Source organism: Enhydra lutris, unplaced genomic scaffold, assembly GCF_002288905.1.
Source record: "Enhydra lutris kenyoni isolate GAN:26980312 unplaced genomic scaffold, ASM228890v2 scaffoldscaffold40, whole genome shotgun sequence".
Lineage (NCBI taxonomy): Eukaryota > Metazoa > Chordata > Mammalia > Carnivora > Mustelidae > Enhydra > Enhydra lutris.
The window spans coordinates 15840563-15968854 of record NW_019154124.1 but is presented as its reverse complement, the minus strand read 5'-3'; the positions used below and the strand labels follow the sequence as shown (position 1 = coordinate 15968854).

The window sequence follows — 128292 nt, the reverse complement described above, 5'->3', positions numbered from 1 at the left end:
GGGATCGAGCCCCATGTAGGGCTCTCTGCTCAGCAGGGAGCCTGCTTCCTCTTCTCTCTCTGCCTGCCTCTTTGGCTACTTTTGATCTCTGTCAAATAAATAAATAAATAATCTTAAAAAAAAAAACTTAGATTTAAAAAGAGCTCCTCTAATTAGTCTCAGAGTTTATTAGCATTTTAGATCTGGCCGGGTAGAATACAACTTTTCCATTTACAGATAAGGAACTGGTGCTCAGGTTGACTTTCCAAAACTGACCAGACTAAATTCCCAATGAGTAAGCTGGATCTTTCACAACACCTGCCTGGTTGCACAGCACGTGTAGAAATCACATACTTGGATTCAAAGAAATTTGTCAGCAAGACCGCAGAGCTTATCTCCTCTTGTAGGCCTGTGCGGAATATGTACACTCTGTTGCAATGCCTAAATTCATTATATTTGTGAATCAATCTTCCTATCACATGACTGTTCAAACTATGTGCACCTGTAAAGGCCCCCAGCAATTCCTGCCATCTGACCCCGGGTTGTTAGAAGACACGTATTCTCTTACTCTTGCTTCTGGTTGCTTTTCGTTGGTACCACAGCATTTCTGCCAACTGACTTCTTTCTTCCCACTTCCTTTTCTTCTTGTGTCCATGGAGTGAGGCTGTAAGGGAGGCACTCAGGGCAGAATTCTGAAGATGTGTGCTTCTCCTCACCCCTATGATTTAAGAGACCTGTTCCAATTAGAGGTGTCTGGGTGGCCCAGTTGGTTAAGCATCTGGCTCTTGATTTCAGCTCAGGTCATGGTCTTGGGGTTGTGGGATTGAGCTCCGAGGCAGGCTCCAGGCTCCACACTCAGAACAGAGCCTGCTTGTCTCTCTCCCTCTGTTTCTCCCCTGCCTGTGCTCTCTTTCTCTTGTGTCTCTCAAATAAATAAATAAATAAATAAATAAATAAATAAATAAATAAAATCTTTTAAAAAGAGACATCCCAGTTCAGTAAGACTCAGGTACAATAAGCCTGGCGTGCACACCTCATTTTTGAGCTCTGGGATCAACGAGAGGCACACCTCTTCAAAATTCTGCTCTGTGATCCAACACAAGTGAAGTTATTAATATTATTCTATTCCCCAGGAAAGGTTGAATGTGTTTAACTGCTTTATTCCCTTTGCAAGCCACCTCACTGAACAGGTGTTGGAAAACGAATTTTCCTTCAAGTCTGTTCTTATCTTTGGACTGTGAGCGCTGCTTCTCTCCTCACCCTCTCCTGACCTCTAGTTTTGGTTTCTGAAAACTGTTGCCCTACGCTGTTGAAAGATCATGTGATGTCAGTGAACATATACAAAGAGGAAAAAAAAAGAAAGGAAAACAATACAGAACACAAATGCATTATTGCCAGTTTCTCCATCTTCTGGCAAAGGCATAGAGCTGAAAAACCATCGCAGAAAAGAGAGAAAGTTTTAAAAATAACAATTCTGCTTTTATATTTTTCTTTTTAAAACATTTTATTCATTTTTTTAAGTAATCTCTATCCCTAACGTGAGGCTTGAACTAAAGACCCTGAGATCAAGAGTTATGTGCTCCATTGACAGAGCCAGCCAGATTTTCATTATTTTTCATGTTTTTCCATTTTTCATGTTTCCTCCCAGTCTTGGTTCACATGTGTAGATATGTTAAACAAATATACAATACAGATTCTACTTTATATTTAATTTTTTCCCTTTAACATTAAATCGTGTGCATTTTTAAAATTTTGCTATAGTCTTCATTATGTTTATTTTAGTAGATGCATCATATGCATAATTTACAGAGTGTTGCCTATGTGTCCAGTGTTTAAAATATGTTATTTCATTCCCACAAAACCCTATAGGACAAGTATTGTTTTGCTCATTCCATCTTATTTACAAAAGTAAAAACTGAAACTCAGAAGGCTTCAGTAACTTTCTGAAATTCATGCACCTAGTGAGGGGGTAAGTTGGGATTCAAATCAGGGTGTGTGGACTTCCTAGGGTCTAGCCTTGCCAGATACTAGGGTGAGGCTACCCAGTGGACCTCCCGATCCAGTTACCTAGCCTGATGCTTTGCCCTTAAACCTGTGGTTCTCTGGCAGTCCAGCAGAACATATCTGGGGAGCTTCTAGAACTATTGCTACCTCATCTTAGAGATCTGGATGTAACTGGCCTGGGGTGTGGGCCCAGGCATCAGGAAACTCCAAAACTCCAAGTGTTTTAATTCTAGCTACTGCTCTGACAACTTCACTGTAGAGACAACGGAAGAGGAGAAACACAAATGATAAGTGAAATAAATGAGTTATTTAACTTCAAAAATGCTTCGTAAGTTAGATGTCTCCTGCCACATTGCGGTAGTGTATCCGTCTAAGTTAGAAGTGAAGCTGTGGGGACGCCTGGGTGGCTCAGTTGGTTGGACGACTGCCTTCGGCTCAGGTCATGATCCTGGAGTCCCGGGATCGAGTCCCGCATCGGGGTCCCAGTTCCACGGGGAGTCTGCTTCTCTCTCTGACCTTCTCCTAGCTCATGATCTCTCTCTCACTGTCTCTTTCTCAAATAAATAAATAAAATCTTAAAAAAAAAAAAAAAAGAAGTGAAGCTGTGGTTGTAGGTGAGCTGGCTCTTGCAACAGGGACAGAGAAAAAGGATAAGAACAGAGCCCTGGGGCGGGGGGGAACATTTAAGAGCTGTGTAGAGGAATAGCCAAAGCGCTATCATACGGTCTACTTCGAGGATTTTTAAATGCTGAGTGCTGCCAAGTGGCCATGTAGGGGAAGGCCTTGAAAAACCCGCAGAATCAGCTCCAAGTCCTCAAGGGAGCCAGGTGGGTAAGGCAGATTCCAGAGAATGAGGCAAATGTTGGAGGTAAGGAAGTGGATACAATCTATATGGGCACTTCTACTCAAATCTTGGCTTTAAAAATGTAACAGTGTGTTTTCCGCTGTAAGCATGGGATTACCCAAATAAAAGTGACTAAGGCAATAGAGGCCGTCCTGTTCCAAACACACACACACACACACACACACACACACCAGGAAGCCGGGGGGAGGGTGGTTCACAGATTCTAGTTGGCTTCTCTGGGATAATCTTGGCCCCCCTTTGTGGTCATGAGGTGGTAGAAGCATCTTCAAATATGACGTCCTCACATGACAACATCTAAGGGATAGGTCTCCTCTTCTGCCTCTCCTTTTATTAAGTAGGAAACATTCCTGAAAGCCCCCAGCTGACTTGCTCTAGTGACTCATTACCCTTAACGCTCATATACCCCTCCCCTAGCTACAAGGGATTGTCAGCAAGTGAACATCCAGCGTTTTTGTCCTTTACATTGGAAGGTAGTCTCTGCTTTCAAAGAAGAAGGCGGGGCAGAGGAGGGGGGAGCTAGAGAAAGATGGCTCTATAGGTGACCCCAAGAGTTGTATATAGATTATGAAGTGAGCATGGTAGCCAGAGGTAGACATGGCCTAATGCAAGTTCTCTGATTGTTTTTTTCAACATGGTTGAAGCTGGGTGTGCTTAAATGCTTTTTGTAGAAGAAACATAATCATAATAGTGAGACCCCATGATGGTGAGATGCATGGGAAGTAGAACACAAGAGATGGACGGGGTCTCTTTCATTCTAATTGGAGGGAAAGAGAAATGAAGAGGGTGGATACAGTACATGTCTTGGTTTCCTGGGAAATGGAGGGGATCTCCAGCGATGGCTTTGGGATCTTCCTTGCGAAGTGGGTGGCTGAGTTATCTGCCAATGGTAAGGGGACACAAGACACAGAGAGGGTTGCCTAGGAGTTCCAGGTGGTTTTAAGGGTGCAGTTGAGGTTGGCTGCCCTGAATTTAAAATTATTTTAATTAGGGACATTCATGATTTTTTTTTTTTTTTTTGGCTCCAGCTGCACTAGACACCTGGCCATGGGTGTTGAGATGGCAGAATGATGACTATCTCAGGGGATTTCTGCACAGGTGTGATAAAATAAACGGAATAAGGGAACTGAAGCTATTGTCAAAAGAGCAATTTTACTGATAGCACACACAATCTGAATGGGAAGGATGTGAATAGACCCAATGGGAGAAATTCAAGAGACCAAAGGATCAGAGACACTGAAGTGGTCGAGGGACTGATGTAGAATGAATAAATTGGCAGCACTGGAGGATAAGCCTTAGTAAATGGGCTGGCTTCTTTCAAACATGCATGTTGATGACATCCAGAATGTTGTATTACAATGAGTGGCTTAAGTACAATGAAGATGAAGAAATGAAAAGCTATGATATTGGAAGTGTCATGTAATGGCCTGAGGAACAACTTATAAAAATGGAAGTGGAAGGGACGCCTGGGTGGCTCAGTTGGTTAAGCGGCTGCCTTCGGCTCAGGTCATGGTCCCAGCGTCCTGGGATTGAGTCCCACATCGGGCTCCTTGCTTGGCGGGGAGCCTGCTTCTCCCTCTGCCTCTGCCTGCCACTCTGCCTGTGCTCATGCTCTCTCTCTCTCTCTCTCTCTCTCTAACAAATAAATAAATAAAATCTTTAAAAAAAAATGGAAGTGGAATAAAGAAGTACTTTTCAAAGTGCATATAAATCCCCTGGGGATCTTATTAAAATGAAGATTATGATTCAGTAACTCTGGGATGAGGATTGAAGCCCTGCGGCTACAATGAGTTACCAGGTGATGACAATTTCTTGGTCCGGGAACCACGCTTTGAGTGGCAAGACACTAGATAACCCCGTCACTGTCTTCTACACATACTCTCCTCTTTATTTAAGTAACCCTCTACCCTGCTCTGCGGAAGGGGGTGGACCTTAGAAGATACCCCTTGTCCCTGGTCCTACCTGTTGGCTGGTTGGGGGTGGAGGACCTGAGGCAACTGGAAACCACCCATAATCTGAACTCAGCTGACTGAAATTTCTCATGAGATTCTGAACTAACAAAATAGAGACTAAGCTGTAAACCAGTGGTGGGCAGCGGCTCTATGGGTCTATTTTCCCCAAGTTTAGCAGCAAAACAAACTTAGGCCTTATGTCACTGGAAATTTTGGGGAGTAGTAAAGATGAGAAAGCTGGCTCTTAGGAAAACGAAGCAGAGCAGAGGCATAGAAAATTAGTGAGACAAAAGAACAAGAAGCTCTAGAGTAAAGGGGTCATTGTCTCCAACTCAACCTTCCTCCTCAAACGCACCCTACGGGAATATCTGGCCTCTCTGGCCTGCCTTCGTGACTTTTCACCTCACATTGGGTAAATTATACTCCTCTTCGGGTCTTGATTTAGAAGACTCCTTGAGGAAGCTTTCCCTGTCAGGTGAAGCCAGTGGATGTCCTCCTGTGTATCCGTATAGCACCCCCTGGGAGTCCTGATCATAGCATTCATCACCATTATGACAATCACCATTTGGATATTTATTTGCCCGATGTCTTGTATATTCTCTACTAAATTTTTTAAAAAGATTTTATTTATTTGACAACAAGAGCAGGAACACAAGAAGGGGGAGCGGGAGAGGGAGAAGCAGGCTTCCCGCCAAGCAAGGAGCCCGATGTGGGGCTCAATCCTAGGACCCAGGGATTGTGACCTGAGCCAAAGGCAGACGCTTAATGACTGAGCCACCCAGGTGCCCCTAAATTTTTTTTTATTTATAAAAACTCATTGAGGGAAGATATGATCTACTTGTGTTCTCAGCCAATGTATCTTGCCTGTCTCTTTCTCGATCCCCAAATTACCCTATCTGGTGGTTGGCAGGTACAGAGCAGGCTCTCAGAGGTATTTGTTTAATAAATGTGGCTGAATGTGAGTGCCTGAGGTTATTTGATAAGCGTATAGACCTTCTATCGGAACTGGGTGCAGGATTGTCTAGCATTCTTGTTAAAACAAAAACATCCTGCACAAAAAGATCATTTATTAAATATACAACTAGTAGATCAGATATGCAACACACCGCACTCTACTCAGTGTTGCAAATTTCAGATGGATGGATTTGTGGTTCTTAGTCCATCTCCTGTTCTAATCCCTTAATCTAAACCGCTGAAAGACCACCTGGAATCTTTGCTTGGACTCTAAATGTTACAGGGCCACAGCGTTCCAACGCGCTTTCTCCCGGCATACAAGCATTGTCAGAGCGGTCGTGAATCTCGGAGCTGCACTGTCCAGCAAACCTAGCGTGGTTCCGTTTGTTCCTTAATACTTATGACTCCAAATGCGGTGACACTATGTTGCCTGTAAGGCCTGTCCACCTCCAGTTCGCTATGCTCTGTCACCCGGAAAAGAGGTTGACACACGAAGCGTTCTCTGGCTGCAAACATGCTTACTCGGCGCAATCCCTAACAGCACGAGTGTGCAAGTCAAAGAAGTACCTTGCCAGTGTCACGTGCCCACTGTTTCTTTAAACGCCGCAGGATATCCATCCCAGAACAAAACAAGACAAACATACAAACCACCCTAAACCAAATTTCTCAAAGACCCGCGTTGCGTCCTAGTCGCGCAAAAACTGGTGTGGTTAGAACAGGCTGGTTGTTTTAAAGATGTTTTCAGCCAAATGCAAAGCTATCTTCAGAGAGGTTCTGTACCCACGTGGCTCGCGCAGACGCTAATTACTAAGAGGCTGAGAAACAAGCAGCCAGGGAGATTGGCCGCCCCAGCGGGAATAAACAGGCACCTCCAGAAATAAAGCTCCGCAGCCAATGCGGCGCCTCGGCCCGCGGGATTGGCTGTCCCCGAAGTGACGTCGCCTGGGCGGGCCAAGTCGGTTTGCGACAGAGGCCGCGGGTCCCGGCCGGGGGAGCAGAGGAGAGGGGTTCCGCAGCCCCGCGCTCGGCACTCGAGCCCGCTCTCCGCCAGCCCGGAAGGTTTCTTTCTTCTCCGCACGTCTCGCCCGCGTCCCAGAGTCTTTGGCACCGAAATTCGGCGGGTGTGTGAGCCCGGGAGCCGCGGACCCCCGCGCCGCCAGGACTCCCCAGCGCGAGGGCGGCAGGGGACGCCGAGGTTTGGCCTGCGGGCACGGGGCGGGCGCGGGGCGGTTCCCGGGAGGGTGGCCAATCTGTGCGCGCCCGAGGCGGGATTTTCTCTTCGACTCGCTCCGTCCGGGCGGGTGCTCCAGCTGGGGCTCCCGCAGGAGAGAGCCGAGGAGAGCTGCGGAAAGCGCGGCGGTGCGCGGGGAGTTGCGGCAAATGGAAGGGGATCCGAGGTGCCTGGCGCTGCCACGGCTGCGACGTGCAGCTGCAGCGCTGGGGGAGAGGCCCGCAGAGCGCTCGGCTGGGGCAACTTCACTTTTCCCGCCGCTCGAGAATTGGAGGGGAGGGGAGGTGCCGAGGGCTTGGAGAGGGGCTTGTAATGAAGTCTTCACTGGAACCCCCCTCCTTCTCGAGCGTGGAGGTATTGGTGCCCAAGAGAATACTGAGAAGGCTTGAGAAACAATCGTGTAAAGGAATGCGGTGGTGAGGGGTGGGGAATCGCGGGTCCCCCCGGGAGCGCGCGGTCGCGGATTTGCTTGCGGTGAGAGCTGCGGCGCCCGGCGGACCTGGCACCGAGCCCGGCCCGGCTGAGTGCTGAGATTTGGGGAAGTGGGAGCCGCGCGGGCGGGGCGTCCCGGAGAGAGTCCGCCACGCGGTGTCTCTTTCCTTTCACTTCCTGCAGCAGCTGTTCGCGATGAGGAGGGCAGCGGTCCTCGGGCAGAGCGGCCAGGTTCCCCCGGCTTGAGCGCCCACCCGCCGCCGACGCCGCGGGGACGTCCCAGACCACCTGCGCTTCCAGCCATGAGCTCTCGGTGAGCACGCGGCGTGGGCAGTCGTGGACCTGACCCTTCGGGAGGTAATGCCGGCTCAGCTTTGAGTGGCCTGGGAGAGCGAAGAAACCCTAAAATGGAGGACTTTTCTACCAGGACCTATGGCACCAGCGGCCTGGACAACAGACCTCTGTTCGGAGAGACGTCGGCCAAGGTGAGTGCGGCCCTGGAGACCGAGTTGGGGATGTGTGTGTTTCTGTGTGTATCTGATCTCCCGCGGAGTCCTGGCTGCGGCCCCTGAAGGTACTTGTAGGAAGAGAGAGCTGGTTCTTCAATCCTACTTCCCTCTTAAGATGTTTGTCCTGCCACTCGGCTCGCTCCAGACAGGTTTGGCCCCGCAGCCCCGAAGGCGGGGGTGGAGAAAAGTTGAGAAAGTTCCGGGCTGTTGGGGATCCTTCAAGGGAGTACGGAAGCCCCTCTCCAGCCCCTCTCGGAAGGGGAGGTGGCGCTGGAGTGCTAACCTTCAGGAGGCTTCAGGTGTGCAACTAAAGCTTCCGCAAGAAAACCCCGGAGAGGTGCTTCTGACGAGTATTTACATGGAACCATTAAGAGTTTACTGCTGAGGCAGCCAAGGAAAGAGGCGCCATAGGAGGGTTTCTTTGATGGCGCTCCATTCCGGGAAGAGATCAGAGGGTTTCTGGACCTAAACAAGCTGTAGGACCTTATTTTTTAATACAAAAAGTATAATGCCTTCTTAGAGGCTTCATTTTAGGATGTTCTGGGCCAGTAATCGAGGAGAGCTCTTTTTCTCTCTTCTGCTTTAACTCAGTCATTTTGGCAAAACGAGCCTGTGGTCGTTCCCCCCCCCCCCGCCCCCCTTGAGGATGGTATTGGTGACCTTTGCCGCCAATGACAAAGTCTTTTTTTTTTTTTTTTTTTAAGATTTATTTATTTATTTTTAGAGATGGTGCAGGAGTGCAAAAGCAGGAGGGGGAGAGAGGTGACAAAGTCCTTTCAAGCCTCTCAAAAAGTAGGGCACATGTGGAGTCCAGAACTTCTTGGGTTTTTCAGCTTTGGGGGGACCTCTGACAGAAAGGATAGGAAACTTGTACACCTGGCGGGGTGGGGGTGTAACTCTGAATTTGGAAGCTGCAGGCCTTCTGCAAGACTACTCCATGATTTCTTTAAACTCTGTGTGGGGGTATTCTTTTGTAGAGTTGCTTAACAAGAAAATGTTTTAAGCTTGATCTCTAGGAAGATGCACCTTGTCTATTGTGTGGCTCTGCATAATCCCGGCTCAGTGCACAAGGTTTGAGAAGCGTGGTTCTAGTTGGTTAGACGTTACTATTTCTACTGCAATTATTAAGTATTACGTGAGAGGGTCCTCATGGTCCAAGGAACACAGTTTGGTGGGTGAAATAGACAAATGTGATGCATTGGATCTGTGTTATGACGGGACATGGAGGGGGTGTGCTGGAGAAACTGGTCACTTTTGTTGGGGAAGATCTTGGTTTCTGACAGCCTTGGGCTTGCACGTATGAATGCCCCTAAATTGGGGTTTAACAAGAGGATTTGGGGCCTGGAGAGTGGAGGCAGTTTCCTGCGTGAAGGTCTTGGACCTGGGGCACCTGACTGTCCAGTTGTGCCAAGAGCTAAGAGGTTCAGGGTCTCCCTCACATGCCTTGGTGCACAGATTGGGGTTCTGGGTGATGTAGACTTGTGACCTCCTTTAATCCCCACAGCGCCTTAACACTGAGGTAGATGACTTGATAATGGGCTTGGTTTACAGAGACATTGAGAAATACTGAGGTTTTCTGACTTGCTTGGGCCTAAACGGTCACTGACTGTAAGTTTCCTATAGTCTGTGATCAGTTTGAAACCTATCCAAGAACTTGACTATTCGAAATGTTTCTCTTTTTGGCCTGCTTATTTTGTCCAAGAGCAGATAGGCCTAGCATTACTTAGGCAACTTTGGGCCTTATAACAGTAGGTTCAGGTACTCAGAGACTTAGAATGAGGTACAATTCCACATATCAAAATTTAGTTCCTTCTGCGAGGCTGGCAGAATGACTAGACATAGAGAAATTATCCAGAACTGAGAAGAAAGAGACCATTGGTCTGAGAAAGGGAGAAAACATCCTGCATCTTGCAAGTTGAGATGTCCGGTCTGAAGGAGAGACCTAGGTCTTTAATGACGGCAGGTGGCTTTATTGGAGGATGTACAGAAGACCAGGCCCGGGAACTGGGCTGGGCAAGTTGCAGGGGAGCCATTCCTGTGGAGAGCAGTCACTGCCGGAGCAGGCCGGATCCCTGGTGACCCGGAGAAACCCTTCACTGGTCCCTCTGGCAGGTATTCCCCAGCCTGCTCTCTTTTCAGATACCAGGAAACTGGACCCAAAAGCCACGTCACCGTGAAACTTAGTATTAACGAGCTACCATTTCTGAGGAGAAAACCCAGCAAGGAGAAAGCCCACTTCCTGTCCTACTCCGTTAGATGATCTGAACTTTCAGTAATCTTGTTTGCCGTACAACAACTGACCATATGTAGCCTCTCAATTTTACTTTCATCTCTATTTTTTTTTTTTTTAGTCTCCCAATTTTAAATCTAGAGCTTTAGGTCCAGTGTCTACCTCTAAGGCAAAGATGACTGAAAGCCCCCAGAGCAGAGAAGAGTGTCTATGGAAGCTGCTTTTCCTCAGTGCCAGGCAGCATGCTAGGCATTCAGCCTTTCACCTGTTGGGTCATCCAGTTTCTTTGTAAGGTGTGCGTTGTGACTGCTGCTGTGTAACTGAGGAAGCTAATCCCCACAGCAGGCTGCTTGTTCAGTCACACCACTAGCTCTTCCCTGGTAATGTTTGAACACCTCCCTTTCAGGAGTTGCCACTGAGAGTAGATAGTGAGTGATGCAGTCTGTGTGCATACTTTGGAAAGCACTGTAGACATTCACATTCCAGTTACCCAGTCCCAGGAAGCGGGTTCATCCAAAGTCAGGGTGTGAGTGAAAGATTCCAGAATCTACTGTAGGACAGAAGATACATAACCCAATGGGCCTTGAGCATCTTCCTTGTGGGCAAGTCTCTGAAGTCTCTTTTATGTTCACCTGTATGGGATGCACATGTTTTTCATTTACCAAACATGATCAAACATAGTCAGACTTCAGCATGATACTTAGGAATATTTTTCAGAGCCATGGAGGGAGGGGCAAAGTGAAACCGTTCTGTCCTTACATAAATCTCTCGGATGATGGACAAAAGAGGAGACCTGTTTGTTGTTCCTTTAGAATTACGTATTGCTGGGTGGGCTAGCTTATGCATCCTGGTCTGAATGTTGTTTTCAGCTGTTTTTATCCATTCCCAAAGTCTGGGATGTACTTATGTACATTGTTCAAAGGGAAAACATAAATATGGCACAGTTGCCAAGATGGACATATCTGGGGTTGCCAAGCCTGTGCTCTAGCTTAGCATTTTCTAAAGACGCACGGTCCAGTAGAAATACAATCTGAGCCATATATGTGAGTTTAAATGTCCTAGTAACCATACTAAAGTATAAACAGGTAAAATTAATTTTAATACATTTAAATTTTCTACCAAAAATAAATTTGAGGGGCACCTTGGGTGGCTCAGTTGGTTAAGCGTCTGTCTTCGGCGCAGGTCATGATTCCAGGGTCCTGGGATCGAGCCGCGCATTGGGCTCCCTGCTCAGTGGGGAGCCTGCTTCTCCCTCTCCCTCTGTTGTTCTGCCTGCTTGTGCTCTCTCAGTCTCTCTGTCAAATAAAAAAATAGTAAATTTGAATGTTTAATCCATACAAAAGCAGATCTACTTAGACATTTCTGGACCAAGCCTCGGACATCCGGCATGTATTTTTCCCTTGGAGCCTGTGTCAGTTTAGACTAGCACATTCCAGGTGCTCAGTAACCACAAACAGCTGCAGGTGCCTTACTGGACAGCACAATTCTGAAGCAGCTTAGTTCTTAGTTACGCTGTTTCCACAGTCATTCTCAGAAGAAAGTTTCCTTCTCTGGGGGACTTGCTAGAACCTTTAACAAGCAGATGTTCACCAGGACTCTGGTTGGAGAGGGTGGGTAAGTAGTACTTGTGGACTGTTGATAAGGTAGCCTTTTAGGGACATGATGAGTTATGGACGTCCTCCCTCCCCCATGGGAGCGTTCATGAGCCCAATTTCCACAGAACACTTACTTGGCAATGTTCCTGTAGGAAGCCTCTTCCTTTGCTCCTCCCTTCCCTACCCTAGTGTGAACTAAAACTGGAGAATTTCCTCCTCTCTTGTCTGTGGCTGCCTTTAAAAATTTGCCTTAGCACCACACATAGTTGGGGCCATCTTTCTAAGTAATGGGGGGACCCTAATTTAACCTCAGGGCTTGTGAGTCCATCTTCTTTTGGTTTGCTGGCTGCCTGCCCAGTCATCTGAAGTCAGTGCCCTCCAGTCTGGAGGATGAATCTAAGATGGGAGGGAGAGATGGTTCTCTCCCGGGAGAAGGCAAACCAGCACCCCACAGCTAGCACCACTGGGAAAGCAGGAACGCTACCCCTGGTGGAAGGTCATGTAAACTGCTTTCTGGACCAGCCTGCTGTGTTGTTTTGTCACTGGTTCCAAAAAAGAGTGATCTTTTAATGGTGACTGTGGATGGTGACTGTGGTTGCCCCTCCATTCATACCTGGATGTGATGGAAGAAGGTGAGTGACTTCGGTGAAGGTACATCACTGAACTCAGCTAACAGGAGTGGGGTGTGGGGTCTGTGTAGGGATACGTTCCTGGGTCCTGAGGCTCAGATCTTTGTTTCCAAAGGCAAAAGGTCCATGGACAAAAGTACTTTTTCTTCTTCCTATAAACAAAACAGACAAACAGATTGGGAAAAGAAGGTCTTTTTATGGCCTGTACTCCAATGAAAGCAATTCCAACTTGGGGCCTTTAGCTTCTGCAGATTATAGCAGAAAATGAGAGAGTTAATTTGAGAGAGAGTTATTTTGTGCTTTTTGTGGGAGGAGGTTTAAGGGTTGCCGCTTAATTAATAACAAAGCTGTGATTAAGATTACTGTGTCTGCCTGCCGCCCCTCCCCCTGCCTAGAAAGCTGAAGTCTTTACTCTGAGGGGTGCAGGCTTCTAGCTTTCCTCTTGATACAGCTTCTGGATGATCCTCTGATCACAACTCTTGTCTCCCTCAGAGGGGATCTGGTAGCCCGAGGTACCAGATCAGCTGGCCCCTTGCCTCTCTTCCACTGACCAGCCACATTGAGTTGGGATTTCTTGTGCTGGACGTAGTTGAGCATGACCCATGCCATGCCTTTTTCCTTTCTTACTCTAGTAAGTTTGCTCTCTCCCACCCACAGACCAGAGGCCTGGGGATCTCTGCCGGTTGGGCTCAGGCATTTGTAATTTTAGAAAGCCCCTCAGAGGTTGCTGGAGCGTGGAGAGAGGGCTGATTCCCGTGGTCTAACCCATGCTGTGTGGAAGCCCAGAACAGGCTGGAATCTCTCCGTGGACCTGTTTCCTTTAGCTGCTGCCCTTTCTTGGCAAATTCTGTTTACCTTTCTGTAGTGTTCTTGCTGAACCCTGAAACCAGACTCGTGATGTGTAGTAGGCCAGTCTCTGTGTCCCTGAGTTTGAAGCAGAGAAAGATGGATTATTAGAAGGGCAGCCCCACAAGAAAGCAAGGGAGAGCATACCCTATCCATGGAACCGAGGAACGGCTGATCTGTGGTTAGCAAAGTAAGTGGCAGTTAGAGTAGGACCCGGGTGGACCTTGAAAGTTCTCAAGGTTATGATGTGCTATCCTCCCCACCTGGTGCCAGCCAGGGGGTCCTGGTTCATGACGTGTTAGCCGGTTGTATAAGACATATCAACTGGCATCCCATCCCTGCTCTCTAACTAACTTCAGGAAAAAGAATAAAAGGACAGGGTTGATGATTTTTTGCAGGGTGGTGAAGGAATGTGTCTGTCTGCAGCCCCTGAAGTTATTATGGAGGGAGAGCCTCGTAAAGGTTTAAGTGAACTGGATCCAGTGCCCTCCTTTCTCCAAATGTCTAAATTCTCTTCAGTCTAAATCCCCACTTGAGAACATTCCTTAAAACCCCGCCTGCATCCATGCTGCCCTCCAATGAGCCCAGCCCTCAGAGGTTCCCCCTGGCGCTTACTCCTTGTGTTGTGAGGGATTTGTCTAGATCTTGCCTTCCTGACCCCGAGTGTCAGCATCTTGAGGGTAGGAACCATTTGCTTCATTTCTCCAACCTTTCCAGCCCTGGGCACAATGTCCATTCTTGATGTTAAGTATATTAACATCATGTTAATATGTGAGAAGTGAGCATCACCAGAAGGGTAACTACATTCTTGGGCCATGTTGGGTGACCGTAGAAGAGGGGGCTGGTGTTGAGAATCCTGGAACACTGGGAACCAAAACAGGAAAGGGGTTTCAGGCCCTCTGGCAGCTAACCAGCTGACGGCCTCCCGTGATCATCTCCTTGCTGTGCGTCAGCCAAGGGACAGGTAGGAAACCCAATACTGTATTGTACTGGAAGCTTCACCTGAGGTTGGCCTCTCAGAAGCTCTCTGGCCTGCTGAGTGGCCAGTACTCCTCCACAGATGGACTTTTGCAGGTCTCGGGTGGTAGGCTAGGTCGGCTGAAATGAGTCCTTTCTTTCCTGAGGGTCAGGCTTTGGGCCACGTGTATGTATAGTCATATTTTTGGAGCTGTTTTAGGATCCAGTGGGTTGACAGACTTGAATGTCCCTGTGGGAATGATGAAATGCATTTGAAGTTGGGGCTGACTTAGAAATTGGGGCCAGGCTATGAGCCCTCTGTACTCCCACTCATCTCTGAGGACCCAGCCCTCTCGTAGGTAAGATGCCCCATTAGATGTAAAAATACTACTCTGACCACATCAGCAGCCACTTAGCGACTTTTTGGGAATTGTCACTGTTCTAGGGGCTTTACCAGGATACTACCTCCAGATCCTTTCAGCAGCCCCACACGTTCGACCATTGTATGAAAATGGCAATTTAGGCTTCAAAGTTGAATGATTCCTCTAAGGCCGCAGGCCGGCTTTTGGTGGGAGAATAAATCTGTCCGTCAGGTTCCTAACCTCGTAATCTTGTACTGTGCCTCTTGTGCTAGAGGTCACGGCCCCTTCCTGTGGGATTCTAGGGGTTATTTTGCCCCTTAAACTCATGGAGTAAGTTTGTTTTCTGTTTTCACTGTGATCTGATTTGCATAAGTGGTGCTTTAATAAAATCCACCTATTTTAAGTTCATGTGTCTATGACAAAGAGAATCAGGTAGGATGGAGGTACAAAAATACTGACAAATGAAAGCTGCTTCAAGATGTGGGTATGTGAAATAAGGGAAACCTTTGAAAATGTCTGTGCATGTACTTTGTCCAGATCGAGAGGAGGTGGGGGTGGGGGTTGGTGTTCAGATGGAACATGCGGCCACGGTGGTCGTGGCGCATTTGACAGGGAGTTGAGGGTGAGGGTCGTAAAGTGTGGGTGTGCCTACACCCTGGTGGCCACCTTCTCATGCTGCTTCTGCTCTTGGCGCCGTTCCAAGTTTGGTGTTTCTTTGGGTTGTCTTAGAAGAGCAGCACCTAGGATCAAGTTCACAATTGGCCACATTTTGCCAGTGAGATAAGCTTTCGCCTGGCTTTCTACCGTGTGCAGGTTGTCCCTGGGTTGGCCCCGGACGACAGCGTGAGGGGAAGCTCCTGCTTAGAGTTGTGTAGCTCTGGGGGAACCACATTAACCCACTGACAAGGCGTGAGATTTCCCTCTTTAGCTGGGCCCCAGCCTCTCACATTTTACATCCTCTCAGTAGGTTTATACCTATAGGGCTGCCTCTTGAGGCATCTGATTGTGCCATTTCCAGCACTTTCCTGGCAAGAAGTTTCCCCCCGAGATTTGGAAGAAATAAAAGGAAAATCATTTCTGAGAATGGCCATTTATTTATAGTATTGGTTTAGTTTGAGAAATGCAAAAACTTTGGCACCAAGTTGGAGGATGTGGCTCAAGGGTCTGACTCAGTCAGTCGGGTTAACAATGGTAGGAAGTGGTGCCCTTTGGACATTTCCTGCGTGCTGAATAGGACTGTCTTCCCTTGGCCTCACCAGAGAAGATCATCTTCAGTGGCCTGAAGCTCTTGTGGGTTATGGAGGATAAGTTCTGGATTTAAAATGGGATCGAGGTCTTTAATGAAAGGATGAGCAAAGTTCTGGGAGCCTGAAGAAAGAGAAAATTCTACTCAGGACACCAGATCAGAGGGCTTTTGAGTCTTAGACCTTGAAGTAGGATTAGGATTTTTGATAGGAGAAGGTGACAGGGAATCCCAAGCAGGAGGTCCCACTTGTGTGAAAGGGGTGGGGAGCAGGAGAGTACAGGAATGGTGAAGGAACTCCAGGTACCTCTGACTGGACTCGAGAGCTTGCTGGGAATGGCTGGGTGGGAACCTTGAATGCTGTGATAGTGAGTATGATTTCCCTCTGGAGGCCATAGGTTGTTGAGTGTGCATACGTTTATTCTTGTATTCACTTACTAACCACACTATCTCCAAGGAGGTGTGCCATGTGCTGGGACGTGTATCTTTTTTCATGGAGCATGTGTGCACTACAGGGAAGTTAGAAGGGCATTAAACAATCCTTTTTCTTCCCTCTTTCTTCCTTATTGAGCTTCAGCCATCCTGGCCATTTATTTATTTATTTGTTTGTTTGTTTATCTATTGTTAGAGACCCAAACAGAGGGAGTGGGAGGCAGAGGGAGAAGCAGGCTCCCCGCTGAGTAGGGAGCTTGATGCCAGGCTCAATCCCCGGGCCTTGGGATCATGATCTGAGCCGAAGGCAGATGCTTCACCAACTGAGCCACCCGGGCATTCCCCCACCCCCTTTTTTATTTCCTTAATCCATTTCCCAGGCTTACTCCTGCTTCATGGCCTTGGCACTTGCTGTAGTGGCTTGTTGGCAGTACCCTTCGCCCAGATCCTTGCGTGTCTCATTCCTTTTCCACTCCTTAGGTCACATCCTCATAAAGGATTCCTTGACCTCTTTTTATAAATAGCCCTCCCCGCCACCCGTCCCGGTCCCCATCACTCTTCATTTACCGGGTTTTATTTTCTTCCTAACTTCCTAACACTTGGCATGTGAGATGAGTGGAGAATGAATGCCTAACATCAGAGTGGGAGGTAGTATGGATGGAAAGTTCTTCTGATGCTGGAGGGAATTGAGCTTTGTGGGCTAGAGATGGACTCCATGACAGAGAGCTTCAACGTACATATGAGGATGGAGATAACCGAGCCAGGGAGTGGGTGCAGGATTGGCAGAGAAGCAGGTCACCTTCTGGTCCCCTTCACGCTGGAAAGAATGGAAATAGGAGGAGGAGGAGGAGTTTTCCTCTTTTCCTTGGCATCTTTTTTTAAAGGATGTCTGCTGATACACAGGCTGCAAGAGTGGGATCAGGAAGCTGAGATGAGGTGGACCTGCAAACCAGTTTCTGGAGAGATGCAGGGACCGTCATCTTGGCATGAGAGGCCATGGGAATGCAGTGAAGGCTCAGCTGACAACAGGAATTTGCAGTCAACTCTGTATTTGAGTGAATATTTGGGTATCTGATGCCGGGCACTGTGGTCAACATGATTCATGCTACCCGCCGATTCGGTGGCACCATTGTACAAACCAGAGAAGGTTTTCTCCTCTGGGCACTGGTAGCTTCCTCAGCCACATGGCTTGGCTTTGTCCGAATTAGAGAAAGGTGCTCCTGCCGTGGGGTGCTGCGGGCTGGTGCCAGGGTGCTCAGCGGGGAGGACAAAGCATGGGGCTGGACTGCAGCCACGCAGCCTCGTGTAGTGAGTGGCCTGCAGTCTGACAGCGGACAAGGAAGACGTGGCCCTCAGGCTCCCAGACCTTACAAGGGAGAGGGGGGAGACAGAGGTGTAACCTGGCAGGTGGGGTTAGGACAGTGGGAAGGCTTCACAGCGAGGCTCAGCGCTGGAGCACAGAAGTCGTTGCAGGTTTGCAGGGGGACTCAGGACTGGGTTTTCAAAGCATCAAGAGCAGATGTTGAACAGATCCACTGGGGAGTCTTCATGCACAGCTGAAACCGCTGACTCCATGGCCTGAGATCAGGAGGAAGGCCCTCGAGTTAGAGCTTCGGTGGAACAGCAGGGGAATGATCTAGTCTGTGGATGCAGGTTAAGACAAGATTGAGGGGCAGCAGAGCAGAACATTGGAGGGATACAGATTTGGCCAAAGCAGGTGCAGAAATGGTCGAGGAACTGAGAAGAGGAGGGGGAAGAAGTTGACTGGACATAGGTCTTCAAGAGGATGCTTTAGTCCGTTTGGCCTGCTACAGCAACATAGCACAGACCAAGGACCAGGTGATTTTATAAACAACAGACATTGCTTTCTCTCCATTCTGGAGGCTGTAAGTCCGAAGTCAGGATGCCTGCACGGTTGGATGCAGGTTCTCTGCCAGGCTGTAGCTTGTGTTTGTGCCCTCATGTGTCAGAAGGGCACCAGCCCATTCCTGGGAGTTCTCGCCTTGTGGCCGAATTATGTCCCAAAGACCCCACCTCTTGATAGTGTCAAGTGGGCGGTAGGATGTGAACCTGAGAAATTAGGGGGCACAAACACGTGGACCATAGCAGAGGATGTTACTGCAGCTGCTAACTCCATTTGGCCCAGGGAGGGAGTAGGCAATGCCCTGTACCCCATTCCTCAGCCGTGAACCTGGCATGAGTACATGGTGACATGGCTCTCTTGGGAACAACGTTCAGAGACAGGCAGCAAGGGAAATGCAGCGTGTTGGAGAACTCTGCAGCCCACGAAGCCATTGGCTGACATGAGTGGGTTTCAGAGGGTGAGACGGCTCACAGGACTTGGTGAGTGCGGGTGCGAGGACAGACCTGTGGAACGTTCAGCGGGCAGGTGTAGGTCTGCCGGGCTACCCACGATAGTATTGGAGGTGAAGGATTTTATGGAGTCACAAAATTAGAGGCAACACCAAAAATGGAATTCTCAATCTTACCCCAAGACTTGCACTCTCTGTCTCTCTCCAGAGGGTAGAAGAGACCCTTTCTGTGACTTTGCGCATCCAGGGATTTTCTCTCCTGCAGAGCTTTCTGTTTTCCTTTGCTTCTCCCTGGGAGTATTGAGCAGCATCGCCAGAGGATGGACTCCTTGGCAGGAGTTGCTGTCAAGCCTCTGAAACGAGTGTGTGGTCCTCCTCTAGCCCGAAGTCAGTAACTGGGCTTGTCCTCAGGTAGGGAAAGCTGAACCATGGTATATTATGTATTTCCATGGAATTAATGGAACCTAGCCTGGAGGCACCTGGGAAGGTGTCGGGCCTTCGTGGCTGGCAGGAATGGACCTCTGAGGGTGCAGGAGCAGGCCATAGCTTCTGCTGGGCTGTGGCATGTCCGTCCCAGAACTGTGAGGCCACGTGCTGCTCTGCCCGGGAGTGGAGATTTCGAGGAGCCGGACCCCACATGAATAATAAGAGGAGCCTCTGTTGGAGAGAGGCCTCGGAGAGAGGTACTGTTTGGCCACTTCTGTTGACAATTCTGAGTCAACTGTGTGCCCGGCCGCAGGGAAGGAAGACAAGGAGGCCACCTGCCTGGCCTGAAACTGACTGCCAGCCCTAGTGGAGGAGACTGGCAATAAGTGGCAAGTCCAGGTGGTATGATCTTGGGAGTCTGGAGACAAGAGTATCTCATCCTGAGGGGAAGGTGCCTAGAAAGGATTTATGGTGCACTTGATATTCAAGTTGAGCTCTGAAGGGTGAGCATTCAAATTGGGAGGGTGGCATGTTCGCCACCCCACCTCCTGCTCCACAGCTCACTCTCGTGAGAACATTAGGCCTTCTCTTTTTCTTAGGGGTCAGTATGAGACGATTATGTGTGAGGTGGTTGTTTTTTGTGTCCCTGTATTTGCAAAGACCCATGCAACCAAAGTTTGCCTCTTCCAATGATACATTGTGCTTAATCAGCAAGTGGTTATAAACCCTACTGCACTTCCCACTTCCCCAGCAGTCTAGTACTAACATCTGAGCTTATTAAATCAGATGAGTTTTCTTTAGTCCAGTTTTTGTGCCTGCCCTCTCACTCCACTCCCTAAACCCCTTTGGAAATTTTGCCTTGGTCTTTTTGTTGTTGCTTGAATGCGTTGGGGTTTTACTGTAGTAGCACAAGCCCTTAAATCCATTTTGGAAGAAGGCAAAAAATAAATTGCTCTGGAAATGGAATACTTGTTAGCATTCCGAACAGTCTAGAACCAGGGTATTTCCAGGTTGCTGGGGGCAAATGCCAGTTTTTGTTTATTTGGGATGTTACTGTCCGTTTCCTCCCAGGGCCATTATGAAACCTGAGCATTTGACATGTGTTTGGGGTTCTCTTGTCTTGTATCGAGCTGGCTAATTACTAACAAGGACAGATTGGGGGCTTCTCTGCTGTTTGATTGCTGGGGAGTAGGCCTTCTACTCTGGCCCAAGTGCAGTTTGAAGCTGACAATCTGGAACCATGAATCGTTAAAGCAGGAAGGGTCCAGATACCATGTAGCCCAGTCCTCTGGTATAATAGATCCAGATGGTGTAAGGGATCTTTTTAAAGTCACATGGTTAGCCAGTGGCAGGCAGGAGATAAGCAGCTTGGTCTCTTAACTCAAATTTCTGGATCCATACATATTATTTGTCTAAAGATTCTTAGACCTTTGGTTTGGATTTTGCAAAGAGCATTGGATAGACTTGGCTGTTACCTGGTTGTATGACCTTGGCAGATCAGTCTTACTGAACTTACCCTTTGGTAAATGGAGATTGTGTTTTCTTACTTGATTCACAGGGTTACCTTCTATCAAGCCACTAGCATGTAGGTCCATCACTTTCTTCTTCCTCATTTCCAAGGAAGATGAAGAGCTAACTGCTTTGGGCTGATGCCAGCCCTTTTGCTCAGGTCTAATGAAGTTGGCTTAGCTATGGGCTATTTCCATTTGCCATACTTTTGTTCTCTTTGGGGTCTTTTTGTTCATCTGCTAGTCCTCTTTCAGGTTTGACTTTGTCTTATATTCTCTATCCGATGAAGGTACCTCACTTCCTTTCTCCTTAGTGCCCTCCTGAGCTCTGGAAAGTGTCAACTTCTGGAGGGTAGAGACCGTTTTATTCATTGTTGTATTTGCATCTGGAATATAATTTTCTTCATTTTATTGAGATATAATGGAGATGTTCAAGTGATTAAATGACTCACAAAGTAATATATGTAGAATTCCTCTGAGAACTACGCATTTCCTGTGTTCGTGTGCTAGGATGTCCTAATTCCCAATCCTGTCTTCTCTGCAGTTAAGGGTCAAGGATGATTTTGATCCTATCAAGCTATTTTGGGGAGTGAAAATAAAGCACAGTAGAAGGTCTAAAGTCTGGAAGGGGAGCAGTTTTGGTAGGCAGAGATAAGAATAAAACTGGGAGGAGACTGTTTCTGTGAGAACTTAATATTCTTATCTTTATGTATTTTATAATTATTTGGTACATATTTGAAAACTGCCCTTTGAAGTGCTATTATTTGCTTTTATTGCTCTATCTTTGGAGACTGGGAGCTGGGAGAGATCGTAAAGCCCGCAAAGTGATCTCTGGGCCCAGGGAAGGGTCTCTTCTCTATCGAACTTCTGCATTTTTCATAGGCTCTCACGTGAGGCGAATGCTGCTAGGCTGCAGACCACACTTTCCATAGCCAGCTTTTAGAAGGGCCTGAAAGTGTGAGGTCTTATTAAGTCAACTCTGGTGTTTCTTTGGCCTGGTTCATGGTTACTTGGATAGCAAAAGGCCTGAAGCCAAGTCCTTGGCTTGGAGAAGGAAAACCCGGTGAGAAACACTAAATGGTTCATCCCATCTTGGGAGTCCCAGAGGGGCTGCATTATGATAGAATGACTGACACTCATGAAGATGACTTGGGATTCTCCTCAGTGAACTGTCTAGAAGGCAAGCAAGGAGTCTTCCTTAAAGTTTAGGTATCTTATCATTAAAGATTAAAACCAGTTAGGCTTATATAAGTTTAACAACATGAAAAAGTCATTGGAGGATCTCTACATTCCTCAAAGATACTCCACTGTAGTTCTTTGCTAATGGGCTTTTTGAGGGGCCACCTGCTAGTTGATGTCTTTGCTAAGACCAGAAGTAGCGTTCTAAGTTGCTCTTCCATTGAGAAGCATAAATGGGATTTGCTCTTTTGGCACCGAATCCCATCTCCATCTCTTACCTCTATCTCTTACCCATAGTGAGACCTTGGGCAAATTCTGTTTCCCAGAGCATGTTTTTGCCACCTGTAAAATAGTCCCGATACCATTCCATCCTGGGATTTTTTTTTTTAGAAGATATGTAAAAGCTCTTGACTTAATTACTATCCCTTCACTATGATTACTTTTCCTCCTGCTCTGATCCTAGTTGGCATCTTGCTGTGCTGTTTGGAGATAAGGGATTCTTCTTGGCTACCTCACCTGAACCTCTTCACTGTCTTCTTCCTACGGGTAAGAGAGCTGTTGTGAAGTATTCAGACCTTTGTAAACTTTTCAAGTCCCTGGAACTCCTAAAGAGATGAGAGCAGATATTCTCCCAACAGACCAGAGTTCAGTTAAACCTTTTTCACGAGGTAAAAACAGTGGGGCTCCCAAGCATAGACTGTACAACTTAGGTTGAGACACACAGTTGTCTTAAGTGTGGACACTAGTGACTAGTGATTAAGTGAATTTGCCCCTGGGTCTCTTTTGTCACAAACAGCTGTAATTTCAGACTCTCGGTATGGCTGGGCAGGCTTCTCTAGCTGAGGTGGTGAAAAGGTGAAAAGATTGGTTTGGAGTCCTTCTAGGTTAGGAAGGGTGTGGCTTGAGTTGTTACCTTTGTCCCAGTAACATGTGAATTGCAGTGGTCTTTGTCTAGACAGAGTGGTTTGTCTTTGGTTAGATCAGGCACAGGATACTTGGCTTTCCTTCACTCTTCCTCTCAGCTTTGCTTGCCTCTTAGCTTTGGATTCTTAGCTTAAATGTAGACAGCTCAGAAATGGTGTTAAGTTGCTGCTCCGTTCTTGTTCCTTCCTGTGCCCTTCCTGTCTGTGAGCTTTTGTTTATTGACTACTCATGGTCAATATTCTGCTGTTTCTTGCTCAGATGTTACCAAAACAATCTTTAAGACTACTGATTTATTTGTTTTGACTTCTCAGAAATAAGACTACTTGGTCTTCTCAGTGGCCTTTAAAATAGTGTTTCTTAATCATGACCTTATTCTGTAAGCTCAACCAAATCTATATATTACACATGTATTACATATTACTAATATTATATTAGTTTTATATATACAGCTGAGGCTTTATCTAGCCAGTGACCTTGATTTGGGAATCCTGTTACAGAGTTGACTCTCACTTGCTGTGGGGCTTTAGGCAAATAATTTTAATCATACTCACTGGAACTAATTTATCTTAATCTATAAAATAAAGATTGAGTTAGATGAGAAGTTTTCCAGACCTTTCTGTGGAATTGGTTGGAATGGGGATGGGAATGACAAGACTCAGTGGGTAACCCCAGGCTCTGCATTCAGTCAAACGGTTATTTTGTTATAGGCTTTTGTTATTAAGTTGGAAAAGCACTGGCCTAGATGGTCTGAGATGGCCTCCAGCCCCGGCATTGTATGATCCCTTCCAGCAGTAGCATCTACTTTTAAATCACATTAGACAAGGACACCTGAGCTATCATATAAGTAGGCCCAAACTTATGGCCCTCAACATCATCTGTAGTCTGGTTCCTGACTGGCTGGCCATCCCAGTGCACTTTTCCTTTTGCCTCTGTTCAGACTGTTCCCAGCAGCACACGGAATAGTCCTAAGCATCCTTTCCCCAGTCAGTCCTTCCCCAGTCTTCAAAAGACTGTAGTGTAAAAGCATCCTGTCTGTTCAGAAACCTTTTCTAATTAGTTGTCTGTGTCTTCCCAAGGTACCTTCTCCACTCTGATGGCACGGTACACTTTGCCTTTCTGGCATTTCTGTGTATGTGTAATGCTCAGAGAGGGGCAGGACCTCAGTTTCTTAATTCTAAATCCCCCCAGTGGCTAGAACTGTACTTTTCTGGCAGTGCCGTGGGCTCATGATAGAGCTCAAAAATGCTTTTCTCTTTCAGGATCGAATCATCAATTTAGTTGTTGGCAGCTTAACATCCTTGTTGATCCTAGTAAGTATGTTTATTTTGTGTCTCATCCAGGCTTTTCACTAAAGTTTTTTGAAAGCTTCAGGACTGTGGTTCAGTTTAACACTCGGAAAAAAGACTGATAAGAGGCCAGTATGTGAACCTGTGGGGTATTCTAGTCATCGTCTAGTATTGTTTTATTACTGCTTAAACAAAACTGCAGTTGGCAATGGGAATACTTAGATTTCTACTCTCACCCCCCCAGCTGAAATAGCACACATGAAGGAATCTTTCTGAGTTTGCAGTGTATGTTTAGTAAATTTGTAACTTCTCAGTGGCACCTGCAGTTCCCCTCTGTGTATCACCCACAACTCCCCATTTCTGCTAATCCCTCAAGTTTATTTTGTCCCTAAAAGCACACTCATTATCCTTTATCCCACGTAATATAGTTTGGTGCTACTGCTGTAAAGCTATAGCTCTCAGAATCTGAAAACGGCATTTTTGTAGCACATTTTCATTAAATCGAAGAGAATTTTAGTGAAGTTTCAATGACTTCTTAAGAAAAAGAATGAGTATAATGCTTTATCTGTAGTAGAAACAGAACTCCAGTATATTAGAAACCTATCTCCGTATTTTCCAAAATGTTCAAAAACCTTTTTGGTTTTAATTGTTGCTGGCGTATTCAAAATAACCTAATAAAGGTTAGAACTTTTCCCGGTGTAATCCTTAATCCTGGGAATGAGGTTTAAATGCTTTGTAATCTTTTTGTAAAAAGGTTATTTTGAGCTTAGCTAGTTTTATGAGCTATGATGTTTTGTCTCCTTTCATAGTAGAGGAAAAGTATAGAAAAGTACTAAAAAGAGGTTTACATATTGGAACAGATTTACAAATACTTTACTAAATATTAACATTCCAGAAGGCAAACCTGGTGGTAGATACTATTTTACAATGTTAAGTGTTTTATAATAGTACATAGCTTAAACTCCAGTCTAACCAAGGCCTGACACAATTTCTTTTCATACAGGTCACGCTGATCAGTGCTTTTGTTTTCCCTCAACTACCTCCAAAACCGTTGAATATATTTTTTGCAGTCTGCATCTCTTTGAGTAGTATTACTGCCTGCATACTTGTGAGTACTATTTAGAATTTAAATTGAGTATCCTTGAGGGCTGAAGGTTGCAATGTATACCTAGGATTGATTCCCAGCTTTGGGTCTGTAAGAAAGGGTGTATCTAGTTACCTGTCCCCACCTTGATGCAAAGGATGTCAGAAGTCTCAGTATTAACTGACAGATTTCTTAGTTTCTAGAATCAGGAGTCATTAATTCTAAAGGGACACTGTTCCTTTGAAAGCCTGTGGGGGGCGGGGAGAGTTAAGACTTCGGTGGCCAAAGCTTTGGTTTAATTGACCTAATTCATCTTCCTTCAAGGACTGCATACAGGCCCAGCAGGATCTGGCAAATGCCATTACTGCTCTAAAGGGAAGAGATACAACATTCCCGATTTAATTCTAATTACAGAATTAGTCTATTTTAATCTCTGTGCTTATCTCCCCAAATGAAAGTAATTAACACCAAGACTCTCCTGGGAAATCTTAAGCTATAGCTTTGTCCTTGTCCCAAGAATGTACAATTTTACCATAAAGATGCATTTCCTCTACATAAAGAAAACAAAGATGGTGATAGATCCTCACTTAGATATTTGCCAGTTGTTTAGTCATTCATTAGTTGGCTATTTTTTATTTCCCTTTAAAAGCAAGTTTTGACTCACAACTCACAAAGGGCTTAAATCACCACTGTTATGTGCTTATCTAATGCATTTCTTCTGCTCTACTCCTTTGCTCTAAGGAAGAGTTGGCCCATGCACTTCTGGAGCTTTTGAAACAAAGTTACCAGAGATGGCTCTTCTTACTCCCAGCCTAAAGCCAGGAGTGACTAACATGATCTAGTTTTGTATAAAAACTTAGTGTATTGGCAACCTGACTCTGTAATCAGTAAGAATGTAAATGTTGCCATCCCTTCCAGTATGTGAGAGAGCTCTACCGTTTACTCAAATCCATTTAAAACAGACATACGAGGTAGATATTCTTGGATGGCTTGTTAGTGATTGGATGACTACTGGTTTGAACAGAACAGGAGTAGCTGAGAAAGCAGGAATTGGTATGATCCTGGATGTGGAAACTTGGTACTACTAGAATTATAAAGAGAAAAACTGCATTCTGGCCACGTTAGTTTCAGAAATACAGACTAATGTAAAGATGGTCTCGCTTGGGCAGGGGAGGTATATATGGATGGAATTGGTCATAGTTGAAAAGAATTAGCTGTATTTAAAAATTTTCATGCCAGGCCCAGTGGCTGTTACTTAAACTGTTACTTATTTTTTCTTCTTTTAGATCTACTGGTATCGACAAGGAGACTTAGAACCAAAATTTAGAAATTTAATTTACTATATCTTATTTTCTATCATCATGTTATGTATATGTGCGAACCTGTACTTCCATGACGTGGGGAGGTGAGGCTGCCAAGGAGAAGTACTGACCAGGTCTCTTCAAAGCTATACGTGAGGACTATGAGTCAGAGCTGGGTAAGCTGTGCTGAAGAATCTCCTGCACAAGTCTGATACATGATTTTCATGTTAACTCTAAATCTTAAATTCCCTCTTGCAGGGGACACATATCCTAGATTGCTTTGCTTTTTCTTTAAGGAGGTGGTGTTGCACTAAAACATTCCAACCCTTAAAGCTCAAATGGCACAAGCAATTTTCACTTTTGAAATTGAACATTTTTATAATGTAAGTGCATGGCGAAAAGCTATGTAACAATCTTGCATTTTAAGACAAATATTCTTTTATTTCTGTTAAACTGAATATACAATTATTGTTCCCTAGGCAACCAACTTTTCCTTATAACTACAATTTCACATTAACAAAACACAGACGGTGAAAAGACAACTTTGATTGTGAAGATCTAATTACAATAATAAATAAAATAATTTATACAAGTTTTTTTTTTTTTTTTCTTTTTTTTTGGGGGGTTACTTTTCTATAGGGGTCATGTTCATTAAAACCCTAGAGGCTAATTTTGGCTTTACCTTCTCTAATACAGGAATGACTCTTGATTTCTTTCCTTTTATAACCGAAGCAAATTTTGTGTGTTTTTTTTTTTAAATTGCCTGAGAGGGAGAAGTTATGTCGCACCCCACCAGCTAATGCACTAAAGTGAAGGGTAGACTCTGATACCTTCCTCAACTGTTTCCTGGGTAATTTGTATAGCAAAACATCTAAGAGTCATAGTATAGGGTAGGCAACCTTCCTGTCCCATTTAGTTTAATTTTACTTCAAAGTGCTAACTTTGTAAACTGACAACAGCGGGTTCTGAAGGGGTGAAAACTCTACTTATCTTCTGGTGAACTGTGTTGCTATTCTCTTCCATATGCCCTAAGTCATAAAAACCTGTAGTGAATGTTCTTAAATCTTGTAATGCTTCTTTGTGTACCGAGCCTGAATCAGCTCCCACTGCCAGCAATGGGTAAACCAACAGTAACGGCTACACAGTCCCCACCTAGGTCTCTGTATGGGATGCTGGTCACCTTTCAAACTAAGGATACTTAACAGTTCGAGTGTCACTGGTAAGCTCTATGCCATGTTGATGGGACGTTTCTGAAATATGAACAGGCCTACTTGAGACTGCATAGAGCCATGTCCGGTGTTTAGAGATGAATATGACTGCTTTTAAAACAGAGTAGATAAGCTTTGGTGACTGTAAACTTTTCTCAGGAGCTGAAGTGAATGAAATTCCCTGCTGACAGTTAACATGAATCACAGGGATGTATGTAGTTAAGACTTCCATACTCAGTTCATCTACACACTGTCCTAAGACTAGACCTCAGATGGTATAGTTTAAGGAGGTAAAAGTCATAGCAGCAACATGTATGTGGCTTTAAGCACTGTAGCTATTTAAAAGCCAAAGGAATGGTGAATTAAGCCTCTTGGGAGTTGCTCCTATTTCTTTGGAGATGTTGTAATTAACAGTGTGGCTTCTCTGTCTGAGCTACCTGTCTCTGAAGAATTACCTAATGACAGTTGACCAAATCCTCAACATCCTTTGAGTCTTCTGAAACAGGACTGCCCAAAGATGATTCAATGATATTTGATTCTTCTCGATGATGTTGGAGTATGGGATCTGTAATGAGTTAAGTGTTCAGTAAGTTTACATGTACTCTCTAATGCATGTCAAGAAGATATAGTAAGTACCCTATCGAAGTACAAAAATCTAACAAGATGACCAATTATTGTTGGATCAAGTAGCCTGATGTTCCCCTTAAGATTTATCAGGCACATGATGGAGTTCTATTATAGTACCTGTTAGTGTTGTCAAAGGCAAGACAGATTCAGTATCTATAACATCAGATGCCTGGATGAAGCCATGTGGTGAAGGAACAATAAGGATGGTTTCATCATCGATGGTGGTTTGATCAACTTGTTCTTCTATGGTAGGAGACTCTAGACCCTAAACAGTGGCAATAAAAAAAAAAAAAGACATTCTGACTCCTATTTCTTAGTTTTCTTTAAAGATTCTAAACACATTTAGCTTTAAAAGGACTTAATATTCAAACATTATCCCATTTAATAAAGAAAAGAAAATTAAAGCTGAAAAATGCACAAAACAGAACTTAATAGAAGCCTGAATGTAGAAGAAACAATGCTGTTATGCTGGAAGGTTATTAAGGAAGGTTACTAACCTGTACCACAAAGACCTACTACGAACCACTCTCCTGAAAATGGTTCCATAGGTCCCAACAAACAATTCTCAATCTTTTGGAAGGGTATGGGGGTAAAGTTTTGGTGCTAAGGCTGTGCAACACAGCTGTCTCATACTTGTGAGGTCACAGGTGGAGTCTGCATTGATTTTGTGTCCAGAGGAAAAAGGAAGTTAATGGAGACCCCCCTCCCCCCACCCCATAAATTATTGCTAGGTTTTTTCCAAACTGAAGGTTTAAGGCTCAAGCAAGAAGGCTGTTCCCTTAATTGCAACTTACCTCAGTAACATAAGCACGGGCTAATGGAGAAGACGACTCCTCTTGTTTCAGGTCGGTGTCAGAGATTTCTTCTGTTCTGACCATAACACTATTCATCAGTTCTGTGCTATTTTGGTCATTGAATTTGGATACATGAGCATCATTAAATGATGGCTCTACAGTTATCTTAGGCTGATGAATTTCATCTGGGAAAGTGTCTGCTTCTAGGGCATCTGGAGGCTCAGGAAAATCAGATGAGTGAATATCACTATCTACTGTCAGTTCTGCTTGGGATATGGAAGAAGTGATGTCCTCTGTGGCAACAGTCTGAATGATGACTCGTGGTGTGTGACATTGCACTGTGACATTGTCACTTGTGTTCAACAAATGTTCTGGCTATAAAATGTCAAAGAAAACGATCAGTGGCAAAATGAGAAAATCCCTACCAGACTTCAGTTATAAGCGACAACTATCATTTATAATTTATAGGTGGTACCCTCCTGTCCCCTCCCCTGTTCTCTTACCTCTGGAACTGCAGTGTTCTTACCACTGTTTTTCTAGGACCCCTCATCCCCATCATTCCATCTCATGGAAGGAGACACATGGGATTAAGGGTTATGCCTCAGTGAAGGCAGAATGATGGTGTAAAACTATGTTCCTGAGACAACAGCAGTAGGAGAAATTGTTTAAATACATGGACTACATTAGTTCTGGCTCTTAAATTCTGTTATCAATTAATCCTGGTCCCTAACATGTAGGTAAACACTTAAACAGAGAACATAATCATTTTCCCCCTAGACCTATTATTATTGAAGGCATCTGGGTTCTCTCATGGTATTAAAAACAAAAAGCTTCTGTGACATCACAGTCTTCTCTACAGAAACTAGAAAAATTAAGGAATTGACGTAACATACGGATAAAGCGTGAACAATGATCTGTTCAGGAGAAGCAGGAGCAGCAGCTGTCAGGGTTACTGTGGGACTAGCCGTCAGAGTGAGGGGAAGGCCTTGGCTTGAGCTTGTCTGAAGTAGGTAGGTACCTGGAGTGCCAGTGGGCTGTAAATGGAAAGACTAAAGGAAAAAAAAAATTAAGAATGACACAGGTGCAACAGACTAAGTAAATAAGCTTATTTATTAAGTCTAGGTTTATATCCAAAATGGGGTCTTTACTATACTCGGCACAAATGTACTTCCCAATCCTGAAGCTGCCCTCAAGTAATAAAATGAAGGGTATAATATTGACTTGTCCTACGTCCTTATACTTGTCTTAGAGGTTTAACAGAGAGGCAAGGCCAGACCTTGATCCTGCCCTTCACTCCCATGTATTTCTGTGGTGCTGTCTTAGCCATTTATTTCAAGGCACCAAGACATGGTAGCATAAGCCACTGTGTCCAGTGCAGTTAACTCACACACAGTCTTCCTTCATGTCTATCTAGAACATAAGGAACTGCCACTCTCCATTTTTGAAAAGGCACTACTATAGCAGCGCTGAAAAGATTTTTTTCATAGTAAAATTTTACGAAATACTTTTTATACTAAGGAGAAATGTACAGAGATAGTAGTGTTGTGAATGACAAAAAGTATTTGATGGACAATACGTTTATCTTCTATGTTTCACAGAACTGTAACAGAACTATTCAATGCCAATAAGCCCTTCACAGCCATAAGCTTCTACATTTGATAATTTGAGTTCAGTTTATCTTACTATCCCAAAGGGAAAGTATTTGCACTTAGAGGGTGATGTTGAAATCCTAGAGCCTGTGGTCCTGTGTACTGATGTTACAACAGCTCTCCTGGGACCAGCTCAATGAACCTTATTGCTAAAGCAGGCATAAATATCTCAGGGAAGGGGTTGTGGGCATTACAAATTATTAGTAAATGGTGCCTGGCACACAATAAGATTCAATTTCTTTCCTCCCTCTCCATAAAAGTAAAAGCTGATCATTTACAACACAACCTTCAGTCAATTAGATGTGGCCAGACAGTAAATACTTTATATATATGCATCTTAATTTACTTAAGTTCCTCTAATGTTCATGATTTTTTTTTTGAAGCTGAGGCACTATCATCCTTTATTAATAAATTAGGATGGAAATCTTTAAATATTTGTGACCCAAGTAAGTAAAAACCTGAACACATACTCTAAATATATGTATTATATTATTTGGCCAGGGGGAGGAGGGGAGGTGGCAAAATCAAGTTATCAACCTGTGACAAAGGCTATTACACATCCCCAATGTGAAGACTACAGGATTAGGAAGCGGAAGCTTTGGTTAAGTAAACTGCTAGCAGAAATTCCAAAGTTGTTCTAAAAGAGAAACTTCAGCCACATTGGCTATCCTCATGAGATGTAACTTGTGCAGAGGATAAACTTTTGCACTAACAGCCCCCTGTTTTTCACAGCAAATAAACCTTGACATGATTTAAATAAAACCTACTTTTTATTTTTTTCCTGAAAAATAAGCTAATTCTGGGTATTACCATTTTAGAAAACAGGACAAGAATGAGGACTTAAAAAGTTATTCTATGAGAAACCCCCTTTCTTCAAATTAGCAATCTTGGCCTTTGCTCCCCCAAACCTCTTAGCATAGGCAACCATTCCTCTTTTTGTCTCTGGATTTGTCTATTTTAGACACTTCAAAAATGGGAATCAAACACTATGTGGTATTTTGTAGCTAGTTTCACTTAGCATAACATTTTCAAGGTTTACCCTTGGAGCATGTATTAGTACTTTCTTTTTTACTGCTGACTAATTGTATGGTGACAGCACATTTTATATACCCATTTGTCAGTGGATGGCCATTTGGGTTTCCACTTTTTGATTATTAGGAAGAGGAACATTCATGTACACGTTTACACGGACATGTTTTCATTTCTCTTACGTAAACCTTGGATTAGAATTGGTAGCACAGATGTTAACTATACTTTTTTTACCTTTCTAGGAACTTCAAGATTCTTTTGTAAAGTAGCTACACCATTTAGGACTGGGACTTTTAAATTCTGTATCCCCAAGGGCCAGTACAATAAACTTTTTGGTTATATACAGTATTTGTTTATCAATACAAAGTCATACATGCACCCTCCTCATTAAGCCCTGTCACTTTTCCTATGTAAAAAGAGCACATTATTGGTTTAAACCTCTACAGAGGAAGAAAAAAGGGGAAGTCTTGACGGATGTCCTCATTTAATCGTCTGGCCTCAGAAACACGGGCATAGTTGCACTGAATGTCAATCATGTTTTTAGTTCATTTGTTCATATGATAACAGTGCTAAAACCAGTGATTTTTCTTATGCATAAAATGACCGCTTTCTCTTTTGTGAAGTATTACTCACTGGAAGAATCTCAAATGCCTGTAGTGTTCCACTGTTTAGTGTTATTGTTTCCGAGTCAACAGTAGCAGCAGGGGACTCTGTTGAAGCTGTGGTAGGAACAAAGACAACAGTAAATAAAACACGTAATAATTTGCCTAGAAACCTGAAGTCATTTAAATTTCTTATGAGAAGCAATCCTATCTGGGATGGCACCCATTAGGGGCTGGCTCAAAGCCAAATCCAGCCCACTACCAGTTTTTGTGAAAAGTATTACAGGAACTCGGCCATACCTGTTTATTTTCCACAGCTGCTTTTGCACTGTAAAGGCAGAATTGACTAGCTGTTACAGAGACAGTACCTGCTAACCCCTGACAGAGATCACAAAATATTTCTAGTATTAGAAGGGAGAGGAATACACTAAGGCTAACTCACAAGTCAACAGGAACTTGGTAAAAAATAAATTCTCCTGGACATTCTGATAAGCAGTATAGGTTCCTGGAACGGGAGTCCCCAAACACCAGGCTTCAGTTTAGCAGCATTACTCTCGGGCCATGTAAACCTGAGCCAACGGCTTGCCTTGAACCTACTAGTGTTAGTGTTCAGAGACTATCTGTCCTGCCTACCTCATGTAGTCCTTAGAAGGAACCACAAACATGAAATATAAATATTTCCAGGGCACCTGGGTGTCTCAGTTGGTTAAGTGTCTGCTCAGCAGGGAGTCTGCCCTTTGCAATCCACCCCCTCCCACCCCTGGTTTGTGCGCGCTTGCTCTCTCAAATAAAATCTTAAAAACAAAAAAGAAAAAACAAAAAAACCCAAAAAACAAAGGTAGTGCTATTTCAGAAGAACACGTTTGGAAGACTGAGCAGCACTTAGAGATCACACAGTATATTATCTCTTTATGGGTGTGTCAGTTGAGGGTTCAGACTTGAGCAGTGTTGGTTACACCCGATCAAGGTTATAAGGAATTAAGAGTAACTGGATGAAATGTGATCTCAACTGCACCTGTAGATAAATCCATGTGAAAAATGATTTGGAATCATCTTGCAATGTGTAGCGTTTATTCCTAAAATACTTCTCAGTGGGAAAGGATATGAGACACCTTTCAAAAAAATGCACTTGATTCATGTTACTATTTCTCTAGTTGATGGAATCTTAAGATCAAACCTAGAATAATTTAAAGGGATTCCAGATAAATAACCTTCGTCATGGGTAAGCAAACTGGGCAGGGACAAACTGTGGCCAAAGACTAAGAATGGTTTTTACATTTTTAATTATTTTGGTTTTTACATTTTTTAAGGATTGTTTAAAAACCAGAAAATCCCACAAAGACCTATGTGGGCTGCAAAGTTTAACACGTTTATATTTACTATTCTGGCTCTGAAGTTTGCGAGTCCCTGACTCCTAACATAAAGGAAGAAACAATCATATGAGATTTTAGCCTGAATGCAAAGAATAACTGATATGGTATAAACTCTTACTTTCTTGCTGGAAGAAATAAAATTATTCTACATATTTTAAAAAAGCCATCCTGTGAATATTAAGGTACCAGTGTCTGCATTCCCAGTAAGTACAGTCACCCCAACAGCCAAGGGAAGTTCTAACAATCTCTGTGCACAATCTATAAACAACAGTAGCTCGCATATTTATGGCGGACCAGTTTTTGCAATTCTTCAGGTTATAAAGTTAAATAAGCAGAGGGCTAAAAAATTTCTTCATGCTTTATTATACTGGTAGAACGCTAAAGCAAATAACCAAACTTAAATTAGAATTTTAAGACAGGCATGATCATTTTAAAGGTCTCCAAGGTAACCTTGATAGTCACTGGATATATGGGTATATGTAGTGTCACCATGACCAATAGGCAGCCCAGTGATTCTCAAAATGGTGTCACAGGGTACATTTGAAAATCCTTAGGGTGCTTTTATTTGCCATAATGATTAGAAGTACTACTGGCATTTTGTGAGTCAAGGGACACTGAGAATCCTGCAGTGTGAAGGACAGCCCTGCCAACAATCAGTTATCTCACTCAAAATGCTAATAATCCCCTGACTGAGAATAACATACAGCAGTTGGCATACTTTTGGCAATGACCTTTCCATAGGCATAGCATTTAGGTAGACAAAAGAAACGAGAAAAAGTGAAGAATCATCTGGTTCTGAGGATTTTATTTGCAATTCTTTTCTGTTACTCTGTCACGGAAAAAAAGGTAGAACTATCAAATCCTCTCCCTGTAACAACTGTTCGGTTCTCATAATCTCATTAAACTGAAAAAATATCAGAGGCTTAAAAAAAAAAAAAAGGATAAAATAGTTCCCAAAGGAAAACTGGCCCTTCTTGAAGAAAATCTCAATCTCCTCAAACCCATTTCTTCTACACATGACTTCAAATCCACCCCTAATCTGTGTGTCTCTGGTTAATTATTACAAATGATGTGCCACCTTAAGAACTTTATTTCCTTGTCCAACTGATTTTAGGTAGTAGTCTATTAATCATTAATTCTTTACAACCTCTAAAAGTAAGATGATTTAAAATGGTTTATTATGACTGGGAAGTTCTGTCACACACTCATCTTTTGTGCAAATATTAATTAAGCTAATGAACATAAAATGCCTTAGACTGCCTCTGTCAACTTACATAAATTTCGGTCAACATTCTGGAAGAATGAAAGGTATTAGAGCCATTAACAAATCATAGAGGTCCAAGAGCAAGGAGTCTCCAATAGACACTTACAGACATGAGTGATTTGGACTGGAATCTGCAAGGCTGTCATGGGGCTTGGAGAGATGGCTGTATTGTCTTCCAAGCGGGCGACTCTGATCTGAACATGCTGTACACTGGAATTGGAATTACTGTTTGGAACTCCAGATCCTGATTTATTCTCCAAAAGCGTTGGGTTGTTTTTTTGATTCTCATGTAACTGTTTAAGACCTTTTATTAAGACTGAAGGGAGATGGGTAGACAAAAAGAACATTGATTCTCCGACAGACCACCATCTAAGCAGCAGGGGAGGTGGGGGTAAGGAGGGAAAGTATTTGGAATAAATAACTGCATACTGCATGTGGGATCTCAGCAAAATAACAATAAAAGTATTTTAAAGCTACAACCTGTCTGAAATTTCTGGAAACATTATCCATCACAAGAAATTTAAAAAATTCCTAACACAATGTTATTCTTGCCACCTAAGATACATTAAAAAAAAAAAAAGCCATTGTGAGGAACATGAAAATAAGACCTTTGTTATGTCCTAGGGCTTCAGGATAAAATTCTTATTATTTGGGGAGAATACTGTTAATGCAAAGTAGCTTACTTCCTTAGTCAGCTGGCTGTGAGTCGAACTCACAACTCGAGAGAAGCAGCTTATCTTTTCCAAACAGTAATACGCAACCACCTTGAATTCTTGTGCAGGAAAGTCAAATCTAGACTTGCCCCCCTCCTATCAGTCCTCTCAGGTGGTAACTGCAATATGGGTGGGTTTATGTCACATTAGTATTCATTCACTTTTCTGGTTTTAATATTAGATTTATAAATTTATAACTATGGACTTAATTTTTTAAAAATCTTATTTTCATCGAGCCACAGTTCTTCAGTATTGTATTTTCCTTTGGAGAAATGGAAGTTGGAGCACTGTATCAAGGGGCATGAATTTGACTGCCTTAATTAAATGGACTGTACATCTTAGTTTCATACCTGAGTGCAAAGCAGGCAATGAAGGGACAAACATGCTTGTGCCTCACTTTTAAGCAAACCCAACTTAGGATGTCTAGATTTACATCATTAATGAATTATGAATTTATAGTCTTTATACTATAAAACCACCAAAGAAAATCTCTAAATGACAAACCCAGTTATGTGAAGTTATTCAACACTTAAAAGTTGATTTAAACCTAAGTTTTCAGAAATACATTTTTGTACACAATATGTAAAATCATTTTTTGCACAGTTGTATGAGAACAAGAATGTATGTAAATGTATTTATTTTCATCTTAGGTGCTTTGAGAATTACACATCACATCAACTCTTCTCAAGGGAAGGAAAGACAGTTAGCCAAAGAAATAGAGCTATTTCAGTGAAGATCTACTAAGATTCGTATCTCTTTAGCTGAGGCAAAGAACGTCTGACCTCTTAAGTCCTGAGGAGTAAATATGGTAAGACAAGGGAAGGACTTAAGAAGCAAAAAACTACATTACCAGGGAACGAAACATCCTTATGATTTGCAATCTGCCTTTTGATGGTCCACCATTTACTTCGAAGCCATTGTGGTGAACGGACACTGCTCCATCCCTCTGCTAACAGATCCCAGTTGATGTCATTTTCATCAGCTACATCAAGCTCTGCTATCCTACAGGTTACAAAACAAACATCTGTTAGATTTTAACTTATTTCTCTGGAAGAACCCTCCCCTGACTACACATGATGGCACTGGCAATAAAGGGGACAGCAGCTTATGTCATGGAGACGCTACTGTTAATTGCATGGGAAAGGACTAAAAGGGTGCAGAACTGCCCCCACAGCTAGGAGCTATGACCTAGCACTATCAAGAGGCTTTTGTTAATGGTACAAGGAATGGGCCAGAATGTAAATGGTCAGAAGCCAATGAAACACTGTAAAGGCAAGGGAGTAGCTAAAGGTTAGAATAGGGTAAGAGCAGTGTTAGTGGAAAAGTGTTTTGTAATGTGTTATAGTGTGCCATAGCAAGTTATTTCCTAGATCTGACCTTTTCCATATCTGTAACAAATAAAAACGTTTAAAAATGAGCTATTTGCAGATGACTAGTTGAAACAGGTTTATTAAAAACAAAACCCAAAATAAAATAATAAAAACAAAAACAATACTCCAGCAGCAACCAAAACAAAAACCACTAATATAATAGTTCCACTAGATTTGGGGTATGAGTGATCGATATTTGTTCTTCAGCTTCAACTGTCATGATGATGTCGATTTTCAAGAGGGAGGAGCTTTTATTACTTTGATGTCTCAAACATGTCCTTGCTGGTATTTCTGCCTCGAGTCACTGAGTCTTAATGGTTGTACCAACTAACTTAAAAAAAAAAAAAAAAGCTCAGGATTATTACCTTAAAGCTATTTTTGGATACATATGACATGGAAGTGCCTGACTGGGTCTGGCGTGAAGGTGTGAAGTAACTGTAGCCTGGGCCCCCTGCTTGGCAATCTTAGCAGTCACCCAAGATTGAAGGGCATGGAGACTGAACTGCCCTCTTCCCCTGCACACGGTGCCCCTCTGCTAGCACTGAGGCACACTGGTGGACAGTGGCAGGCTGCAATGCCACTGTCTGTGCCATACCTGTTCTGTGGGGAGAGAGAGGACTTCAGTCTCCACGCCTTCAATCTGGTACTTTGCATGAGCACTAAATCCACTAAAAAGGAACAAACACAAAACAAAAGAGCTCAATATGAAATGCACAGGGTCTGAAGGATCCTCCGTGGACCCATTCTCTATGGAAAGGATGCTTTTCAGACATTAGGCATCTCAGGAAACCAAAAGAGGAAACATCAATCAAGCCACCTACTGCTATTGTCTTTAAAGGACTTAGGACACAAACCTGAGGATGAGATTGATTTCATCTTCCTTGGTCCATTCAGTTCCTCCACTCTGTTTCCAGTTCAGGTAGTTGAGCCATTTAGAACGACACTGCTTTTCTGAGCGGGTACCCACTCGCTCTGCCACAGCTGCCCATGACACGCCCTGTGTCACTATGTCACCTGGCTCAGTGCTTGTCAATTCATGAACCACCTCTGCAAGTCTCTTTTCCTCTTCTTCTGTCCACTTCCCTGAAAGAAGGAAATCATCAGACTATTACTGCTACCTTCCTTTTTGCAAATCAGCTGCAGCCCTGATGGGAAGTACGCAGTAGCGCCAGTAAGTTATTTCTGAATGACTCTGGGGAAGGACACTGCATGTATCTACTAAGACGACTGCATTTGACTAGGCCAGGAAGGTTCTTGATACAAAAGAAAATACAGAATCCTGATGGAAAACACTGACTGACTCCTTAAGGAAAGAAAAACTACCCAGTACATACCTAGAAAGAATTATACACTGCCAGCCGCACTAAACCTAAGTGGGAAGAGCTTTGTGGTGGCAAGTTGGACACAAAACCTCACAAAATTTTTCCTTAGTCTCGTCTAGAATTCCCTGCTCTGCAGAAGTGGTGTGGCTAACAGAGATCCCTCACCAGAGGAATGAATGATGAGACAAGTGGAGTAACTCCTATGGGCTCCTACCCACTTTAGTAAAATGGAAACTAGGTTTATACCATCTCCTTTCCCCACCAGCCCAACTCTAAGAAACTGTGACAGAACAGAAGTCTGAGACTGGTATTCACACATGATTTTACTCCAGGTTTTCCCAAAGCCATAAACCAGTAATGACACCAAATGATCCGCTTGGTCTTTTCTTAAGGAACTTGAGCATAAAAACAGTTTTTTTTTTTTTTTTTTTTTTTTTTTAAACTCCTTCCACTTCTGTTTCCATTTTGTTACTAGTAGCTAAAACGCCTAGACAATTTCAAAAGAGCTGTGTGCTTGCATCAGGGATTCATTCATTCAACAAATACTTATTGGACTTCTATTATGCGCTAAGCACCGTTCTGGATACCATGTATTCAAGACAAAGTCCTGCTTCTACTTTAGCATGGCAGCAAAACGGTACTCACAGTGCCTTACATAAAACTCTGGGCCAAATTCTAAATCTAGAGCTCCTATTCCTGCTTCATTCATTAAGCTGTCATTAACCACAGAATGACAGAGTTGGAGGGATTTATGTTCTCTATGTCTTGTGGGTCACAGGGCTGGTGGAGTCAATGGTTAAGCAGGAGATATTCCCCGATTCCACTTTGGCAGGGTACGGAGGTGAAAACGGAAAACATACAACTAGGAAGGTTAGGCTTAACTTGAGAACCACTTTTCTTACTGAAAGACGAGCACAGATTGTGGCTCCTTCAGAAAATTTTAGGGCTAAAATGGAACTATCTTACTTTCCTTCTCATATATGAGAACTACAGATCACCTATTCTAACCTCTTCATTTTCGAGGAAATTCAGGCTCAGAAAGTTATGTGAGAGCTGGTGCCAGAGCCTCAATACTGTTATTGGTCACAGAGGTTAGGTTTAACAGTATCATCAGTGCATTTGTATACACTAAGAGTTAAATAGGCATTTGTGGTCTGTACCAGAGACTGAAACACTAATGACAAGTTTTTTTCTATAGAAAAATATACTTACTTGCTTGAAATAAGCAAAACAGAGCCATAGCACTGAAGGTAACTTGAGCTGGGAACTGCACGAACTGAAGTTTTTTTTTATAACATGAAGTTGATAAGGTGTTGTTTACAGAAGCTCAACAGTTAGATGAGTTTAAATTAAAACTACTTCCTGTTATGTAAGCCTTAATAATAAAAACTTTCCCAACTGGAGCAGTTTTGCATTGCTACAAAATGGAAACATGCTACACCTAAAACCTCTGAAAAGGAGGCAATGTGTCCCTGTGAACAATGTCACCTCACACAAAGGCAGAAAAATGAAGGCTTACTCGGGCCTACAAAGCACAAAGAAAAAGGAAGACTAGAAAATACAATGTGAACTCAAGCGAATGACAAATTTCTTTCTGGAAGAGAAGAGAAAGCAGTATGAGAAGGGGCGGGAAGCTCTGATGGAGACAAGAGCGGCCCCACGGCAGGGCTCACAATACCTGTGTTGCAAGTATCCTTCATCAGTCGGCACCGATCTTTGACGGAAGACGCGCTTCTTCCTAGCGCCGCCCCTATTGTTGCCCAGTCATTGCCATGCTTTATCCGGAGCCTAAAACAAGAGTCTGCCAATCAGCATTGGGTTCAACTGTTTTCTCCCTTTTAATTTCATCATTTATTCTTCATTCTTCTTCTTCCCATTTGACTGGTTTGGAAGTTGTGGGCAGCAATACTTTGAGAGCCAAAGTTTGAAAGTGTGGCCTTTTTTTGGGGTCCACAGTTGTCTGTGGGTGAAAAAAAAAACAGGCAGCAATTGCCTTTTTCCTGGGTCAGAGAAGAAATAAGTAACTTGGATATGTGTTCAAAAAAGACCAAATTTCCCCTCAGGTTACTGACACAATCTCCCAGGCAATCCCCAGATTGTTCCCTTTGAGCACACCTAACAAGCTCTTCTCAGACATCTGAAAAAGTTTCCTAAGCTGCTATCACCATAAAGAGGATCAACCGTCAATTTTTTCCATGGTCCATACAATCCATCAACCCATACTTTAGGGCCCTACTCAACATAGCAAAATTATTTTTCCTGCTAAATAGCCTTCATAAAGTAGAGTCCGCCCAGACATTAAGTGCAACATTTGCTAAGTCACCATTCTAAACTAAGCATGTAGCACAACCCCGGTTTTGATCCTGGTTTCTAAGCCTGGTATTCAGTCTTCAGGCCACCAAGAATGGCCATCTAATCTCTTCTGTAACCCTTATTAGTGGTCTGAGGACACATTTAATTCAGCAACTCACTAAGGAGAAGATGAAATTTATGGGCATGGCTACTCTGTGCACGTATGGACCTGAAAAGTTCTTTTTATGGTCAATCATGCTTAATAGCACGATTAAATTATACCAGTCTACTAAAAATCTCTTGACAATTTCAAAGTAAAAGTTTAGAAAAAACAAAGGTATTAAAAAAGTTAAAACCCAACTATCAGAATTCAGGAAAAGAAAAAAAAATTTTTAACTTACTCCTTAAGCTTTTCAATTTCTTCAGGTGTATATCTAGAAATTTAAAGAAATTTTTAAAAAGATTGATTAAAACAAAGAATGTTAAAAAAAAAAACAACTTAATGAAAACCAGAATTTTACTTAGGGACCCAAATGTTAAGTCACTTAGCACATTGATAATATTTTAAAAGTAACCAACTTCAAAGTAAATTACTAAAAATTGAAACTGATGCTTCTATCTTCTTTTTTATAAAAAAATACTTTTAGCTATAATAAAAGTGAGCAATGTACATCTTTCTCTAGGAAAATTCAACACTTAAAACATATTTGCACCTATTCCACTTTAAGTCTTCCTTTATTTGAAAACTGGTTTCAGGCCCTCTAATATCGTAGTTATTCTGAAAGACTTATGTATGACACTGTAAACCAGAGCCAAAATGCAAATCTATGGTAAACTGTTACAAGGCACCAAAAAATTTAAAAAACTTCTCTTTATTTCCCCTACCCATGCATGGACATCTTCCAGACTCTTGCTCCAATGTAAAGGCTCTTTTTCTTTAGAGGGTAAGTACTCAATACAGCCAATGCAATGTTCTTTTAAAAAGCAGTACCTAATAAGCCATATTATGACTACCTAAAATTCCCAAAGGGAAATTTAAAAAGTCAGTAATACCAAAGACTCATTGCATTGAAAAAAAAAATGATGCCTTCCCATAAATGTTACCTATAACAGAAATCCAGGCATTGTATTTAGAAATTTATTTATTTTCCATTCTGGTTTTATTTAAAAAGATAAAAAAAAGGGTCACTAACCTAAGAAATGCTATACTATAAAAAAATAGGAATGATGTTACCAATGAATTTAGAGGGTTTTTCCCCCACACCTCCTAAATCTTTACCCACTATAATATTTTTTATTATGTTACTTTATTATATAGCAGACTTTGATGAAGATAGCGAAGTCTAAAATCTGACATATAAGGTGATTGAGATTCTAAGTTCTAAGAGGCCTTATTATAATGAGATTTCCATAGTTACAACATGGACCTGGAGAAAAAAAATATTAACACAGCAAACAGTAATTCATAGCTGTTTCCAATTAAAATTCTGCTCATATTTTAAAAAAAAGATAGCTCTTTAAATATTTCCCCTAATTACATGAAAACATGCAGCATTACAAGTTTTCATACTTTCCCACATGGTTTCTGTCATCATACATGCGAAGCACTCTTCTATAAACTGCAAACAAAGGCCGGTTCAGACCCCATGCTATAGTCCTGTAGAAATCTTTTCTTTCGTCTTTTGACATCTCAAAGATGATTTCTGTAGCATCTTTTATTCCGCGTGCCTAAATGGGTTACATTTCTTTGATTTAGGCATTTCTGATAAAATGCATATGGATATACTATGCTTTTTAAAAGTTGTTTTTTTATTTTCAAGATCATCAATGGCATTTAGAAAAATAATGTATTGCTAATTCGTTAATAAGTCAAATATAAACTTTAAAATGTTTCAAGAGATAATAAAGTGATACTTAAATGCTCCAAAAATAAACTATTAAATTCATAAAGTCATGTTGTGTCAACACCTTTTAAAATTATAAAAAAATTAATATCTAAAGAAAGTAGAAGAAAATCACAAGAATAAAATTAACAGAATTAGGAATCAAATAAATAACAGAAACTATAAGCAATGCTAAAAAAATGGTACTTTGAAAAGACTCATCAAGACTAATAAAATATGAAAAGATAAACTATGGCAAAACTAAAAGACAAAACACTGGAAATGAAAAAATGGGGCCTAAGTAGAGATGCTACAGAGATTAGACAGTTGAACATTATGAAAATTCTATGGCCATAAATTTGAAAACTTACATAAAATGAATAAACTCCTAGAAAAAGTCAACTTACCAAAACAGACTCAGGAAGAGATAGAAAATCTAATAAGCACAGACCACCAAGAAAATTTAATAGTTATTAATAATTTTTCACAATGGGAATACCAGGCCCACATGACTTCATAGATAAATCCTACCAAACAATCAAGAGAAACATCATTCTGATTTTAAACTATTCTAGGGTATAAAAAAACAGGGGGAACACTTCCTCATTCATTTTATTAGGCTACTATAACCTCAACAGCAAAACCAGACAAGGACAGTTTCAGAAAAGAATTTTCAGGTAAGTTCATTTTCTAACACAGATCCCCAGTCCCTAAAATATTGAGCACCAGCAATGTGTAAGAACGTCAGTAATCAATACAGATGGATACAGATGGTAAACTTATTCCAGGAATTTTGTGTTAATTAAAAAAATTATTATAGCATTAATTATTAAATTTATGGAAAAAGTGTAAATAGCTATAGATGTGGAAAGAACATTTATAACATAGAACATTCATAATTACACTCCTAGTGAATTTGGATTTGCTGATAACCTAATAAAAGAAAATATATAAAAAGCATAGGTTGAAAAAGAAAAATCATTTACAGGTGTTATATATGTAGAAACTTAAATGAGTAGCAAATTCTCATTACAAAATCAATATACAAAGTTATTTGCATTTCTATACAAAGATCAAAAAAAGTTTAAAAGTTCTCATTTACAGTATCACCAAAATTAAAAGCAACAGGACTAAATCTTAGGCAAGTTATACAAGTCCTTTATGGAGGAAAACAAAGTACCAAAAGGCATTAAACAGGAAGCCACTACAACAGACGGTATACAGTGTTCTCTATAGGAAAATGGAATACTGTAAAGATGTTAATTACCCTCAAATTGATGCACAGATTCAGTGCAGTCCAATAAAAATTCCAACAGTTTTCCATTCTCTGCAACTCGATTCTAAGCAAAGGGTCAAAAAGGGGCAAGACATTCATAAAGAGACTTGCCCCATTAGGTGCTATGATTTCTCTAGGTAGTGTCATCTATACTAGTGGCCAAGTATCAACAAACAGAACCTGGGAACAAATTAGAAACCTACAAACAGATTTGTGGAAGCTTGATTTGGAACAAAATGGACACTGTAGACTGGGAGAAGGCGGACATTCCATAGCGATGCTGGGACAACTGCCTTCCATGTAAAACAAACAAACAAACAAAAAATCAAAACAAACCAACAGAAAAACCCCAACAGTGAAACCCTATCTCAGAGCTATAGGAAAAAAAAAAAAATCAACATGAAAGACAGAACTATAGAACTTTTATGTGACAATATATAGGGCAATATCCTTATGCCCTTGAAGCAGAGAAGGATTTCCAAATAACCATGCAAAATATAAAAGTAAAAAATGATTTTGATATTGAAATTAAGATTTTCATCAAATGACCCCTGCAGAAAAGGAAAAGATAGGCTACTGAATTGAGACAAGATATCTGTCAGACAAATAAACAAAGAGCCAGCATACATTAAGAATGTCTAGAGAATGAAAAAGGTAACCCTGCAAAAAACTGATCAAAAAACAAAAAGGAATTTCAAAGGGGAAACCTAGAAAGTGGCCAGTAAGCATATAAAAGTATGTTATCAGAGGAATAAAGATTAAAATCCAAAATAGAGTAGCATTCACACCCATCAAATTTGTTTAAATTAATAGCAAAAAACCTAAAAAGACCCCAAATGACCGTTAACTGCACATGGTAACTTACAGTATCTATACTGGCATTATAAAATACAGCTAAAAAAAAAAAAAAATCAACAGGGTATGGATCACAAAATCACAATAAACAACAGAAGCCAATTACAGAACACCCAGAAAATGAAACTATTTACATAAATTTCAAAAAGGTAAAATTACACTGATGTGCATTTTATACATTCCTTGGAATGTATAGAACTTCACAGGAAAAAGTTTCTACATTTTATTTTTCTATTAATCTTTTTTTTTTTTAAGATTTTTATTTATTTATTTTGACAGAGCGAAAGAGATCACAAGTAGGCAGAGAGGCAGGCAGAGAGAGAGGAGGAAGCAGGCTCCCCGCAGAGCAGAGAGCCCGATGCAGGGCTCGATCCCAGGACACTGGGATCATTACCTGAGCTGAAGGCAGAGGCTTTAACCCACTGAGCCACCCAGGCGCCCCCTATTAGTCAGCTCTACACCCAACGTGGGGTTTAAACTCATGACCGCAAGATCAAGAGTCACACTCTACTGAATGAGCCAGCTAGATGACCCAAGTTTCTAAATTTTAGAATTTAAAATCCTCTTATTCCAGTTCTGCAAATAATAAATCTAACATTTACAATCTGAATATATGAAAGGCACTGTGTTGCAGGATGACCATATACTGAGATGAAGATGCTTCTGCTCTTTTTTCCACTTGTATCATACTTTCATTTATCTGTTGTCTAATTAATTCGTTTAAAAATGGCTTCACATGGGGCACCTGGGTGGCTCAGTTGTTAGGCAGCTGCCTTCAGCTCAGGTCATGATCCCAGGGTCCTGGGATAGAGCCCCACATCGGGCTCACTGCTCCATGGGAAGCCTGCTTCTCTCTCTCCCACTCCCCCTGCTTGTGTTCCCTCTCTCGCTGTGTCTCTTTGAAAAAAAAAAAAAAAAAATCTTAAAAAAAAAAAAAAAAAAAAAAAGGCTCCACAGTGTTCTTAAACAGCAGCACATAATAAAAACCATGATCAACTATCAAACCAGGTATCTTTTCCCAAGATCAGTATGCCCTTTTGGACGTTTCCTATCTCTGCCAATCCATTCATCCTTCTCCCAGGCATCCAAAATAAAACACCCTGAAGTTATTCCAAATCCTCCTTTTCCCTCTTCTCTGACATCCAGTCACCAGGTGTCCTTACCAACCATCTGCTTATCTGCCAATTCTTCCACCACTCTAGTTTATAAAGTCCTTAATTATCTCATCCAGTCAAGCGATCTCAAATCAGTCTAAAAGATTTAGATCTCAAAGATCTCGCATCAGTCACATTCCTGCCCTTTAGTCAGAATTGAAGGGGTCCTTGAAAACCATCAACTCCAATCCCCTAGACAAGAAATAAGCTTAATTCCCAAAGTTCAGGGTTCTTATCATTTGTTACTGCCTTATATAAACCTGCAGCATTTTTCAAGTTTTAACTAAAGTTTATGTGACCGGTGGACATATACTTTCAGCGGTCACTGCATCTGTGTTTCTCTTAAAAATATTAGTTTGGTGGGAAGGATCTTTATTCATTAACAAAGAACTGAAGTTTTTTTATTTACTCCTCAGAGTTTACAGAGCTTAGCTTGGGAACAGTGCAGATTAAAATCAGGTTTAGGGGGCACCTGGGTGGCTCAGTGGGTTAAACCTCTGCCTTCAGCTCAGGTCATGATCTCAGGGTCCTGGGATCGAGCCCCACATCAGGCTCTCTGCTCAGTGGGGAGCCTGTTTCCCCCCACCCCCCGCCTGCCTCTCTGTCTACTTGTGACCTCTCTGTCTCTCTCTGTTAAATAAATCAATAAAATATTAAAAAAAAATAAATAAAATAGGTTTAGGAATATGGACAGTCTAGGCACCAATATATTTATAGTAGTGAAAAATTTTATCAACCACCCGAGTATCAAACAATAGGAGAATGATTAAATAAATGCTGTACACGTCCCTTTCCCAAACAATGCTGATGGTCTGTATTTCAAACATGCACTAACTCCAATAAGGGAACGGTCAGCAAATTACTAGAAAAATTCCCTTGAAAAGAGCACAGACCTACTCCACCAATCCCTCACTCAACTAAGTTACTAGCTTTTCTCATTTCCTATAAGACAGTTCTATTTCTTTGGACTGGACTTCAAAGCCAAGTTTCCAGATAATTACTCGGTTCAAGTTAAAGGGGCTAATTTAATGTGCTCTGAGTTTCATTTGACTCCTTGGTGCTCAGCATTTGCTCATGCTCCCTCCAGCCCCATTCTAGCCCAAGTTCTCTTCCTTTAAGACTCCACTCAAAAAAATAAAATAAAATAAAATAAAATAAAAAAATAAATAAAAATAGGGGTGCCTGGGTGGCTCAGCGGGTTAAAGCCTTTGCCTTCGGCTCAGGTTGTGGTCTTGGGGTCCTGGGATTGGGCCCCCCATTGGGCTCTCTGCTCAGCGCCTGCTTCCCACCCCCACCCCCCAGCCAGCCTCTCTGCCTACTTGAGATTTCTGTCAAAATAAATAAATAAAATCTTAAAAAAAAAAAGACTCCACTTAAATCCTTGCTCTTCCAAATATTTCCCATAACTGTCCTAACCCTAAGAATATACTCTTCCTTCTCCAATCTCATGCAGAATTCACAACATGTATCACTCACATGGTACAAAGCCTTACTCTTCACCTGCTTTTAACACTCCCAAATGAACTGCTGGCTTTTAAAAAGCCAACACTGTGTATTATAGCAATTCATATCTCCAGTACCTCAAAAATGCTATGTTCAAGAGACATTTAATGAAAAGGATGACTTAGCTAACCACATATAAGCCTCAACAGAATAATGAACTAAATTATTCATTTTTTTAAAAGATTTTATTTATTTATTTGTCAGACAGAGATCACAAGTAGGCAGAGGCAGGCAGAGAGAGGAGGAAGCAGGCTCCCTGCTGAGCAGAGAGCCCGATGCAGGGCTCGATCCCAGGACCGTGGGATCATGACCTGAGCAGAAGGCAGAGGCTTTAACCCACTGAGCCACCCAGGCACCCCTAAATTATTCATTTTTTTTTAAAAAGGGGAAGACTCATGTTGTAAATACACTCAAAGATGACATGAACCTTAGGCTTTAGACAATACAAGCATAAACTAATTTACAGGCTGCTTGAAAAGACAGGGCTTTAAGATTCTGAGAAGCTATTAGGATTTTGCCTAAATTTCAGGTGTTGACTAACACAGTAAAGTTATGTTAAACTAAAAATTTGAAATTTGTTCAAAAATATGCTATAATTATACACGTTAAAATTATGAAGCTATGACATATTAACCAATCATCCATTAGAAAAACTACTGGAAAGCTCCTTATAAAGTACATACAATGATGCTTTGATGATTTTTGCAATTGGCAATGAAAGAATTTGTGAAACAAACAAACAAAAAAATGCCATAAAATACCTTTAGATAGCGTTCAATATTGTTCATCAAAATATCAATTTCTTCCTTAGACCACATCCCCTGTTTCCATTTATGTCCTTTAAGGGAAAAGAAATAATGTTATAGAAAATGTTATCCCTCAAGAGGAATAAAATACTGCAAATTTGCTTTGTGATTAAATAAATTATTTATGGGAACAAAATATAGCTACTTTTTTATTCATCTGAAATCTGAAAGATCCCCAAATAGTTGCTTTTGTAATCTCTTTTGAGTAGACTCCAAGCCCAATGCGGGGTTTGAACTCCTGACCCTGAGATCAAGGGTCACATGCTCTACTAACTGAGCCAGCTATGCGCCCCATAATCTCTGGTTTGTAAGAAAGAATACATTCGCTCCTAGGGCACCTGGGTGGCTCAGGCAGTTAAGTTGTCCAACTCTTGTTTTTGGCTCAGATCATAATCTCAAGGTTGTGATATGGAGCCCTGCATCAGGGTCTGCGCTCAGTGTGGAGTCTGCTTGAGATTCTGAGATTCAGTCTCCCTCTCCCTCTGCGCCCCCCCTCTACACTCTCCTTCTCTCTCTCTAAAATAAATAAATAAATCTCAAAAAAACAAAAACCCAAAAAACAAAAATCCAACATTTGATTCTACTACATAAAAACAATAATAAGTAAAAGAGTAAGAATTTATTACTTCCTCTCAGTTATATGTCTTATTCTTGGAGCAATACAGGCATGCTAAAAAGACAAAATTATAAAAGCCAAATCATGCTCAAAACTGTCTGAAAAATTCACCAATGAAAAAAATAAATTTTATGGGCAAAAGAGCATGCACAAATGATTCTAGGACAAGGTAAACATACTATGTTGGATACGAAGCGAATAATATATTTATAATGAGTATTTACTATTCAGTGGATGAATGCAATTCCTTTCCTTAACTTCAGAGTGGTGTAAGCATAATCCCCACTTCCTTGTAGCAGCTCCCCACCAATCCTCATGAACTCCGGAGCACTATAAACACTTACTTTAAACTTCTAAGCCGATTATCAGACCAAGAGTTTTGAAAAGACTTGACTTCCCACTCCCATGTGAAGTAACTACTTTCTTTTAAATGCCAACCCTGTGCATCTGTTTATGATTTACTGCATCTCAGAGAAATTATGATCACTGAAAAACAAATGTTGGTTTCATGGTCTCATTCAGAGCCAAAGTTAGTCAATCACAAAAACTCAATTACTGTAACTACTCAATCACAATTACGAAGTCCTCAAAATCCTGATGACTACAAGTTCTTCTTACCTCCTCTTTTTTTTCCAATGGACACTGAAATTCACATTACTTCTTACCTTTGTTAGTAAGAGAATCCTTATCTTCTTTAGTTGTAAACCATGCTTGGCTAACTGCTGAAACTTCCTCATTACCCAAGGGAGATATATCATCTAGTTGTTCATTCTGTAGAATCTTGAAGCCGTAAAGGGGGAAAAAAAAGTATAGCTTTATTTAATACAACTTGACTCATCTTTATCTGCAATACTAAACATTATAAAAACTCTAATCTATGGAAAAACAATTTTTTTTTGTTTTTATTATGACAGTATGGAAACAAACCTGCCAGCATTAACAAAATATGACCTTCATTTAAGTAAGTTAACTCCGTACTAGTGGCATGAATTTTATAGAATAGTAGCTAGGGTTCCAGTAAGTACTTAAAGAAATACAGGATATCTAAAGCCATCTCTTTATTTATATATGTAAAATAAGCTCATACATATAATAAAATAGAAAGGTTTCATTTGACTGTCATGATTGTTCAGGTCCCTTAGGTAGTTTGCTGCCAGAATATAGTCATCTGTAATGTTAATCTCTTGCTAAATTTAAAGGATTAATAGGCCAAATCAGAAGACAGAGCAAAATCACAGTCTCTTTATTGACAAGTTTGTTTTAGCCAGCCTCTAGAACTGATTCCTAACCTCATCAATGTACCTCCTTCTCAAAGAACTGTATGTTATCACTTCTTCTTCTTATTGCAGCTAAAGCAGTCTTTACTGAGAAATGTGTAGTTAAAAACTAATAGCTTTATTGAGATAATAATTCACACACCATAAAGTTCACCCTTTAAAGTATACAATTCAGTGGCTTTTAATATATTTATGCAATTATCACACCAGGTACATTTTCAATTACAGACATACGTGATCTAGCAAATTCTGCAGGAACAAAACCGCTTAAGAGAGCTGGCTTTGGGCTAAAGACAGCTATCGTATGAGTAAGGAAGATGTGGCAACAGGGCTACCATTCGACGGACAAGCCCACCTATCATATGCAGGCCAGGAGGACAGTCACATGCCCAGTGACCACTCAACTCAGTTCAGTCTCCAGAGTGGGTCAACTAAGCTATGTCACTGACTGGAGGTAAGTCCTAACAGACATTGGACTACTTCTTGAGGAGGCAGAAACTAAATTTCTAATTTCAAAAGGCACTGAAATCATCCTGCTTGGGAAGACGGTAGCTGTCAGTGAACAGCCAAAGCACAACAAGGAGGAAAGACACATCTCTACCGTTATCTCTGTTGTTTTTTTAATCTGGAAATAATGAATGTGTTGTATTTAAAAAAGCACTGTTCTTTAATCTATGGACAAAAAGCTAGAGTCACTGGAGTAGGTATGAAAAGTTTTGTCACCCTATGTTTATGTGTCATACATTTTAGATTTTTTTTGTTTTAAAGATCAAGAGGCTACCTTTATAAAGGTGAGAATGGAGACAGACTAGACAGGTAATGTCTAAGGTCTCTTGTATTCTGAACATCCCAACTGTCTAAGATTTGACACAGAGGTTATTCATCAAGGGTGACAGATTGCTGACAATACCCACCATTAGGAAATGTAATGTAGAAAATACTCTCTTGAGATGATCTTCTCTTATATATTAATCAGCTGGTTAAAAGAATAAAATCACCATTTCCCAAAGTGAGTCTAAATATACAGCCCACTCTTTGAACCTAAGAATATCCCTGTCATGCTGATCAACTGCTCTCTTTGGGCAAAACCTAATGCTTTTTGTCTCAAATTACCCTGATGAAGAAATACGATTACTATTTACAAAGACTAAACACGTAAATAGTAAACATGTAAACAGCCATCAAATGAAGCCAATAATTATTAAATTTTAGCAGTAAAACTTAACACCATCCGATAGCAAGTTAATGGAGTATTGTAGACAACTTAGGTTCCTCAAAGAATGTCTAACTATATTTAGTATACACATATTATTAAGTTTTACAGTATTTTACCCCCATTTTTCACTACTTTATATACTCATTTTTTAAAAATTACTCAGATATGTTTAGTATGCTGCATTTTTGACATGCAGCCTTTCTGAGTTGGTGTAGTTGTAGGGTTTTATGTCTGTAACATACACAGACTTGGAAATCTAAATAAGTCCCCCACGAAATACCTCTTGTAGCCACAAAGCACTGTAAATATTGGGAAATTTTTGAGTTTCTAATTATCTTTCCTGCTAGCTCCAACGCTGAAATGGACAGTACATTAACTACAGCAGTATGTGAAACAGTTACACCTGCTTTGGCATAGAACACCGCAAAAGTAGGCTCGTTCTGAACTCTGAACTATGCTTTCACTCACAACCTAATGGTATTTTTATGAAACAAGTATTAGAAATTATTAAATGTTTTTCATACACTAAAATGGTAATAACAAACCAAGAGGCTAATATCAAATTATAGCTCATTAACTTTTAAGAAATAACCCAAACAAAACAACCCTATAATTTGTCTAACTCACACTGCCATTGCCCAATCTTTTAACAAGCAGGTTGTAAACCAAATCACACATGTATATATACACAGCTATTTTTACTGTGCTGAAAATGAAACAAAGTGAGACTATACAGTCTTTGAATTGGAAATGAATTTGACAAGCCCAGTTTTGAAGAACGTGCTCTATAGCTTCAGAGGACTTAGAAAAAATTCTTGTCCAAATCACCCACTCAAATCCAAGAGCAGATTATGAGGATCTCTAGGCAGGCTCAAAACTGTTTGATATACATGAAAGACTCACTCCTCTAGAAATCTTGTCATTCTAGACCCACTGTGAAGCTCCCTGTGAAGAAGGTTCACAGTGCACCCACTGGAGATTTCCTCACTCCTTGATGTTATGTATCAACTTGTAACTCTTACACTTAACTAAAGGGTCACTGGAAAAATAATGACCTAATGTCTCTATTATCTACTTCAAAAATATGTTATTAAATAAAGAAATGAAGCAAAAGGACAAGATACTAAAAAGAAAGGCACAATCAGCCAGACATTAACTTTAAAGTAAAACAGATTTAAGCTCCAGGCTATCTAAGAGAGCAAAGAATTCTGATTACACTTCCCAGAAATAAGTCATATACAAGATACAAAGAAGTTCACATGAAAGGAAAGCAGTAGGCCCTGCTTGTAATCCAACCACTTAACTCAGGGTAAAATGTATCTTAGTCCTAGAAGGATGAAAAGGGACTACAACTGTTAAAATTAAAATCCATGTGAAATGAATAGCTTCCATTCATACAAGAACGCAACACATATGTAGCCCTTCTAAATCAGTCACCAGAGATACTGCTGGGTAACACTTAAAAAGCTTTACACCAGTATCTTATATAACTGGTAAGATAAGACATAAGGTTATTTAATAGCTCAAGTGAGATCATTCTATGTAGCTAAAGAATACACGTGCACCATCTGTCTCAACAGATGTGAACCACTCACAGGGAATGAATTTTCAAACTCTATCTTTGCCTACTATTCTGAGAGTCGTATAAGTGGGAACTGGAAACCTGATTGAAAATAATAAGTCTTACCTCAATTCTGTCCTTTGTCAGACAAATTATGTTCTCATCATTTTACCACCTAAGGTATGTGTTAAGGATAATCCTCTTGCGGTCAGTAAAAAGACTCACTATACCTGGATCTGGGTCACAGTTCCCTCTGTAATCTCATCATCTGCCACCTCTGTGGTTGCAGTCATGGTCACCTCAAAGCTCTGATCATTTTCTGAAACTTCAAGAAAAAAGAACAATTCAACTCCAGAATAGTAGCAGATTCTAATTAAAAAAAAAAAAAAAAAAAGAAAGAAAGAAAGAAAGAAATCCATGGGAAAAAATATGTGACCATCTAATTTCCTAATACATTCCTTGCCATATATGCTTAACAAAAATTTATTATGTACCTGATATACATACTAGGTATTGCTTTGGGTAACGGGAAGACAGCAGTAAGCAAATGAAACAAAGTCCTACCTTCGTGGTGCTTATATTCTAGTAGGGGAAAGACACAAAATGAACCTATTTTGTCAAATGTTGATGAATAATGAGCAAAAATAAAGCAGAAAAGGGAATGTATTAGGGAAGGGGACTGAAATTTTAGGTAACAGGCCAGGAAAAGGAACAAAGATTTGAACCCAAATGACAAAGGGAACTAGTCATACAGGTATCTTGAGGAAGAGCACTTCATGTGGAAGGAAAGCCAAGAGCAAAGACTCTGAGATAGGGGCACACCTGGACTATTCAAAGGAATGATAAGGAGGACAGTGTGACCAGAGAAGACTGAACAAGAACATTAAGATACTGTGTGGGGGCTTGAAGGCCAATGTAAAGACTCTGGCTTTAACACTCAAAGAGGAAACTACTAGAAGACACAGAGTGACAATCTGATTTTTATTTTAATGGGATCACTCTGGCTCCTAAGGAGACAACAGTCTGATGGCAGGAAGGGCTACAGTGAAATCACTTAAGAAGCTAATTCAATAATCCAGGTAAGAGAATTTGGTGACTGGACCAGGGCAGAACTCAAGTGAGCATGATGAGTAGTTCAAATTGTGGATATATTTTGATTTGGGAACCAAAAGGATTTGTGGATAAACTAGACACGAAAGAAACCGTAAAGTCCAGGATGTTATGAAAGTTTTAAAAATCTGACCTAGTGGAAGAATGTACCTGACATTAATGAACTAGGGAAGACTGCGGAAGAAGCAAATGTTAGAATTTAAGAAGTTTCAGGAGCTTGGTTTTAAACACACTAGTTTGAGGCTGAACATCTAGAATTAAGATAAATTCTGGACTGGAATAAATCTGGGCATCATCACCTGAGACAGGATTTGAAACTATACATTCTAGAAAGTGAGAGGAAACAAAACAGAAGCAGCAGAAGGGCTGGGTCCTGGACTGCTCCAATTTACAGCCCGGGGATGTGAACAGGTCAGCATGAGAGACTCAGAAGGCACAGAGAGTGAGGTAGAAAAAACTACAGGAATGTGTTCCCTGAAAACCAAAGGACAAAATGTTCCAGAAAAGACGGAGTGATAAATATTATCAAAAACTATGGATAGCTCAAGTAAAGAAGACTGAAACAAACAAAAAAATCACCACTGGACTTAGCAGCAAGCTAGTCTCTGGAGACCTGGGAAGAACAGTTTTGATGAAATGATTAAGAGGTGAAACCCTGACTGGAGTGGGTTTAGGAAGAATGGAGGAAGAAATGGAGGTAAGTATATCAATTCTTTCAAAGTATTCTGCTCTAAAGGAAAGGAAATAAGTTAGATGGGAGTCCAAAGTGGGCTAATGAGATTTTTTGTTTTATTTTTTAAGGATTTTATTTATTTGTCAGAGAGACAGAGTGTGCACACTAGCAGGGGGAGTGGCAGCCAGAAGGAGAAGCAGGCACCCCACTGAGCAAGGAGCTCCATGCAGGATTTAATCCCAGGACCCTGAGATTGTGACCTGAGCCAACGCAGACACTTAAACTGACTGAGCCAGCCAGGCATCCCAGGGACTTTTTAAAGAAGAAATTATAGTAGGTTTGCAGTGCTGATGGGAATGATCCAGTAGAGAATGGAAAACTGATGATTTAGAGGAGGGGGAAGAAATGCAGCAACAATGTCCCTGAGTAGGTCAAAGGGATGAGATCTAGTTAAGCGAAGGGCTGGCTTTAGCTAGAAGACAGACAGAATGTATAGACATAGCTACATGTGGGTGTGCATTTTGTAGTAGTGGAAATCTGCAGAAACTTATCTGGACTACTTCAATATTCTCAGTAAGTAGAAGCAAGGTTATCTGCTGAGATTAACGAAGGTGGAGAAAACACTGGAGGTTTCAGGAATGTATGAAATAGTCATTTCTGAGGAGGAGAAGAAAAATCATTTGGTAAGTGTTGTGTGACTGTATGAGCCCACTTCAAGTTAATAATCATGAATTTAAAGTAAGATCACTTAGCTTGTTTGTGCTGTTTTCCAATTGGCTATACCAGTATAGACATAAATAGCCACAAATTTAACCAGGGTTGTGGTTTCACTAAAAGGCAATGAAGTGAGAGAAGGAAAAAAGGATCTGCAGGTAAATGCAAGATTAACCATGTAACAAGCTGGGTATGGAGGAAACAAAAAGTACAAGTGAAAAAGAACAATGTAAAAGTGCTAAGATCAGTGGGTCCTAGTGGGCAAAGAAAGGACTGTAAGCATTCAAGAGTATTAGGGGAAGAAACCTGGAAAGATAGGAAGCAGTGCTGGAAGTGGATCACAAATGGACTTCAGTTAGTAGGTAACAGCAAAGGAGGTAATGGGAGAAATAAACAAGGTAGTGTGGAGAACAAAAGGTAGAAGAGGCTAAGATATTGCAACAATCATCGAAATAATCACCAGAGTTCTGTGAATAGGGAATGGAGTACATGGGGTGGTAGGTAATTGCAGTAAGAAGTAGTAAGTGATATAGAATGATTAACATGAGAAGAGGATTTTTAAGGACCAGACAGATAAACTCTTATCAGCTTTATAAAGCATATAAAGAAAACTTAACTATTAAAATAAAATTTGAAGTTAAATCTTTAAGAGCTAATGATATTTACTTCCCTGAACTCCAACAAACAATGACTTGCCCATTCAGTCAGTCCCACGTGATGGTGACGGACACAGGACTTCATGTTTTTATGTGACTTTTTTTTAATGGAGAAGTTTTCCCAAGTTGATGTTATCAACATGTTTTTTACCAATTTAGAGAATAATACTTAAAGCCCATGTTTCATAAATTTAGTCTTACTATGAATATTAGGTTCCAGAATGTCCTCCAAACATGATGATGCTAAGACCCCACATGAAGCAGTCAGGAGCTTTTAGGTCAGCACAGCTAAATTATCCCACCCAGTTAAGTAAGTGAGTGTGTGAAGGATTCAGTCTAACATCGTAAAATAGAAGAAAATATCAACTGTAGTTTGAACATACAATCATGACCAAAGTACTCAACTTTAACCAAATGAATTAACCAGTCATAATTTATGTGAAAATAATCCCTCAAAAATTCTGGCTTAGTAAAATAAGTATTTTTGTTTTATTTTATGTTCTGGGGATGTAATGTACAACATGGTGGCTAAAATTAATAATACTCTATGGTATATTTGGAAACTGCTAAGAGAGCAGATCTTGAAAGTTCTCATCACAGGAAAAAACCCTGTAGCTATGTGTGGTGACAGATTTTAACCAGAATTATTATGTTCATTGCACAACATATACATATACCAAATTATTATGTTGTGCACCTGAGACTAATAAAATGTTACAGATTAATTATATCTGAGTTTTAAAAAATTCCAGCTTAGGAAATGTCCATAAAGGATTGTATCTGTACAGACAGGCCAGTCAAGTTTTAAGACTGCATCATAACCTAATGATGGTCAAATCAGCAGTTGAAAAATCATATGAATCATCACTAGAAGGAAAGATCATTTAATTACAAATACATTATGTTTGTGTATGTCACTGGAAGCAATATTAGTAAATACTAGTAATGCTAACATTAACAATATCTTGGAACAAAGTCTCACAGTAAACTAATATAGCAAATGGTTTCTTTTCTATTTAACTGAGTAAGAATAAACTGTACATAAAAAGTACACATAGACTTTGTGCAGGCAAGGTTTGCCATGATGAAAACCTAATCTTCGTTTTTTCCAACAGGATGAAGATATGATTTTGCTTGATACCAAGAGCAAAGTTAAATTTCTCAAGAACCAGAATGGCTGGGTATGACCTTAGACAAGTTCTCATACCTCTCTGTGCCTTACTTTCCTCATTATAAAACAGGGGTCATAATACCTACTCTACGGCATGTCTTCTCAATGAGGGCACGGGCATACGTGCTTCTGGGCGAGGTGTGGGTGAAAAAAGTATTCTCTTTATTAATAAAACAATAATACATACACACATACTTAAAAAAAAAACAAAACAGTGTATCCGTGGTATTACATTTTCATGGGGGAGAGCACAATCAGGAGAAAACTACAAAAGTTTGGGGTGGGGAGGATGACAACAATTAAAAACAAAAAGGCTGAGAAGATTAAAATAGGAAGTATATGTAAAAGCATTTAGAGCCATGCCCACTCATTACGTGTTAGTTAAGAGTTGTTTTGACTAAACAAAGAGAAAAATAATGGGTCTAAGTCTACCCTGAAATGCCAATTAGAGCTCTTGCAAGCTAAAAGCTGATTTCAAAAGGGAACTCTGCTCTTAACACATGGTGACTTACGTGGAAGTGCAACAACTGATATGCAAGGAGTAGAATCGTCAATACTCTGATCATCCTCAGAAGACAGACAAAGCCTTTTATGTGGAGGTTCAGTACTATCTTCTGAGTCTATTTCATCAGCTTCTAATGAAACAAAATAAAACAAAAATCTCAAAATCTTCAAACCAATGAGGAAAACCCAAAATCTCCAATCGGTAACTGTAAAACCACCTTATCAATCTGCTCAGTTAACCCAATTATGCAGGTAGGACTCCAAATGACACTGCCTTCTCTGTCCCCACTGCAGAACCTCAGCTCCTACTCTATGGCAAGAACTATGAGAACTGAGGTGCCACTTTTTAAACATCAAGCTTCTGTGCTAACGACCCGTTTTTCCAAATATTTCCCACGTAAAGACAAGGGCTGGTTCTTTAAACCATTCACAAATATTTACTGAATGCCTACTATGTGCCAGGTGCTGGGAACAGAACAATGCCAGATACTCTTCCTGTCCAGAAACTCACAGGGTAGTGGAGGAGATGATTAAAACGACGATTTCAAAATAGTGTTCTAAGAGTTATGCAGGTGGAATGAGGGGAGAGGCAGCTAATTCAGACTACAGGTGAAGGAAGGTTTCCTGGAGAAGGTGTCTTAAACTGGAAAGAACTTGAATGAACAGATGCCGGGGTAAATGATTATTACTGGCACTAGGAATAATTATTTGCAGTGACAGCGAGGTAGGAAAAGCTTAAGGTCTGTAAGGAAAAAAGCCAGCTGTGAATTGCTGAGACATAGATCTATGAAATGAGGCAGGAAGTGAGGTTGGAAGGAAAGTGGAGATGATGGGAGTCCATCACTGTACTCTGAAAACCATGGGACACTTAAACAAACAGAACTGCATTACTCAGTATTATGAGCAAGGTCATCAGCAGTCTGGAAGATGAATTTGAGTGGGTAGATGCATTAAAAGGCTACTAGGGCCTCCCAGGTGAGAAATGAGACTCTGAACTAAGAAAGGGCGACTTGAGACAAAGGAAGCGATGGATTCAAGAAACAAAATACTATCAACAAGTCTTCATGATGGAATGAATGTAGGAGGTGAGAGAAGGGTTTATTCCTACCCACATTTATGATCTGGGATACAAAGTAATGAAACTGACTGAGAGAACTAGGACTGAGGATTTTGTAAAAGAATTCAGTTTGGAACATGTGAAATTTAAGGTGTCTGTGAGAAACAAAGAATTCAGAAAAAAGAAGTTGGAATCATTTTAATAGGTAGGTGGTAACTAAAATCTATTGAATAAAATAATCAGAAATTAAGTATTGAATGAGAAAAGAAGATAAAACCTAGGTTGAGCAAAGATAAACTTAAAGCAAAATAAAAAATAAATACAAATAAGGAATAGTAGAGAAGTGACAACAAAATTACAAGCCTCAAGGTTATGGAATCTTAACTTTGTACAGATAATCATATTAAATCTTATTCAAATAGTCACATAGAATCCTCTAAAAAACCTGACAGGACTACTTCTATATTTTCTAATGTACTACGTACACTGCAGGCACCAAATGATATCAAAGAGGAAGTACATTACAGTTAATCAATCATCATCTTTGTAGGCTCATAAGATTGTACTCATTCATAAAGTAGCTACAAGACTGAAAGTTCAAATTTACAGTAAATTCTAAAACTACAAATATATTAAAAAAAAATAATAAAATATAAATTAAGGTTAATTCATGATCCAAAGAGAAAACCCCCTTTTCTACCATCCTGGCCTAATCTGTCTATCTGGGTAACAGGTATCAAAGGTGACATAAAATCCAGAAATTCAAAAAAATCCACAATTCTACATCAGCAAGTTCTCCTACCATTCTGGGGGCAATGAAGAATGAGGTTCCCGTCTGTGTCCTGAGTCAAAGTCACAGAGTTCACAGTTTCTACTGTTACTGTGTCAGAATCCTCTTCAACTGTGCTCATACTCAAATCTGTAGAACAGATTTCAGATTTAAAACATTATTTACAAATACAAACAGAGTAGCCTCCAACTTCCCCCTCTTCCCCACCAAAACACCCCCCAATTTATATCCACTACAGTGTTCTTTATGTGAAACTGCAATGACAGTTCAGACTTCAAAAACTGTTTTTCAAAAGGTTATACCCACTATTTAGAGTGAGATGTAGTAATCTCCAAGAATCTGACTTCTCCAATCAAAAACCTACAGCACTTATTTTTTAAATGGACTTGGTTTCACCACGTCCAATGAAAATGACTATTCCAAGTTGTCTTATCCATAAAATATGTCTCATTAGCAAAACTCTCACCACTATTTACTGGCAATTTTGTGATACATTCAAATAGGTGTTTAACTTCTGATTCTTTCAGAAGATTCATTAAACCTTGTATCTTAGAAACTCTACAATAAATCTAATTATTTTTCCAAAACACTTCTTACAAGTATTTAAGCTTTATTATCTGAAAACTAAGAACACTGTGGAATTATCCCATGTTTTTTTTCCATGATATTAAATAAGCACATACATCCATCACTGACCAAATTACCTTTTTTTTTTTAAAGATTTTATATTATTTATTTGACAGAGACCACAAGTAGGCAGAGAGAGAGAGAGAGAGAGAGAGAGAGAGAGAGAGAGAGAGAGAGAGGAGGAAGCAGGCTCCCTGCTGAGCAGAAAGCCCGATGCAGGGCTTGATCCCCGGATCATGACCCGAGCCGAAAGCAGAGGCTTTAATCCACTGAGCCACCCAGGCGCCCCCCAAATTGCTTTTTTTAATGGATATGGAGGTAAGTCATTTTTTGGAATAGAGAACTGATTTTGTTTAAAGTGCCTTGACTGCTATTTTACACATACATTATTTTCCTCTTGTTCAGACAAACTGAATGATCAGTCTCATAATACAAATACTTCATGGCTGACAGGAGGAAATGGACTGAATTAAAATCAAGGGCCTGTTTGAAGTCTTTGGGGTTCATCTTATAATGCTCAACGAAGTTCTTACCTCAACACTCAATTTTGGTCTTGTCTACCTACTTTTTACCAAATAACAGAGGCCATAAGCTTTAATATATACTAATCACTCAATATTTGGCTCCTATATACAACATCTTAGTCTGTTCACATTTTTGCCATTTACTCAAGTGTATTTTCCCTTGGCAGAAAAACTTAAAATCTATTGACATGTACATGGTGAAGATCCAATGATTCACTCAGGTCTTACTCCACAAATTACTGTTTTAATGGACATCAATCATTTAACAATAATAAAGATGACATTTCCAAAATTAAAGATAAGTAGAACTCATGATCTAGTTAACACCAGAATTTGCAAAACACAGGTGAAGTCCTTGGAACAAAGGCAGGCTTACCTAGAAAATAGATGAATCAGGTATAGCCCTTCCCACACAATCAAGTCGCTTTCCCTTAGACACCAGCATCACCTTCATGTTATCCAGACTGCTTCTCTCCCATATTCTTACCTCTGCAACACTCTGAAAAAGTAAAAGCGTTACACAATAAGGCTTAAATAAGAACACACAAATGTGTTCTGTCAATACACTCATGACACTCTAGCCTCAAACCTCCGTGATGTCTCAACTAGAAAAGAAATGACAAAAACCAGAATTCTTTTCTAAATAGATTTCATTTTAGAAATCAAATCAGCCTCTGAAAGTATTCCCCACAGAAATGATGAGATCCTGTACTTATTTAGTTTATAGGCAGTTTCTCAACCCAAGCTGTCCCTCAACAGGCAAATATTCTCAGAAAAAAAAAAAGAGGTTCAACTATGCTACTGGCTCAATGAACTACAGAGTATGTGTAACCTAACCCCGGGTGTAGAGTACCACAAATACTACCAGGAACTATATTTTTCTTTATATAATTTACTAACACCTCTTTATACATAATACTGTATTTCATCTTAAGGCATTAAAAACTGTGTATCTGTAAACAATCCTGTCTATGGATCTGTGGAAAAAAAGAAACCCTAAATAATTGAGCCAGAAAAGGTCAATTACAAGCAAGCTCTTGAATCCAATGTTGTTCTTATTTCTGAATCCATTAAATTTTCTTAAAAGGTTGGTTAGTAATACTTTACTGCAGAAGATGGAGAAATTCAATGTGAAAAAAAAGTCATCCATTAACTTATCAAAAGCAGAGTTCACTCTCTTTGGTGTGTGTGTGTGTGTGTTTATAAATGTGTATACACTATAGTGTGTAAGCAATTTATATCCTGCTTTTTAGAGTTTATTCATATTAAAAAGTATGATGAAACCAAACTAGGTATCTAACTGAAGTTTTCGGAATCACGTAAACTTAAACCTCATAAAAACCATGACATTATTTAATAATTGCCCTATCACTGGACATCTGCGCTGTTCCTAAGTTTTCTTTTTTTTTTTTTTTTTCTTAGAAATTTACTTTATTAAGGGGTGAGAAACAAAGCACAAGAACAATGGCTATAAAGAACAAATCAATAAAAGGTGACATGCATTTTTGGAAAACAAGTTTCTCCCCAGACTTTAAGTTTCTGGGCACACAGAGGGTACTTGCATGGGAGTTTAAATGTCCGAGGAAAATGGGGGATGGCTAAGAGTTTGCTGTGACTGATCTCATTTATTACATCCTGCTTCTTTCCCAAAGAAAATACAAAGACAGTGGGGAGGGAAAGGATAAGTAGTAAAGGAATTCGGTAAGCAAATGAGTTCCTAAGTTTTCATTTCCTTAAAACATACTCAAACATTTATATACTCTATTTCCTTAAACAGTATTAATTAGTGGAAATTACTACATAAAAGAATCTGACTTTTATGTAGTAAAAATTTAGAGCTTTTTTAAAAAAAGATTTTATTTATTTGAGAGAAAGAGAGAGAGGGTGCATGAACGAGAGCACAAGAGCAGGTTGAGAGGCAGAGGGAGAAGTAGACTCCCCACTGGGCAGGGAGCCAGATGCAGGCGGGATCCCAGGACTCTGGAAACATGACCTGAGCCAAAGGCTGCCGCTTAACTGACTGAGCCACCCAGGCATCCCAGAACTTGGAACTCTTAAGAAACACTGAGACAGGGAAACTGTAAGGGACCTCATGAAAAGAAAAAAGTGTTTTTTTTTTTCTTTTGTTCTTTTTCGTGCTTCTAATTTTGCTAGGCCCTGTACCCCCACCTTATACAGGCCTTAATGTATGTCCTCCTCGTAAAGGTCAAGGAGTTAATGATTTCTTTGAAGTCTTCCAGCACAACTGGTAACATCTAACTAAGGAGTGACTAGACGAGGTCCTCAGGAACATACTCCAAACACTGGGGACAAGACCCCAGGCTCCAGGGCCATTAAGTGACTTAAGGAGGACACCTGAGCACTAGTTGCTGTTTGACCAGTTCCTGGATACCTGAGAGGACATGTACACCAGACCACTGCCCTTAATAACAACTCCAGACTGGCAAACAAAGCTGAGACTTTTGCCCGTTTTCCTTTGAGTCTCCCTTTCCAGAAAAGTTGTTTGAATTTATATCCAAGCCACTAAGGTAGAAACTCTATTCTTGGCAACCATTTTTTTTTTTTAAATAAAAAGAAAGCATGAAGCAAAAAAAAAACAGCACAAGAGTTCATTTGATAGGTGCAAAGTAGTCAATGGTTTAGTGTTTTGATCAATTTCATCAGGACCCAAATTAGTCTAAATCTAAGAAAAAATAAAGGTAGATTTAAGACAATATAGAGATATGGTAAAATAATACCAGAAAAAAGGAGTCCGAAATGGCTAGCTGAAATAAAGTATTTAATTCTTGACAACCATTGATTATAGGTAATCCTATGCAGTATACTAGCTTTAAATCAGAAATCTAGGTTCATTTTTAAAAATTTGGCAACTGAGGTTTGAGCTTAGTAAATGGTTCTAAGGTGATCTGCAAATTAACAAGCATATCTGTTCCATCAACAAATATTTATCCCTTACCTACAATGTATTAGGCACTCTCCAGGCACTGGGGATACAGTGGCCACTTATTTTTATTAACTGTCTCTAGCTATGGTCTTGACTCACTTTCCTGAGGCCTCTCCCACTCTCCACTGTAGTTAGAACTAGGAGGTCAGTGTTATTTATTAATATTTAAGAAACTAATCTGGTTTTACTTGAAATTTATTTTTAATAGGTAACACATTTACATACTTCAAAATTCAAAAGATAAAGGTGGTTATACAGGGAAGTCTGCTTCCTGCTCCAGTTCCCTAGTCACCCGGTCCCCTATAAGTAAACTCTATAAGTAAATTTCTGTAAGTTTATAGTAAACTCTTTAAGTAAGTAAACTCTTCTATAAGTAAATTCTTATCAATTTCTCAGGCTTCCTTTCAGTTATTTTATGCATATGTAAGTCAACATAGCCCTTCCTGCTACACATACTCTTTACAGAAATAGTATCATACTATCAACACTGAACAGTACCTTAATGGCTACTTTCCAGGGCTTCAGCAAGATGAGGAGACACCACTACAAGAATGTGATTGAAAGCTGATTAGTAATAGCAAAGTCCCTAAAGTGGAGCTTGCTATGGCCTGTTGCAGGGCAAACAAAAACAAAAACAAAAACACAAAACCCCCAAAACCCAGCAGCCAGTATGGCAGAGGCTTTCCATAATGAAGAGTAGCTGAATTTAAGGTTGGAGATAAAGACAGAGGTAGATCTCCCACAGCCTTCCAAATCCTTGGGCGGTTTTCTGTTGGGGAATATAATTTACATTTTTAAAAGATCACTTAGACTGCAGAACGGAGAGTGGATAAGCAAGTTATGAAGACAAGCTGTTGTCTAAGAGAGGACTCTTGTTGGACTGCTGACAGCAGGCAAAGGAAGGAGACTGAACAAAGGATATATTCTGGAGGCTGTGTTGACAGGATCTGCTCAATGAAGAGATGATGGAAATTAAGGAAAGGGGAACTATCTCAATCCCACTCCTAGGCTTTAGGCTTGAATAGCTGATTGAGTTTGGGGGCACTCAGATGTGTATTATGTATTTTTATTACTATTAGTAGGAATAATTAACATTATAAGGTATTCAAATGAAGATATCACATTGACTGTTGGAAGCTGCAATTCAACAAGGATTAGACATATCAGACAAATGAGTTAGTGTCATGCAAATACATTTTTTAAAGATTTATTCATTTATTTTGGCGGGGGAAGGGCAAAGGGAAAGGGAAACAAAGTCTCAAGCAGATTCTGACCTGAGTGCAGAGCCTAAGGCAGGGCTCAAGCACAACCCTGAGCTGAAACTAAGAGTCAGACTTAACCCACTGCACCACCCAGGCACCCCTGCAAATAATTTTTAAACATAGTATCACCCAGAGAGCTTAGGTAAAACAGCTTAGATTCCAGTTCCAGAGCACCCTTTAACAGGTGGAAATCAAGCTATATATAAGCAAGCAAAGGAGAATGAAAAGGACCAGCTAGTGATGGAGAAGGAAAACTAAGGTGTTAAGACACACAGAGTGTTTTTTCTTTTTTTTTTTTTTTTAATTTTATTTGTTTGACAGAGAGAGAGAGAGAGAGAGAGATCACAAGTAGGCAGAGAGGCAGGCAGAGAGAGAGAGAGAGAGAGAGAGAGAGAGAGAGAAGCAGGCTCTCCGCCGAGCAGAGAGCCTGATGCGGGGCTCAATCCCAGGACTCTGAGATCATGACCTGAGCCGAAGGCAGAGGCTTTAACCCACTGAGCCACCCAGGCGCCCCAACATACAGAGTGTTTTTCAAGGAGCATTAAGTAGTCAACCATGGCAAGAGAGAAGATCATGGAGATGTGACTATCTGATCTGTCAATACGGAGAACGTTGGTGGCCTTAACAAAAGTATCTGAGGTATAATGGGGACAGCAGCCCTACTGGAATATGTAGAGAATTCAAGGGAGGGAGACAAGACAAACAGGTCTTTTATGAGGTTTAGCTTTCAGGGCAAGTGAGAGTACTAGGTACAGTAATGTCTAGAAAGCTGTTATTTAGAAAAGCACATCTATACTGTATTCTGATAGGCCTATGAGAGTATCTGAGAAATGCTGATGAATAAACTTGTGATAGTAAGGTACAAAGCTGAGTATTTTAGTGCCTTCCATTCTAATTCATTATACATGAAACTATGTTTAACTTCTGGACTTGTTCCTTATTTGGTTTATAGGGGAAATGTATCAGAAAGATATCTTCCCTTCATTCTCTGTAAAGGGTTATATCGTGTGTACTATTTTTATACTAACTAGAAACGAGAAGAAGAAAAAAATTTTAACAGCCATCTTAACTGGTGAAATGGCTTTTTAGCAAGTTTCCATCCATCATTTGGTGGGTCTCTTAAATAGCAACAGTATAGTAATAAAATCAAGAGAACATGTGAAATGCAGTATAAAACATTTATAATGAAAAATGTATTTGTGTTCATTGAGAGCTCCCAATGAACGAGAACCCTATTTAACGTAGAACGAAAGAACAACTCTGGATCTGGTACTTAATACAGAATTTAATTAAAGAAACGAATCCTTCATCGTGCTTCACTCTAGTATTGATGTAAAGTTCACATTCAATGGATTATTTTAGGACTGGTATTTCCATCCACTAAATCTACACAGAGGCCTAACTCATTTTATTATACATTAAGTTTAATACAATGAAGGTTTACGGTAATCCTGTGTTAAACAAGTCTATTGGTACTACCAATAGCATTTGCTCATTTTGCATCTGTGTCACATTTTGATAACTCTCACACTACTTACAATTTTTTCATTATTACAGCTCACGCTTGAACAACACAGGTTTGAACTGCATGTATCCACTTACATGTGGACTTTTTACAATACAGTACTGTAGATGTGTTTTCTTCCATTTTTCTATTGTAGGAATACAGTATATGATACATAAAACATACAAAATACGTTTTAATTGACTGTTAGTGGTAAGGCTTTTGGTTAATAGTAGGCTATTAGTTTTTGGGGGAGTCAAAAGTTATACAGGGATTTTCAATCCTGGCCTCCCCAGGGGGCCATCTCCCCTAAGCACCCAACACCTGTATATTGGTTGTGGCCATCTGTGGTGATTAAGACTAGCTGAAAACTCAGATAACATTTTGTAACAGTTTTTCTTAAGTTTGCACATTGGCTCTGACATGCTCTTGCATGCTTTTAAATGAACTACAGTAAGTATAAACCTAACTTGTACATGCCCTGAGAACCAAAAAATTCATTTGGCTTGTTTTATTGCAACCTTTGCTTTATTGCAGTGTCTGAAAATGAACTTGCAGTATCTCTAAGGTATGCCTTTAATGGTCCTAATTTGCTAAGTAAAGTGTCAAGATTTTCCAAAAACCATGACCAAGACAAATGCATTTTTCCCTAGTTTGGGAATTAGTTTTGTAGATAAATTCGTATCCGTTTCTGACTGTCTAAGTGTGGGAGGGCATATTTTAGTGGAGATCATGAAAAGCACAGGAGCTAAAAGTTGCTGACCCTACAAGCTTGGAGTCGGGATTCTACACTGAAAGATATGATAAGACTAAACATTATAAGATACTTTTATACAGGGAAATCAAGCAAGCTACAGAACTTGTAACACTAGAATTTTATTGAATGAGTTGACTGAAAAACACAGATGCAAGGTTTCTGGCTCAAGGCCACATTTAATTTTCGGATGTCTTTTCTTAAACCAATATAAGGAAAGTTATTCATATATTCCACTGTAACATTTTGTGATGATCTTCCAAACATACTGTCCGTTCTTTTGAACTTTTTCCTGCACTTACTTTATTGGGAGTATTTTCCAATAGTTCTACTTATTTTTCCATAGCATTTTTAATGGGTGCATGCTATCTAAATTTATCTAACCATTATCCTATAAATGAACTTTTGAGGTTGTGCTATTATGAAGACCCCATACTGACCACCACCGTATCTATCATTGCATGTAATTAATGCCTTAGGAAATGCTTATAAAGTGGATTTCCTCCAGAATATGTAATAAATAATTAAATGTTTTAAGATATTTTGAAATAAAACTCTTTGCTAATTAGAAAATCTTAGTGAAAAGAATCAAGATCAAATGCCTGTATCCTGAACATGGGTACACAGATCGTTGGCAGAAGAGAAAGATGCAGAACACTGATTTTATTTAAGACAGGAACAGGACACTTCATACTGAGGTTGAATGCTTTGGATGGTGGTTCCAGGCCCCTGGGGATTTGCTCTTCTATACACTTTGTGAAGAATTTGAGAAGCAAAGCTATAAAGAACATAAAGCATACTAGACTAAGGTAACTAATGATCCTAACAGCTTAGTTTTGAGGTGGCAAAATATGACTACACACCGTGTCAAAATTATTTGTGCAGTTTATTATAAAAGGCTTTAGTTGCTTAAGCTGTTGATTTCAACTACAAACTATTTTCTTCTTAAATTTTATTTGAGAGAGCCAGAGTGAGTGAGCACACAGGCTGGGGGAGAGGCAGGCGGAGAGGGAAAAGCAGACTCCCCACTGAGCAGGAAACCCTAAGCAGGGCCCAATCCCCAGGACCTGGGATCATGACCTGAGCAGAAGGCAGACAACTGACTGAGCTACCCAGGCACCCCCAATTAACCAACTACTGAAAAACAATGTTATTATCAAAGAGAATTACTTGGTAGTATGGTTCATTTCAAAGTGCAGCATTTCATTCCTGGTTTGACAATAAAATCATATTGTTGATTAAAAAGAAAGACTATTTTTCATGCACTGCATGATTTAAGAGCTTATAATCATGTGTATTTGGCTACATTTAAAAATTTTATCCATTCAAAATTGAGCACTTTATGCAAGGAACCATCAGAAACTTTTTAAATGGAAATACATCAAATTATCTCCATAGTCCTCTGATTTACACTGATGTTTACTTTTAAAGCACACTTTCTTGACAGATAGTAACATACACATAAGCAGTAAATAAACATAATGAGCATTTCTTTTGCTACATAGTATGTGATGGTAAATAAAGATTACTGTAGACAACCCAGTGCTTGGAAGAATGGCCTGACAAGAGCGTACATAACCAAATTGACAGCTTAAAAAAAATTAAAAAAGTATCTCCAGTGTGCTTTTTCCTGACAACTTCTTTCTGGAATTCAGTCATGGAATGGGGTATATTTCCACAAACTTGAAGCAGCAGACATGATAAACAGGTTCCTTCTTTTATTTATCTTTATGGAATCAAAGCAAAACCTATTTGTGATTTCTCTTACAAGAATTCTCTTCACAAAAGGAAAAGAAGGGGGGGGAAATGATATGAAAGCAAACAAATACCACATACATTTAATGAATCTATCATTTAACAAAGCAATAAAGTTATTAACTTTCTCAGGTCATTTCCTATCATTTGAGGATAAAAAAGGTTTTGGAACTGAAATTGCACAGCATTTAGAGGTACACCAATTGCTACGCAAACCTTTTATATGGAAAAAAAGTATTACAGGTTAGGGCAGTAAGAGAAGATTGACTATTAAAAACAGAACTCCATTTTAAGAAGATAAACATCCCATAAGTAGCATCTAAGACATAAAAAGTACAACTCTTCCTAAACTTCATTAGTGTTCTAAAGTTTTGCTGTCCCTGCAACAATTACAAATGTTGTGTTCAAAATGATCTAGAAGCTCAGTGTTTCAAAAAACACTTTCCAGCCCTCCTCAATTTTTAACATCAATATGCCAGGTTGTAAACCCCTAGGGATGCTAGTGTTTCACATTAGTGTGTTCATCCTCACAGGTGTTAACTTAAGCCAATGTACTTAATGGAGCATGACAAAAGCAACTGTTTATAATAACGTGGAGTTATTGTCAGAACATACAATTTTATTATAACATTAATAAAAACTAGGGTCTGTAGATGCTAGAGAGATAAATGAAGTGAATTAAAAAAAAAAGAAAAATAAGCTTCTGCTGTTTGTATTTCAATTCTAACCAGCAATATCTAACCTTACAAATACACTTCTCTCTCCCATTGCCTCAGGGTGAAATCAGATAAACCTGCTGTCTTAAACAAACAAACAAAAACCTTAAAAAAGGGAACTTAAAAAAGATTCAAGGACATCTGCCTTCTTTTGATAGAATTCTCTATTAGTAACCACATCCCAGCCATACTCTGCTTTCAAAGATCAAATCCTAACTCTAAAACATTCTTGTGATTGCTTCCCCTCAAAATATTTCTAAAATCTTTACGTTCTGAGGAAAATACTTATACGATATATATTTATTTGTCTAACTGCTCAAAGTATGAACTTAAAGTTCTAAGCAAGTATGCAATGCCCGGTACTTACTGATGAAGACAGGGCAAATAGCATTTGGCCCCACCATCTAGCTCAACTGCAATCAAATAGTCAGATGGTCATGCAGAAAAGGCAGATTCTCGATCAGTCCCCAAAAGCGTATTTTGGGGTAAGCCTATCAACTAGTTAAAAAAATTTTAAAAAGATAAAAATTAGCTTCTTGGTGGCACAGAAGTATATGGAAGTAAAAATAATGAGATAAACATGAAGTGTATTTTTCATAACTGTAATTTTTTTCCATACAAATTCAAGCTGTTTTGTCCCTGGTGAATGAAAAAACAGCAACTATTCTCACACCAAATTTTTCTCAGACAGCCTATTTTTTGGTAAGGAGCTGCATATTTATTTTTTCCTAAATCTTAACTACATTTCTGAATCTTAACCTAATAAATGCGCTTTTATCACTACACCACCAGAGTAAAACGCTAAGTTTTTGGTATTTATCGCCAAAGAATCTTTAAATGTTAAAGTGGTGGTAATTATTCAAATTACTAAAAAAACAAACAAACAAAAAAACCCAGTAGTACTAAAAAGATTATTAGAAACAACTTTAAAGCCAGATCAAATAAAGAACCACCACTGAAAAATATGAAAACCTTTAACTAAAAAAGAAAAAAAGATATCCCGTTTGTAAAACTTTCAACACAATGAAGAATAGTTTCTTACTTGGGCTGGAGCTTAAAAGCTATAAATGGTTAATCGCCTTGCACGAATTAAAAATAGAAATAAAATTAGGAAAAGATTAAAAAAATTTTCCAAAGGGCATTATTCTATTCTTAAAACACGGCATATTCGAAAGTCACCCTACAGACTATGAATTTTGTCGGATGTCCCAACAAGCAGCCTCGCCTACTGTCAAGAGGAACACGACGATGAATCAAGTTACAATAAGAGCAACCACACACCGAATTTGAATTTCCAGATTCAAACATGGAAAAAGAGAGGGACTACTGACTTACATTCCATATAATTTTCACCCTCTCCTCATCTTCGCCGAGTATTTTTATTATGAAAACAGATGCTGTATCATTCAACTGCATGGCACGGCACTTGGCCACCTCTACTCCCAAATCTACGCCAGAGACTGGGTCAGAACAAAGTCTATTGTAAAGGACAAGATGACTAAAAAATTTAAAAACTTCCTCAGAACTCAGCAAAATATGACAACTACTACTCTGCAGACGCCTTTTACGGTTCTCCGCTCGACGAGGACACTCTCCCCTCCGCAGTCAGTCCTAGTCCCTTGTTTTAAGAGAGGCTGACCGAGATAGTGCGGCCAGCAAACTCGACTGCCTCTGCATGGGCCTTCAACAGCAGAGCTAGAACGAATCCCAAAAGATGGAAGAGTCTAAAACGCAAACAAGGTAAAAGAAAAAAAAAGGGGGGGGGGACGAGACCCGCCCAACTCGCTCAAGCCCACCTCTCCTTCACTAGACCACATAAAACCGAAAAGGTAACCAAAAAAACCCCAAAAAGGAACACCACGAGAAAGCAACTAAGGCTTCCTTACTCTCCTCATTCTCGTGCCCAATTCTCTACCGAAGCTGCCGGCCCACCCCACCCCCAGGGGTCCCGGCGCCATTTAGCTCCACCGAAGCCGCCGCCATTTTCCGCCCCCGCCGGATCGCTGCTGCGCCTCGGCGGCCGCTCACTACCCGACTCTGTAGCCCGAGCCACCAACGCGGGCCGGGCCCTGAGAGGGAGGGCCTGGCCTGAGCGTGCGGGGACTGAAGCTTCAGCGTCATGAAGGCCCAGCTCCGACCCCGCCCGCGGTGCCCGAGTGCCCACAGCCTGCGCCGGCCGGCGGGAACACGCTAGCAGCAAGGGGGCCGGACAGGCTCCACTGGGCGGAGCGGCCCTGGCGGCGGTTGGGACCTGAAGGTTCCATCGCACTTACTTCCTGTTTTGGGTCCGGGCACTTTGGAAGAACCAGGATGGAGGCTCCAAAAAATACCAGGATGGAGGAAGCAGCCACGGGCAAGAGTGGCTGCAGCTGGAGTGAGCGAGCGCGGCGAGCCACCGGAAACGGAGCTACGGCCGCGCCCCGCCCCCAGCCCCCGCACGCTCCCCCTCCCGCTCTCCTCTCCCTTGGGACTGCCCTGCGTGGTGGCTGCTCGCGTCACTTCCGGCCAAGTCGGAGCGCTCTAAGTGCCGGGTTTTTGGAGCTTTGGTACCGGTCGGTGTGGTGGTTCTTTGTGGTCCGCCCTTCTTCTCTCTTCCTAATAGGAAATCGCGGTGCCTACAGTTCTGCCGCTGATGCTGTGAAGGAGGTCCATCTTTCTTGGGCGTAACTGTGGTCTATCTGGCTCGGGGTGGGGCAGTTGGGCCCAGCTGGCAGTTTCACAAATTCGCTGTGTTCCGGAGCCGATACGGCCGGGCGTGGAACGGAATAAGAGCCTTGTCTAGATGCAAAAGAAAGCCGGGAATTTTGTCTGGCTCCTCACGGTGTGCATTGCCATAGGCGCTTTGGGCGTGTGGTGCGGTTCTAGTCAAAAGTATCCTCTGTGAGCATAAGAAGATTCTCCTCTAGGGCACAGGCCGTCTTAAACCACTTTTTTCTAAGCCGGCTGCTCTTCAGTTGCGTGGGAAACTTTTAAGAAGGACCAATACTCGGGTCCATCCTCTGGACCGTGTATTAGAAGCTCCGTGAGACCCAGGCAGAGAGTCAAGGCCTTGGAAATCTTATGGTGGAATGGTCCGAACCTGTTACCACTATATATGATTCCAACCTCATTTTACTTGTTTAGGAAACTAGATTCTTGTAGTCTTTCGGTACTGAGTTGACAAGAAGTTTAAAAGTTAGACTTAACTAATGTTCTTGCTTCCAACAACTATGTGTACACTCAAACTATGTTGTCACAAGGGTAATGTAGTCATCCTCGGTCGTAAAGGTCAAGTAAGGCTGTGGAGAATGTGAAAAGGTACTCCCAAATTGGTCCTAAGTAGCTAATGAGGTTAATAATACTTAGTAATCCCGCCCCCCCATTATCTTAGCCTGTTTTGATTTTTCTACACAGTTGTGGTTTCCTTTGACTACAAAATATTGTTGAAAGACTTTGTGGAAGGGACAGTAATTCACAAAGAAACATGGGGGGGGTGGTAAAAATCTACACAATGAAAAGGGCTTAGAAACATAAATATTTAGATTTTAACCCAGATGTATATAGTTTTCAGCAGTAGTCCACATAACCATGCTATTCTTTGGGGTAAAAGAATTTCTCTGTCATAAACGTTGGGTTTCACAAAAGGAGCGTAAAACAATAATGAGATACTATTATATACCTACTAGAGTGACTAAAATAAAAACCACAGACAGCACCAGATTCTTGTGAAGATGTGGAACAGGAACTCTCATTAATTGCTAGTGGGAATGCAAAAGGTTACAGTCACTTTGAGAAACAGTTTGGCGGTTTCTTATAGACCTAAACATTCTTACTATAAGATCCAACAATTGCTCCTTGATATTTACCCAATGAGTTGAAAAGTTGTGTCCACATAAAAACCTGCACACAGATATTTATAGTGATTTTATTCATAATTGCTAAAAACTTGGAAGACGCCACGATGTGCTTCGGTAGGTGATGGGGATAAATTGTGGTACATCCATACAATAGAATATTATCTAATGCTAGTAAGAAATGAACTATCAAGCCATTACAGGATATGAAGGAAGCTTTAATGCACATAACCAAGTAAAATAAGTCAATCTGAAAAAGTCACATACTGTATGATTCAAACTATATGACATTCTGGAAAGGGGAAGACTGGAGATAGTAAAGATCAGTAATGGCCAAGATTTAGGGCTGGTGAGAGGAATAGATGGAGCAGAGGATATTGATATTAAAATGGTAGATAAAAATGCTTCTATATTAAAGTCCACAAAATTTACGACACCAATAGTGAACCCTAATGTGAACTATGATCTTTGGGTGATAATGATGTGTCATTGTTGGTTCTTTTGTAATAAATGTACTACTCTGGTGGGTGATGTTAATAATAGAGGAGCCTACAAATGTGTGTAGGTGGTATATTGGAAGTGTGTAGCTTTTTTTTTTTTTTTAAGATTTTATTTATTTATTTGACAGAAAGAGATCACAAGTAGGCAGAGAGGCAGGCAGGGAGAGGGAGAAAGCAGGCTCCCTGCCAAGCAGAGAGCCCGATGCGGGACTCGATCCCAGGACTCTGAGATCATGACCTGAGCGGAAGGCAGAGGCTTATTAACCCACTGAGCCACCCAGGTGCCCAGAAGTGTGTAGCTTTTAGTTTTGCTGTGCATCTTAAACTCCTCTAAAAAAAAAAAAAAAAAAAGTCTATTTGAAAAAAGAAAGAATGGAAGTGAGAAATAAGCCTTTGGACTTGGACGACATGAGCCAGCATTTTTTGAGTGCTTATGTGTCTAATGCTTCACATGTATTAAACTCATTTAATGTTCACAGGTGTTAGATGCATCAGTACAGTTATTACAAATGAATCCTATTTTAGACAACCAAAAACAAGTGAAAAAATGTCCGAGGGCGCAGAGCAGATAAGTGATAGATTCAGAGTTGAATCCTCAGCTCCACAGCCCATGCTTGAACTACAACTCTTTTGCACTTCACAAAGTACACTTTGGCAACAATCTTTGTGGACATGTTTGACCAATTTTCAAAAATAAATGCCAGAAGCAGCATTTTATTCCATCTAACTTTATTACCAATTTGAGGTACTCTGTATCCTTTTGGTTACTACATATATCACTCAATTTTTAAATGAGTACATAAGTAATATGTAAGCAAAACCATGAGGTAGGATTGTATTGGGGAATAGATGTTGAAGTTAAACCCGAGTATACATCTTGGCTTAATTGCTTAGTAATGGGTATGATAGTTCACTGCTCAGCTTCATTTGCCTTCAATATATGGGAATAACAAAATTTACCTCCCAAAATAATGGGATGCACTGCACAGAGCCTGACATGTGTAGTAAGCATTTAAAAATGAGCCAGAAAAGCAATTACTCTCAATTATTTCATTTAATGAAATAATAACTACATATGTAAAATTGTTAACATTAACATTTATGAGGAAGTGGCTCCTAATTAGCTACATTTTTAATAAAGCATAATCATGTAGGATTCTTTTTCAAGGCAAGACAGAGTGGTATCTGAATTACAGTCTGTCCATTGTCTTCTGCAAAAATTTGCAGCCTGCACTCTACTGCCCTCTGCTGTTAACTCCCTGAAAAAGTCAAGCCCATCCTCATAATTAATTCTCCCTTTCTGGCTGAGTTTCTTTCATATCTACCTTTTACAAAGTCAGTTAGTAAATATTTGGTGAAGACAAATGAATTTTAATAATAGTTTAATATATAATTTTAAAAGAAAATTCAACATCCATTTATGATAAAAACAGTGGACATAGAAGGAATGTACCTCAACATAGTAGAGGCCATATATGACAAGCCAACAGTTAACCATATGCAGCTGTGAAAAACTGAAAGCTTTTTCTCTGATATCAGGAACAAGACCAGAAATACCCACTTTTACCATTTTTATTTAACCTAGTATTGGACGTCTTAGCCAGAGCAATTAGACAAGAATAGGAAATAAAAGGCATCTAATTTGGAAAGGAAGAAGTAAAACTCACTATCTGCAGATGACATAGTATATATATGAAGTCCTGAAGACTATAAAAAAAACTATTAGAATTAATAAATCAGTAAAGTTGGGGAATACGAAGTCACACAAAAATTGGTTGCATTTCTATACACTAATAGCAAATTATCAGAAAAAGAAATTAAGAAAACAGTTCCATTTACAACTGCATCAAAAAGAGTGAAGTACCTAAAAATAAATTTACCAAGCACGTTAAAGGCCTGTGTGTTGATATCTAGGAAACACTAATGAAAGAACTTAAAACAAATAAATGGAAGAATATTCCATGCTCATGGGTTGGAAGGATTAATATTGTTGAAGTGTCCATACTACTCAAAGCAATACACAGATTCATTGAAATCCCTTAAAAATTCTGATGGCCTTTTACACTGAAACAGAACAAAGAATTCTAAAATTTGTGTGGAACCACAAAAGACCTCAAATAAGCAAAGCATTCTTGAGAAAGAGAACAAAGCTGGAGGCATCATGCTCTCTGATTTCAAACCGTATTACACAGCTGTATTAAAACAGTATGGTATTGGCATTAAAAACAGACCCATAGATCAATAGAACAAAATAGTGCAGAAATAAACTCATGCATATATGGTCAATTAATTTATGACAAAGGAGTCAAGAATATACAATGTTTAAAGGACAGGCTTATTAATAAATAGTTTTGGGAAAACTGGGCAGCCACATGCAAAAGAATGAAAGTGGGCCACTATGTTACATCATATATAAAAGTTAACTCAAAATGGATTAGAGACTTGAACATAAGACCTGAAACCATAAAACTAGAAGAAAACCTAGGCAGTAGTCTCCCTGACGTAGGTCTCGGCAATGATTTTTTGAACCTGACACCAAAAGCAAAAAAAAACAAACAAACCCAAAAGCAAAGATAAACAAATGGGACTATCTGAAACTAACAATCTTCTGTACAGCAAAGGAAACCATCAATAAAATGAAGAGGCATCCTACTGAATGGGAGAAAATATTTGTAGATCATGTATCTGATAAGGGGCTAATACATGAAATATGTGAAAAACTCATACAATTCAATAGCAAAAAACAATCTGATTAAAAAATGGGTAGAAGAGGGCACCTGGGTGGCTCAGTGGGTTAAAGCCTCTGCCTTCGGCTCAGGTCATGGTCCCAGGGTCCTGGGATCCAGGCGCGCATCGGGCTCTCTGCTCAGCGGGGAGCCTGCATCCTCCTCTCTCTCTGCCTGCCTCTCTGCCTACTTGTGATCTCTCTCTCTGTCAAATAAATAAAAATAAAATCTAAAAAAAAAAAAAGGGTAGAAGATCTGAATAGATATTGTTCCAAGGAAGACACAGATAACCAACAAATACATGAGAAAATTTTCAACATCACCAGTCAGGGAAATGCAGATCAAAGCCACAAGGGGATATCACTTCACACTGTTAGAATGGCTATTATCAAAAAGATTAAAAAAAAAAAAAAAGCATTGATGATGTTGGTAAAAGGGAACCCTTGTGCACTGTTGGTGAGAATGTAAATTGGTGCAACCACTATGGAAAACAGTATAGATGTTACTCAAAAAACTAAAAATAGAATAGCCATATAATCCAGCAATTCCACTTCTGGGTGTTTATTGGAAGAAAACGAAAACACAAAAAGATCCATGCACCTCATATTAATTGCAGCATTACTTATAATAGCTGAGCTATGGAAACAACCTTAGTGTCCATAAATGGATAAGGAAGATGTGGTAATGTAATATTACTTAGCCATAAAAAAAGGAAATCTTGCCATTTGTGACAATACGGATAGACCTAAAGGGTATTACGTTAAGTGAAATAAGTCAGAGAAGGACAAATACCATATGATTATATGTGGAAACTTAAAAAAAAAAAAAAACCGAAAGGCAACAAAATGCCCCTTCCACCCCAAAACAAACCTGAAGATCATAGGTATAGATATCAAATTGATAGCTGTCAGAAGTGATGGGTATAGGGTGGAGAAATGGATGTACTTAAAAATTTTTTTAGTACTAAATAAAAAAATAATAAATTTATTATAATCACACCATATTATCTTTAACTTGCATAATCATTGTAAGGACTATCCATAATGTAATTTGAAAACTAGGGCAACTTTCTGTAGTTACACATCTAGGTTATTTCTACCTTAGTACTTTGTAACTGTATACCTACGGAATGCAAGAAATTTTTAATATTATCCTAGGATTTACCTAATTAGGAATTAAATATTTTGTAGAAAAATCATGAGAATTAGTCCTATCCCAAATAGAAGTTATATTATAAAAGTATTTACAGCTGAGTTACGGTATTTGCTGCATTTGCTAGTTATGAATAACTCTCTTGGACTCTAGATTTTTTTATAACACTTTCTTGAAGCTCATCATGATAGAATATTGATGAAATTAGCTTTCTTTTATGAAAGATTGATATATTAGTGCAAAAGGTGTTTCATATACTGAGAGACAGGTTCTGTGGTTCTGTGATCCTCTTGTATCTTGGATGATGTGAAAGAGATGTTTCCAAGGGCTTTTGTTCAAAGTACATGAAAAATGCAATTACTGAGTAGTCCATTTTCTTTCTACACAGTTTCTGAGTCATGTTAATACAGTTTGTGGGTTACACTGGAAGGCTTTCAAGAAGTTCTGGACATCTGATGGGGATTCCTATGCTAATAGGGGAAAGAACAAACTGTCCCTAGTTAGGCCCACACATCAGGCTCTTCCAGGTCCTCCTTCATCTCACATTTCTCCTCTAAGTTTTTCTCCGGGGTTTATGGCATTCCATCTAATACTCCTTTTTATGCCCTGCCTTTTGGATCAGTGTCTCATCTCCACGCTTTCTAAAATCTCTCAATCTAGCCACCACCTCTTTATACGCTCCTCACCTTTTCTCTTGCAGTAGGTCTTTACTGAGACTTATTAATGGAATATTAGAAAAATTTGGTTTTTCTTTCAGTTAGGAAAATGGAGAACCAAGACTTTGGGTACTCCCAGCAAGTGAGGATAAAAGTTTTCATTCTGTCCTTGAAATTTTTTTGTGCAAAATAAAACAGTTAAATTACTTGACTAAAACTGGAAGAATGTCTGGACCCAGATTCAAAGACCCGTTCCTTTACAGTCTGTCATAGGAGAAAGAAGGAGGATATACCAATAAGCCAGTAAATCATTGCCAATTTTTGCAAGTTCTAAGGAGGACACAAATTGAATGCTCTGAAAGTGAGCTTTCCATAGGGTGTTCAGAGTATGGCATTCTGAGAAGACATTTAAAGAGAGACTGGAAAGATGAGAAGAAATGAACATAGGGGTAAAAGGGTAAAAGGTGGGAGAACATTTGTCGAGTTAATATGGGAAAGAGTGTATTTGTAGAAAGCAACTGGCCTCTATAATGTTTATAAAAGGGAAAGAGCACAGTGTGAGTAAGGGGTAGGCTCAGTTTCTCTTGCAACGTTAATTCATTTTTAAGTCCTCTCCTCTAAGATTGGAGGCATATGCCCAGAGGTGGCTGGACCATCTGCAACTTCTGCTTTGCCTTACTGCTTCAGTTTGTCAGCTTATGGCACAATATTTTAACTTAATAGGCTCTTAAATGTTTGTTGAGTTGAGAAATAGTGTCTTAAGCCAGAAGATCAGGAAGATAGTCATTTCTCTTCTTTGGCAATAGTTACTGACCACAGATAGCTTGTTTTTTCAGATACCATCACTATTTGTGTAACTCTGGAATAAAATACATGCTACCTTTTATTATTACTATAGTGCAAGGAGGTTTTGTTTTTTTTTTTAACAGAATGCTCTGACAGTGAGCATTTGTCTAACAGAAGGTTCGGAATTACTTTATTGCCCAAATCTCCTTGTCCATTTGGATGCAGTATTTTAAGGGTAGAAGCATTACATTTTAACCAGCAGATGTCCCTGTTGTTTAGCAAGATTTTTTTTTTTTTTTCCTTTCCAGAGTAGTAGCTTCAAGAGTAGGTGGAAATTATGTGGTTTGAATTTGTTCCTGTTACACTATGGTAGACCAATGATAAGCCTCATCAATAGGAAAACCAAAGGGATATGCTTTGAAATCCAAATGTGAAAGGTTTTCTATCATTTAAAGACTTGTCATTGATGTATCCCCTATTCAGTGCACCTTTAATTTCCTTGCACAGAATACACAGTGAAAGAAATGAGAAGGAAATAAGGAATGTGTGTGACTTCTAGCTTTCAGGAGCTTGTGCATCTGTGGTACACTTATTCACTGGCTTTGTTCTGCAGACCTCCCTGAGCACTATTTTAGGCAGAAGAAATATGGTAGGGATCAAGAGACATAATGTCCTTGCCCTCAAAGAACTTATTTTCTGATGGAGGAGCTTACATTGTAGTAGTTCTTTTTCAATGTGTCTTTGTAAAAAAAACAAAAAACAAACAAACAAACAAAAAAAAAACCCTCTTGGTTAAAGTACCGATTTACTGAATTGTTTCAACTGCCTGTAAAACTTGCTTATTATTAACTTAAAGAGGGATTAAGACAAAATATGAATCAAATCACTTGGCATCATCAAATTAGTGTGAATTGCAAATATTAGGAAAGGTGGATCAATGCTCATTGGTTTTTCTTCATCAAAGCACTGTGTTTTTCTTCTAAATTACATACAGCTCTGTATTTAATATTGTTGTTAAGTTTTTTAACTCCAGTATAGTTAACATACAGTGTTATATTAGTTTCAGGCATACAATATAGTGATTCAACATTTCTATATATTACTCAATGCTCATAAGTGTACTCTTAATCCCCTTCACGCATTTCACCAATCCCCCCACCATCCTCCCTTCTGGTCACCATTTGTTTTCTATAGTTCAGAGTCTGTTTCTTGGTTTGTTTTTCTTTTCCTTTGCTCACTTATTTTGTTTCCTAAATTCTGCATAATGAGTAAAGTCATATGGTATCTGTCTTTCTCTACCTGACTCCTTTCACTTAGAATTATACTCTCTAGCTCCATCCATGTTATTACATATGGCAAGATTTCATTATTATGACTAAATAAAATTCCATTGTGTGTGTATACATATATATATATATACATACACATATATATGTGTATGTATATACATGTATGTATATAAATGTGTATGTATGTGTATATATATATATATATATACACACACACCACACCTTCTTTATCCATTCATCTATTGATGGACACTTAGGCTGCTTCCATAGTTTGGCTATTATAAATAATGCTGCAATAAACAGAGGGGTGCATGTATCCCTTTGCATTAGTGTCTTTGTATTTGTTGGATAAATCCTCCATAGTGTGATTATTTTTTTTTAAGATTTTATTTATTTACTTATTTGACAGAGAGAAAGAGATCACAAATAGGCAGAGAGGTGGGGGGGGGGAGCAGGCTCCCTGCCCAGTAGAGAGCCTGATGTGGGGCTCGATCGCAGGACCCTGAGATCATGACCTGAGCTGAAGGCAGAGGCTTAACCCATTGAGCCACCCAGGTGCCCCCGTAGTGTGATTATTAGATCTTATGGTAGTTCCATTTTTTATTTTTTAAAGATTTTATTTATTTGACAGAGAGAGAGATCACAAGTAGTCAGAGGGGCAGGCAGAGGGGAATAGGGAAGCAGGCTCCCTGCTGAGCAGAGAGCCCAATGTGGGGCTTGATCCCAGGACCCTGAGATCATGACCTGAGCTGAAGGCAGAGGCTTAACCCACTGAACCACCCAGGTGCCCCTGGTAGTTCCATTTTTAATTTTTTGAAGAAACTCCATCCTGTTTTCCACCGTGGCTACACCAGTTTGCTTTCCCACCAAGATTGCACCCGGGTTTCTTTCACTCCACATCCTCACCAACACCTGTTGTCTCTTGGGTTGTTGATTTTAGCTATTCGGACAGCTGTGAGGTGATACCTCCTTGGAGTTTGGAGTTGCATTTCCCTGATGGTAAGTGATGATGAATGTCTTTTCATGTATCTGTTGACCATCTGTGTGTCTTCTTTGGAGAAACATCTGTTCATGTCTTCTGCCCATTTCTTGACTGGATTATTTGTTTTTTGGGTGTTGAGTTGTATCAGTTCTTTCTGTATTTTGGATACTAACCCTTTACTGGATATGTCATTAGCAAATATCTTCTCCCATTCAGTAGGTTCCCTTTCAGTTGTGTTGATTGTTTTCTTCACTGTGCAGAAATTTGTGTTCTGATGTAGTCCCAATAGTTAATTTTTTGCTTTTATTCCCTTGCCTGAGGAGACATATCTAGGAAAATGTTGCTTTGGCCGAAGTCTGAGATGTTACCGCCTGTGCTCTCTTCTAGGATTTTTATGGTTTCAGGTCTCACAGTTAGGTCTTTCATCCCCTTTGAGTTTATTTTTGTGTATGGTGAAAGAAAGTGGTTCGGTTTCATTCTTTTGCATGTGGCTTTCTAGTTTTCCCAGCACCGTTTGTTGAAGACACTGTCTTTTTCCCATTAGATATTCATTCCTCCTTTGTCGAAGATTAATCGGCCATATGATTGTGTGTTTATTTCTGGGTTTTCTATTATGTTCTGTTGATCTGTGTGTCTGTTTTTATGTCCATACCAGGCTGTTTTGATTACTATAGCTATGTAATAGAACTTGAAGACTAGAATTGTGATACCTCCAGTTTTGTTTTTCTTTTTCAAGATTGTTTTAGCTATTTGGTGTCTGTTGTGTTTCCATACAAATTTTAGGATTGTTTGTTCTAGTTTTGTGAAAAATGCTGTTGGTATTTTGATAGGGATTGCATTAAATCTGTAGATTGCTTTGGGCAGTATAGACAGTTGGACATTATTTGTTCCTGTCAAAGCACTTAGAACAATATCTGGCAAATAGTAAGTGCTCCAAAATGTCCAGTATTATTTGTCTTGCCCATCATAACAACAACAACAAAAAATGAAAAACAAGAGAGAATTGTATTATTTGACTAGCGAGTAGGATTTATTTGGGAAACAATTGTATCTCAGTGAAGAGGATTAGGATATAAAAAAAGTACTCTTTAAGATTTGTATTGGAAAAAAATATTTATCTTGAAATAAAAATAGCTAACAGGTAGTCTGTTTTTAGATACCTTTTTAATTTACTTTAAACTGCCTTCCAAAATTCAGTCTATTGCTGATAGATATGGAAAGGAATATTATAAATTGCATTGTTTTGAGTTTTTTGTTTCTCTGAAACTCCTTGGAAATAGTCCTGTTTTCATGTGTCTGGGCAAAGGGCTTTATGCACTGAAGAAATTGATATGGCCACTTATTTGAGGAAAACCCTGCTACTAAGCTTCACTGGATACTTTAAAACATGTGTACAATAGGGGCGCCTGGGTGGCTCAGTGGGTTAAAGCCTCTGCCTTTGGCTCAGGTCATGATTCCAGGGTCCTGGGATCGAGCCCCGCATCGGGCTCTCTGCTCAGCAGGGAGCCTGCTTCCTCCTCTCTCTGCCTGCCTCTCTGCCTACTTGTGATCTCTGTCTGTTAAATGAATAAATAAAATCTTTAAAAAAAAAAAAAACATGTGTACAATAGGTGCATATAAACAGGTGCAAGCTAAAGGTTGGTCTTGGCCTGAAATAGTTAGACTTAAAATCCAAACTCAACAGAAAACACTGTTTAATCAAAGAAGCAATTCCTCCAAAAACAATTACCTGAAATACCAACCTAGCCTTTTAATACCTACCCAATTTGAGAACATCTACAATGGATTAAGTATAGCCATATCAAATTAAATTCCAGAGCATAATACCTTTGTTATAATGACTACATCTTAAGTGGGCAGGCCCGGTAGAAACATGTAATATATAATTTTTAATTTAATGAGATTGGGAATAATAGGGTTAGGAAATTAGAGCTCTGTGGGCCATCTGTTCAGACTGGCGAACAATATTATTACACATCATCCTGTGTTAGAATTGAAGCCACTGTAGCAGTATTATACTGATACCAGCAAACCTAGAATAAGGAAGATATGTGGCTCCCACAGTCACAGTATCACTAATGTCTTTCTCCGCTGTTTATTTCTTACCAGAAATTTACATTTATGCCAAACTTTGGTTTGTGTTAGTTCAACCTGGTATAGTAAGACTTAAGGCTGTTACAGCCATTCTTTGAAGGTGAAACTCCTTTCTATATTTCCATTATAACTGGATAAGCTCTATTTTTTTTGAACAAGAGCCCATTTTCACATGATGCTGCAGTCTTTTCTTTCTTTTCCTTTGCCAAAGAGCCATCTGCCATGAAATCATTATTGAGAGAGAACACTCTTGATCTTGAGCCTATAATAAATTTTCACAAGTATCTCCTTTGAGAAGGAACCCATGCTGCTTTGCTATTGTAGACCAGTTGCAGGAAAAATATACGATGCAACAATATCTCATACATAATGTTATAAATAACTATGTTATTTGAAAAGGTCATAGTAAATATAGTACTCTGTAAGCAATCTGTCTCTTGCAGTGGATAAAAAGAAAAATGAATGTGAAGCCTTTGCTTTTAGGCCTTTCCCACCTCTCCCTTCCCTGCAACTACATTTTGAGAAAGTAGTCAGTTGGATGAAAATTTTAAAAATTAGATTTCCCTCGGATAAGTGGCTTAAAACTGCTGGTAGGATGCAACAAATGACCAGGTTTTTCCTACCATTCTCATATGGACTTGGTAATAATATATAATATTATTAGATATTTTACTTAAAAAACTAAATAGAAAACAAAATGGTTGATTTTACTTCTTATCGTTGTTTAAACAAATAAAAGGTAAAACTCGGTCCTAATGAAAAATTTAAAGATGTAGATCATACTCTACAGTTTTGCAAGGAATGTGTCTGTCATTTCTTCAGTAACAAGCCTTCAGAGAGCTCCTCAGACCCCAATAGCCATTTATTCCACCCCTCTCTCAACAAATGACCTTTATGGAGTCTTTTAAGTATGAACTCCCTCGGTGAGCTGCTTCCACTTATATGGTCATCTCTGTGTTAATCTAACCTCCTTCTCTACAATTCTAGAGGTGTTCAGTCTCTTATTAAAGGCTAATCTCCTTTTTTTTTTTTTTTGGACTTTTAATCTGTCTCCTCCCAGCACTGTGCTTGTTCCTTCTTTATGTTTTTAACCACTGTAGTCTGATTTCTGCCTCCAACATGCCACTGAAGATCATTAATGGCCTTCATGTTGCTAAATCCAATGAATAATATTCTATTATCACTTAATTTTTCAGCAGCCTTTACTCCTGAAATGACTACCACTTCCTTCTTTGAATACTCTTTTTTTTTTAAATTTTGAGATCCAATACTTTGTGTGTGTTTTTTAAATGTTTTAAATTTTTTCAGTGCTCCAAGATTCATTGTTAATGCACCACACCCAGTGCTCCATGCAATATGTGACCTCCTTAATAGCCACCACCAGGCTCACCCATCCCCCCAACCCCCTCCCGTCCAAAACCCTCAGTTTGTTTCTGAGTCCACAGTCTCTCATGGTTCATCTCCCCATCTGATTTCCCCTAATTCACTTTTCCTTTCCATCTCCTAATGTCCTCTGTTATTCCTTATGCTCCACAATTAAGTGAAACCATATGATAATTGACTCTGCTTGACTTATTTCATTCCACATAATCTCTAGTCCTGTCCATGTTGATACAAAAGTTGGGTATTCATCCTTTCTAATGGAGGCATAGTACTCCTTTGTATATATGGACCATATCTTCTTTATTCATTCATCTTTTGAAGGGCATCTTTCTACATTTTGGTGATTGTGGCCATTGCTGCTATGAACATTGGGGGTACATATGGCCCTTCTTTTCACTACATCTGTATCTTTGGGGTAAATACCCAGTAGTGCAATTGCAGGGTCATAGGATAGCTCTATTTTTAATTTTTTTGAGGAATCTCCACACTGTTTTCCAAAGTGGCTGTACCAACTTGCATTCCCAGCAACAGTGTAAGAGGGTTCCCCTTTCTCTACACATCCTCTCCAACATTTGTGGTTTCCTGTCCTGTTAAATTTGGCCATTCTGACTGGTGTAAGGTGGTATCTCAATGTGGTTTTGATTTGAATCTCCCCTGATGGCTAATGATGATGAACATTTTTTCATGCATCCATTAGCCATTTGTATTTCTTCTTTGGAGAAGTGTCTGTTCATGTCTTCTGCCCATTTTTTTGACATGATTATCTGTTTTTTGGATGTTGACTTTGAGTTCTTTTTAGATCTTGGATATCAGCCCTTGTCTGTAGTGTTATTTGTGAATATCTTCTCTCATTCCCATGGGTTGCCTCTTTGTTTTACTGACTGTTTCCTTTGCTATGCAGAAGGTTTTTATCTTGATGAAGTCCCAAAAGTTCATTTTTGCTTTTGTTTCCTTTGCCTTTGGAGGCACGTCTTGAAAGAAGTTTCTGTGGCCCATGTCCAAGAGGTTACTGACTATGTTTTCCTCTAAGATTCCTGTCTCACATTGGGGTCTGTCATCCATTCCGGGTTTATCTTTGTGTATGATGTAAAAGAATGGTTGAGTTTCCTTCTTCTATACATAGCTGTCCAATTACCCCAGCACCATTTATTGAAGAGACTGTCTTTTCCACTGGATATTTTTTCCTGCTTTGTTGAAGATTATTTGACCATATAGTTGAGGGTCCATATCTGGGCTCTCTCCTGTGTTCCATTGGTCTATATGTCTGTTTTTATGCCAGTACCGTGATGTCTTCTTGGTGATCACAGTTTTTTAGTAAAGCTTGGAATCAGGCAACATGATGCCCCCAGCTTTGCTTTTCTTTTTCAACATTTCCTTAGCAATTTGGGGTCTTCTATGGTTCCATACAAATTTTAGGATTGTTTGTTCCAGCACTTTGAAAAATGCTGGTGGAATTTTGATTGGGATGGCATTGAAAGTATAGATTGCCTTGGGCAGTATAGACATTTTAGCAATGTTTATTCTTTCAGTCCATGTGGTTTTTTTCCAGCAATTAAGAACACAATCTTTTATTGTATCAACACTAGATGCCTATCTAATATTTAGCCTAGCATGGTGCAGAGAGGTTATACTTGAAGCAATAATGATACTACTGACCATAATAAGTACAGATTTCCTTGAATGGCAAGAACAACAGCAAGAAAGAGTTAAAAACTTAAAGGGCACTCCTTAAGCTATAGGCATGAATCTGCTATGCATATATTTTTCCTTCTTCTCAATAAGGTATTTAGTTGTTTGTTTATTTTTTTAGGAAGGTTTATATTTTGTTATATTTCATCTTAAATGGCTTTAGACAGCATGCAATGGCTGGTACTTTTAAATCATTCTGGAATTCATTCTGTCTCTCTAAACACTTCTTGGCTGGCCTGACTTTAAAATTTTAGAGTTCTTCATGGTGATCTGTAATCTCTTTCTCTTTCTAATCTGTCTTCCTAAGTGATTTAATCCATTCTGGTGGCTTCAACTGCTCTCTATACACTGATGACTCCTACATTTATAACTCCATTGATCTACTATTCCCATGCCCTGTTGGATGTGGCACTTGGCTTAAATGTGGAAGATTGTATTTTCCAAAGACAGCTGTAACAGTGTTTCTCATCCAACGTGCTCTTCACACAATACAGCTTTGACACTCTTCCCATCAAGAGAAGGGACTCCTTCCATTGAAATGACACAGCTTCTGTGGCTATTTTAACTAATAGAGTGTGCAGAAAGTGGTGCTATGTGACTTCTGAAGATAGATCATCCAAAGCCCATCAGCCATCCTGTAAGCAGCCACCATATAAGCAGTCTAGCTGCCATACTGTGAGGAAGCACAAATTAGCCCATTCAGAAAAACCACATGAAGAGGCACCATGTAAAAGATAAGTATGACTGGAGAGCCTCTTGCTGCTCCAACCTCCTCTCCAAAAGGTATCTATGCTGCATTACAAATTATCCCAAAATGTAGTAGCTTAAAACAGCAAGCATTTGTTACCTCTTAGTTACTGTTGGTCAGGCATTCAGGAGTGGCTTAGCTGGGTGATTTCCTCAAGGACTCTTATGAGGTTGCAATTATGCAAGATGTCAGTGGGGCTTCAGTCATCTAGTCCCAAGATGGCTCACTCCCAAGGCTGTGTCGAGAAGCTCCATTCTTGGCTCTTGGCTGGAGGACTCAATTCCTATCATGTGGGCCTTTCCATAGGGCTGCTCAATTGTCCTCAAGCACATGGCAACTGGCCTCCCTGAAAACAAGAGACCTAAGAGTGAGAGCAAGGAGGAAGCTTCAAATGCCTTTTATGACCTAGTTTCAGGAGTTACACATTGTCACTTCTATTTTATTCTATTCACTGGAAATGAGTTACTCAGGCCAGCCTGTACTCAAGGGGGTAGGGATTGGGCTCTACCTTTTGAAGGGATTTGTGGATACCTTCCATCCATTGTTACAGCTGACTAAAAAAGCATGAGAGACCTGCAAGCTAGAACTGTTTATGCCAGCCTTTTCCCAAATCCTCATCCATAGAAACTATAAGCAATAATATAATGATTATTGTTGTTTTAAGCCACTGTGGTTTGGAGTAAATGTTTTTCTTCAGTACTAGCTAATCAGAACATGGAGTATTTTGGACTAAACCCTAGAATGCCAGAAGCTACTCCATTCTTTTCTGGGATCCCCCCAAATTTTTCTGGTGTTTCTATTTCTTTCTCATCCTCTGACCTAGGATTTTGACGCCAAGAAGGGAGTAGTGAATGAGGTTCCTTCTCACCTACTACTGCTTGTTCTCTTGTCAAAATTTTCATTTCCTTTTGGTTGGGAAAATAGCTCTTATATCAACAACATTCTTCCCATGCTCTGGTTCATGATGTAAACTCTGATCTAGGTGGTCTAGGCTCTTCTGTTAGTTTTTAAATGAAAGTTTTCAGAATCCCCCAAAACTTTTTTTTTCCCCTCCATAGTTCTTGGCTCTTAAAGAAAAGACTTTGGGTTTCAGTGTTGTCTCATATACATTTGTACAAATCCATTCAGAAGTTTAACTTACTTCTTTGCTCTAGTCTATAGGTATGTTCCTCTTCTGAGGCAATATAGAGAAAACTGTCAAAGTTGCCTTTATGAAGGACAGCAGGTATGGGAAATTTTAGGAAAAAACAACAGCCCATTAATTGCTCAAAATTATTATTATACTAAAGAATACTTGACATACAGAATTTATGTTAAGTGCTATTTGATTTTACATAAATAATAAAAATTTGCACAAATATGTATACCTGTTATAGTTCTCTATTTATGAATGATGGATTTTGGAATTTTGGAGATACAGAATTCATAGCCAGAACTGGAATTCTAATTTACAATATTCTACCATAGAAAATGGCAATTGAAGGAAATATGTACCTGGAAATTATCAGCATTTTTAGGAGAGAAGCAACTCAGCAGAGCACATTCCAAAGACTACAGAGATACTTCTGGGTCCCAAAAAGTAAGAAGAGATGTATCCACATGAGTCCTTTACAGCACTGGAAAGATGGTAATTAGGAACATAGAGATAACCTGAAGATCTGGGCAAAAAACTGAAATACCCATCACAACCTCAAATAGGACAGAATCATGTTCTGCATTTCCAGCTGATCAGACATTTTCATCTTCTGTTTTCGTACAGCTTTATTAGTTCCAAACTCACTAAGGAGCTTCCCAGGTGTGATCTGAAACTGGCCCCTATAGGAAGAGGAAAGGGAGAGACCAAGGAAAGAGGCAGACTACTCCAGGTTGGTAGGTGGCAGTTTTAATAAACAAAAGGAACTTACCTATGAGGCTTGTCTTGGGCAGCAGCAAGATGAATGAATCCCTGCACCTGCACCTGCCCCCCCCCAATTTTAAAAGTTTAGAAAGAGGACCTACCTGTGCTCAGTTACATATATTATGTAGGTGTTTTCTATGCCACATCCTATCTCAAGCCTCTGTTCTTGAGGACAGCCTCTGGGAGCTGAAAGGCAAGCAAAACCCACATCCTAAGGATGGGAGAAGGGTTGAGGAGCCTCCAGGTGCCAGGGTCTTGCCCATGGGTCAATCGGTGGTCATATCTTTGATGACATTCCCCAGCAAGCTTACATAGGACAGGACTATATTGTTCAACAAGGAATTTCTTCTAAGAAGGCATTCTCATATTGTACCTGGCTAACATCACAGAAAGATCACTTTTAACACAGAAAGATCACTTTCTGTGAAAAATGACACCTAGATTCTCATATAGGGCTTCCTGATGACTGTTGGTTTATGTTTATTTGGTTCTAAATAAACTTTCTCCATGACACTTTCTAATGGTGATGAGTCCTCTTCAGCAATGAATTGTTTTGTAATTAGTCATGTTGCAGTCTGTCAGAAATGCTCAGTTTGTCCATCTGCTGGGTCATTTCCAATACTATTATGGAGTCCATTTGGAAAGATAGAAATTAGCCAATCCATCCTGTTTCCTTCACTGATGTGTTAGTGTCAGTACACAAAATATGGTTGAGAAAAAATTTAGGTGAAATTCTTAAAATCTGCGATGGCTACATTTAGCCTACTTTTCAGTTAAAAAAAGTGATTCATACTTATTTATTTCCAGGAGTTAAAACTCAACACTATGTTAAGTCTAACTAAGGTGCTTTCAACTTGCCAACTTTGTAGTTGCTATAAGTACCATAATTAGGAATTATACTGATTTCTTTTTGGCTATTTTTTTTTTCAACTATGCTTAATCCTGCTCTTAGCACCCCTGTTTGTTTAAAAGTTGTGGAATTTAAGAGGAACTGTGGTGGGGTATTCACATGCTGGGGCCTCCTATCTCCCATCTCATGAAATCAATGGAAGGTTGCTTCATTTCCAAAGTCCACTTAGGTTCAGACTTTTCCATATTCTCCTGCATGTTCTCAGAGTTTTACACGGCTCCCTCTTCCTCTCATTCATGCATCCAGACGTACACTCTGTTTTACCTTGAAGAAACAAATCTCTTCACCAGTTATCACAGAATTTCTCTTTCCAAGAATTTAGAGGCTTTGTGGGAGAGTTAAAAGTTTCAGAGAGGAGTCATAGCCTTCCATCATTTCTTGGGCTTCTTTCTCTCCTCTCCTATTCTTTCCTACCTTTCCTACCTTTTAGGAGCAAAGCCAGTTTCTCTTCTTGCCTCATACATAGCTATTTAGCAGGCTAAGATCTAACTTGCAGTAGAGGCTACTACTGATCCCTGTATTTGTTCCTCCTCTCATCCATAGTATTAGTAGTATATTTGAGTATCAAGGTAACAATACGTCTCCTAGCTTCCCTTGCAGCCAGGTATAATTATATGACCATCACCAGCCAATGTGATGTTAGCAAGAACTGAAGTATACACCGTCTGGGTTTTTCCTCCCAAAAGGAATGAGCCTGCCTTCCTTTTCACTTTCCCTCTTCCTTCTGGCTGGGATACGGATGTGACGCTGTGTCATCTTGAACTATGCAGTTAAGAACGTCAAGAATAGTAAAGCAACCAGAGGTACTGACGCAATGCCAGTCCTTAATTGACTATGCCCTGAAAGAGAGGTAAACATTTATCTTCTTTTTATATTTATTTGTTTAAGATTGAATAGGGGAGCATGAGCAGGGGGAGGGGAAGAGCAAGAGTGAGAAGCAGACTCTGCTGTGCAGAGAGTGCAACACAGGGCTTCATCCCAGGACCCCAAGAATGTGACCTGAGCCCAAGGAAGATGCTTAACAGATTGAGCCACCCAGGCATCCCTGTCTTCTTTTTAATCCACTTATATTTTGAGTTTCTGTTTCTGCAGCTGAGTCTATATTCTAATCCTTGCAATGCCCTTCAAGCTCCCTCCCTTCTCACCAAGGCCTTTCTTAAGAATACTCAGAGGAACTTTGGTGAGCCAAATTTTCTCCTCCTCTTTTTATTTACATATGAAACTTTCTGTACAAGGGGAATATGAGTGATATTTCTTTAGGTGGAGATATGGGAGTTAAGGCACTTCAGGTGGAAGAAAATGTTGTGAGGAAATATTCAGGAAAGTGCAAAGAATTTCAAAGGAATAAAAACATGCAGTTTGGGAGGCACATAGGGGAATTCTGGAAAGCAAAGCTGGAAATGTGACTTGGCTGGGTTGAGTTAATGGAGGCATGCATCGGTTCCTCTTTGTTGCTGTGTCATGTAAGAACACCACCCACTGCCCCTCCTCCCCAAAACAATCAATTTTTAATGTGTTAAAAACAATTAGTTACTCACTACTACACAGGTCTGCAGTTGGGGCTGGCAGCAATTGGTTAGTTTTTTAGCTGTTTTCCTTGGGTTTACTCATCCGGATGAAGTCAGCTGAATGATCAGCTGGGTTTGGATGATGTCATTCACGTGTCCAGGTTGATGGCTGGTGTGTCTCAGTTCTCCATGTTGTCAAATCAGCTGTCTACCTCGGGCTTTTTCATCTAGCAACTGCATTCCAAGAGCAGCAAAGAAGGTAAGACCCAATGCTCAAGCACTTTCTAAGTCTCCAGTTGTTTCACATAAGTAAGTCACTCACTGAGTCCATATATGAGTTAGAGGAAAAGACTTCACCTCTTGATAGGAAAAATTATAAATTACCAGGGGGACAGTACTTTGCAATCTGCTAGGACCTTGGATACTAAGCTAAGGAATTTGGACTTTTAATTGGTAGACAGTGAGGAAGGAAGGGCACAGACTTAGAGATCAACCCTAGATGTAGCCAAAAACTGTATTTTTTAAAATAGTCTTTATGTTTTAGAACATTTTTAAATTTATAGAAAAATAAAGATGTACAGAGTCCCCATTTGTCCCCCACCCAGTATCGCTTATTAATAACATCATATTAATATGATATATTTTGTAAAATTAATAAACCAATATTGATACATTTTTATTAGCTAATACCTACTTTATATAGATTTCTTTTTTATCATTTTGTCCTATTTTATTTCATCATGATAAGTACATTCTTTAATCTCCATTCCCTAATTCACCCATCCTCCCACCTATCTCCCCTCTGGTAAAGGGGAGATAGGTTAACAGTTGGTTAACAGATGGTAATCTGTTTCCTATAGTTAAAAATCTGTTTCTTGGTTTGTTTCTCTTTCCTTTATCTTTTCCTTTGTTCATTTGTTTCTTAAATTCCACATATGAATGAAATCATATGATATTTGTCTTTCTCTGACTGACTTATTTCACTTACTATTATACTCTAGTTCCATCCATGTTCTTGCAAATGGCAAGATTTCATTCTTACTTATGGCTGAATAATATTCCATTGTGTAAATGTGTGTATGTGTGTGTGTGTGTGTGTGTGTGTGTCTGTGTGTATATTTACCACGCCTTCTTTATCCATTCATCTATTGATGGACACTTAGGCTGCTTCCATAGTTTGGCTATTATAAATAATGCTGCAATAAACAGAGGGGTGCATGTATCCCTTTGCATTAGTGTCTTTGTATTTGTTGGATAAATCCTCCATAGTGTGATTATTAAATCTTATGGTAGTTCCATTTTTTATTTTTTAAAGATTTTATTTATTTGACAGAGAGAGAGATCACAAGTAGTCAGAGGGGCAGGCAGAGGGGAATAGGGAAGCAGGCTCCCTGCTGAGCAGAGAGCCCAATGTGGGGCTTGATCCCAGGACCCTGAGATCATGACCTGAGCTGAAGGCAGAGGCTTAACCCACTGAACCACCCAGGTGCCCCTGGTAGTTCCATTTTTAATTTTTTGAAGAAACTCCATCCTGTTTTCCACCGTGGCTACACCAGTTTGCTTTCCCACCAAGATTGCACCCGGGTTTCTTTCACTCCACATCCTCACCAACACCTGTTGTCTCTTGGGTTGTTGATTTTAGCTATTCGGACAGCTGTGAGGTGATACCTCCTTGGAGTTTGGAGTTGCATTTCCCTGATGGTAAGTGATGATGAATGTCTTTTCATGTATCTGTTGACCATCTGTGTGTCTTCTTTGGAGAAACATCTGTTCATGTCTTCTGCCCATTTCTTGACTGGATTATTTGTTTTTTGGGTGTTGAGTTGTATCAGTTCTTTCTGTATTTTGGATACTAACCCTTTACTGGATATGTCATTAGCAAATATCTTCTCCCATTCAGTAGGTTCCCTTTCAGTTGTGTTGATTGTTTTCTTCACTGTGCAGAAATTTGTGTTCTGATGTAGTCCCAATAGTTAATTTTTTGCTTTTATTCCCTTGCCTGAGGAGACATATCTAGGAAAATGTTGCTTTGGCCGAAGTCTGAGATGTTACCGCCTGTGCTCTCTTCTAGGATTTTTATGGTTTCAGGTCTCACAGTTAGGTCTTTCATCCCCTTTGAGTTTATTTTTGTGTATGGTGAAAGAAAGTGGTCCGGTTTCATTCTTTTTTTTTTTTTTTTTTAAAGATTTTACCTATTTATTTGACAGAGAGAAATCACAAGTAGGCAGAGAAGCAGGCAGAGAGAGAGGAGGAAGCAGGCTCCCCGCTGAGCAGAAAGCCCGATGCGGGGCTCGAACCCAGGACCTGGGATCATGACCTGAGCCGAAGGCAGCGGCCCAACCCACTGAGCCACCCAGGTGCCCCAGGTTTCATTCTTTTGCATGTGGCTGTCCAGTTTTCCCAGCACCGTTTGTTGAAGACACTGTCTTTTTCCCATTGGATATTCATTCCTCCTTTGTCGAGGATTAATTGGCCATATGATTATGTGTTTATTTCTGGGTTTTCTATTATGTTCTGTTGATCTGTGTGTCTGTTCATATGCCCATACTACGCTGTTTGGATTACCATAGCTTTGTAATAGAACTTGAAGACTGGAATTGTGATACCTCCAGTTTTGTTTTTCTTTTTTCAAGATTGTTTTGGCTGTTTGGGGTTTGTTGTGTTTCCATACAAATTTTAGGATTGTTTGTTCTAGTTTTGTGAAAAATGCTGTTGGTATTTTGATAGGGATTGCATTAAATCTGTGGATTGCTTTGAGCAATATAGACATTTTAACAATATTTATTCTTCCAACCCATGAACATGGAATGTCTTTCCATTTCTTTGTGAATTTTTTTCATCAGTGTTTTATAGTTTTCAGAGTACAGGTCTTTCACTCCTTTGATTAAGTTTATTTCTAGATATTTTATTGTTTTTGATGTAATTATAGATGGGATTGTTTTCTTATTTTTCTCTTTCTGCTGCTTCATTATTGGTGTATAGAAATGCAACAGATTTCTATAGATTGATTTTTTTTATCCTGCAACTTTACTAAATTTGTTTATCAGTTCTAGCATTTTTTCATGAAGTCTTCCAGGTTTTCTATATATAGAATCATGTCCATTTGTATATAGTGAAAGTTTTACTCCTTCCTTACCAATTTGGTTACGTTTTATTTCTTTTTGTTGTCTGATTGCTGTGGGTAGGACTTCCAGTACTATGTTGAATAAAAGTGGTTAGAGTGGACATCCTTGTCTTTTCCTGACTTTACAGGAAAAGCTCTCAGTTTTCCCCCTTTAAGGATGATTTTTAGCTGTGGGTTTTCATATATGGCTTTATTATATTGACGTATGTTCCCTCTAACCCTACTTTGTTGAAGGTTTTTTTTTTTTTAAATCAAGAATGGATGTTGTACTTTGTCAAATGCTTATTCTGTGTCTATCAAAATGATCTTATCCTTCTTTGATTGATAGGGTGTATCATGTTAGTGGATTTGCAAATATTGAAACATCCTTGCAACCCAGGAAGATACCAGTTGATCTTGGTGAATGATTTTTTTAAATGTATTTTTGAATTTGGTTTGCTAGTATTTTATTGAGAAGTTTTGTATTTATGCTTATTGGAGTTAATGACCTGTGGTTCTCCTTTTTTTGTGGTGTCTTTATCTGGTTTTGGTATGAAGGTAATACTGGCCACATAGAATGAATTTGGGAGTTTTTCTTCCCTTTCTATTTTATGGAATACTTTGAGGAGAAAGGTATTAACTCTTCCTTAAATGTTTGGTAGAATTCACCTGGGAAGCTGTGTCTGGTCCTGGATTTTTTTTTGTTGGAAGTTTTTGTTTACTATTTCAGTTTCATTGCTGGTAATTGATCTGTTCAAAATTTCTATTTCTTCCACTTTGGTTTGGTAGGTTATATGTTCCTAGAAATTTATCCATTTCTTTGAAGTTGTCCAGTTTGTTGGCATATGGGTTTTCATAATATTCTGTGGTGGTGGTGGCTTTTTCTCCTCCTCCATTAGTGATTGTCTTTATTTGGATCCTCTCTGTCTCTTTTTTTTTGTTTTTTATTGTTTGTTTGTTTGTTTTTGATGCATCTTGGTAGAGGCTTATCAACTTTGTTGCTCTTTTCAAAGGACCAGCTCCTGCTTTCATTAATCTATTCTGCTGTTTTTTAGTTTCTACCTCATTTATTTCTGCTTGAATGTTTATTATTTCCTTCCTTTTGCTGGGTTTTATTGTTTGGGTTTCATTTGTTCTTTTTTCTAGTTTCTTTAAGTAGAGTGTTAGGTTGCTCATTTAAGACTTTTCTTGCTTCTTGTGGTAGGCCTGTATTGCTATAAACTACTTTCTTAGAATCACTTTTGCTATATCCCAAGATTTTGGAGCATTGTGTTTTCTTTTTTTCTTTTCTTTTCTTTTTAAAGATTTTATTTATTTATTTGACAGAGAGGGAGAATTAGCAAGAGAGGGAATACAAGTGGGGATGGGGGTGGGAGAGGGAGAAGCATGCTTTCCACTGAGCAGGGAGCCTGAGGTGGGCTCAATCCCAGGACCCTGGGATCATGACTTGAGCTGAAGGCAGACACTTAATGACTGGGCCACCCAGGTACCCCCGACCATTGTGTTTTCATTTTCATTTGTTTCCATGTAATTTTTGATTTCTACTTTTATTTTTTGGTTAATTCATTCATTGTTTAGTGGCATATTATTTAATCTCCATGTATTTCTGCCCATTCCAGATTTTTTTCTTGTGGTTGATTTCTGGTTTCATAGCACTGTGGTCAGAAAAGATACATGGTATGACTTTGATTTTTTTTGTATTTGTTGAAACTTGTATTGTGGCTTAATAGATGATCTATTCTGGAGAATGTTCTATGTGCATTTCAAAAGAATATGTATTCTGCTGTTTTAGGATGGAATGTACTGAATATGTTTGTAAAATCCATCTGGTCCAGCATGTCTGGTGTTTCCTTGCTGATTTTCTGTATGGATGATGTGTCCATCAATGTAAGTGTGTGTTAAAGTCCCGTACTATTACTGTATTACTGCTGATTTTTTTTATGTTTGTCATTAAATATTTTATGTATTTGGGTATTCCTGTATTGGGTGCAATAAATAGTTACAATTGCTTTATCCTTTTGTTGGATTGTCTCCTTTATTATTTATTATTATTATATAGTGTCCTTTTTTCTCTCTTATTACAGTCTTTGTTTCAGAGTCTATTTTGTCCAGTATAAATATTGCTACCCTGGTTTTCTTTTGACACCCATTTGCATGATGACTGTTTTCCCTCACTTTCCATTTGCAGGTGTTTTTTGGCCTGAAATGAGTCTCTTTTATGCACATATATATAGATGGGTCTTGTATTTTAATCTACTCTGTCACCTTATGTATTTTGTTTGGGGAATTTAGTCCATTTTCATACAAAATAAATAAAAATATATATATATAGCCATTTTGTTAGTTGTTTTGTTGTTGTTTCTATAGAGTTTCTCTGATCCTTTCTTCTCTTTCTTTCATTGTTTGTTGGTTTTCTTTAGTGATATACTTGGATTCCTTTCTTTTTATTTTTTCTATATATATATATTACTGGGTTTTATTTGTGGTTACCATTAGGTTTGTATATAATATCTTCTGCAAATCACAATCTATATTAAGTTGATCATCGCTTAAGTTTAAACCCAATCTTTGCTCCTCTCCCCCCATGTTTTAGGTATATGTGGTCATATTTTATATCCTTTTATTTTATGAATCCCCTTACTAATTTTTATAGAAATAGTTCTTTTTTTTTAACTTTTTGTGCTCTTACTTATGCTTTTTGCTTTCCTCTCAAAGAGTCCCCTTTAATATTTCTTGCAGGGCTGGGTTAGTGGTCATGAACTTTAGTTTTTTTCGAGAAATTCTTTATCTCTCCTATTCTGAATGATAGCCTTGCTGCATAGAGTATTCTTGGCTACAGATTTTTCCCTTTCAGCACTTTGAATATATCCTGCCACACTCTTCTGGACTGCAAAGTTTCTGCTAAAAAATTGCAGATAGCCTTATGGGGTTTCCATTTTTTGTAATTGTCCTTGTTTGCTGCAAAAAAAATTTTCTTTATCACTATGTTTGAAATTTTAATTAGTATTTGTTTTGGTGTGGAGCTCCATGGGTTGAGATTTGTCTGTGGGGGTGGATCTTTGTACCTCCTGGATCTGGGTATCTGTTTCCTTCTCCAGACTAGGGAAGTTTGTAATTATTATTTCTTCAAATAAATTTTCTGCCCCCTTTCCTCTCTCTTCTTCTTCTGAGATCCCTATAATGTGAATGGCATTATGCTTGATGGAATCACTGAGTTCCCTAAGACTATTCTCAATATGTGTAATTTTCTTTCTTTTGCCTCCTTTGCTCAGCTTCGTTAGTTTCCATTACTCTGTCTACTAGGTCATTAATTCATTCCTCTGCTTCATCTAGCCTGCTATTTATTCCATCAAGTATATTTTAAATTTCATTTATTGTGTTCTTGATCTCTGCTTAGTTCTTTTTTTTCACTGTGTTTATGGTCTCACTGTTGTCGTCCACTCTTTTCTCAAGTCCAGTGAGTGTCTTTATGATCAGTACTTTATTTTATTTTTTAAAATATTTTATTTGTTTATTTGACAGAGAGAGACAGTGAGAGAGCACAAACAGGGGGAGTGGCAGAGGGAGAAGTAGGCTCCTGCTGAGCAGGGAGCCCTATGCAGGGCTTAATCCTGGGACCCTGAGATCATGACCTGAACCAAAGGCAGAAGCATAACCAACTGAGCCATCCAGGTGCCCCAATGATCATTACTTTAAATTCTCTATCAGGGATATTACTTATATCTTTTTCCCCCTCATCCTGTTCTTTCATTTGGAAGATATTTCTCTGTCTCATCATTTTGTCTGACTTTCTGTGTCTGTTTCTATGTGTTAAGAAAGTCAGTTTTTTCTCTTGTTCTTAACCGTAATAGCCTTATGCAGAAGAGGTCTTACATGATGTAGGAAAGACATTATGGTTTGAAGCCAACAGCCAAGAAAGAATTCTTGAGATGTCTTCAGTGTAAAAACATGTTTTTTTCTGAAACATAGGGACAGGACCTGTGGGCAGAAAGAGCTGTACTGGATTCATGAGGAGTGGTCCATTATGTACTTTCAAGTTGGAAGGGAGTTAGGGATAGCATAAGTCTCTAAGGAATTTTGGAAGCAAGGTTTCCAGGGCCTTTAGGAGGCTAGGTATTGTTAGGAAAGGGTCATTTATTACTGGCTAATAAAACCTGAGTCATGAAAGCCTTCAGATGTATATCAGTGGGTCATAGCCTTGGGGGATGATTGCCAGCATGTATCTTGCAGGGGTGGGTAGAGATAAAGAAAGTTTCTTAATGAATTTTTATATGTTAAAGTAAACTTACAGGATCCTGGGGGTTGGGCTAAGATTACCTGTTGCCTTTAGCAAAATATTAACATTGAGGCAGTTGAATCCCGAGAAGAACGTCACTCTGCCTGTTTCAAGGTCTTTTCAATGGGCTGTAGATAGTAAGGAAATTTAATAATTTTTCTTCTGTCTTTGTTTCTGACATCACTATAGTGCCCTGCATTGCAGTTTCCCCTGTTCCCCAAGGCCTGGTGCCTTGGGGAATGTCTCCTCCATGTGTTGCATGTGTTCTCTGTTGATTCTTGGCCTCTTTTTCCTTCAGCCTAGTTGTCTGTTGAGGTTTTCTTTGCCTATTGTGGGCAATGTTTGGTTGCCAGCAGAAGTGGAGTGCTTTTTAACAAGATGTGTGGTGGTCTGCTTGTGAAATGAGACTTGCCCCTGCTGCTGCTGAAACCAACATCCTGCAAGATACATGGGCTGGGACATGTGGTGTTATGGGCCCACAGCAGTGGGAAGCATGCATGGGAAAGGCAGATCACAGAAGCACGGTTGGGCGGTAGGGGTGAGGCAGGTGATGTGGAGGTGGGAGGTGGGGTGGGGCTTGGTGTATGTAAGTTATGTATCCAGTGTAGGCACTCTGCTAATTCCCAGAGGTGGCTGTTGTTTATGCTGTGGGTGGGGGTGGGAATGGTGCCTGCCAGCTCCTTTGTTCCAGGAGGGGTCTCCTTGTGATCCCTATCTCTCTGGGCCATGCCCTGAGCTGAACAAATCACTCTCTCTTCCATCTTCCCCAGGCATTTTTCAAACTGCTGGTTCTATGCTGTATCTGCCCAGCTTGTTTGTGGTTCTGTCTCTTTAGGGGTGGGAGTTGCGCTTCCTAAAGCTCTTTAGGCTCTCCCAGAGTTGAGCCCAGCATTTTTTTTTTTTTTTTAAAGTAGGCTCTACTCCCAATATGGGGCTAGAACTCATGACCCCAAAATCAAGATTTGCATGTTCTGCTGACTGAGCCAGCCAGGTGTCCTCAGCCCTCTGATTTTTAAAGATCTGGGCTTTAAGGCCTGCTGGTTGTAAGAACTCACAAAATGCAGCCCCTCTCACTTTCAAAGGGAAATGTTACAGGGATTCATCCTCCTCATTTGTTCATTCTCATTCTCTGATGTGAAAGTTTGTTTTTTTCCATGCCAGGGCTCCCTACCCACTGCTGGTGGTCCTGGCCCATTTTGCTCCCAGATCATGTCTTTATCCTTCCTACCTTCTTTTAAATCTTTTTAGTTTTTTTTTTGTTGTTGTTGTTTGTTTGTTTGTTTGTTTTTAAGCAGGCTCCATGCAAAGGGCAGATCCCAACACAGGGCTTGAACTCACAACCCTGAGATCAAGACCTGAGCTGAAATCAAGATGCCTAACCAAGTGAACCACCTAGGTAGCCTTTTTCCTACTTTCTTTGATGATACCTCTTTTCTACTTTTAGTTGTGGAGTTTGTTGTGGGAGTTATTTAAGCTGATATGAATGTTCTACTTATACTTGTGGGACGAAGTGAGCTTAGGGCCCTCTTACTCTGCCATCTTCCCAGCAGACTCTAGATTTCTTTATTAGAGTTTACCTAATGTCTTTTTTCTGTTCCAAGGCCCCATCCAGGATGCCATATTACATTTAGGTGTCATGTGTTCATAGACCCCTCTCAGTTATGACATTTTCTTGGACTTTCCTTGTTTTTAATGACCTGGATTATTTTGAGGAGTACTGATTAGGTATTTTGTAGGATGCCCATCTATTGGAATTTGTCGATGTTTTTCTCATGATTAGACTCAGATTATAAGTTTTTGGAAGGAAGACCACAAAGATAAAGTGCCAGTTTCATCATATTATATCAAAGGTACACTGCTTCCCACTGTTAATGTGAATCTTGATCACCTGGTTGAGGTAGTTTTTATCAGGTCCCTCCCTGTAAAGTTTCTGTCCTATGACCCATTACCCCTGCCCCTTCCCCCACCACATATTCTGGAAGAAAGTTACCATGCTCAAACCACACTTAAGGAGTGGATCATTATTCTCCCCCTTTTTGAAGGTAGAGTGTCTATGTAAATTATTTGGAATTATACTCTACATGGGAGACTTATTTCTTCTTCCCCACTTATTATAGTTGACCCTGAAACAATGTGAGGATTAGAGGTGCACAATTGAAGGTCCATGTATTTCTTTTGACTCCCCAGACACTTAACTACTAATAGCTTACTATTGACTGATAACATAAATAGTTGGTTAAGACATGTTTTGTATGTTATGTGTATTATATACTGTATTTTTTTTACAGTAAAGTAAGCTAGAGAAAGGAAAGTATTATTGGGAAAATCACAAGAAAAAGTACATTTGCAGTACTATATTTATCAAAGAAAAAATCCACATATAAGTAGACCCATGCAGTTCAAACCCATATTGTTCAAGGGTCAACTGTAATTTATTCAATAATTTATTTGTATCAGTATGGACTCATGATGTAATTTAATACTGATCTTTATTTTCTTGCTCAAATTGTTTCAGCTTTGATGACTAAGCTATTTGCAGTGAACTGTCCCTATCAACGTAGGCTGATGTTGACTGGGCTGCACGTGTATCAGAAACAGATTGCATAAAATATGGAAGGCAGAAAGGGAAGTTTGCATGAGGACAACTGAAGGGTGGTGGGCAGTAAGTTAAGGCTTAACCCTCTTTCCTTTGAGTTGGAAGGAATAAGAAGACTTAATCTATTTTGGCAGATTTCAAGGTTGAAGATATCATCAGGGAAAAGCCAGATGTTGACTATGTTGTTACAACCAAAAAATACTTCTGGAAAAGTTTGAAGGTGCAGAGAGTTTTTACAGCTGAACAGGGATGCAATAGAATGCAATAAGAGGAAATAATAAAGTGTCTGGCAGAAGTAGAGGGCTGTGAAAGTAGAGGGAGGGAGAAAGATGGAGATTTAGCTTCATGAATCCAAAGGGTACTTATCCCATGTTGCAGTATCTCAGTTTGAGCTCCAAACAGGGGATTTGATAGTTAAATGAATGAATAAAAATATCTTTTGGCAAATGGTAAATTAGCAACTAATAATTGTTTGCTCAAAGAATTATTTGGGGCAAGAATGAATGAAGAGCATATGCTGCCTGTTTGAGCTGTCAGTACTTCGATGAGCTGTTGACAAAAATGGAAGGACGTTACATTAGAACCATGATCTTACGTAATGCATCGGAGAGTACTGGAAGTATTGGTACTTCAAATATTCACATGAAAAGTTGTAATGTGAATGACTTCTTACAATATGTGGAAAAGTTATATAATATATGGGCTATGTCATTATACTTTCTTAGGTTGGGGAGAGGGAAATATGATGGTTCTCTCTTTCTTCCACCATATTGTACATTCCGCAAATATTTTGGTACATGTGTCACTTTGGGTTTTCACTAGGGAAGAAATGGAAGGTAGGAAGAATGTTCTGAAAAGCAGGGACAGAATTACATTGAAAAAAAAAAAAAGAATAACCTGCCTTACTTTTCATCTGTTATTTTCCCCTGCTTCTCCCCACCACCGCTGGAGAACTGGATTTAGATGACCTATACCCAAAGAGATCAAAGATCTCTATTTGCCTTCTTTGAGCAGCACAATGAGAATAGAATCAGAAACTGGATTTAAACTCAACTTTGAAGACAGGAACATCTGAAATTTTTGAGATGAAGACTGGACAATTTAAAGTGACCCAAAATAACGTCATAGTTGTCTCCTGCAGGGAACGATCTTTATAAATCTGGGCCAGAAGTTTGCATCTCTTATTTAATGGTATCTCCTGTCATTTACTCTTACCTGTCCTTGGGCAGGTTAATATGTACTAGAAACTTTATTCATGGTGTTCTAAAGACTTAAGTATAATCTGTGTGTACAGGATTTTCTCTCTGGTTTTATTTTTTATGTGAAATAGAAGCAATCTCAAACTGACAGAATACTTGGCAGTAAGTATAATCAACTTTTTTCCTAAGCCATTTGAGAGTAAGTTGCTAACGTGATATACCTCACCCCTGATTACTTTCGTATCTATTTCCCACCGTGATATTTTAGTGCAGGATGGTATTTAGAAATCAAGAACTGGGTACTAGCTGTGGTTATAACTATTGGAATATTGCTGTTTCCAGGCCTCTCAGTGAATACAAAGTGAATACATGTCTTCAGAAAGAAACTCATACAAGAATAGTTATGCAGCTTTATTCATAAAAGCTCAAAGCTGGAAATAGCTCAAACATCTCCTAATAGGATAGTGCATGAAAACTGTGGTATATTTATACAATAAAATACTGCACAACAAACATTTTTTTAAGGAGAAAGAAAGAACAAATGATATATGCTATCACATGGATAAATCTCAAAATCATCATGCTGAATGAAAGAATCCAGATATAGCCAAGAATACTCTGTATGACTCCATTTATATGAAGTTCAAGAACATGAAAAACTAACCTATAGCAACTGACCAGAACAGTGGTTGCCTATAGGGAATGGGATTGAGTGGGAACTCAAAGTAATTTGCTGCCATTGTGGAAATATTTTCTCTCTTCATTGGGGTGTTTGTTCTACAGTATGCCCATTGAACTGTACATGTAAGATTTGTGCATTTCACTGTATATAAATTTTAACTCAATTAAAAAAAAACTGGTGGTGGGCTGACTTTATGCCCTAACTGTTATGTAAGTTGGAGCATGGAAACCATGAGTTAAGAATGGTAAAATAAGGGTGGCTCAGTGGGTTGAAGCCTCTGCCTTTGGCTTGGGTCATGATCCCAGGGTTCTGGGATCGAGCCCCATGGCGGGCTCTCTGCTCAGCGGGGAGCCCACTTCCTCCTCTCTCTCTCTGCCTGCCTCTCTGTCTACTTGTGGTCTCTGTCTGTCAAATAATAAATAAAATCTTAAAAAAAAAGAATGGCAGAATAAAAAGAGTTTAAGTTCTTTATGACTTTGTAGGACCGTATAGCATTTGTAGACTGTGCAGTTCCAGAATATATGTGTGTGTGTGTGTGTGTGTGTGTGTGTAACAGAGAGAGAGAGAAAGAGAGAGAGAAAGAGATTGAGAGCCTAATGGGTTTAAGTCATTATGGTTGAGCCTCAGTTCGAGCAGCCTAAGCCATTCCCTAACCACTTTACCTCACCTGATCTCTTTTTCTCTCATCTTGTTGGGTGAGAAATACAGTATTTCTCAACCTAAATGTACTATCAGTCCTGAGGGAGAATTAAATAGCTCTTTCATATGACAGTGATTGTCTGTTCCTAAAGCAAGTTCCACAGATTGTTCATGTCACAGGAAGAAATTCCATATTAAAAAAAAAAAAAAACCAAAAACCAGATGAGCCTTTTGTATGTGAATTGTTATAAATTATTGAAAATTGTAAATTCCCACCAGGGGAACACACTCTAACTCGTTTCACAAATATTTCTTGGCTACCCAAGCTTTTTTTTCAGTGGTGCACCTGGCTGTATTGGAATATATGTTTGGAAACACCATCCTCCATCAAGTGTGTAACTTGGAAACAATACTTCTTGGGGTTTGCCATCTTCCCCACCTACCCCTCCCTTTTTTAGCAGGGTGTGTAGCTTGTTTCAATTTGCTGTCATAGACCAGTCCTACTTAGAGAATGTGTTTCCTACCTTGCCAGAACTATAGAAAAGCTCCCTGAGACAATTTTAATTTTTTTTAAAGGCCTCTTAGTGCAGAGGCCTCCCATCTTCTATCCTGCCTGCTTTGCCCTCCCCTTTCTGTTCCCTTGGCTCTCCTTATTCTTGAGATCTGGGATCTAGAACTTCTGAAGATGCTGTGCATATGTGTGGCCAGTGTCGCAGGCAACATTTACAGTGCATGGGGGCATGAAAGTTGCCCTCTGGGATGTCCAGTGAGGCAACCCCAGTTCTCCTCTGACTCTTTCATGTCCCACCTGCACCCATTTTCTGGGGTTCACTGTTGCTGAACTATGGTTTCTGTTTGCTTTTTTTGTTTCTGACTCATCTTAGTTTTCTTATCCTACTTTTATTTTAGATATGATTTTGAGCTTCTGACAGGTTGGTCTGGGAACTGACAATGGCTAAAATAAGTTGGTATTCCCATAGCCAAGTATCCGAATACTAACGCTTCTCAGTCACCTCCCCTTCCCTCACAGAGGTATTCTTGCTTGAAACAGTCTTTTGCCCAGATGACACTTTGGAGACGTGTGAAAAAAGGCTAACTAAAGAGGAATTTAAAAAATTCAAATTACTATGTGTTGTGAATATTTGAAGGTGAAGGTGAATGCCTTTCCTCTTCAGTCAGACTTTAGATTGTCTGTTGAGAATTAAAAGTTTAAAAGGATCACAGGACAGAATAGCAAAATCTTCTCTAAAGGGAAAGAATGGTGGCTCAGCAGGTAACATTGAACTGTAACCTGATTGAATATATTTAGTAGCTTAAGAAAATAGCGTCAGTCAGATGGTGCGGGGCCTTGGCTAGCCCTGAAATTTCAGAAAAAGAAAGATCACGGGGACAAAGATTGACTATATTCAGGGAAAAGAGACCTTGACCTAGAGGAAGTATAGAACTGACATTACTCATTGTGAGGTTATGATCTCCAGGAAACCTTTTGATTATAATCTAGCTGCCCATACAGTGGTCCTGCAGGTAAAGAGTACATGGGCCATAGCGATGATTAGCAGTGAGCACTTTTCTTTGCAAATTAATTTCTTGAAATTGAGTTTATATATCAGTCTTTGTGCACTGGATTAGTGGGATGATGCATGGTGAATTGAGACATCAGGTTTATGAGCTTTTGAGGCTCTTGAGCCAAGCCTGTGAGGGATTTATCAAGGTAATGCCAGCCCACCAGGAGCTAAATGTGTAGCTCACCCCTCTTCCCCAGTGGTCTTTCTTCCAACCACTGCCATGCATGTGAGCACATTTTCTTCAGATTTCTGGCCTATATAACTCAGATTAACCAAGTGTGTCAGTATTTTTTTTTTTAAAGATTTTATTTATTTATTTGACAGAGAGATCACAAGCAGGCAGAGAGAGAGGAGGAAGCAGGCAGAGAGAGAGGAGGAAGCAGGCTCCCCTAGAGAGCAGAGAGCCCGATGAGGGGCTCGATCCCAGGACTCTGAGATCACGACCCGAGCCGAAGGCAGCGGCTCAACCCACTGAGCCACCCAGGCGCCCCTCAAGTGTGTCAGTATTAATGGCATATTAATATCTATGTACTTTCACGGTCTCCTTCCTGCTTCCATTTCAGGGTGAAAGTATCAGCAGGAAACAGAGGGAGATTATGACCCCACAGGGGAAATCAGATGAAAGGAAGAATTTCCTAACAGGTGTGTGCTTGGAAAATTTTGTTTCTTTTTTATATTTATTTTAATGTAATTTTATTTATTTGTTTACTTTAGGAAAAAAGTTCAGATGCCAGTTTGCCTGAAATTGCTTTTCTTCTTTCTTTCTTTCTTTTTTTTTCCTTGTGAAAGGAGCTGGGTCTGAGAATACCACTCTGTTTTGTCTAGCCCACAGATCCTATAGTTTATTATTCCACTTGATTATTAAAAGTATTCTTCTGAGCAAGGATCTATGCTAGCTCCTATTTAGGTTTGAGGGTTGGGATTTCTCTCACAAAGTTAGGTGAGAAAGTAGGAAATTGATGTGTTTATTTATTTAATTTAGGCAACCTCCCCTGAGTTTTGCTGAATTTTTGACTCCATGTTGATAAGAGAAACCTGGGTAATTTCCTTTTATCTCAGCCTTTCTCCATGGAAACATCTGAATCAACATGTGTAACGGTTTTAATGGCTGTGATGTGGATTACCACCCACTCTCTTCAGTGTCATAATCTGTACTGTTTGTAGATTGCCGAAGTAATTAGCTTGGCTATGTTGCTGTACTATTCAGTGACATTTTATGACCATAATTAAATTGTGTAGGCTTCTGTTTCCCATCATCTAAGTGTAAAATATTTGCTGGCTTAAATCATTGATGATGATTATTTGGATATTTGAAAGGATCACATTCCATACTCACGTGGGAGAATACACTTAGATTATTGTCAGAAATGAGTAAAGTGAAACTCTTAAACATTAGCACGAGAAAGAAATCCATGTGGGATGACTGCAAGAACAGGTAGACTTTTAATTTTGTTAATGTTGAGAAAGTTAAACTTTCCATCTAAAGTAACAGTCATTCAGTGGTAACAAATTGTCATGAATTATTTTTGTTATGCTAGGATCAAGAAAGCTCACGAGGGCAGAAACTGGACTAGGGTCTGCCCATTCTGCTTTCTGGCCTGCCCCCAGACACATGCATTGTGTACTGTTCCTCATAAGGGTATGGCATTTTATCCACATTCAATATTATGTTAGTTACTTTGAGAATTATCTATCCCAGAACTTTAAATTTTAACTCAAACATTTAACTAATGGACAAAATTAACTGGAAAAAATAAGTAAAATATACGATAAGAACAATAAAGAAAAAGCATTTTACTTTAGTAATTTGTACATAGCAATAAATGTAGTAGTATCTTTATGTACCCTTACTTTTCAGAGTAAAATAAAAATAAATTAAATGGCACTTGCCTGGAAATATAGACAAATAATTTGTAGCTGTTTACTAGTTCAATATCAAGTGAGCCAATTCACTGAAATTAGAACATTTAGCACGTTAGAGTAATTAGCCCATTGGAAAGATTCTATCTGGACAAGACTGAAGACTAATAGAGAGGCTGAATATAATGAGGGAGTGAATGAGTGTGATATATTTTTGTTGACTTTATCTTGTTCTTTAGTTTTTTGAAAAAGTGATAAGGAATTATCTTAGACCCCTTACAGTATGATAGTAAGGAATGATATCATTGACAATCATTTAGCAATATCCCACAGCTGAAATGACAGTCTTCCATAAAATTAGAATACTTCCAGGAAAAATAGCTTAACGAGAATATTTTGATCACCTATTATGAGAGAGACATTGTTGCAGTTCTTAGGCATCTGAGATAATAAAAGACGATATGACTCCATAAGCTAGCATTGTTTTCAGTATAAACTTGGATTTATTTGTGGTAATCCACACTTGGTTTCTCCATCTCATTTTGGACCCAAGGTACTTGCGGGGGACCCTGGTACACTGTACAACTTTTCTTGCTTTTGAACAATGGCAGAAACATAGAAACATTCTTACCTGATATAGCCAGGATGGGGACAGTTGGTTGGCTAATCAACAATATGGCTAAAACCTAGAATCTTTTCTTAAATTTTTTCTTTTCCCTTTTTTCAGGGAGTCTTTAAAAATTAACATATTAAATGTGTAATTGAAACCTAAAATGTAAATATGTATACTTTTGTCAAGTTTTTGGAATAGAGTTATGGCCTTTTTTCCCCCCACATGGGTCTCATGATCGGAGTTCTGTAATCTCTTTCATACATACATGATGTATGTACATGATAACACAGTAGTGTTATCAGTTGTGATTCCCAGTTTTGTCTCCTGAAAATGGGATGGAAACTTGAAAATACTTATGAAATGAATGGTGAGAAAGCTCCTCTGTTTTTAAGATTTCTTCACCTATCTTTTGGAGTGTCTGTTCAATTTGTAATTCAAAGACAGTAGTTGTTAGAGTTTCACGTTTATTGACTCACTAAAGTGCATGACATGGTATAATTCTATTACTTGGAGTTTCTGAAATATTTAACTTAATTAAAACAACTTTGCTTTTTCATTTATATTTAATTGTTTTTTGTGATATTCATCTGAATTATATGTTTATAGTAATAAGCTCAACTGGAATAAACAGGTTTGAGCAAACCTGACTGATTTGTTGGCAACATAATTCAACTGGTGGGAAAAGAAGTGTGTGGGCATAAAAGAGGAGGTATTGGTGATGATTATAAAGTGTGACAAGGGTCTTAGTATGTTTTAAAGAAGATTGTAGAATAAATGGAGAGTGTTAGTTTTGCAGCAGGGCAGTTAGTTGGATAATCATTGAAGATACAACTGCAAGTGTCAGATGAATTCATCAGTTAACCACAGTAGTGGGGTCTTGAGACTTTGTTATGTGGTGTTGAGGGGGGACTCAAACATGCTTGTTTTTTGTTTTTGTTTTGTTTTGTTTTGTTTTAGAGATAGAAAGAGGGAGGGGGATGGGCAGAGAGAGAATCTTAAGAGGCTCCATGCCCAGCATGGAGCCCCATACTGGGCTCCATCTCACGACCCTGAGATCATGACCTGAGCTGAAATAAAGAGTTGGATGCTTGACCAACTGAGCCACCCAGGTGGCCCTCCACATGTGGTTTTATCAGGGGTCTTCATTCATCAGTGATTCTCTTGGCTTTTCCTTCCTCTGTGTCTTGGTTCTTTTCTCGGGCTGATTCCCCTTATGATAGGAAAACAGCTACAGTTCTAGACCTCCCATCTACACACCCACTGATCAGAAGAATTCAAAGTATATCTTCAAGTAGCTTCAGCAGGAAAGTAAGGATGCTCTCTTCCCTAAAGCCTCCAGCATACATCTCTTTTTTCATTGGTGTGAATTGCCTCATGGGCCCTTCCCTGAATTAATTACTGTGACCGGGTAATGGAGTATACCATTTGCCTTAAACCCATCAGTGTATATACATGAAACATATGGAATGAATGAGAGAGGAATGAAATGGAATGAAAATTGTGGTTCTATAAGAGGAGAAAGAAGGAGGAAATGCCCACTATAGGCTACAAGCTAAGTCTATAATTTCCTTAACATGTTGGTCAATTAAATCAAATACCATCCTTGAATGTACAGGCAATGTTTTTTACAGTAGGGAGAAGTCATCTAAAATATTTTTCTTTTTATTATTATTATTAATGTGAAGTAGTATTTGTAGCATACTGGAGATAGATATGCACATTACATTGAATAATGTGAATTATTTTATTCTGTGTCTCAGAGGAGAACATGGCTTAGTGGCTGAGAACATGAGCTCCAGAGACAGTGGATTCATATGCACTGTTATAATATGATTACCTCTGTGACCTTAGACAAGTTTCATAACATAAGATCTCAATTTCTTCATCTACTAAATATAAAGCATCATAAAGTTGTGGGGATTAAAAAATCCACATAAAACACTTAGTATAGTATCTGGCTGCTCTTCTAAATGTTCTTTTTGTCAGGGTCAAATCAGAGTGGGTATCCTTATCACCGTTTGCCTACCTGGAAGTCTTTTGGATCTCTGGAATCAAACCTCATGCCACATCTTTGAGAGACACTTATATAACTTGAAAATGCATCTCATTTATTTCTGTGAGTGAAATGATAAATTCACCCTTCGCTTTTCTTTCTTAACAATGTATTTGTAAGAAGGAAAGGAACTATAACCACCTAAGACAACAATGTTGAGCTATAGAGCCTGAGTAGAAAAGAACAGATACTATGTGATTTTATTTAAATAAAGTCAGTAGAGGCAAAATCAATCTGTGATGTTAAAAGGTAGGATACAGATTAGTCTTGGTGGGTAGGGGTTAGGTGACTGAAAGGGGCTTAAGGGGAAACTTCTGGGCTGATAGTCATGTACTATATCTTGATTTGGATGTTGGTTATAAAGTATATTCACTTAATGAAATTGATTTAGCTGTATGCTTGTGATTTGTCTATCTTTCTTTTTTTAATTTGTTATACTTATCAGAAAGTTAAAAGTGAATATAACTGACTTTCTTTGGATCAAGAAATATAACTTTTTACCTTTTGTCCAGACTTAAAGTTATTCTAAGATAAGCCAATAGTAACCTATTTCTTTGGAGGAAATAAGGACTTACAAGGACAGTCTCTCCCATGATTCTGTGGTATGAAGGGCTGGCCCCTGAGATAAGTGATTCCTATGTGAAAAGAGACACTTCCTGGGAGAGTGGTGATTGAAATATCAACCCTTCTCTTTTGAGGTCTAACATTATAAAAATCTTAAATGAGTGGTGTTGGTCCTAATGGAAGACCATTGTGAGAATGTCATTAAAGTTCCCCCAAAAGGTTGCTAAAGATTGGGGAAGGAGGGAAAGTGTCTGCTAATGGAAATCTGGAGGTTCATGAATGTAGAGCTGGGTACATCACTCTGTTCTGGAACATGTGGGCTGTGCTAACTTAAGCCAATCTCTGCATCCCATCCTTTAACCACAGTGATTTTTTTCAGACATGGGTGCATAACCAGATCAGAACAATGATATCTAAGGTCACACTTGCTGAGCTATCTTGTTAAAAGAAAGGTAAAGAAAAAAAATTCAATTGTGGAAAATGGCAGAGAAGATATCCTTTTTGTCCTAAATGCTGAGATATAACATGTAAAGTTGGTTTTATTGTGTCTGTATTACTGTCACCAGCAGTGAAACCGTGAAGCTTCATTGGAAGGCCATTATATAGATTCTGAGGATAAAGCTTATGTTACAAAAGTCAGAGTGGAGAGAAAACGGAGTCTTTGATCACATAGACTCCTTTATTGCTAAAACCAATTTGAGTAGGTTTTTGTCTCATACATACCGATTGCTTAATGGATTCAACAATTTAATTATTTTAAAAATGCATGTAATATAACATGTATTTAACATGTATATAAATTTAACATGTATGTACATTATTTAACATGTACATTTTATTTATTTCTTTTTAAAGATTTTATTTATTTATTTGACAGAGAGAGATCACAAGTAGACAGAGAGGCAGGCAGAGACAGAGAGAGAGAGGGAAGCAGGCTCCCTGCTGAGCAGAGAGCCCGATGCGGGGCTCGATCCCAGGACCCTGAGATCATGACCCGAGCCGAAGGCAGCGGCTTAACCCACTGAGCCACCCAGGCGCCCCTAACGTGTACATTTTAAAACATGTATATAAATATTGACCTGGGAAGGAGCTACATAAAATGGTTGGCCTGAGTTCCTTAACCCTTGTGAGTTGTTCTGCTCTCATCTCTTCCTACTTCTATACTCTTTTTTGTTGATGTTGTTGTTTTTTAAAAGATTTTATTTATTTATTTGACAGAGGGATAGAGAGAGAGCCCAAGCAGGCAGAGCGGCAGGCAGAGGGACAGGGAGAAGCAGGCTCAGCCACTTAACTGACTGAGCCACCCAGGTATCCCCTAACTTCTATTATGTCTGACTTAATTTTGAAGGATTTCCAAAGATTACTCTGTCTTTACATGTAATTTTTTATATGAGATACACTGTACTTCCTTCAAATAGGGACCAAGCTAAAAATTGTCAATAAAATGTTGTTGAATAATGACCATTTTAAAAAGCAGACCTTAATTTCTTTTTTAATTATAGGAGGAGATGTCTTCTTTTTAAAAATTTAACTTAATTTTATTTAAATTCAATTAATTAACATATACTGTATTATTAGTTTCAGAGGTGGAGTTCAGTGATTCATCAGTTGCACATAACACCTAGTGCTCACTACATCATGTGCCCTCCTTAATGCCCATCACCTGGTTACCCCCCCAACTCCCCTCCAACAACCTTCGGTTTCTTTCCTAGAGTTAAGAGTCTCTTATGGTTTGTATCCCTCTCTGATTTCATCTTATTTTATTTTTCCCTCCCTTCCCTACGATCCTCTGTTTTATTTCTTAAATTCTACATGTGAATGAGATCATACGATAATTGTCTTTCTCTGATTAATTTATTTCACTTAGCATAATACCGTCTAGTTCCATCCACGTCATGGCAAATGGTAAGATTTCATTGTTTCGATGGCTTAATAATACTACATGGTATATATATATATATATATATATATATGTGTGTGTGTGTGTGTGTGTGTGTGTGTGTGTGTATACACATATGTATATCACATCTTCTTTATCCATTCATCTGTCGGTGGACATCTGGGCTCTTTCCATAGTTTGGCTATTGTGGATATTGCTGCTATAAACATTGGGGTGCAGGTGCCCCTTTAGATCACTCCATTTGTGTCCTTTGGGTAAATACCTAGTAGTACAATTGCATAGGATAGTTCTATTTTTAACTTTTTGAGGAATATCTGTACCATTTTCCAGAGTGGCTGTACCGGCTTGCAGTCCCACTGGCAGTGTAGGAGGGCTCCCCTTTCTCTGCATCCTCGCCGATATTTGTCATTTCCTGACTTGTTAATTTTAGCCATTCTGACAGGTGTGAGGTGGTTTTTTATTGTTTTGATGTGTATTTCCCGATGTGGAGTGATGTTGAGCATCTTTTCATGTGTCTGTTGGCCATCTGTGTGTCTTCTTTGGAGAAATGTCTGTTCATGCCTTCTGACTCAGTCTTTTCTTGACCGAATAATTTGTTTTTTGGGTGTTGAATTTGATGAGTTCTTTTTAGATCTTGGATACTACCCCTTTATCTCTGATAGACATTCGCAAATATCTTCTCCTATCCTGTAGGTTGTCTTTTGGTGTTGTCAACTGTTTCCTTTGCTGTGCAAAGGCTTTTTATCTTGATGAAGTCCCAATAGTTCATTTTTGCTTTTGTTTCCCTTGCCTCTGGAGACATGCCTAGCAAGAAGTTGCTGTGATGGAGGTCAAAGAGGTTGTTGCCTGTGGTCTCCTCTAGGATTTTGATGACTTCTTATAGCTACTTGTTAAGTGATCCATAACTTGAAAATCTGTAATTCCTAGATTCTAACTATATCAGCACACACCATGAGAGATGATTTCTGCTGAGCACCATGGAAGTCATTAACAGTTTGGCTTGTCTCCATTTTTAGGTCAACACTCTCATACCCTCCCTCATTCTATTTCCAGTATGTTCATGTTTTCCCAGAATAGCTATGAAATCATGTAATTAGCCTCCAAATCAGCAATGCTGACACAGTCATTGGCATTAAGTATAGAAAAATTGATCAACTTTTTTAAAGAAAACATTCCAAAGGAGTCAGGTCTGTTTTCAAATGCCAGGAAGAGCCCAATCTATCAATACTACATTTCTATCATTACAACATGAGATGGCTACTGAAAATTGTTCCCACATTGCCTCCAAGAGTGCCTAGTCCCGGAGCAGGAAACACCCCACTGGTCAGTCTTCTGGACATGTACCTTGGTGTGCCCATCACAAAGCCAAACAGGCTAGATCCAGATGGAAGTCTATAAAATAGCATATTTAAAGGGGAAAAGTAATCAGTGGTGAGGTAGGTGGTATACAGCAGCAAGAGTGGGGTCCCACTCAAGAGATTTTTTGAAATGGAAATTGGTGTTTTCCTTTGTGCTTTATTCTACAAAATCAGTACATGGTGGCTGTGTCAGATGTAAAAAATACTACCTGGCAAGTCAGAAAGACTCAGAAATAAGTGTAAGACATAATGGTGACCTGACTGGTGATGTGTGTGGGTATATATTTGTGAGTGCATGCACATATAAAGCAAGGCAATCCAGTTTTCTCATCTGAAAAATACAAATAATAATTGCACCTATTTCACAGTGGCCTTGTGCAGATTAAAGGGAGGGAAGCATGTCAAGCACTTAGTGCAGAGCCTACTGCATCAGAAGAGCTCTGAGGGGGTGGGAGAAGAAAGCAGCAGGCACAAGAGCACACAGGCAATGCCATCCATTTGCCTCCCTTTTCTGCACAGTCTGTGGTCTGCCCAGGAGCTGCTCTAAGTGCTTTACCTGTTTTAACTCCTTTCATTTGCACATTAGGTACTTTTAAGTACCTTTAAAACAGGTGCTGTTTTATCTCCATTTTGCAAATTAGGAAACCCTCACCAAGGAGTTACTCAAGCCTAACATTGCCGAGATTACAAAGTAGGCAAGTGGGCAATTGCTGGAGACAGTATGGACCCTTGTCAGTCTGTACCCTAGGCATCGAGGGAGCGTGAGTGTACCCAGAGCCCACTTCAAGCTTCTGATGGTGTCTAGGGGTTCCTACTTTTTGCCCAGAGGCTTTCTTTTCCAAAATTAGGCATCTCATGGTTTTTGGTTTGTGAAACTGCTTAAATTTGCATAATTATAGGTTTACCAGAGACCTCTACATTCTTGAACTTTTCTGCCTGTTTCCAGCGAACTTATGACCTGTCGTTTCTCTTAAGAGCTTTTTAGATTTCCTTAGTTCTTTGTATGCCTAGTAATTTTGGAGTTTATTTTGAACATTTGGAACATTATAACTCTCTGGGTCCTGTAAATGTCCTTTAGAAATGTTGATTTTATTATTGTTTTAGTAGACAGTCCGCCTGGTTGGGTTGAAACTACAAATCCTGTATTCGTGGGCAGTGGTTCAATTTTCAGTTTTTACAGCTCTTTGGATCCCATCCCATGTGTGTCCCACCGTGCCAGTCTGGGATCTGGGTGGGGTTCTATACCATGGTTTGGTTGTAAAGACTTCACTAAGCTGTTTTGGGTCTCTGTTGTACATGCACATCTCACGGGTGAGCCCGAGACCTGTGTGGGTTCATACAGGGATACACAGAATGAGAGTTTCTCCTTCAGCTTCCTCTTCTATGATTTCCCGTCTTCCATGGATACCCTATCCCTGTCCCCTCGCTAGAAAGCTGCAGTTTCTCTTAGAGTTTTAGCCTCCCCACAACTATTGTGCACTTCCCATAACTGGGACAGAAGGGCAAGAGGATAAAAGAACAAAGAAAAAAAATGTGAGAGAAATATCTTGGGTTTCTCTTACATTCTGGTATGGGGAGCAGGTCCTCACCCGTCTTCTGCCCGGAGATAAGCGTTTCTCTCTGAGTTTTAGGAGCCCGTAAGACCTTAACTTTCACCGGAGTTTGCTGTAGGGAAGGCTGGGACAGAGAGAAAGAAAAAAAAAAATAAAGATTTTTTGCACGCTATCAAGCTACTACCTCATCCTGTGATGAGAAAGTATTTCTGTTGGAGATTTTCACGTCTACGTATACTGCCCAGTAGACTTTGGGCTGCTCTCAAGTCTAAGCTGCAAACATGTTGCATACATTGTTGTTTAAGTTTTGGATTCCTTCCCTAATATGTCTGCTCTGATTTATTTTCAGAGTCCTGGGATATTGCTGTCTGCATTCTGGCAGGACTTCTAGTTATAATCACCAGGTGAGCTAGGGTATAGTGGGCTTACAGCAACTTATGTGAAATCAGAAACTCTTTAAATGTATCTTTTAAATTGAGATACCCCCTTCCTGTGTGATCATATATTCAATATGTACTGTGATATAAGGAAACTTAATCCCCTGGAGTTACCTATAGATTGATTTCTTTATTCACTAAATAGTTGAATGCCTACTCTGTTCCATACCCTAAAAAAAGGTGTTGGAATACAAATATAAATAAGACCCAGTTTCTGCCCAAGTTTCTCAGAGTATGCACAGAAGACAGATAAACCAGTAACCGCAATATAGAATAAATGCTATCGTGGAACTTTAACTTTTTTTTTTTTTTAATATACCCCAAGCAGGGAACTATCTCTATTAAAGGCTAAGCTCTGATCTCTCTCTCATTTTTCATTTCCTTTGATAGCTCCCCATTTCCCTCTCTGCCTTTTAAAGTACAGTCCGGAAGAGTTGGTTCCAAGGCAGAACTACATGTTTTCATTTCACCAAGAAAGGCGTATATTTTAAGCAAAATTAAAAGCAAATTCTCACTTCACTGGGTTACTTGAGAGGGCTTTGGAACCTTGATATATCTTTCCCAGTCTCCTCTGCCATCATTACCCTTTGGTCTTCAGATCTTATCTCTTGTCTAAGGATCAGTCTCTGAGTTACACACTTTAAAAATACATTCTTTCAGCCATTGCGCCAATGCCAAGTTCTAGTTGTCCATTCTATTTCAGCTTGTAAAACTCAGTTGCTTAAAATAACAAACATGTATTATCTCACAATTTCTCTGAGTCAGATGCTCAATGCCTCGGGTTCTAAGTCTCTGTTGAGGTTGTAGTTAAGTTGTCAGAGGGGGCCATCGTCTCCTGTCAGGCTTGACTGGGAAGGATACACGTCCAAGTTCCCTTATGTGGTCGTCTTCTGGATCCAGTTCCTCTTGGGGTGTTGGATGGAGGGCTTCTTTGCTGGCTGTTGGTCAGTTCTTTGCTGTGTACCTCTACTTCTAAGCTGTGCATCTCCAGAGGGCTGGTCCTCACATGTCAGCTGACTTGCCCCAGAATGAGGGTGTAAGAGAATGGGAGAGAGCTCCCAGAATGGAAGCCACGGTCTTTCTGTACTCTAATCTCAGATTTTAGGCCATCACTTTTTTTTTTTTAAGATTTTATTTATTTGACAGAGAGACATCACAAGTAGGCAGAGAGGCAGGCAGAGAGGGGGAAGTAGGCTCCCTGCTGAGGGGAGATAGCCGGATGCGGGACTCAATCCCAGGATCCCGGGATCCTGACCTGAGGTGAAGGCAGAGGCCCAACCCACTGAGCCACCCAGGTGCCCCTAGGCCATCACTTTTTACCTTACTCTATTTGTTAGAAGCAAGTCACTAACACAGCCCATGCCCAGGGGGAGGAGATTATAAAGTTTAACTGCCTGCATCAGTGCATTTCTTATTTGCTGTAAATAGGACTTCTCTGTCATAAGTCACGGGATAGGATAGCCTTTGCTGGTTGACTCAAAGCATCTAAAATTCCACAGATATTTATCTCTACCCTTTTTATTTTGTTTATTCATCTTAGCTTTGAACTACTTCTTTTCCAATTGGTTGGATTCAATCAAACCAGACCCCCTTTTAAAACATCCTGCAGGAAGTCGTAATGCATATTTATATATTAATAAAAAAAACCATCTTCCTAAAGACGTCTTTACTGTCTTTCAAAAAAGGGTGCAAAGTATTTAAGACTTCATAGTTATATTTGATTCATGTGCCTTGTCTGCCTCTTATTTCTTTGTTGTTTTTTATTTCCCAGTTATTCTTGGGAGTTGGAGGACATTTTGTGAAAAAGGAAAATCTTTAACAGGGTCATTTTGGGTATAATTCTTCAGGTCATGTGATTCTGGGAGAACTCTATAAATTCAAAATTGTTTTATTATTTATGTATTAATGCATAACTAAAGATGTGCTGGTCAAAATCACAGCAAGGGAATTGCTGCCGTGGAAAGCCTACATATCCCATTTCTATTACGTGACCTGCAATAATCGGATTATCTCTAACAGAAGAGAATTGACAACCTTAACGTTTTAGTTCAGCATTATATGATTATAATGGGAAGCCACTTATGACCTTCTGCTTATTGAATTTGTGTCCACTTCAGATTTTAATAAGTTATGTTATATTCTACAAAAAATATTATTTTTGGTTTCCATATGATTTGATTTTCCCCAATTCTTGGAAGTTTTCTGTTTAACAAGACAAAATTTGGAGTGTCCTCTTTCATCTGTTCAGGCAGTAATCCACTTGTTGCTAAAGCTGACTGAGCAGTACTGACCATAGTATTGTCACAGTGCCCCGGGAGCACATGGCATATATGCAGAGAGGCATGGGAGATAAGGGCATGAACATTTTGTCCTAAAGAGTCTAGGTCCAGAGGTTGATTCTAAAGACAAACCCCTTGAAATATAATCACTGTACATAGATAATGCAAGAGTACAAAAATCAATTTCTCTTAAATTCTAGAATAAAAAATGTATTTCATTATCCTTTGTTGAACATTTTATTCATTGAACAAAATGCATTAAGTGTCCATATGTGCCAGTTCTCAGCTGAGAATTGTCACTTCCTGCAGAGCTCGTGGTATGATAGAGAAAACAGGAGTAAATGGCTCGAAATAGTGCCATCTTTCTTTATCTCAAATGAGCTTTTTAAGAAGATTTTTTAAAAGATTTTATTTATTTATTTGACACACAGAGAGACAGAGAGCACAAGCAGACAGAGAAGCAGGCAAACGGAGAAGAAGCATACTGCCCACTGAGCAAGGAGCCTGATGTGGGCCTCGATCTCAGGACCCTGGGATTATAACCTGAGCCAAAGGCAGATACTGAACCAACTGAGCCACCCAGGTGTCCCAGAAGAAGGCTTTTTCTTCTTTTAAGATTTATTTATTTCCTTTAGAGGGAGAGTGCACACACAAGCTGAGAGAGGGGCAACCTGGAGGAGAGACAATTGAATCTCAAGCAGACTCCCTGCTGAACACAGAGCCCTTCCTGGGGTTTGATCTCACAACCCTGAGATCATGATCTGAGCCAAAATCAAAAGTCAGTTGCTTCACTGATGGAACCTCCCAGGTGCCCCTAAGGAGAAAATTTTATTATGAAATATATTGCACATGTATAAACTTTTGACCAAAAAAAATTCACCACCTTTTAGTTAATGAAGACAATATTTAGTGTAAATGGCTTAACTAGGTGACAGTTCTTTAAAATTCTCTCACCAAAGACATGAACCAGTCTTTTTAACCCCTCCCAAACAACCTTATCTGAAAGTCCTAGTGCTCTAAACCTGTTGCTCCCAGATCAAAGACTTCCAGTAGTTCCTCTTTGTTTACAGAATTTACCTCAAACTTTTATTTAATTTATTTATTTAATTTATTGTTTATTATGTTATGTTAGTCACCATACAGTACATCATTAGTTTTTGATGTAGTGTTCCATGATTCATTGTTTGTGTATAATACCCCTACTCCATGCAACCCATGCCCTCCTTAATACCCATCACCAGGCTCACACCCCTCCCCCCTTCTAAAATTCCCCATTTATTTCCCGGAGTCCATAGTCTCTCATGATTCATCTCCCACTCCGATTTCTCCCCCTTCATGTTTCTCTTCTCCTAATGTCCTCCATGCTATTCCTTATGTTCCACAAATAAGTGAAACTATATGATAATTGACTTTCTCTGTGTGACTTATTTCACTTAGCATAATCTCTTGTGGTCCTGACCAAGTTGATGCAAAAGTTGAGTATTCATCCTTTCTGATGGCTGAGTAATATTCTATTGTGCATATGGACCACATCTTCTTTATCTCTTTGTCTGTTGAAGGGCATCTTGGCTCTTTGCACAGTTTGGCTATTGTGGCCACTGCTGCTATAAACATTGGGGTGCATATGGCCCTTCTTTTCACCACATCTGTATCTTCCCGGTAAATACCCAGTAGTGCAATTGCTGGGTCATAGGGTTGTTCCATTTCTAATTTTTTGTGGAACCTCCACACTGTTCTTCAGCTTTCTCCCCTTTCTCCACAGCTTCTCTAACATTTGTTGTTGCTTGCCTTGTCAGTTTTTGTCATTCTGACTGGTGTAAGGTGGTATCTCAATGTTGGTTTTTGTTTTTTCTATTTTTTTTTTTGAATATTTTTTTTCTTTTTTTATTTCTTTTCAGCGTAACAGTATTCATTGTTTTTGCACCACACCCAGTGCTCCATGCAATACGTGCCCTCCTTAATGCCCACCACCTGGATCCCCCAACCTCCCACCCCCCGCCCCTTCAAAACCCTCAGGTTGTTTTTCAGAGTCCATAGTCTCTCATGGTTCACCTCCCCTTCCAATTTCCCTCAACTCCCTTCTCCTCCCCATCTCCCCATGTCCTCCAAGTTATTTGTTATGCTCCACAAATTAGTGAAACCGTATGATAATTGACTCTCTCTGCTTGACTTATTTCGCTCAGCATAATCTCTTCCAGTCCCGTCCATGTTGCTACAAAAGTTGGGTATTTATCCTTTCTGATGGAGGCATAATACTCCATAGTGTATATGGACCACATCAATGTTGTTTTGACTTGAATTTCCCTGGTGGCTAATGATGATGAACATTTTTTTCATGTGTCTGCTAGCCATTTGTATATCTTCTTTGTAGAAGTGCCTGCTCATGTCTTCTGCCCGTTCTTTGACTTGATTATCTGGTTTTTTTGGGTGTTGAGTTTGAGGAACTCTTTATAGATCTTGGATATCAGCCCTTTGTCTGTAGTGTCATTTGCAAATCTCTTCTTCCATTCTGTGGGTTGCCTCTTTGTGTTATTGACTGTTTCCTTTGCTGTGCAGAAGCTTTTTATCTTGACGAAGTCCCAAAAGTTCATTTTTGCTTTTGTTTCCCTGGCCTTTGGAGATGTGTCTTGAAAGAAGTTGCTGTGGCCGATGTTGAAGAGGTTACTGCTTATGTTCTTCTCTAGGATTTTGATGGATTCCTGTCTCACATGGAGGCCTTTCATCCATTTCGAGTTTATCTTTGTGTATAATATACCTCAAACTTTTAAACCAAAAGTATGAAAAGTTTTGTTCCCAGAAGACTTTTCTAACCCCATCTTTCATTACTTTATTACTTTTCAGCCCCACCTTTTATAATGAATAGTGGTTACAATACTGTATTTCAACCAAACAGTTCCCTTTCCTTATGCTATTTGCCTGCATGCCTTTCCATGTGCTGTTCCCTTCACTTGGTTGTTTAACTGGTTCTTAACCAGGGCCATCTTGTCTTTTCCCTCTTCCCCTCACCAGGGACATTTAGCAATGTCTGGAGGCTTTTGGTTGTCACAGCTAGAGGATAACTGGCATCTAGCAGGTAGAGATTAGGAATGCTGCTACAATGCACAGGACAGCCCCTCCAGGACAGATAATTGTCTCTCCCAAAACATTTCTAGGTTTAAGAAAACCTACCTGAATAGTACTTTCCCTCTGTTCCAATACCAAACTCTTTATGGCCTCTTTTAATGATTATTTCCTCTATGCAAGCTAGTGTTGGCCTTTCCATCCAAATAATCCCTCTTTTGACTTCAGACTTCCCTAAGCAAAGTGCTTTTGGTACTTAGTATTTTAAATAACTTATTTAAGACTATTTTTTAGAGCAGTTTTAGGTTCATTGGCAAAATTAAGGGGAAGGTACAGAAATTTCTCTTATACCCCCACCTTCCCACACATATAATTTCTCCCATTATCAGTATCCCCCAACAGACTGATATGTTGTTATAAATGATGAACCTTCAATTACACATCATAACCATCTGAAGTCCATAGTTTACATTAGGATTCACTCTTGAAGTTATATATTCTGTAGGTTTGGACAATTGTGTAATGATATGCATCTATCATATAGTAGCATACAGAGGATTTTCACTAAATACTAAAAATGTCTGCTTTCACTCTCAAGCCCCCAACTACTGATCTTTTTAACTGTCTCCACAGTTTTGCCCACGTCCAGAATGTCATATGGTTAGAGTCATAAAACTGTAAGTAAATAGCTTTTTAAAATTGGCTTCTTTTGCTTAGTAGCATGCATTTCAGCTTCCTCTATGACTTTTCATGGCTTGATAGCTCATTTCTTTTTAGCACTGGTCACTATTCCATTGTCGGGAAGTACCACAGTTTATTTGTCCATTAACCTACTGAAGGGCATCTTGGTTGCTTCCAAATTTTGGCCAGCATGAACAAAGTTGCTATACATATTCGTGTGTGGGTTTTTGTGTGGACATAAATTTCCAGCTCATTTGGAGTGCAGTTGTGGGATCATATGGTAAAAGTAGGTTTAGCTTTCCCCATCTCTTCTTTACACCCACTTCTATTCTTCCTTTCTCTAAAGTTCAGCTTATAGTATATCTTCTTTAGGAAGTCTTTTAGATCACTTCTGCTCACAGAATTCCTTCTTTCCTTTAAAATCATTTTATGGAGATGGTATGGTGTAGAGCATAGGGTTCTCAACCTTAAGCAGGCATTGGAATCCTCACGTGAGGGCTTGATTAAAACAGGTTTCTGGGCTCCATTCTCAGAGCTTCTGATTCAATAGATCTGAGTGGGACCCAAAAATGTGCATTTCTTTCTTTCTTTTTTTCTTTTTTTTCTTTTTTTTTTTTAAAGATTTATTTATTTGACAGAGAGAGAGAGTGAGTGAGCACAATTAGGCAGAGTGGCAGACAGAAAGAGAGGGGGAAGCAGGCTCTCCGCTGAGAAGGGAGCCCAACGCGGGGGCTCAGTCCCAGGACCCTGGGATCATGACCTGAGCCAAAGGCAGACACTTAACCAACTGAGCCCCGCAGATGCCCCAAGAATGTGCATTTCTAACAAGTGCCCAGGAGAGGCTGATGCTGTTGGTCTGGGAGCCACACATTGAGAACCACTGTTATGGGAAGCATAGGAGACCACCTTTGTAACCAGACAGGTCTGGATCTATATCCCAGTTCCTCTACTTCCAAGCTGTATGTCACTGAACTAGTTACTTTACCTCTCTAAGGCTCAGTTTCCTTACCTGTAAAAGGGAAACAATAATAGATTACTTCATTGGGATTAAACAAAGTAAGACCAATAAGTGTTATAAAATAGCAGATTTCTTTGGTATTATTTGTCTTGTTTATGATAAATACTAAAATATGCCAGTTATTATTTTTGTTGCTGGAAAATAAAAAGTTAGAGTATAGAGATTTGTTGACATTCACAGGCCAAATCCAAAGAGGCTAGTAGTCAGCACTTCCCAGATTGGCCTGTGAACAAACTATAGGAAGAAGGAAGCAATTGTTTATCATATGGTGCCTGTGAGACCCACTTCTGTGTGCATATTATCTCATCCTTCACAAGAGGAACAGAGTGTGTTGATACGTTACCATCTGAGGCAGAGCATCCCAAGTGGGCAGAGTTTCACTGCAAGTTTCTCAGAGGATTCGCTCTTCCTAATGTTAAGCTTACCCTGTCTGCTTTTAGCATGGACAAGAATATCCAGTCCAATCTGCTGTGCTCTAAGTGGTAGGGTTGGTTGTTCTTGAAGTACGTGGTATAAGGCACAGCAGAGATGGCAGGGGGCTGCTCTCACAAGAGCACAGTGGGAATGGCAAATAGGACCTTTGAATGGCCCATCTTGGTAGGTAATTTCACCCACTGCTCTTGGCTGGGCTTGGCTGAGTGGTACTGCTCTAAGATCTGCCTTTAGGCTCCAGGGTCAGTGTCTGTAGAGGAAGCTCCTTTCATGGCCATGGCAACAGTAGAAGAGAAGCACCAGAAACATGTAAGTCATATTGAGGCCTAGGCTTGGAACTTGCATTTTCTCACTTTTACCTGCCTGTTTTGGTCAAAGCAAGTTTCATGAGGTAGAAAAGATAGTATCTCTCTATGATGACATTACACAATCAATTTACCAAAAGACAAAAACAAAAACAAAACAAATGAAGGCTCTACATGAGGAAGACTATAGTAATTTCAATGTAAAATCAAGATCTGAACAAATGGAGAGGCATACCATGTTCTTGGATGAGAGGATCTAATTGTAAGAAGCTAATTATTCCCAAATCAATTTATATGTTTCATATAATTACAGTTAGAATACCAACTTGGATATGTTTTGTAGAACTGGACACAATAGCCTTAGAGTTCAGTTGGAAGACAAAAAAAAAAAAATCTTAAAAACATCCAGGAAATTTATCTAAAAGAATAGTGACCAGGGCATCCCATATATCAGAATGTAGTCTAAAGCCACTAAAACCAAGCAATATGGAACTGGTATAGGAATAGACAAATTGTTCATCCAGATACAGAGCAGGAAGCATTAAAATATAACATATGACAAGATTATTTTAATTCAGGGAGGAAAGATTCATTTAACAGTTGGTGCTGGTAAAACTGATTGCCCACCTATAGGAGTACAAAATTAGATTCTGACATTTTGTATATACAAAAGTCAATTCCAGTTCAAATACTTAAATATAAAAATTAAAATGTTAAGAATTTTAGAAAGAAATTTAGGAGATAACATAAAATCTAGGGAGAGAGAAAGACCATAATGATTAAAATCCTAGATTAAAATTACATATCTGAGAACATAAATATTAAAAATCTTGTATGAAAAATAAACTATAAGCAATGCTTGCAGACAGTCCTTAGATTTGGAACAGATATTTGCAAAGCAGATGATGGATTAAGTAAGGGTTAATAACTATAATACTCCGCTTCTATAATTTGACAAAAAAGACCACTTGTTAGAGAAATAGACCAAGGATATAAATCTGCAGCTCACAAGGGCAAATCCAAACAGCTGATAAGTATATTAAAAGATGGTCTAATGCAATAGTAGTTCATAAGAATGCAAACTAAATTAACACTGACATATTGCTTTTTACCTGCCAGATTGGTATATATTTTAAATGGTGTTAACAGCTACTGCAAGTAGGGATTCAGGAACTGAAAGTAACAATTATCATGCCGGTAAAGGTGAATTTTCATAGTCTACCTCTTTGGTACCCAACATCACGTTTTTCTTTCCATATATATAACCTGTCCGTCTGTTCTCAAAGTCCAGATCTCTGGGTGATGTTCACTCCACTGCTTCAGGTCTCCTTGTGTTTCCCTGGGCTCAAGTGACAGACAGACTAAAAGACAAGTTATCGGTTCTCAACATAGTCATATGCTATAATTAAGAAGGAATAGGAAAAACTGCAATATAAGCTTCTGTTTGGAGAGAGACAGTAAAAACAAAAAACATCCAGCTTTCCCTGGTCCACAACAAATATCGAATCCTGATGGGTGGGAGTAGCAAGCACTCTCTGCGAGGTCAGGGAAGTCGCTGCCAATCTAGCAGACCCTGGTTTTGTTTTCCGGGAAATCTCTGTTGTTTCATTCCGCAGCGTCTGGTACTTGCTGAGGTGGGAGTAGGGAATCCTCCTTGTCCATTATACTTCATGACCAGAGGTGAGGTCTGCTGCTCTGTTTTAATGGCTCACTTCTAGTTGGTGTGAGTTTGGGGCGATTGAGGATGGCTTTAGGGGCTGACTGACAGAACATCAAGTTGATATGTGAAGTAGAATCGGGGGCTAGAGTTAGGCACACAGTGAGGGGGAAGGGGAGGGCCAAGAAGGGCAAGGTATTTATCTGCTGGTTCCTTTTTAAGTGTTTCATCTCTTAGAATATGTAACCTTCTCCAAATGTGTGAGTTGTTTTTATTTGGCCCCTCCACTGGGGACCCATGTAGCTTATTTTCTGCTCTGGGTGTTGGGAAGAGCCAGAACCTCAGTGGGTCCCTTCTTGTCTGGAAGGGACACAGGAACTGTGGTGGCTCTGTAACAGAGAGCACAGCAGCAGGCATGCCAGTGTTTGGCCCTTAAAAAAAATCTGGGGAGACTGGGTCAGCTAGTGCTATTGGAACACACTGCCAACAGCATGGGTAAATCTGGACACAAGTGCCTTGTTGTCCCTATTGGAACAGATCCAGTACCATCAACTGCCCCTCACTGAGAGGACTGGGTCTCATGCAATTCCCACCCATCTCATGCATATGCACATTCTAAAAATAGATGTAAAAACTGACTATAATCATATGACATGTAATATTTACTAGTTACACAAGTAACTTTTTATTTATGCAAGATGATCTATTTTATGTTGGTCAGTTTTCATTTTGTCTGTTTATAGTTGGTGAGTAGGATAATAGGAAGGAAGCTCCCCTAGTCTGTAGTTCAGGCAGAAGAGGGAAAGGTGAGGAGAAAAACCCTGTCTTATCAGGGCTTGCATAGCCAGAAATTGCACTAGATTGGCCGAATATATTGGTGTTTCTCAGTGTTGGGTCAGAATCACCTGTGAACTTTGTACACAATGCAGGTTTTCAAGTTTTATCCTACTTCAGTGGGGGTCTGTATCCTTTTTTAACTCTCCAGGTAGTAGTACTCCAATATGTCCTCAAGTTTCAGCTCTCCTTGCATTAACTCACTGTACTTGAGGTGGATATCATTGCTGACATTACAGAATCCCAGCCTGGGATTTCTAGAGGTTAAGTGATTGGTTCAGATTGGGCTGGAAGATGGGGAGGAACTTAAAAAAGTAATTTCTAACAAAAAAAAAAAAGTAATTTCTGCCTGAATTGGTGGGGAGTTTAGAAGCTTGGAGATCTTAGTTAATATTAATGTGACACTGTTCTTGCTCATTTTGGTGAGGACTGATGACATGCCGAGTATGCTTTAAAAAAAGTATTGAGCACTAGGTGTTATATGCAACTAATGAATCATTAGACTCTACATCAAAAATGAATGAGGTACTATATGTTGGCTGACTGAACATGAAAAAAAAGTGTTGCACATTAAATCAAGAAACAAAGCTCAGTATTAGTTTACTACCTTATATTCTTAGCCTATTTTTTCATCAAAAATTTCAAATATTATATGTACATAGTTAAAAAATAAAACAATGAAGAGTTTCTCTTTCAATATTAGATGTTTCGAATGCATCCTGGGGACTGGCAAGGGGAATGTTTGTGTACTTTTTAAGATATATAAGTCCTTTGAGCTGACCTCCCCCTTTCCCCTAAACTTAGCCTCGTTAGTTTTCCACTGCATACAGAATAAAATGTAAACTCCTTCACATGATCTAAAAGACTTTTCATGATCTGGTCCTGCCCACTTCTTTAACTTTTTTCTACCGTCTCCTTTAGCCCAATTTCACCTCCCTGGCTTGGTGCTGTCTCCAGGTTCTTGCACTGGATGATTTCTCTGCTTGAAAGATCAAATCTGGCTTTCAGGGCTTTCCTCAGCCAATTTATACAATGTGTCCTTTAGTGTGGTTTATTTTCTTTAGGGTGCTGGTAGCTTTCCCAAAGTATCTCTCTGTTTAATTGTGCAGTATAGGGGCGCCTGGGTGTCTCAGTGTGTTAAGCCTCTATCTTCGGCTCAGGTCATGATCCCAGTGTCCTGGGATGGAGCGCCACATTGGGCTCTCTGCTCAGCAGGGAGCCTGCTTCTTCCTCTCTTTGCATGCCTCTCTGCCTACGTGTGATCTCTCTCTCTCTGTCAAAATAAATAAAATCTTTAAAAAAATTGTACATTATATTTCTCCTCCACACACAAGTAGATTCCATGAGAGTAAGGACCTTGTCTTTTTTGTCTATGTTCCTATAATACCTAGAAAAGATTGGCGCCTGGTGCATATTTGTTGAATGAATGAATATACCTTCCCGAGGACACACAAACATATGCACACACAGATGCAAGTACGAAGACACACACACAAAGATATTTACGCCAATAGAATCATGCTATCTTTAAATACAAAATTAGTTATGTATCTTTGAGATTTTTCCAGAAAAACAGACGTTGATCTACCTAGCTTTTTTTTTTTGTTTTCTTTTTTTCTTTATGGCTTAAAGATCTGTAGGATATAAAATTTAGCTAAAAATAAAAAAACAAAAGGCAGAATGTAATATTCTTTTGTGGATGTACTGTGATTCATTTACCGAGTCTCCTACTGATGGGTAGTTTTCTTTTGATTCCAAGAATTTACCTTTTCAAAAGTGCAGCATGTATACAATCATGGTATCTTGGAATACTTCTGTTTCTCTCTTACTTCAAAATTTTTAATATTTCCGGTACACACATATTTGAACATCATTTACCAGAGTCACTGTATTATGTGACTATTATTGCTGGTGGGGGGGCAGATGTTGTTAATTAACATTAATACCTGAGGGCTTTCAAAAGTCAATAAGACAATTCTTAGAGAGAAAACACTATTCTTTTTACTTTAGCTTCAGACTTACTGTAAGTGATATTATTCTATGTGAGACGCCAATTTTTAAATGAATTTCCTGGAAAAGGAAGAAGT

At 39.7% G+C, this 128292-nt stretch overlaps 2 protein-coding genes across 4 annotated transcripts; one reads left to right on the top strand and one right to left on the bottom strand.

The window, feature by feature from the left end:
- Nucleotides 1-6733: 6733 nt before the first annotated feature.
- LOC111155301 (transmembrane protein 243) lies at nt 6734-26853 on the top strand. Of its 2 annotated transcripts, none has more exons than XM_022515443.1 (5): nt 6734-6946; nt 7601-7899; nt 23826-23876; nt 24856-24960; nt 26223-26853. In XM_022515443.1, exons 2-5 carry the CDS (start codon nt 7822-7824, stop codon nt 26343-26345), a joined length of 357 nt encoding a protein of 118 aa, XP_022371151.1. In that variant the 5' UTR covers nt 6734-6946; nt 7601-7821; the 3' UTR covers nt 26346-26853. The 2 variants fall into 2 exon arrangements, with proteins under 2 accessions (XP_022371151.1, XP_022371150.1); XM_022515442.1 differs by having other exon boundaries at nt 7598-7899.
- On the bottom strand, nt 24984-71805 carry LOC111155300 (cyclin D binding myb like transcription factor 1). 2 transcript variants are annotated; one of them, XM_022515440.1, is made up of 18 exons: nt 71662-71805; nt 60830-60952; nt 59315-59431; nt 57464-57586; nt 52858-52952; nt 49239-49353; nt 47913-47989; nt 42051-42208; nt 40882-40914; nt 39867-39976; nt 37721-37949; nt 36347-36498; nt 34890-35099; nt 32178-32263; nt 29760-29915; nt 28867-29241; nt 28190-28337; nt 24984-28010 (listed from the first exon to the last, which is right to left on the bottom strand). In XM_022515440.1, exons 3-18 carry the CDS (start codon nt 59421-59423, stop codon nt 27901-27903), a joined length of 2286 nt encoding a protein of 761 aa, XP_022371148.1. In that variant the 5' UTR covers nt 59424-59431; nt 60830-60952; nt 71662-71805; the 3' UTR covers nt 24984-27900. The 2 variants fall into 2 exon arrangements, with proteins under 2 accessions (XP_022371148.1, XP_022371149.1); XM_022515441.1 differs by lacking the exon at nt 57464-57586 and having other exon boundaries at nt 27784-28010; nt 71662-71745.
- Nucleotides 71806-128292: the final 56487 nt, after the last annotated feature.

Bases quoted from the DNA above. Each gene is read 5' to 3' on its own strand.
- LOC111155301 (XM_022515443.1), top strand. From the start codon at position 7,822: ATGGAGGACTTTTCTACCAGGACCTATGGCACCAGCGGCCTGGACAAC. The intron at 7,900-23,825 runs GTGAGTGCGGCC...TTTCTCTTTCAG, and splicing joins TCGGAGAGACGTCGGCCAAG to GATCGAATCATCAATTTAGT. The intron at 23,877-24,855 runs GTAAGTATGTTT...CTTTTCATACAG, and splicing joins TAACATCCTTGTTGATCCTA to GTCACGCTGATCAGTGCTTT.
- LOC111155300 (XM_022515440.1), bottom strand. From the start codon at position 59,423: ATGAGCACAGTTGAAGAGGATTCTGACACAGTAACAGTAGAAACTGTG. The intron at 47,990-49,238 runs GTAAGAAGTAAT...TTTCCCTTAAAG, and splicing joins GGATTCTCTTACTAACAAAG to GACATAAATGGAAACAGGGG. The intron at 40,915-42,050 runs GTATGAAAACTT...TTAAATTTCTAG, and splicing joins GACAGAAACCATGTGGGAAA to ATATACACCTGAAGAAATTG.